General features: G+C 37.8%; 1 protein-coding gene across 2 annotated transcripts; it reads left to right on the forward strand.

Annotated features, from left to right (window-relative positions):
• Positions 1-2,070: 2,070 nt before the first annotated feature.
• LOC149575706 (protein CYTOSOLIC ABA RECEPTOR KINASE 7-like) lies at positions 2,071-91,609 on the forward strand. 2 transcript variants are annotated; one of them, XM_089815472.1, is made up of 8 exons: positions 2,071-2,161; positions 3,376-3,550; positions 29,429-29,682; positions 29,865-29,991; positions 30,118-30,391; positions 90,401-90,533; positions 90,876-90,962; positions 91,104-91,609. In XM_089815472.1, the coding sequence occupies exons 2-8, from the start codon at positions 3,457-3,459 to the stop codon at positions 91,233-91,235; spliced, it is 1,101 nt and encodes a 366-aa protein (XP_089671598.1). In that variant the 5' UTR covers positions 2,071-2,161; positions 3,376-3,456; the 3' UTR covers positions 91,236-91,609. The 2 variants fall into 2 exon arrangements, with proteins under 2 accessions (XP_089671598.1, XP_089671599.1); XM_089815473.1 differs by having other exon boundaries at positions 2,071-2,136.
• The last annotated feature ends 52,570 nt before the right edge of the window (positions 91,610-144,179 follow it).

Genomic DNA, 144,179 nt, shown 5'->3' on the forward strand with positions numbered 1-144,179 from the left:
GGCCAAGAGCCTTCACCAATAATTTCATTCAATTTGATATAAATTACAAAATTAAATATGCTTAAATCTTATAAACAAATAATTAATACTTACATAAATCTTTAATTTTTATTTATAATAATATGATAAAAGACATTCAAATAAAACCTTTACACCTCCACATTGACAAGTGATAGAAATATCTAAACAATTTATAATACAACATAAAATAATAATAACATTTGGAGGAATGATAAATAATTTAAACTTTCAAAAAACTCATAACCTTAATTAATTATTAAATACATTTCTATGTTATAAATATCTAAAAATAATATTCATATTGTTTTTGAATTTTGATTGTGTGTCTATTTTTTGAGTCAACTTTTCAGATCATATTCTAGTGACTGTCACCAAGAACAAGCAAGAGAGAGCTCAAACAAGATCAAAACATGATGATGGTTCATTGAATGTGACACAAACATTGATTCAAAAATGAATACACAATCAAAATCCAAGAAATAACAAGTGCCACATAGTGGCATGTACTTGTTGGAGAATGTATTGTAATATAATAGAAATAGTAATTAAATATTATAATAATTAATCAATAGAGTAAATGTATTATAGAAAGATAGATGTATGATGAAATTATTATTGAAATAAGTATTTCAAATCAACTAATCTAATTTCAATATTAAAAAGTAGTTAAATAAATAACAATTTTATAAATAATCTTATCAATATCCTCACTTTTATTTGTGGAAGTTAAAATCAAACAATTGTCTAGTAATAAGTTCAAAATTATTGTGGAAGTCAATGGAATTAATGAAGTGGTAGTTCATTTCCCAGCAAACTCCTAGCATCATTGAATTATATCTACGTTCTAATCAATGCTAGCAGAAAGCTAATCTCATTTGATAAAAAAAGAGGACTATGAAATTGCTAATAAATTTGCATTGGTAGAAGATTCTATTAATTTTTAAATACAAAATAGGCACTCTAAATTTTCCACAATTTCATTTGAGTTCCACTCTTCTCTAAATTTTTTATTTAGGGAAACAATCTATATTATTCTATTTTATTTTAGAACTTGAAAAGTCTAAAAAACCTATTTCAATATAGAATTGTAAATTTATATGTAAATTAACTTTACATATATTTTCCAATCAAACAACTTAAGAAAGAACTAGAGCCAAAATCTTACTTTTAGATGAAATATATGATTAATTTCACTTTTACTTAAAAAATAGATTTTCTTCTCTCATATAGATATCAATATCTAAAGATTTATTTAAAAAATTACTTCTATAAGATTTCTAAATAATATTTGGATAGCAAAAATATTTTAGGTAAATATATAATTTAATATAAAAATAATATATAAAAATATTCAAGTAGGTTTCAAATTTAGTTTCTGATAAATGTTAAATAAAAAAATCAAATGTGTCTTATATGAAACTTAAATTTGAAAGTTTATGATTGCATTTGTAAAAGCTAAATGAATTTTAAAAAAAAGTTAAATACTTAATATTTTTGTCAACATAATATAGTTTATTACTTTATTCCTAAAATCATGCCGATGAAAATGAGTAATGGAGCTTTCTCCAAAAAAAAGAGGGTCTTATAAGACAAAATGAAAACAACCAATCACAATGGTGAAAATTAATTTTTAGAATATATAAAATTCATCAATAAATTACAAAACTTTAGAAACATGTCAGTTAGATAAGAGCAACTGAATGTAATAGTATATTGCTTACAACATTACAACAAGTATAATAAAAATACTCTTAATAATGAAACTCTGAAAACCTACTAACAATGATATTTAAGACCAAAGTTCCATATTCTCATATTGTTATTTAAAAGCTGTCCACAATCAAATTCATAAATTTGATTTGAAATCTATTAGCATGCATTGTGGAAATCTAATAAATCTCATATAATTGAAAGAATGAGGCAAATAAATTAATAAAATTCTGGCATCATACGGATTCCAAATGGGATTTATCAATTGTCTAAAATAATAGTCCTCAAAATGTCCGGAACGGGAAATAAGCTTTAAACGTTACTTTTTAATTCTTCTTGTACGATTACGCCTTTACAATTGCCGATCTGCATCCAATTGGGTTTGAGTAAGGATCGAGTCCATCGGTGAGTCGCCCGACCGTGCATTGAGGTTTTTCTGAAACTCCTGCTCTTCTTTGTTATTCTGTATAACGAGTTGTGGATATTACAGTCTTAGGAATGAAACTAGACGTTTGGTGCCTCAGAATTTGCAACTAAATCAGCAAGATAGGATTTTGACGATGAATTGATCTAATGTAGATTATTTTCAATTAGAAATGAAATCCCAAAAGTTCTAATTTTGTAATTCGGTGTGAAAAAATGAGTTGGATTTGATATAATCGTAAGCATGCTGCGTTTTTGTCGAACTGACGGTGAGCTGAGTACATCCATCATAGTAGTTTAGCTATAGTGATAAAAAAGAAGATGCCGCTCCGAGTAGGGAAGATGAGGATCCGTTGCTATTTCTCCAAATACGGTTCTCTTATTTCTATCAATTGTGTTGATCTCTAAAATTTCATCTGTAGTTTGGGTGTGATGTGGATTTGGCTCTCAGAGGCTATGGTATAGATCATGTTGCTGATCTCCTATAAACAACAGAATGTTATTTGGAATCATCCCATTTTGTTGTTTTAATCAGGATACTTGTATTGGTATTATGTAGCAGGCTTCAGGTCAATTGATTTCTCGATAGGTTTTCTGTGTAATGCAAATGCCATATTCCGGATGATCAGCTGGTTAACGTGATCTTCGTTTTGAAATTCCATTACGATGACTGCCTAAGAAAGGTTTCTTAATAAGATTAGAAAGAGAATTTTAGCCGTCTTTGGCTCTCGAATCTTTCCCGATTCGTAAAATTCACCCGATTTATGAAGTTCAGAGTCCAGACATTTAGCTTTCCCTAAATGGCTATTTACTATTTCTTCTTAGGTGTAAAAGTTCTATTATCCACCGTTTATGAATCTGTCCTCGTTAATTTGGTTGAATACAGTCAAACCACAATCAAGTTTAAACTAGTTGGCTTTAGCTTTTGAATAGTGGTGAAGACGCCTGCATTTTAGATTTCATAGAACAGGAGGTATATGAAGGCGTTATAGTCATCCAATATATTTCATGGATGATTGAGGGGTTATCATGCTTATAGCAAACTGATCATGTCAATTTGCTGGCTATCAATAGTCATAAGGAGGTTATAGTATACGTGTTTCTTGATTATTCCACTCTTATTTTAAAAATTGCTTGCAGTTTAGTTCTCAGAGTTACTTATTTTCCAAGGTGACAAAGATCAAGTCTCGTTCTTAGTTATGAGCATATTTTTTGCAACAGATATTTTCTGGACTTCTTTTGGTAATGTATTGCGAGAACTTTTCCGTAAGCTGAGCATGTGAATAATCAGCCCAATACACAATGTGTCAGTTGTTGTGCTGTTCTGGTACAGAAGAGGAAAGTTTTGTCCCAGCTGATAATCATTACACAAGTCCAGCAGTCGGCACTGCCCCTGGTAAGATGATACCTTGTTATAAATATGGTTTAACTTTGGTGAAGCATTTTCATTTACAAATCTGATATTTAATATGGTGCTTATCTGAATACTGCAAGTCATGCAAAACCACAGCTCTAGTAAATATTAACACTGTGATCATTGTACACTACCGCACTCACTTTTGCATAAACCTTGATGAAATTTACAGAGAGAATTGAAAAACTGATTCAATTTAGTAAGCTAGAATTATGTACTCTTTTTATGTTTGTGCTTTTCCATATGGCATTTATTTTAGTTTCTAAAATCCTAGAATACAGTTCCATACAATGTAAGGAAGAAATTTGAGGTTTGAATCCATTTGAAGAGCTTGGCGTCCACATTGTCATTATTTCAACTTTTCTGAAATATGAATCAACATAAACGAGAAGCCTCTTTCATGCTTTTAAATGGTGCTTGATGTTATAAATATTTTTCTATTTTTTATCAATGTGGTTCAGTTTTCTAGGTTTCTTGATCAGGATCTTCAACAGTGTTCATCTTTTCCTAGTTTTTTTAACTCTTGCTCCTCATTTTGCCACATGTTAATCAACAATGTGCACTTTTAAATTTTTTTTATTTGCAATGGGCACTTACCATCTCTGCTCTGGCCACTCTGCTATTCCTAGCTCTTCTACAAGCTGCTTTAGTTAATCTTTGAGTCTGTTCATGTGATCAGACCTTGTGCTATGCCTTGCTTGCTCATACATTGTCTCCCCTCTGGATCCATTCTGTTATGCACCTTTTTCTTTCTAAATGCATGGTCATAATTCTTGTTAGTATACACCACTTTACAGGATCCCCAGTTGCGATATGACTTGGCCAACATCCAGACTGACATATGTCAGTACATCCTAGTACTAATGCTGGAAAACGGTTTTAACTCACCTAAATTTTCTGTTTTTAACCTTCTTGCAACCAAATAGTTACCTGCATTATTGGGCATTGCCTGCATTCTTATTTTCTTTGTGTCCTGTATACGAACTTAGAAAGTGGATAATTTTGAGATTGTATGTCTTTTATTATGTATTTTTGTAACAGCATTGATTTACAATTTCAAAATTCTTGATTCCCCTTCTTGCAATTTCCTTTCATGTGTGCACCCTCTCTCTGTGCTTGCTTAAACAAATCCACATTTCTCATAAGTCATTACAACCACAAGACTTCTCTGTGTATGCTTGTCTACTGCATTGACATGGGATTGAATCTGGTATCAGAGTTAAAGTCATGTTATATCTCTGGAGTTCACCTTATGCCTATTTATGCCTGCATTCTTATTTTCTTTGTGTCCTGTATATGAAATTAGAAAGTGGATAATTTTGAGAGTGTATATCTATTATTATGTATTTTTGTAACAGCATTGATTTACAATTTCAAAATTCTTGATTCCCTTTCTTGCAATTTCCTTTCATGTGTGCACCCTCTCTCCGTGCTTGCTTAAACAATCCACATTTCTCATAAGTCATTACAACCATGAGACTTCTCTGTGTATGCTTGTCTACTGCATTGACATGGGATTGAAATCTGGTATCAGAGTTAAAGTCATTTTATATCTCTGAAGTTCACCTTATGCCTATTTACGTCATCTAAACGCTAAATATAGTCTAATGACTTGCTTTTTCCCTGTGAGGGCTTGTGAGTTAAACTTGACTCAGATCAAAGTAAATCGAAATAGCTTGCACTTTCACTGTAAAACTCGCTAAACAAATGATCTATTCTTGCAACTTATGTGCAACATGTAGTTTGATTCATACAGTTGGATGGGGTATGCAATGAGTGGAATTATCTTCCATCCATTGTGGTTAAGGATAAGACCTTTTTTCTGAAGTTTTGGCCTGTTGGGATAACTTCCAATCTTGTGGAAAAAACCCATTGTTTGGTTGGAGGACCATTGCAGATTGCATATTCACCAATTGATTTGCATTGCAACTATTGGAAAAGCTTGTCTGCCAAAAAGAAGATGCTCATAAGATATAATTTTGACAGTTGTCCTCTGTAACTACTGTTGTGCTCTCTGTTCAACCTGCATATCAAGATTCTGTGGACCTACTATCATGCTACAAGGAAAGATGTAAATGAAGCTTGAGGCCCCAAAATATAAATTTGTGAACCTATCCTTCTTCGTTTCTTTTCTGAAATGTCCTGAAAACGTTTTAGCATCAGAGTTGCTGGAAACTCCTTTGTCCCTCCTTGGGAACACGTATCCCCGTATCCAATTTGGAAATGTATCCAATACTCTCTGGATACGCGTTGAATATTGCACCCATGTCAGCCTAAAAAAAGTTGATTTCCAACCGTGCCAAATACTACATAATTTGATGTTTTTTAAGATTAGGCGAAAATCCTCCCAAACTTAATGTAAAAAAAAAAAAATACAATTATTTTAAAAAATGGTATAAACAAAATCCACACCAAATGAGAAAGACAACTAAAATGTTGTTCTATTCAGCAACCCGTTTTGTTGGGTTATCTTATAATGCAACTCTACTATTTGTGCATATTGTAAAGTGTAAAAATAACTTATAAATATTTATGTAGCATTTCTATGTCCATATTGTTTCTAAGCTAATGAAAAACTCATCTAATAACTTAGAAAATTGTGTTAAATATGTGTATGTGATATTTATTGATGTCATATCCAACCGTGTCCATATTAAGGATCTTAAAAAATGGCCGTATCCGTACTGAAGACCGTACCCATATTTCTATCCGTATCCATATCCGTACCGTGCAACTTTGTTTAGCATTTATTTCTATTTATAGCTTTTCTTATTGATTGTTTTCAGATTAGCTATTTTCTTTGACATGCTTGTTTATGAAACTTTACTATTGTTGTGAACATTCTTGCACAACTTGTGACTTTGTTACTTAACTGCTGGACATAATATATACTCAGGCATAGTTCATTTCCATGGGCTTGTGTTCTAAAGTGTATAAATTAAGTGAAAATTTCCAAGGTTGAGTTAGCATGATGTCCTTCCATTCCCATTTGTTGAGAAAGGCTGTAGCTGTGGGCAGGGTTTGTTGAAAATTTGAAATCATTAGATATCATTTTGATATCATGGGGATATGATTGTTGCAGAGGAGATGTGATGCAGTGCCAAGGTATGGGGATCCAGGGAAGTACTACTAGACCAAGTAATATTATTTAATCTCTCAGAAGCTCAAGGGACACACCAGTAAAAGAAGGAAATAACTCAAACTTTGATTACCAATTACCTCGAGAATACAGGGTTTACAGAGTTACAATCTGGAGATTTACTATTTCATTATACTTCAAATTCCAGTCTTCTCTTCTCAGGACTATTAAAAAAATTATAATTTTATTCAAGACAAGCTGATCGGGCAATGATCCAAACTGGAAAGAATCCATTTCACCAACATTTTCAAGGGGTTGTTGGACACGAGAACGAAATAAACTTGATCCTTAAGACTTTGGAGTCCAGATTAAAATAAAGTTGAATAAAAAAGGGAAAACAAGGAATTCAGATTTAAACCCAACTTTCGTCCAACATTGCAGATAGAATAAGGACCTGGCTGACAAACTCAAAAAATCAAAACAGTGAACAGAAACATAATTGCCAAATAGATAAGAATGAACAGAGAAAGGGAAAATCCCTAACCTAGAAGACCCAACATTAAAAGAAAGACAAACAAGGATGAAACTGGAAATATTTTAGGTTGACACAGGGTTGTGATTTAACTACGGATGCTCCTGCATTGGGACAGTTCTGCAGGGCTAGGATCCTTATGACCATGAAATCACTGTTTCCTATATTTAAAGCATTTGGATGGTTTTTAGGTTCTAGTGGGGCAAATCTTATTGGCATTTCCTCTGAATGTGTATTGATTGCATTATTGCCATGTTTCAAAGTGTCAATTTGCATTGATACAGTATACTATTCAGTGTTCTTTTGGTGCAATCTCTTATGATTGTCTCAGGTTTGAGCTGAACTGTAAAAATTATTTTAGAGATTGTTACATGAGAGTTGAGACCAAAGAAAATGCATGCCGAAATTATGGTTTATGATGTTCCTGTTGTTCACCTTATTAGAACAAGAGATGTAATGCGTCATAGTTCCTGCCTAATGCATAATGGTTGTAGAGGTGGAGATGAGTGAGAATCTAAATTAACATTGTGAATGCATTAATTTTTGCCTAGAAATGCACTTGTGATCTGATAGGATTGCTCATATCTTGTTGTTAAATTCTTGTCCTAGAAATGCGCTTGTGATCTGGTAGGATGGCTCATATTTTGTTGTTAAGTTCTCGTGCTATATTATTATATCTTTGGGTATTTAAGCCCAAGAATAAGAGGCCAAAGTCCCCATTATGGCACTAAGTACTTAATATCATACTACGATTAATACATATGCTTTAGACAAATTTGCACCTTCTACATTGACAACTAAAATTATGTGCAATGAGGAAAGATATCTATACCAATATTTGAATTATAGAACTTGAAGAAGTGATGAAGCATTTGGAGCATCACATTATGTGTTTAAGCATACCATGCATGCTACTAGAGAACCATAAGTAGTTGAAAAAACTCCCCCAATTATTTATTATTCTCATCTTGATTATCAAATGAAACTCACACTATTTTTAATCATTAGCACTGGACAAAAACTATGATAGAGATATAGATAGAGATAAATAGCAGTATACAACAATAACAACATAAACATATATGCAGAGGAAAAAAATGATAGATAATATAGAGGAGGAAGAGGAAGAGAGATAAAAATAGTAAGATAGAGTGATACCAACATAAGTTGTGTGTCTGTGAGAGAGAGAAAGAATTAAATATAATTATTTTTCTTAATAAAACAAATAGTCAAAATAAATTCATGGTTATAATAAAAAATTAAAATATATTATATTTTAATTAATGAAACTAAGAATTTAATTTTTATATCAAAACTCACATTTCTATAAGAAAAAATGAAATGTATTGAAATATAAAAATATTTTATAAGTAAAACTAATTGTTTAATTTTACACATTTAGAGAAGGTTTACTATTTAATGTTTTGTATTTCCAAAATTTTCATAAAATTAAATAATTTTTAATTATGAAAGAATTTCTATATAATTTAATATGTACATTTGTAAATAATAAATAAATGTAATACATATAAATTTGATGTTGACGAATAAATATGATGTAATAAATAAGAAATAAAATATAACTATTTAATTTTAATACATAGTTTATAAAAACTTAATAATAATTTATATATCTTTTAGAATAAAATTATTTATTTTTTGTGGTTATTTCTTTAGTATGTTTTTTTGATATAAAATATAATTATTAATTTAATATTAAAATATATATTTAAGTTTTAAATGTATATAAACTAAATGATAAATTGTTTAAATAAAAAATATTAATAATAACAAATGATATAATTTATAAATTGTAACACTTATCAATTATACATATTACAAATACTATTATAAAATATAATTAAAAAATAATATTGTTTAATTTATATTTATAAAAGTAAAATAATAGTAGTAATAGTTTAACTACTTTTATTAAAAAAACAAAGTTTAAAAAAAATTAGAAATTCGAATACAAAGATATAACATATTGAAATTATATTAAAAAGATATATATATATATATATATATATATATATATATATATATATATATATATATATATATATATATATATATATATATATATATATATATATATATATATAATTTGAACTTATGCATTACATGAAGTTTTAGGAACAAGTTATATCAAATAGTCAAAAATAAACATCAATGTAAAACTAATAATAAATATATTTAAAATAAAAAATAAAAAATATTTACTAGAGTGTGATAATTAATATTGATTGGACATTTTGTGTGAGGTGGAAGATAAAATGATTCAAAAAATAAAATCTTATCAACTTGGAAAAGATAAAGTTGTAATTAATACATTCATTAATGTAAGATGTAGTTGTTAGAAAATATTTGTATATTTTGTTGAAGAAAATTAATTTTCTCTCTCACCAAAAATATTATGGACCAATAGAATGGATGAATGTAATGGGCACCTCTGGATGTCCCAAAAAACTAAACCAATTTGCTGAAAGAAATTTTGTCAAACAGTTTGCATTCAACCTCTTATTTCTTCGTTTAATGTTTTAAACCCCTTACAACTCCGAAAATCAAATGTTTATTTGTTTGTTGTGTTTTGTGTATGGAATTGGTATCATACAACATAAACAAGAAAGAAACTACAATAATATGCAAAGTGGAAATGAACTGCTGCTAATAAAATGTTATTTTCAGAATTCATAAAACCAAATACATGGCAGATTTATCAACTCACTAATTACTTTAGCCGTATTGACATAATACTCCAGCCCATGCTTTCGAACTTGCTGCTACAGTGCTTTGTCCTTCAATCAGTTCACTACCTTCGTAATATCATTCCCTCAAAGCGGCATAAGCGTCGGAAAAGTAGTGAAGAAGATATAAGCAAAATACCAAATCTGCCTATAGCTGGAAATGCAACTAAATTGCCTGATAATGAAGCCCATAACAAAGAATTCCAAAGGCCAAACCCCAAGGGAATGACGTCTAGAATGTTACAAGAGAGGATAGACGTCCTCAAATGCCAAGAACGGAGCTGCAACTCACACACCAATTTCTTCTCATATTCAACCTGGCTAATGAAGCCACAAATGCTTCCTTTTATTCTATTTCCAAGGGTTCGCTCAACTCATATGGGCAATGTGGGATAAAAGATGTGTAGTATATAAAACATATATTAAAATACCCCTTATGTCTCCCTTGGGTACACATCCCCATAAAATAAATATTAAAGTAACACTTAATATTTTACAATTAAATTAGATGTTACTTTAATAAAACTTCAGGCATTAAAATGTATTAGCAATCGGACTCCGAATAATGCGAGTGATAGCTCATTGGAAAGCTCTCATCGAGGAGTATCAAATCCAATCACCAAAATTGACCTGCACTGTGTCCTGCTGACTTACTAAAAATAGTAAGTATGCCTGAAACTGAGTAAATCAACTTCGTTTTGGCCCAAATTGGAAATGACTAGGGCCAAAACACTCCAGGATCCCATTAAACCCTTTGTTAGCCCTTGGGGACCATGTAGAACAAGGCTAACGCACACACACTTGGTCAACTGCTAAAATGGGGACATTACAATCCGCCCCCCTTGAAATTGCTTGTCCTCAAGCAATCTTAGTCCAGCCTGCTGAATAACCTGCTCACTCTCCCATGTAGAATCTTCCTCCGGCAGGTCTCTCCATCTGACCAAATACTCCTTCACTATCCTGTTTCTAAGCTTCCTCTCTCTGGTGTCCAGAGTAGCCTCGGGTACTAACACAAGCTTCCCCTCCTCATCCAAAGGGGGTAAATTTGCAGAAGGCACTACATTCTGACCAATGGCTTTCTTAAGCCTAGACACATGAAACACATTGTGCACTCGATTGCCCTCTGGAAGCTCAAGCTCATAGGCGACTTTGCCCACTTTGCGAATCACCCTGTAGGGACTATAAAATCTAGGTTTCAACTTTTCAGCTCCACTCTTCTTGAGCGATGATTGTCTATATGGTTGTAGCCTCAAGTAAACCATATCCCCTACCTCGAAGCTACGCTCTATTCGGTGCTGATCAGCATACAATTTCTGTTGATTTTGGGCCTGTTGTATATTCTCTTTGAGCACTTTCAGAATGTCCTGACTATCCTGCAATAAGTTTTTGGCTTTGGGCACTCTACTGTCCCTCAAAACTAAATCCATGAAGCTAGGTGCTTCATAACCATAGAGTGTCATGAAAGGAGTCATCTTGATGGACATATGATAAGTGGTGTTATAACAATACTCTCCCATATGCAACCATCTGATCCAAGCCTTTTGTTGTGCAGTTACATAGTTCCTCAAATATCCTTCCACCCATTTATTCACAATCTCTGTTTGCCCATCTGTTTGTGGATGATAACTAGTGCTAGGTGTAAGATCTGTACCACACAACCTAAACAACTCTTGCCAAAAAACACTCATAAACTTACTATCCCGGTCGCTGACAATGAATCTGGGCAGCCCATGTAACCTGAATATCTCTCTAAAGAAAATATCTGCCACCTGTGCTGCTGTGTAAGTGGACGAAATAGCAAAGAAGTGAGCAAACTTCGTCAAGCGGTCCACCACCACATAGATGCAATCTCTTCCCTGCACTCGTGGTAAACCAGTGATGAAGTCCATCGAAATACTTTCCCATTTCCTATCAGGAATGGGCAAGGGCTGTAATAAACCTGCAGGAAATGTGTGCTCTCCCTTATTCTGTTGACAAACCACACACTCCCTGACATACCTCTGAACATCATCCTTGAGCCCTTTCCATGAAAACCGCTCTCGGATTTGCCTGTAGGTCTTGAAGACCTCTGGATGTCCAACTGTGGGTGCAGAAATGCCTTCAGTATCGCCTCTCTCAAATGTGATGACGGAATCAAATAAACCCTATCCTGAACTTTGATCAATCCATCTATCACCTCATAGTGATCATCCTGTATGGTACCTGAAATCAATCCAGAAGCCCAAGCATCTCCGACATACTCTGCTATAATCCGATCTCTCCAATCTCCTGAAATCTCTGCTAGAGCACATAAGTGAGGTCTCCGAGATAAGGCATCAGCGACCACATTTTTCTTACCTTTGACAAACTCTATGTCAAAGTCATAAGCCTGCAATTTAGTCATCCATTTTTGTTGCTGGTCATTAAGATCACGCTGGCTCATGAAGTATTTAATACTGTTGTGATCAGTCTTGATCACAAAACGTCCACCTACCAAATATGATCGAAATTTGGCCAATGCATGCATTATGGCCAACATCTTCCGGTCATAGACAAAATAACTCTTCTCAACTCCCTGGAGCTTCCTACTCTCGAATGCAATGGGATGCTTCTCCTGCATCAATACTGCTCCAATCCCATCACCTGATGCATCACAATGAAGCTCAAAAGGCTTCGTGAAATCCGATAGAGCTAGAACTAGACATGAAGACATTACCTGCTTGAAATGCTCAAAACACCTCTGTGCTGCCCCTCTCCACACGAAGGCTCCTTTCCTGGTAAGATTTGTCAAGGGTGTAGCAATCTGTGAGAATCCCTTAACAAACCTCCTATAAAAACCACATAAACCAAAGAATCCCTTAAGCTGTGTAAGGTTTGTGGGAGTAGGCCACTCTACAATAGCTCTAATCTTTTCGGGATCAACCCGAACGCCATCTGCACTAATGATATGCCCAAGGTAAAGGAGCTCAATCATGCCAAACTCACATTTAAATTCCTTGGCATACAATGACTCTCTCTCCAGAATAGATAACACCTCCTCCAGATGATGTAAGTGCTCCTCTTAGGTCTTACTGAAGACCAAGATGTCATCAAAGAAGATCAAGACAAATCTCCTCAGCTGCTTCTTGAATACCTGGTTCATACAACTTTGAAATGTAGCGGGTGCATTGGTTAGACCAAATGGCATAACCATGAACTCAAAGTGGCCATAGTGACATCGGAAGGCTGTTTTCTCAATGTCCTTTGCTCTCATCCTGATCTGATGGTATCCGGATCGCAAATCAATTTTGGTGAAGAAGCATGCCCCATGCAACTCATCAATCAGCTCATCAATCCTAGGAATGGGATACCTGTTTTTAATTGTTTTCTTATTCAGTGCCCTGTAATCGATGCACATGCGCATCGTCCCATCCTTCTTCTTTACCAATACTACTGCTGAAGCAAAGGGGCTCTTACTGGGCCTGATATGCCCCATCTCCAACAAATCCTTAATCGCCTTCTCTATCTCATCCTTGTGTTTCTTAGGATGACGATAGGGAGTAATCATAACTGGTTTGGCTCCCTCCTTGAGCTCAATAACATGTTCCATCCCTCTGTCAGGAGGAACCCAATGAGGAATATCACTAAATACTTTAGCGTGTCTATCAAGTATCTTCTGGATATCTGGTGGATGACTCTTTTCTTGTGGCTCTGGTGAAGTTGGCATAATGTAGCACTCTGCCGCCCACTCTATGTCATCATGACGAAAAAGTCTCTGCATTCTCCTCAAGGACACTACTCTGCAACCTCCATCTGAAAGACCTCTAAGTACCACAGTTCTGCCCTCATGCTGGAATCTCATCTCCAATTTCGCTAGGTTGAGTGTGAACTCCACTAGTGAAGCCATCCATGTCATGCCGAGGATGACATCATAATCTCCCATGTCCACAACATAGAACTCATCCTTCAACTCGTAGCCATCTCCAAACCTGATGTGAAGATTAGATATCTTCCGAGTGCATAATAATATATCATCGTTAGCCACCATGACTCTAAACCCATCATGCTCCTCTGTCTGTAACCCTCTCCTGGCTACCAACTGTGCATCTATGAAGTTATGTGTAGCCCCAGTGTCAATAAGAGATATCACTTTCTGCCCCTGGATAGTACCCCTGACCTTAGATGTGATTGCCTTTTGGGCCCCTGTCAAATGTGCCAACGATCTATCATCCTTAGGAATGCTGCTCTCCTCTATAGTGTTACCCTCATTTGAATTGGAGTGCCGATCCTCCCCCTCTGACTCTGAATCTTCTGCTAAAAAATACTCCATTTGATTTGCCTTAGCATTGAGAGAACATTTATGAGATAAGTCCCAAGGTTCTCTACAATGGAAGCACAACTTCTTCTTTCGAAGTTCATTCAAGGTTTCATTGTCTAGTCCTTTTGATCCTTCTTTGGGTTTGCTATACTCTTTCTGAAACAGTTTTTTGTCTTTGTCCTTGCGGTAGGAAGAATCTGTTGAATGGTTTTTTTCTTTGTATACCGAAGGGGCTAAATCTCGTGCCTTTTTAGTTGCTTCAGATAAGGTGAGTGGATCATGTCCCTTCACCCAACCTTGTAATGGATCAGCAAGACCATCACAAAATAACACCACCAATCTCCTAGGAGAGATATCAGTAACAAGTACAGACAAGCGCTGAAACTCGGCAATGTAAGCATCCACAGAACCTGACTGTTTTAACTATGCTAGTTCCTTGAAATGTAACTCGGGATCCCTAGTGTCAAATCTCTCAATCAATGTTTCGGTGAATTCCTCATAGGATGTAATCTGATTATGCCCCAAAGTCACCATGCCATAATGCCACCATTCATGTGCAACGCCATCCAAGTGCATAGCCGCATACTTGATAGCCTCCTCCTCAGGCATAGGATTTAGCTGCATGTATGTATCTACCTTCTGCACCCAAGCTCGTGCAGTCATCTTCCCTGAAGCATCATAATAAGGTAAGGAAAGTTTTCCAACTTTCTTTCTCAGCTCAAAGTTTTGATTCCTCCCTCCTGCTCTAGGCATGTGTCTCATCCTCAAATCCATATAATCTCTGAGGGAAATATTTGCCTGAAACTCCGGTCCACTAGCCTCCCAGTCCCTCCTGAACTGATCCTGTAACTCGGTAATCTGCGGTTCGTTTACTGGTTGAACCGGATTTCTGGGTGGGAAGGTGGGTAAAAGAGGTCTCGAGCTCGCAGTCGGCACTGGGCGTGCAACGTGTCTAAAGTTATCAGCCTCATTCCCATTGTTGCCGTGTCCATTACTACCATTAATGTTATTCTCAGGACCATTGTTATTGCCTTGGCCTCCATGGTTATTGGTTCCCCCATTGTTATTGTTTCCCTCATTGTTATTGTTTCTGTTGTTGGCATCACCTGGATTAATATTGACACCCATCTATCTAGCCATGAGCTGCAACATCATGTCCGCTCGCCTATTCTGCTCCTGCTGCATATGCTGCCCCTGCTCTAATGTATCCAGTAATTGTCTGAACATTACGTCCCCCTGATCTGGACCAGCATTCCCGCCTCCGCCTAATCCTGTATTCCTGTCATCTCGATCACCCATATTGTTGTCCTGATCAAAGAATATCTCCTCTGTGTCTGTATGGCTGGATTCAATGTCCCCTTGCACGGATGTACTAGATTGTTTGCTCTGCAAGTCTGAAATCCTATTTTGTCTTTCTCTGGTATCGCGGAAATTATAAGGCCCCTGTTGCATGCTCAAACATAAATGCTTAGCCTGTGTTTTTTTTATTTCTGATTTTAGTGTTTTGACATTTTGTCAAACACTTTTCCCTCTATCCAGCTGTTCCGAATTCCCTATAAGACCTCCACAGGATGGCAGGACTTATAGCTCTGATACCACTGTAATGGGCACCCCTGGATGTCCCAAAAAACTAAACCAATTTGCTGAAAGGAATTTTGTCAAACAGTTTGCATTCAACCTCTTATTTCTCCGTTTAATGTTTTAAACCCCTTATAACTCCGGAAATCAAACGTTTATTTGTTTGTTGTGTTTTGTGCATGGAATTGGTATCATACAACATAAACAAGAAAGAAACTACAATAATATGCAAAGTGGAAATGAACTGCTGCTAATAAAATGTTATTTTCAGAATTCATAAAATCAAATACATGGCAGATTTATCAACTCACTAATTACTTCAGCAGTATTGACATAATACTCTAGCCCATGCTTTTGAACTTGCTGCTACAGTGCTTTGTCCTTCAATCAGTCCACTACCTTCGTAATATCATTCCCTCAAAGCAGCATAAGCGTCGAAAAAGTAGTGAAGAAGATATGAGCAAAATACCAAATCTGCCTATAGCTGGAAATGCAACTAAATTGCTTGATAATGAAGCCAATAACAAAGAATTCCAAAGGCCAAACCTCAAGGGAATGATGTCTAGAATGTTACAAGAGAGGATAGACGTCCTCAAATGCCAAGAACAGAGCTGCAACTCACACCAATTTCTTCTCATATTCAACCTGGCTAATGAAGCCACAAATGCTTCCATTTGTTCTATTTCCAAGGGTTCGCTCAACTCATATTGGCAATGTGGGATAAAAGATGTGTAGTATATATAACATATATTAAAATACCCCTTATGTCTCCTTTGGGTACACATCCCCATAAAATAAATATTAAAGTAACACTTTAATATTTTACAATTAAATTAAACGTTACTTTAATAAAACTTCAAGCATTAAAATGTATTAGCAATCGGACTCCAAATAATGCGAGTGATAGCTCATCGGAAAGCTCTCACCGAGGAGTATCAAATCCAATCACCAAAATTGACTTGCACTGTGTCCTGTTGACTTACTAAAAATAGTAAGTATGCCTGAAACTGAGTAAATCAACTTCGTTTTGGCCCAAACTGGAAATGACTAGGCCAAAACACTCCAGGATCCCATTAAACCCTTCGTTAGCCCTCGGGACCATGTAGAACAAGGCTAACGCACACACACTTGGTCAACTGCTAAAATGGGGACATTACAATGAAAAGTATGATTTATAAAATAATGAAAAATTAGAAAAAGATATAAACATTTGAAATTTCACATAATCTTTTAAATTCTTTGATTTGATTGGTTAGTGTTAATGTTATATTTGCATTGACATGAATGCATAAGTATTCCTGCCATGGGCAGGAACTAATAATCTTTATGTTTCTTTTTAATGCTCACTATTGTATCTCTGTAAATATTAGAACGTTTCTAATATTTAGGTGGTCTTTTTTTTTTTTCTATATATAGATCATTATGATCTTTGTTTAATCAATCAAGTATTCTGACATTTATGTTTGTAACATGGTATCAGAGCTTGGTATTAGTATTGAACAAATACTTCAAATTTATGTGATTTTTCATATAAACCCGGCTAGGGTTTCAGTTTTGTTGTGAAGATTTTCGTCTATCCGAATCTTGGGGGTATTCGAATCTTGGAGATCATCACATTTTTTTGACTAAGGTTTTTTTCAAAATTTGAAAAACTCGAACTGGAAAATCGCGCCATTAAAACTGCAATTTACTGATATTTTGTTACTAGTATCCGAATTGGAAAATTGCGGGTTGTCTTTGAACCCACGACTTCCTTCCAATGCCATCTCAGCCTGAAGACGTCTGGTTTTTTGGCATTTGTTTTTTGCAACTGTTTTTTGCAGACGCAATTTGGTTCTTTCGCACGCCTGCAACTGTGAAATCAGGTTTTTTTGGGCTCACACACAGTCGTCTCTGGTTGAGGGTCTCATTTTGGAACAAAAAACAGTTTTTTTATCAGCAATCAGCCATTTTCCTGCAACTATCAACCTCCATAACTGCCGACTAGGGTTTTCTACGAAACCCTAGTTTTTGACCTCGGGAAAATTTTTCGATCACATATTCTTGGTGAGTTTTTCGTGATCTCAAATGGGTCTTCATCAATTTTTTGTGGGTGCCTTGTTTTCCGTGCCTCAATTTTTGAGCCAGCAGATCCGAATTTCGACAACATATTATTTCTGGGTTTTCCGAGCTCCCTTATGGGTACTTCTCTAATTTTTTTGGGTCTTTCATTTTCTCACCTTGAAGTTTGTGCTATTTGAAATATTCACATATTATGAGCATCAGAAGTCGGACTCAATTAAAAAGCAAACTAATGCTACCCAACACTCAGAGCAGAAAGAATCTATCTACCATGCCTTTATGGCTAGCATACCTACAGATCATGTGAAATCTTCTGCCTGGTACATAGATTCCGGTGCCTCATGACATTTCACTCACAGGCGTGATTGCTTTGTTGAATTCACTCACTATTCTGACTCAGTAATCTTTGGAGGCGGCGAAGAATACAATATTGTCGGCAAGGGCAATGTTCAGATTCAGTACGGAGGAAGAAGACTCATGTTCCTCAATGTATGTTATGTTCCTGGCATGAAACATAATCTTTTGTCTGTTAGTCATATTATGAAGCACTCCCCTCAGTTGGACGTCATTTTTAGTGGAAATAAGTGTTTGATTATTGATCGTACTTCTCACACTACACTTGCTGTCAATCTTGAGGATCATGGTAGTTATAGGCTTGTAGATTCAGGTGATTCCCTTGAGCGTGCCTTCATCGCAAAATCATCTGCTCTTAGCAGCCTTTGGCATTAGCAATACGGTCACTTGAACATTCAATATTTAGCACAACTTGCTCGGGATAATTTAATCCATGGTCTACCTGATATCTAGACCCAGAACCATCACGTTTGCGGAGCTTGCCAAGCAGGGAAGCAACATAGGACACTATTTAAGGATGGTGAATCATGGCGGGCATCTAAAGTACTTCAGCTGATCCATGCTGATGTATGTGGTCCTATGAATACTCCTTCTGTTACTGGGAACATGTACTTCTTACTCTTTGTGGATGATTTCAATCACAAAATGTGGGTATATTTTCTTAAACAAAAATTAGATGCTTTTCCTGTATTTCAGCAATTTAAAGCCCTAGTAGAAAAAGAGTTTGGTTCCCCCGTCCATATTCTTAGGATCGATAATGGAGGAGAAATCTGTTCTTCTGCTTTCTCTGCCTTCTGTACTACTCATGGGATTAGACGTCAGTTCACCACACCTCACACCCCTCAGCAAAATAGTGTTGTAGAGCGTCAAAACTGTACCATCACAGAAATGGCTAGAGCTATGTATGCTAGAGTAGAAATGTTCCCAAAAAATATTGGGCAGAAGCAGTATCCATAGCTGTCTACCTTCTTAACTGACCACCCACTCTTGTAGTTAACCATAAGACTCCTGAGGAAGCTTGGTCTGGTCGCAAACCTAGGATCAACCTTTTGAAAGTATTTAGCTCTCTAGCATATGTATGGATTCTTGATGCCAAACGCACTAAGTTGGATTCCAAAAGCCAGAAACTCATGTTTACAGGATACAGTCACACGCATAAGGCCTACAGACTGATTGATGTAAACACTGATCATTTAATCTTTAGTCGTGATGTTGTGTTTGATAAGGAACTTCGACCATTTCAGCTCTTTGCCTCCACACCACATTCTGAGATTCAGTCTTCAGCAATCTCTAACTTGAGTCCTATTTTATATGAGTCATCTGATCCTACTGATACACAACCTCAAACACTTCCAGATAATACAGCTCCTGCTCCTGTTCCTCATCCAGCTATTCCGACAGCATCTGATATTAGCTCCTCTACTCTACGACCAAAATGGTGGGCTCAAACGATTAGTGATCTTCGTCTTGATGAACTTATTGAGGGTAGAACCTCCAGAAATAAGAGCATTTAGCACAACACAGTTAATGTTGCGATTATGGCCAACATGCACATTATCCTTGAGCCCCAGACATATGCAGAGGCTAAAAGAATTCCAGAATGGGAACAGGCAATGGATGCTGAGCTTCAGAGTTTTCAAAAGAATCACACCTGGGTTCTTTCAGGTCTCCCTCCTGGTAAGAAACCCATTAGCTATAAATGGTTCTATAAGGTCAAGTACCATGCAGATGGTACCTTGGACAAATACAAAGCTAGACTTGTTGCTTGAGGATTCACCCAGCGCGAAGGCATTGACTATGAGGAGACCTCTGCCCCAATAGCTAAGATGAGCACTATTCGCATTCTTCTTGCCATTGCAACTCAGTATGGTTGGAAAGTTCATCAGATGGATGTGAAGAGTGCTTTTTTCAATGGTGAATTACAGGAAGAAGTCTACATGACGCAGCCCCTAGGTTTCAAGGTTGCCGGTTCAAAACCAAAAGTATGTAGACTCCAGAAGGCCATCTATGGTCTTAAACAGGCCCTCAGGCTTGGTACATAAAGATTGATTAGTACTTGGTTGCTCAGGGATTTTAGTGCAGCTCATCAGACAATAATCTGTATATTAAACACTTTGGTAATGATATTCTTTTTCTTGTTGTCTATGTGGATGATTTTATCATTATTGGGAGTTTAGAACATTTGATTTCAGAAATCAAATAGGATCTATGCAAAACTTTTGATATGACCGATCTCGGATTGCTTCATTATTCTTTAGGTATTGAGGTTTGGCAGATTGACAACAGTATTTTTTTGTCTTAGTCCAAGTATGCCAGAAATTTGCTTGACAAGTTTAGAATGCAAGATTGCAAACCTGCTTCCACTCCTATGGAGACTGGTCTGAAATTGTCTGCACAATCTGATTCTTCTCTTGTAGATGAAACACTCTTTAGGCAGCTAGTAGGTTGTCTCATCTACCTTACTACTACGAGACCTGATCTCAGTTTTGCAATCAGCTACGTCTCACGATTCATGACGAACCCCAAGACTGATTATTGGATTGCAGTGAAATGTGTGTTACACTATGTACATGGTACTTCAGATTATGGTCTTCTTTACACAAGGAGTACTACACCTCATCTCAGTGGATTCACCGATTTCGATTGGGCCGGCTCAGTTGATGATAGGAAATCTACTTTTGGCTATGTATTTAGTATCGGATTTGCAGCAGTTACTTGGACCAGTAAGAAGCAATAGGCACATGCACTCTCCTCTACAGAAGCAGAATATAGAGGAGTTGTCAAGGCAACTTGTGAAGCAGTTTGGCTACGTCAGATGCTTGCAAATATGCATATTCCTCAAGTAGGTCCAACTTCTTTGTTTTCAGACAATCAGGGAGTACTCAAACTTGCCAAGAACCCAGTGTTTCATGAACAAACCAAGCACATAGAGCTTCATTGCCATTATATCCGACAATTAATAGAAGATGGATATATTTAGTTACTCTATGTTCCTACCTCAGAGCAACCAGCAGATATTTTCACAAAACCCCTTGGTCCTGACAAGTTTGTAAATTTAGGGGATCTATTGGTGTAGTAAATAGATTAAGCATTAAGGGAGGGTATTAGAATAATCTTTATGTTTCTTTTTAATGCTCACTATTGTATCTCTGTAAATAGTAGAATGTTTCTAATATTTAGGTGTAGTCAAGAATAGAATGTTTCTATTCTATTCGACTCTTTTTTTTGTATATATAGATCATTATGATCTTTGTTTAATCAATCAAGTATTCTGCCATTTACATTTGTAACACACCTTTGAGGTTTTGCTGAGAATTGGGTTGTGTTATAGTTGACACTTCTTGGATTGTTTGTTATTTGTTTTGACTGCTTTATGCTACCCTTTTTAATTTTATCATTTTGCTGAAATCTACTTTTCATGAATTCATGCTATCATACCATAAGTTTGCCGAAATCTACTTTTATTCCCATTTCTATCTAGAGAAGTTTTCTTCTGGTTCTATCTAAACCAAATCCACCTTTATTACTGATTCCATTTGAAATAGTTTGTTTGAGTGCTTTTATCATTTTTTTTCTATAATTATTTTTCCTATTTACAATCTTATCTCTTAGATGTTTTTTTTCTGTACTTATATGTCTTCATGAAACATGCCACAAGGTGCTGCAGAATGCAGGATAGAATTCTTTCAGTTGAGATGCCATGTTTTGGGTCTTGCATCCACCAAAGTCACCTGGGATTTATGCCTAGTTAATTACTTTTGATTATATCAACGGAGAAGACGAAAGTTGTTTTTGTATACTTGTTATCTGTACCATAGATGTAAATATCATCTTGGGAATTTCTTGGCATACCTTAAAGATATTTTCAGTTTATCATGGAAAAACTGGTAACATGTTGGGAAACGAAAATGTGGACAAGTTCAAAAAAACAAAAGAAAACAGAAAGAACAGATGCTATTTAAATATTTGAAGCCATTCTAATTGCATAGAGTGCATGAGTGAAAGTAAATAAGGGCGTATACCATTAATTTTGAAATATGGATTTTCTTCATTAGTTTTGACTTTTATGATAACAGATAATTTGAATATAATTATCTTTAACAATTTCAATAAATGACTCTCCTGAGTAACAATGAACCATTTATGCAATGAAACACAACTAAGATATATAATACATCTTATCCCTGTCATTTTATTTAACTATCAAGTCCAAGAGAGTAATCTATACACAAAATGGCAAGTACAATATTAAAAGTGACAAGAGTCTCTCTAACTTCTTCAAATACCTCTTAAGTTTGCAGCAATGGCAACAATCATTCGTTGCATTTCAGGACAGCATCGGACCATTTCATGAACAATGTTTCATATTGATTATTATGATTAGCAATATTTACAATAATTTCATCACAGCAGTAACAACACCCTAATTAAATAAGTTAATAATGATGCTACCAAACAACATATTGATCAAGAAGGATAGATATCCGATAATGATAGATTAAGAAGATTACTAATCACAAAAGGATTATTTTGTCAGAATAACAATAATAATAACAACAATCTCAACTGGTACGACATAAATAGCTTGTTGGGTGGATATTTTGCAACCAACAGTTTGTGCAAATCTAGTCACAAAATAGGTAGATCAGCCACAACATATGAGACTAAGTCTCTCCTACTTTTAAGGGAAGCCTCCCCCTTCTCACCGTTCCTTGGATCAACTCAAGGTAAGCAAGAAGTTGAGAGATTTTGTAAGAGGCGTTACTAGTATTTTTTCCTCTTTATCTTTCAAGAAAGAATTCACTTACCCATGGAGCGAGTAATGGGCAAGATAAAATCTTTAAACTATCTTCTATCTAATAGCTGGAAACAATGATACCGATAAACCAACACCAACTCAAAGGTTGATTGAAAGCATACTAGTTTGGCTCTCCAAGTCCTTTTTCAATTTATTCTATAAGAATAACCTCTACCATTAGGGCACAAATACTTCTAGAAGTAGAGAATTATAACTATTTTTCGTGAATTTGAGATGGCAATACAAGCCACAATCAACGCTTCTTGTCTATGTATCACCACATTTGCTCCCAATCAAAACTTTGGCTCTGATTGTTTTTTTAACTCACTATGCTCTATTATTTAAACATACAATACAACATGAATCAAAGACAATAGACACAAATTATAGTCAAAGCTTCTAATTTGTGCTATTACAATTGCTTCTAGTCAAAGCTTGAAATCCCATTGCTTCTGTTTATTCACTTTTCTTCCAAATTCGTACTATACAATCAAAGTTATGCTTGCACAAGTTTGGCAGAGCTTTCTTGCATACAAAATAAAGATGATTTCTTACAATGTGGGGGCGGGGGGGGGGGGGGAGGGCGGGGGGGGCGGTGGTCCTTATATATGAAAGGGAGTGAGAGAATGGAGGAGGAAAAAGTTGGGATTAATTGGATAACATGTATTGGAGGTTCATGTAATTGAATTCCATGCAATCAGATTACACGTGATCTATCTTTTGCAACTACAAAGTTGAAAAACACTTGAAGAAAATGTTGAAGTTGTTCATTCTAAATGAATCAATCTTGTGGATTATTAGCAAAGGCCTTGTACTTGATGGTGCAATTGTGAACGTGACTTCTTGTATTAAGTGTCATTGCATTCACTTTGATAACCATGGTGCTGCATCTTTTGATAGCCTTTGATTCTCTTTGATGAATTTCCAATTGTTATTTGAGAAAGTTATGTAATCAAGTCGTTGTGCATTCCCCTTTGCCAGTTTTCCACATCCTGAAGTTTCTGACACTTTGACAACCTTCTTAGTACAGTTTCCCAAACAACATTTTTAATCAATATTATTATTTTTTGAAGCAAAGTGCTTGGCACATTCCCATACAAACCTAGGTTCTTGGGCAGCCATTGGGAAAGGTGGAGACCAAATGAATTACTACTTCTTTTGATTCGAAGCACACCTTCTTGACTTGAAGAGTTCGTTGTAGCATGAAAATTCTAATGCGTGAATACATCACTAGACAGGATTGGATCCATGAAAGTGTGGTTCTTGAGTTGCAATGGTGGATCTATGAAAGGTAGGTATTCCAAGTATAGATTAGATACTTGTGGAACATGTGATGGCTGGAGATGAATGCAACACCTTATATTTTAGGCACAAATAGCCAAAACCTGGGTTTCGAATGGTGGTTTATATGTGGTCAAAAGAGGGCTTTTGTTGGGAATGGTCAAGAATGCAACCTGGAAGCATATGGATATGTGAAAAATGAGAGTTTTGGCATTTAAAACTATGAGTTTTACCAAACTCGGGTTATCTAGATGTCATTGCATGTGGTGAAAACTTCTTATTTTTCATTGTATAAAATATGCAATTGGGTGTAGAGAGTGCGATTTACATGCATGGGAAAGTGGAAATGAGTTTGGAAAATGGATGAAGTGTGGGAGATGGAAACAAACTAAAAGCAACAAACAAGAAAGAAAAACTAAAAACAAAACAAAAACTAAAAACAAAACAAAAACTTACCTCTTGCTTTTGACTCAAACTTGACAAACTTCATAACCTCTCTTTACATGCAATTTCGTTTTTGGAGTTGGGAGACTTTTGCATTTGTAACAACAAGAAAATTTCAAACTTATTTAAAAACTAAATGCAAAAAACTAGGGGTGTATTTGAACAAATGAACAAAAATGAGCCAAAGAATGCAATATTTTAGCAAAACAAGTAAGAAATGCAAACAAAGTTGAATCCTTCTACTTACTTGGAGCTCAATGAGCCAAAATGGAGGAAAGAGAACTTTGGATGAATAAATCTTCTCCAAAATTGGGTCCTTCAAGTACAAACGTATGAAACAACGAAGAGCCTTTGAAAAATTCAAAATTTCAATGCAAATCATGGTCACCGAGAGCAAACGCATGTGCATGAAAGACCAAGCTGTTATTGCAATCTTCTTTCTTAAAACATTTTGTGCAAATTGATTTTACAAGGCCCAAGAACATGGGTGTTTTTGCTTCAAGATGTCGAAACGTGGTTGCGAATGTCATATACATGCAATTTTTTTTGGAGAAAGCATGTATTGGGCATTTTTGGTGAATAACGTGCCCTAGAAATGCATTTTTATGAGACCTTTTTGGCATGAAGGAAGAAAAATGTGGACTCTAGATGCATTTACATGCACTCAAAAGCCAAAACACACCCTTTAGATGCAAACACACGAGTTAAAAATGCTTGCATTTGTGAGTTCTAGTGCAAATCACACTCTAAAGATGCAATTACATATAATGTTTTAGAGAAATGCATGCTCTTAATGGAAAATTAGACTCTTGGGATGCAAACACTATTACGATAATAGATAATAGTCTATTATTAGTTCATGGTAATCTATTTGTAAACCATTCTAAATATTAGAATGTTTCTAATATTTAAGTTAGCTATAGATAACTGATAGCTAGAATAGAATGTTTCTATTCTTTACGATTGTTTCCTAAGGAAACGTCGTTCCATTCTTTTGTATATATAGACCTCTCAGTCTTTGTTAATAACATGCAAGTATTTTACCAATTACTTCGTAATAAACACATGGTTTATTTTTCCTTCCAACTCCAACATTTTCTTCTTATGAGCAAAATCAGACTCTCCAAAGTGAAACACATGGGGCAAATGCATATGCAAATGGAGTTTATAGTGCACATTGCACCCTTGGAGAGCCTTTACATGTGATTGTTTGGCTGGAAAATGCATTTTTACATGCAAATTGCACTCTTGGAGTGCCATTACATGTTTTTAAATGTGTTTTTGTCCGCCTAAGTCCAATATTTCTCTTCAAGAGTGAAATCACACTCTCCAAATACAATGACATGTTTTATTTTTGCCTTCAAGTGCAAATCGCACTCTCCGGGTGTCATTGCATGTTTTGAAATATGCTTTGACTTTCATGCATTTGGTTTGGACAAGCCAAAATCACACTCTAGAAATGCATTTGCATATTTTGGTCATTTGCATTTGCATACAAGAAGAAAATCTTCTCTAGATGCATTTGCATAGGACGCATTTCAAAAAAAGACATGCTATTAAGTTGCACAACTTAAATTTTCTATTTAGCACGTCTAATTGATTATTGAGCAAATATCACTTAAAGGGTTTAAATAGAATATTCACACCGTATAGTTTACATATGATATGTAAATATTCAATTAAAAGTAACATTTTACTTGGATGTTTTAAATAAAACATTAAAGTAAATCTCAACATTAAACTATAGATTATATAGTGCACTATAGTCACTTTAGTGAAAAATCAAAAAACAACTCAACATCAAAATATGACATAAAGTGCACTATAATGACTTAAGTGATAAATTTAAGTCATAAAGTAACTTAAAAACATAACACAAAGTGAATTTAAATTATATTTTTCAAAAAGTGCAACTCAACATTAGAATAACATCCATTTTTTAAATATGCAGTTGACCTTGGAGAGTCCACTTTTTGGGTGCTTAAATGGTTATACCTTTTGATTAACAAGTCCAATTAAGCCCTAAGATATACCGAATTGAAGGAAAACCGAAATCAAGAGATTGAAGGAAACAAAACACTAAAACCGACTATACAAGCACTAAAAAATGCAAAAAGGGACGTTGAAGGCCTCAAAAATCAAGCATAGACTGACAAATTGAAAAAAATGAAAAGGACTTGATAAAAGGCCTTAGTAAAAGGATTCACCATGCGAATTGGGAATGATTGGTTGATCAATGTTGGCCAATTAAATAGTCAGTTATCTTAGACAAATGCGAAACTCGATTGAGAAAGCTTCGTACTATTACCTACATTTTGTGATGACAAAATGCAAGACAACATAGCGGATGTGTATGGCAAAAATTCCCAAACAATGACCTCAATAATACAACCATGTTTACAAATAAAGTAACAACAATTATATCTATTGATAAGTAGAAATGACAGCACTAACATCTGCAGTTCAAGAGTAATGACAAACCACATAACAGCATGATCATTTGACAGTTCTATCTAGTAATAAATTCTCACAAATTATAAATAATGATAGTAGTGTTCATTGTTAACAAAGGCAAAATTCGTAAATTCCAATCTCAATAACGAGTAGTTGTCCGTTATTCACAATGTTTTCAATCCTGATTATTCAAAGTGTCTTTACAACTGTAGGTAACTATGTGCATTTTAAAATGATGTCAGAAATATTTGTCCCTTGCTAACATACATAACTGCTACTTAACAATGGCAGCTGTGAACATTAACAGCTACTTGCAATGTTCAAGATGCATGACCTGTTTCAAGCTTTCTAAAATTAGTGCAGTAGAATGATAAAAAAATTCCAGCTCAGAGTTTTGTATAGAAAATGTTGGCAAAGTTGCTGTCAATTATATTTTGTAATACTGCAATATTTTCAAGAAAATGTAGGGAACCCTGCCGAGAAAAGATATATCAGGAAAAATCATGATATTTTAAAGCTCTCTGTTTCTATCATCTTGACAGTAGATTTCTTTATTAGCTTTATGCATTTTCTAATTGTTTAATATGATAGGAGAAAGTTCTTGATGATCTTTTCTCAAGTGTAAGTTACTATTACTTGATGCCCTACTGTGAGAGCTTTCTTTCTCCACAATTTTGGATTAAACCTTCTTGCACTTGTCGATGTCTTATTTTCTTTGACAACTTTTTTCGTTATAATTGCTCCCATAGTCGAGACAAGGGAGAATCTAATACATAGGTATACCATCAAATCTTACTAGATATATTTTTTTTTCATTCACTAACATTCAAAATTTCCCTCTTATTTATCTTCTGGAATTCCTTCCGTATACTTCTGTTTTTGTCTAGATTTGACTTTGTCACTGCTATCCTGCTCTCTTTATAGTCCTGCTTTATGGAAGGTCACTATTTGCTAAGTAGTTTTATTATTTTGATTGTTAATTTAAAGATTCATCCGTTTACTGTATGTGTACCTTTTCAGCTCCTGCAGTCTCCTTCCTTAGTTATTGTTACTTTAACATTGTTGTCCCATTGAACATACTCAGGTTACTTCTGAAAATTAACATAATTTTTTAATGTTCTTCTTTCTACACTTTTTGTATTGTGCAACTACAAGTATTTATATATTATTATATTCATTTGCTTTTCCAACCAGCTCTGATGCACTATCTTAGCTACCTCAAAAATATTATATAGCCTTGTTCATCCACCTGATACCAAGTTTTAAATACGTGGTAAGACGTAAATGTAAGCAGCTAGGTTAAAAATGCAGAATATGCTACCTCACTATGAGTTCTGGTTGGTAAAGGAAAACAGGTTTTAAGATTGATTGCCATCTTCTCTATCATGTGTGGTCTGTTATAACTCATTCTCTTTGCTGATGCGAAAGCAGCTAAAAATTGTACATACATTGTCCATGCCACTATCTTACCTGGCCTGAAAAGATTCAACGGTCTTGACTCTTGACTATAATGCTTGATACCAAGTTTTAGACCACTGAATATTTTCAGGGTAGATAAGCTGCTAAAGTATGCAATTAGGTTAAAAAATGTAAGAGAGCTCTTTTGCTATGACTTTTCATTGCTAAATGGAAGAAAATTTTAAGATTGACTGTCAGCTTCTCTAATACCTATGGATATGTTGCTCTTGTATATAGTGATTCTAGACTCAGTCCACTCCCTACACTGAAAGGGGCTGGCACTACTCATATTTGTTTCTCCAATGTGAAAGCAGCTGAAATTTGTGAAATTGTGTCCTTATATGCCAGCCAAGCAAAATATCTTAGGTATTCTCCGCTACTGTTGGAAGAAAAAGCTTTTCAGAAAGGTTCTTGCAGGTGTAGCAATTGCATTTCTGATTGAGTGGCAAATTCTGATGGTGATATACAATCTTATTTCCAGAGTATGAATTAAAATACATATAGTATAATTTTATTTGTCTTCTCTTGAAATTATGAACAAAATATTTTGTCATAGTTGAGCATGTGCAGGTCTTTCACTGATCATATGTTAGTATTTTGTTGTTTAGATGAAATGACTATATTTGGGGTTAAGTTTTTTTAATTTATTTATTTCCAACTTATTATACTTGATACCGATATTATTTGGGTGTTGGTGTTATTTCTGTTCCTGTGACACCTATATTTCTCCACATTTGGTAAATTTTATCTAGTTTAATCTATTAGTATAAATTAGCTACCGGCTCTCCGTTTTTGCAGGAAACCATGGAGAGGCTAAGACATCTGAATTAGCCAAGAATGGTGCTCCACAAAAAATATTGCCCATTGAGGCACCCAGTCTATCGTTTGAAGAATTGAAGGAAGCAACAGATAACTTTGGGCCAAAGTCTCTGATTGGGGAAGGATCATACGGAAGAGTTTATTTTGCAACTTTAAGCAATGGCCGTGCTGCAGCAATAAAGAAATTAGATGTCAGCAGCCAGCAGGAATCTGATTCTGATTTTCTGGCACAGGTAGTACTGGACAACAAAACATTTCAGACTATATCATGTCAATAAAGTTATAAACATGTCATGTTTAATTATATCACATCTGGCTAGATCAACCTGATCTGTCTTTTTCTAATCTTTTATATTTATATAGATGTTGATCACTTGTTCTTTCTATACTTGTTTTCTCCCTATACTATATGCAGGTATCAATGGTTTCCAGGCTGAAGCATGAGCATGTTGTTGAATTGGTGGGTTATTGTGTGGAAGGGAATCTACGTGTTTTGGCCTATGAGTTTGCAACAATGGGTTCATTGCACGATATATTACATGGTATAATTGGCAATATTTTTTGGTTTGAAATTCATGTCCTACATATGAATCTTGAGAATAGTGTCTTTTGCTTGCATAAAATGTTGGAGTTAAGATGATTGAGATCCCAGTATTCCCTTAATGCAGGAAGGAAAGGAGTTCAAGGTGCTCAACCGGGTCCTGTTCTTGATTGGATGCAACGGGTTAAAATTGCTGTTGGTGCAGCAAAGGGTCTTGAGTACTTACATGAGAAGGCTCAACCTCATATAATTCACCGTGATATTAGATCAAGCAATGTTCTTCTTTTTGATGATTTTATTGCCAAAATTGCTGATTTTAACCTTTCAAATCAAGCCCCTGACATGGCTGCTCGCCTTCATTCCACTCGGGTATTGGGAACTTTTGGCTATCATGCTCCTGAGTAAGGTCCCATCTTGTAACTCATTATTGTTTGGGACTTTTGGTTTTCAAACATGAGCTTTCAAATCAATTGTTGTTTCTTAAAAAGTAAGCTTCCAAATCAATTGTTGTGGTCATTCTTTCTTGTATTTCTTTTGAGTTTTTCTGGCATTTGCTCACTTTCTCTCAATTTCGGAAGTTAAAAAGACAGTCATCCTTTTCTTTTGGTTTATTTCTTTTGTTTGTCAGTGTTAAAATATTTATCTCAATAGCACATGGAACGTTTCATTTTTCTTTGCTTAATGCAATTGACTTGGACTATGAATTTGTTCTTAGAGGATATTGTCTCATCCCATGCATGTGGAATGTTAATTGGTTTCTTTGTATTTTTTCTTAGAGGATATGGTACATAGACTTCTCTCTTTATCAATATCACATCTTCATTTTTTGTTGTTTTTGACGAGGTTAGTATTGCTACACCCACGGTCCCTTTTGATTCAGTGCAATAGGCTATTCATTGTTTCCTAGATCAACCTTGTTGGGATTTCAATCTATGAGACATATCATCTCCATTTGTCGAGTCTGCATTGTTGATGTGGAAGATTCAATGGAAGACATGCACTTCTCTTTGATGATATTAATGTCATCATATCTTCAATATTCCCAAATATTATTTTAAATTCTTCCCTCTCTTGGTTCCACATCTTTGATTGTGCATTCACTTCCTATTTTGGAGAAGATAATGGGAGATTTTTCTGTACCGTATTGAACTTTTCTTCCTAAAGGGAGAAATGTTGTTGGCAAGCACTGGATTGTTTTCTATTTTCAAGCACTCATCATTAGCACATGGATTACTTCTTTATGAGAATGAGTCCTTTTCTCTTCTATTGAGGGGATGTACATTGTACATTTGTGACAAAAGTAGTACCTAGCTGTTCATGTAGAGTTTTTCTTTCATCACATTTGCATGTTAGTTTTCACATTCTCTCTTTTGGAGGTGTTTTTTCTTGTTTATAATTAGGTCTTGTAGCTAGGACTCAACACTACATTCACCATTCATCATTAATGTATCTTTGCATTTCATCATACTCCCTAAGTTGCACTTAAGGGATTCAAAGCTAATCATTTAAGTAATTATTATTAGGTTCCAACGCAATGACATGATTATGTTTACTTAGATCATATTTTTTTTCCAGAAGTCATAAGATTAATACATATGGCGTCATCTGCTTTAATCTATTCTGAGGATTTATTTTAGGGTTTCATCATTGCCCTTAAGCAAACATTTCTGTTAGAAGTTGTAATCTTTCCTTGGTGTGTTTATAAACCAAGGTTAGAACTCCTTTCTTTATTGTTGTAATATATTAGGATATAAGCCAAGGTATCCTAATATATTTCTTTTTTGTCCTTTTTCCACTACATCTTATTTTGTCATCTAGTGGAATATGTGAGGACAAATATTTATTGTAATTTCTAATTTTAGATTATTCCTCCTTAAGAGGAATCTCACACTTGGCCTCACACACTTATGAATGGTGGCATTCATAGACATGGGAGTTACATTCTAACTCCTCTCTATCATCTCTATTTAAGAGATGACCCTTCTCTCTCATTTCTTAAGAACGAGGTTTCTTCCTCTTCTCAATTATTGTATGAGCAATTGCTCTCTTGCTCTCTCTCTCTCTCTCTCTCTCTCTCTCTCTCTCTCTTTCTCTCTTCCTTCTTAGGCTTTTCATGCCTCATTCATAATGTCACAAGGGGTTTTCTTTGCTTTCCCCTTTCCAAATATCTTGTCTCATGGTGTTGGAGCTTGAAGCTTTCTCTCTCCTATTTTATGGTAATATCTTATCATGCATTTACTCACTTAGATTCTTTCCTTGTTTTGCTTATTTACATATTTCTTTTTCCATTTCTAACATGGTATCAGAGCAGGTTAATCTTTGTTTTGAGTGTTTGCATGAAGGTACGATTCGAAGGAGACTCTTGAGAGAGATTTCAGTAATTTCTTCTTTAATCTTCTTAAAGATGGAAGAAATTGAATTTTTTTTTGAGTTTGGCTGGTTTACCGCCAAACTTGATTAACTTTTGTGTGCTCTAATTTGTGCAGGTTACTTCTTATTTTCTATTAGTTTTCATCTAACCCCCTTTGGAAGGCTTGCCGCCAAAGGGTTTTCCTTATTAGCAACTCTGTACTCTTTTGATATCTGTCTTGCCTGTCCTCCCTCCTGCTTTTGCCTTTTATTAGCATTCTGCTTTCCTGCAGATACATTATTTTATGTGCTCCAGAAGTCTCTTTCTTCCATATAAGAAACCCCCATATTGTAAACGGTCATCAGAGAACGTTCCCAAGTTCATCTGGGAGGACCGACCTTAAATTTTGGTTGTGATTTCAGATATAAGAGTGTTTTTGGGTTTAGAGCATAAACATAGTTTTTTTTTTGGCTCAGAGGAAATACAAAGTGGTGGAAATGAAGATCTCTGTTAGGATGAACAAACAATGGCTTCTAGCCCTGACTATCCATCTTTGTGCTCTGAGTATCCATCTTCATAGAGGATGGAATCAAACAAATACAACTTCAAATCTCGTTTCTCTGAGTATTCCCCTACATTAATTATGTAAGGACGTCCCCAGGAGAAACAACATAAATCTCTGTTCAGTTATTTCCCGAGATCATCAGCATAGAAAACACAAAATATGCTTGATCATAAGCACCTGCTGGTAAGATCACAGACAGGTCGCTTCTTTAGGACATTGCCCATAAAGGTCCCAAGCAGACAGGGAAGGAGTGGGATTGAATAGGCTACAGTTCACAATAAGTATCTCAATATCCTTCGGCTTGACACCCGTTTTTGCAAATAGCTCATCAATGGCACCAAACATAACCATCTGTGCTCTGCATGTCTCTATCAGAAGCCATAGGTGTTAACTATGGAACGCTTGGAGATAATTTGCCACCTCCTAGCCAGGTGGCGAAGTTTCTTCAGACCACCACTATTGATAGAGTGAAGCTTTTTGGTGTAGATCCCACTACACCATATATAGATACATTTTTTTTCGAAATTACAGCATATGATTGCTGATTATTTTGCGTTGGACTCGGTGGAGCATGCGCGGGCTGATTGTATATTAAAATTACATGCAAACACTTGTTCTTGTTACCAGCTGTTGCCGGTGCCCGTGGGGTTGTATTGTCGTCCTCGTCTGTAACGCCTGTGGGTGACGTTTTTTTTTCTCGAGTAAATGTTTTTGGAATCCTTTTATTTCGATGGCTTGTTTCCATGTGATCAATGCAATTCAATAAATTTGTTTACTAAGTTTGACATGAAAAGAAACAACGAAGAAGCGATAGGGAAAAATCTTCCGTCATTTTCGAATGCTCAACGAGCTCCAATTTACCACCATCTGAAATGGACAAAACTTTGATTGTTGGAAGCCAGTTCATGAAGATCATCCCTTTTCTTACGCACAATCCCCTTCTTTCGGTAAGCATCCAGGACCTCGGCAGATAGACATTGATCTAATCCTATCTTCTTGCTTGTGCGTCGCTTTAAAGCTGCTTCAAGGAGCCAACGAAGGGCTAAGGTTTGTTGACGATCTTTGTCAACAATATCAGGCACCTGATAAGTGGCACCGGCTACTCGCACTTTTGAAACCTCGCACACGGGCTTGATATTCCCTACAGCATCAACCAGAAGTTTGGTTGCATTGTCTGTCTGAGGCAGATGGTGAAGAGCTTGATAAGCAATAACACGAGCTGTTGTTTTTTCACCATCGTTTGTACAAAAGTTAATGAATTTATCAATCAATTGTTTATGTTCTAGACCTGGATCATAGTATCCTCCAATGTAGCTCAAAATTTCTGAGTATGCAGGGCTGCCCCTGCGTTTGTTGTGCAATAAGCAAAATTGAACCTTGTAAATTTCTTTGCAAGGCGCTGCAGAGATGTGATGGGAAGTTGAATATCGCCACACAGAGGAAAGTCCTGCGCGGAAAACTGAAGATGAAGATGCCATACCCGAAACTGTAAACAAGACTTCAGCGTTTCTGACAGAACAATAAATTTAGGCAGGTGGATCCCGTGCACCACCCTTCGGATGAGGTCCACGTGGGTGCCTAGGTGGAGTTTAGTTTTTGGGCCTGTTGGTTTCTCTGTAATGTTAAGTTTATCTGCCACTTTGCTGTATTTAGCTGTGAGAAATGACAACGATTTTGAATATCTCTGGGCATCATTATGAAGTTTCAATATTCCCACTCTGTAGTTTATAATAGCTGTTCTGACAGTAACTATTTTTGAAAATTTTGTTTGATTCTTCATTTTAAATTTCGGAGCCCTATTTCAAGCATACCCTCAGCAGAAGCCTCGCTGTTAGAGTAGATAACCCAAGCAACATCATTAATGGTGTTTTTGGGGCTAAGTGGTTGAACAGTGTTTTTTAATTGATGATAAATTAAGTGGTTGGGAGAGATGGATTTTAAAAGGTTTTTTTGTTGTTGATGCAGAACACATGCTGTGCCTACCTTAGTTCTGGTGAAGTTTTGTGTTTTGATGAGTTTTTTTTTATTTTAGATTTTGGGGCTTTGTTGTGCTGCCTCTGGAATCGAGATTTCATTTGAGTGTGTTTGTTCGAGAGGAAATTTTTTGGTCAGTGAGTAGGGCCGTGTGAAATTTTGTGCGGCAGTCAAGGTAGAAAGTAATAGGAAATGAAATTCATTTCCCGTTGTTTTAGCTGATACCATTCCTCTTGTTCTTATGGTTTGGATCTCTGTCTTGTACGTATTCAAAGAATTCAATTCCGTGGGTCCATCTGAATCTTCGCATTCGTCGAATGCTAAGTTGCTTTTGGCCCTGAAATCGACCATTAATGATCCATCTGGTTTTCTCTATGGCTGGACTGAGGCAAATTCTAGTAACCATTGTTCCTGGGATGGGGTTAAATGTGATGCTTCTGAGGCGCTGCAGTTTCGAGGAATGAGAAGGATGGGAGGATTATTATTAGAAGATTTGAGATTCTGATTTTGCTTATATTAATATTTCTTTTAAGTAACATCTTCTTTAAATTCTTTTTTATTCTTTTCTTTTGCCATCAAAATTGTGGTGTAAAAATGATATGACTGAATTACTATTTAAGACACTTTGTCTTTATTCATCATATTCATTCTTGATATATTTTTTATAGAAGTATTTTCTCAATGTTTTTGTTAAAGGTAAATATTGTGACTTATCGTATATTTATTTAAGTATATATGGGTGCACACATATATATCCAAATAAATATATAATTTCATTTATGACTATTATGATTGAGAACTTGTTAGATACCTTCACAAAATGAATTGAGTACTCATGTTTACCCTCAATGGAGTTTTATACCTGATATCTATATTTAGTTGATCTTGCTTAAATCTCTTCATTTTACTTAATTCTGATTGGATTATGAGTAATCTTACACATTTGCCTTCATTGTGATATTTTGATGTGCCCATAGTTGCACTTTTATGCTTTTATAGCATCGTTCTATGCCCATGTTGGCACTTTATGGTTTTATACCATTGATCTACATGATTTATATGATATTTTTTTTTGAGTTGCATAGGGAGCTTAATAATTCTTCAAGGTTAACTATGTAGGTCCCCTCAGTATAACTAATACATAGTTTCCTTATCTGGCCCATGGAGTATCCCTCCATCCTATATTGGTGTGCACTCATTTTATATGGAGTTTGATCCTATCTGTTCCATTTTGATAGGACAATATTTTTATGGAGTTTCCCTCCATTTGGTTCTATTGGTTCCATTTTGAAAGATTGATATTTATATGAAGTTTCCCTCCATTTGATTCTATATGCTCTACTTTGAAAGGATTATATTTATGGAGTTTCCCTCCATGTTGTTCCATTTTTGTTCCTCAATAAAGAGGATGTTATTGGAGTTTTCCCCTCCAAATTCAGATAATTTGATCCAATTTGAAGGCAATATGTTGTTCTATCCTCATAATCCATTCTTTTGATTATCCTAACACAAATCATGATAATTCTACTTTGATCAGCATGTCTCTCCTTTATGTTATTTTCATATATTAATGTGATAATGATCTGCATACATTATTGCTTAGATCATGAGTCATGCATGTTATGGAGGGACGCCCCCATTAGCTTGCAGTGGGATGATTCATTAAGTGGACTGTCTATATCCACGTGATTAATGCAATATTGATGCAAGTATCATGTTGGCCTTGTCTATGGTCATTTGTGCATTAGTATAATATATTTTTCATGAGAACACTGATCAAAATTTTTTCATACTGATTATATTTTGATCATATACTTTAACTTGATATCAGGTTATCTCCATTGTTTTGTCGTAACATGTTTTACTCATTGTTTCTCTATGAGAGTTTTATTATCCTTATTCAAAAGGATTTCGAATTTGCATATATGATGGCATTCTACTTGTGGATAGTTGTCTTGTTTTTTGTTCTCTACTTTTTCAGGTGATCCATCAAGGAACCTTCTCAATTTTTCACATATGAAGATGTGTCTATGCTTCCACTTGATCACATTCAAAGGACTCATGTATTTCTCTTGGATCTACAAATGTACCATATGGCTTGAAGACAATCAAATTACTTCATATTGAAGATTAAGTTGCAGATTTTTGTAAATTATGGGTTTAATACCCTTTGATGTAATTACCCCAAGTAAAGATTAAAGGGGGGTGTTAGAAGTTGTAATCTTTCCTTGGTGTGTTTATAAACCAAGGTTAGAACTCCTTTCTTTATTGTTGTAATATATTAGGATATTAGCCAAGGTATCCTAATATATTTCTTTTTTGTCCTTTTTCCACTACATCTTATTTTGTCATCTAGTGGAATATGTGAGGACAAATATTTATTGTAATTTCTAAGTTTAGATTATTCCTCCTTAAGAGGAATCTCACACTTGGCCTCACACACTTATGAATGGTGGCATTCATAGACATGGGAGTTACATTCTAACTCCTCTCTATCATCTCTATTTAAGAGATGACCCTCCTCTCTCATTTCTTAAGAACGAGGTTTCTTCCTCTTCTCAATTATTGTATGAGCAATTGCTCTCTTGCTCTCTCTCTCTTTCTCTCTTCCTTCTTAGGCTTTTCATGCCTCATTCATAATGTCACAAGGGGTTTTCTTTGCTTTCCCCTTTCCAAATATCTTGTCTCATGATGTTGGAGCTTGAAGCTTTCTCTCTCCTATTTTATGGTAATATCTTATCATGCATTTACTCACTTAGATTCTTTCCTGGTTTTGCTTATTTACATATTTCTTTTTCCATTTCTAACAATTTCATTGTATATTGCAATAATTATCTTTTTGCTTCAATTGAAATTGTAGGTTTCCTAGGAAAGTAGTTGCTTTCTCTTATGTGATAGAGTGTCATAGTTGTAGGTCATTTGGTGTATTGTGTAAATTCAGTCACCAACTCCAACATTTCTTAAGCCCTTGTCCCATTTTTTGTGTTTTAGGTTAATAGTACTAGAGAAATTAATTTATAACTAGTGTGAGACCGGTGTGAGGGGACACCAGAACGAGTTTCCGCGATGGGAAGTAAAGGGCCTCAATTTGGGGATGATGAGGAAACAGTGGGGGGGTTGGGGGTTGGGGAGGGGGGTGGGGTGCTGCATACTATACATATAAAACATGAAATGCTAGCTATGAAATGATTTTTCAGTATAACATACTATACCCAATTGTAACATTCATAAACCAAGACACAAATAGAAATCCAAAGTATCAAGAAATATGATTTATATTAGTTCTATCAAATATCAATTATATCTTAATGGTATAGATGATTACAATGAGTAGCATATGCATGAGATGAATCATGATCAATATCAGAATGAGTACAAAATCATCTCAAAATAACAAAATGTAGTGATGGGAAGACTCTCATCATACCCCAAGCCAAAGTCCTCATGCTCAAGTTATGCAACAGGAATACCAACCATCCCTACATCTATTTTTGTTGCAATCTTATCCTCATCAATATGAGGCAGATCCTCTGGCTTTACATCCCATCCTGCTGCCAAGTTCTCTTTGTACACGTGTGTCTTGCGATCTATGATATGCAAGACACTGGGTACAACAATTAGCTTCTCCGCTCACTTAGAGGTAAGTTTGTTCCTCTTAACAGAGTGGATGTAGCAACCAAGCACACAAGCACCCAATTTGAGGTAATTTTGTTCTTAATAGAATGGATGAAGCACCCAAGCACACAAGCACCCAAGCACCCATGTCGTCCCCAAGTACCCAAGGGGTGCGGCAATGGGCGTGTCTGCGGTGCGGTGATGCTTGGGTAGTCATGGGGGTACTTGGGTATGCCAAGTACTTGTCCTAGGGACATCCCCACACTAGGTACTCGGGTTTTTGATGTAAGGACAAATCTTGCTCAAACCCTACCTTCTCTTAGGGTCTTCTCTAGGCCACTTATATAGCCTATTAGGGTTCTTCCACTAACCCTAGTTCCAGAGGATCCTATTGATGCAGTGCACACAACAAAAACTTCTATGGCCTTGGTCAATCTTTCAACATGCACAAATGTACCATTGAGTGGAACAATGATCACTAAATATGCAAATCCAATATTGATTCAAACTTTTTCTTTTCCTTTCCTAGGTTTCCTCTTCATTCCCAAGCCCTGCCTTCCTTGAAAGACAACAACACTCAAAGTGATGACTTAAGTCCTAGGCACCCTAGACTTGTTCAAATGATGGATTTATCACAAATACTAATAATCAAAACACCTTGCAAAGTTTGGACACACAAATTGCAATTTTGTGGCTTTTAGCCTTCTTTCCAACTAGGTCTCTCCTAGCAACTTTCCTATAAAACAAAGGTAAGGTTGGGGACTCATAAATTTTTGTGATGGATTCAACCTACTCAAGTGCAATACTTCCACTCACCCAAATACCAAGAACCAATCTCACTCCTGCAACACAAACACTTATAACACTTTAGCCTAATTGATCAAGTTAAGCTAGAGCTTGATAGAAATGCTTCAAATTGGGTGCATGAATTTGATCCAGTGGCTTGGTGACTTTCTACAGACTTAGTTTGATCCAATTCATCTAAATATTAGAACCCACAACCTTCCTATGATGATATCACGCTCAAAATAGTTCATTTCAGGTCAAATACATGGGCTTATTTAGCCTAGGGCATCAAATTATAAATAGAAAACAAGCTTTTCCTGTCCTGGCCTTTTGGAATCATAAAATACAGTGTCCGAACTTGCATTGGATTCCAATGGTGAACTTGCAAGTTAGAGCCACATCTTTGTTTCAAACCCTGAATTTGAGGGTTTCAGACCTACGATCAGACAAAATGCTATAACTTTTTCCAACCAAAACCAAATTGGACCAAACCAGATGCAAATGAAAGCTAATTCAAGATTCCAACTTAACACAAACTTTATTTGATTCAATCAATCCGTACAAGGCTGTACAGAACTAGTTTTTTTCCAGTAAACAGGTTTTCTTTCATATAAATGCTGCCATAGTTCGTACAATCTGATGATCTCCTATGGCAAGATGTCATATGCCTTAATTGTCTTCAACCAACTGATTCAAACCAACTTTTGGTGGTTATGAACATTGGGAAGTTGAAATGCACTTTCATGACAACTTTCAAAAAGTTGCATTAGCAACACTTTGCAAAACATGACAACTTTTGCATTATGACTCCTAATACATGCCAAATGGTTCCAAACCCTCAGGAATGCTGGAAAATACATATCTAAGTCAAAAATAACTAATTTGCATTTATTAGACTCTAAAACACACAAAAGACCAACAAAACACATCCTATTGAACTAAGGACTCTTTTGGTTTATAATATGACCACAAATATCCTTGTCCACACAAAAGGATAAAACCAACACATCCTTACTACATCAACATCCAATCAAAAGACAACTCTTGAATAAGGAGATAGGTGCCCTCCACCATGCTACTAGGCTTGAAAGAAACTTAAGTCCCTTTGAGTGAAATGGTGGAAAAAGTGAATCCAACTTTCTCAATGGCTTCTTTGGTCATAAATGAAGCTTCTTCCAAAGGTTTGCTTTTCCATTGAACCAAATACTCATAGTAAGTCCTTGTTGTTTCCTTGACCACCCTTTTGTCCAAAATGCATTAAATCTCCAATGTAGGTGGCTTGAGGAGATTTTTCAGCAACTTGTCCTGTTGGGAACTTGTGTCACCTTAAACAAAATAATCATCTACAATACCTTTGTATGCATAAAGGTCAGCAACATTAAAAATGGGCGATAAATGAATATGAGGAGGAAGATCAATATGATAATCATTTGAACCATATTTCTTTAGGATCTTGTAGGGTCCAATCTATTTCATCATCAGTTTGGTATGACTCCCTCTTGGCATTCTTTCCTTCTTCAAATGGACCATCACAAGATCACCAATCTGAAAATGCAACTCCCTCTTTTTTCTGTCAGCATATTCTTTATATTTCTTTGTGGTGTGCTGCAGCTTATCTTTCACTTGTTCACGAATGTCCTTCATGACTGACACAAAGTCATCAGCCAAAGCACTAAGCTTCTGAAATGTTCCGGTTCAGATTTTAACCAAGGGAAACAACTTGATATGGTGGTATAATGCACGAGGGGCCATACACCAAGTTAGGCCATACTCCAAGTTAGGAGAGGTGAGACAGAGCCCGTACAAGGTCTGGAGATAGTCGTACGGTGGAGAGGATTAAGTGCAGAGGCGTATGGTTGAGTCCGTACGATATAGGGGGGAGAAATTGTGTACGGTGGAGGAAAGTCTGATTGGCTGTATGGTGGGATTAAGGAAAGCCGAATAGGGAAAAGGGGGCCGTACTGTGGCCAAAGGAGAGCCGTTCGGTGACTAAGGGTGGTGTACGGTGGTTGTTAGAGAGTGGAGTGTATGCAGGGGTGTCAAAAGGGATCCGTACGGTATGATGAAGAGGTCGTACGGGAGTGGTCCGAATATGCCCAACGTGTTTGGATGCTAAAGCGTACAGTGAGTGATGATACCATTTGAAAGTGCAGAATGTAACGCACACAAAATGCAAACGCAGAGCCAAAGATTCACCAATTCGTACTCATATTTCCACATATAATTAAGTCTTCAATTTGCCAAATACATACGAATTGAACACCGATGGAATAGGGTGAGGGTCGAATCCCACCGAAACTGCACAAACCAAATAGGGAAGATCTTTCACTTCTGGAATGGCGAACAGAGAGAATCCCCAACAGGAATTCACAGTACAGAGACAAATAATCCAAAGCATACCTATAGATTACCTACAACCGTGCTTAAATACCCATCAGGAAACTTTCTAAGGGTGTATAAAGATAACCGACAGCGATACAAACTACGGAAACAAAAAAATAAAAATGGGTCCGAGATACATCAAATTAATCGGCCCTTTACAAAAGTTTGATTTATTATTTATTTTATAACGGGAACAACATTTCCGAGCTCCAAGACATCCCTTGGGTGAACACCATACACAATTTGAAAAGGAGTTCTGCCTGTGCTTCTATTGATAGAATCGTTATTGGCAAACTCAGCTTGGGCAAGAATAGAATCCCAACTTGAACCATGCTCCTGGGCTAGACATCTCAACGAATTACCAAGTGATCTATTGATTACCTTAGTTTGTCCATCAGATTGAGGATGGTATGCTGATGAAAGACAAACATTGGTTCCTAGTTTCTTCCATAATGTCCTCCAAAAGTGTTCTAGAAACTTAGGATCTCTATCAGAAATGATAGACATTGGGAGTCCATGCAACCTGACAATTTCCTTGAAGAACAAGCTGGCAATATGTAAAGCATCATGTGTGGTTCTACAGGGTATAAAGTGTGCCATTTTGGAGAATCTATCAACTACCACAAACACACTATCATGACCTGTTTTTGTCTTGGGCAGTCCTAGAACAAAATCCATACTAATTGAATCCCAAGGTTTTGATGGGATGGGAAGTGGAGTATAAAGTCTTGCATTAGAAGTATGACCTTTGGATTTTTGACAAACTACACAAGTTTCAACAAATTTTCTTACATCAGTCTTAGGCCAAAAATAGAATCTCCTAACAGACTCCAAGGTCCTGTCCACTCCAAAATGTCCTGCTAGGCTACCACAATGTTTCTCCTTTATGATATATTCCCTTATGGAACTTCTTGGAACACAAAGCAATCCACCTTAAAACAAATAACTATCTTGAATAAGAAATTCAGAAAATTCTGTATGGTACCTTTCTGTCATGTCCACACATACCTTGTGGATATCTTTGAAGTCCTCGTCTTCTTCATACATGTCTTTGATAGCTGAAATCCCTGCACTTTCCAAAGCAATATTCTGAACTGTCAAGTTTCTCCCACTGAGAACATCAGCAACCTTATTAGCAATACCTTTTTTATGTTTGATTATGAAGGTATAAGATTGCAAAAACTCCATCGTCTTCACATGCCTATGATGAAGTTTTTCTTGCCTATTCAAGAAACTAAGAGCATGATTATCAGTAAAGACAATGAATTCTTTTGGTAAAAGGTAGTGCCTCCCTTTCCTGAGTGATTGTACCATAGCATAGAGTTCTAGGTCATATGTAGAGTACTTTTGTTTGGCCTCATTTAGTTTTTGACTAAAGAAAGCATCTGGCCTTCCATCCTGACTAAGTACACCCCCTATGGTCTTGTTACTTGCATCAGATTCTACCACAAAGACTTTATGAAAATCAGACAATACTAGGACTGGTTGTTCTGCAATTTTCTTCTTCAAGAACACATTTTCTGCCCTCCTTAATGGTATTGATGATGGGTGTGCACATACCACTAAAGTTTCTTATAAATTTTCTGTAAAAACTACACAACCCATGGAAATTTTTTACCTCGGGTGCTGAAGTAGGAGGTGGCCAATTCAGTATGGCTTCTACCTTGGTGCGGTCCATCTTAAAGCTGTCTTTGGAAATCACAAAACCCAAAAATACCAATTCTTCCTGCAAGAAAGAACATTTTTCCAAATTTATCTTCAAATGCTCCTCATGAAGCATCTGCAAAACCAAGTCAATATGCTGAAGGTGTCCTGCCTTACTACTGCTGAAAATTAGAATATCATCCAAATAGACCACAATGAACTTGTTAAGAAAAGACTTCAAAACTTCATTCATTAACCTCATAAAAGTGCTAGGGGCATTTGACAATCCAAAGGGCATAACTGACCATTCAAACAAGCCTTCATTAGTCTTAAAGGCAGTCTTCCACTCATCCCCCTCTCTGATCCTTATCTAGTGATAACCACTTTTATAGTCAATTTTGGAATAGAATTTAGCACCCCCCAAACAATCCATGAGGTCTTCCATTCTTGGCATTGAGAAATGATATCTTATAGTTATTCTGTTGATTGCTCTTGAGTTATTGCATAACCGCTATGTCCCATCCTTCTTAGGTGCAAGGACTGCAGGGACAACACATGGACTAATACTTTTTCTTATAAACCCCTTGTCTAGAAGTCCTTGGATCTGCCTAGCAACTTCTGCATTTTGCTTTGGTGTAAGTTTGTAGGCTGCTTTATTTGGTAGGGTAGATCCTGGTATTAGGTCAATGCAATGACTAATCTCTCTAGGTGGTGGTAGAGTTTCAGTTTGACTGTCTGCAATAAGGCCTTTATACTTATCTAGCAATTTTGTAACCTCCTTTGGATCAACATTCCTCAAGGCTTCTTCTTGTCTTTTCTCTTTTCTAGGCATGCTCTCCTTAGGTTTGATTACAACAGCAAAACATGGTACTTTATCTTCTTTAAGGCTTTTCAAGAACTCTTTCTCCCCGACCATCATGACAGTACTAGACACATCCTTATCCTTAGGTTCTCCTACCAAAGGTGTCATAGTAAGAGTTTCTCCATCCTTGGCTAGGGTATATACATTGGTTTTCTCATCATGTTGTGCATTTGTGTCATACTGCCAAGGCCTACCTAGAAGGATATGACAAGCATCTATGTCCACAATTTCACACATCACCTTATCCATATATTCACCTATTTGAAACTCAATACAACATTGTTCATTAACCAAAGTTTGCTGCTCCTTACTTAACCATGAAACTCTATAGGGATTTGGGTGTGGTATTCTTTTTAGACCAAGTTTATTTACTATTTCAGCAGAGGCTAAATTCTCAGTGGAGCCTGAATCAACAATTACTTTACATACCTTTCCTTTCACCTTGCATGCTGTCTTGAAAATGGATTTTCTTTGAGGAGGCTCCTTGTTGAGTGGCACCAAGAGTGACCGATTGAACATCAGACTCTCTCCACTTTCAGGGCCTGCATGTTTTGAAGATGAAGCTGCAGTTGGAAGGAAGTTGTGCTTTGACACTCTTCATCTTGGGTTAATTGTATTCTCCTCTCTCCTTGACTGTTTGTACCCATCTTCTCTGGACATCTGAAGGATTGATGCCCAATCCAATTGCAAGAGAAACACCTGCCAGTAAAGACATTTGTTCCCCTTCCTCCAAATCTGCCTCTAGTATTTGGTCTTCTACCTCTAAAGGAACCTCTGCTACTGCTGTAATTTTCTGCACCTTGACTCTACTAGTTTCTCCTTGGTTCCTTCGGAAGTTTCCTTTGCCATTAAATCTGCCTTTTCCCTTAAAAGAGCTTCCTCTTCCTCTATTGCCTTGTATACCTCTCCTTTTCTGGTTTTCCTCAATCCTGACGGCAAGTTGATAGCATTTATGGACTGACTATACTAATACCAAAGTCAGTTCATCTTGTATATTATATCTAAGTCCATTTATATACCTTTCAAGTTTTTGTTTCTCATTTTCATACATCTTAGCCCTAAGAGTTAGGGTATGAAATTCTTGAGTATAGGTACATACATCCATATTCTTTTGCTTAAGGTTTTGCAATTTCTCGTGGAGCATCACTTCATAATCCTCAGGAATAAATTGTTTCATAATCTCTGCCATCATCCTCTTCCATGGAGAGATGGGCTGCTTATCTTCTTCCACTCTCTCATTTTGAGGGAAATTCCACCAACTTAGGGCTGGCCCTTTCTACTTGGCTTTTGCTGTCGTCACCTTTTGATTTGCAGGTATGTCATCAGACTCAAAATGGTTTTCAAGGACCTCTAGCCACTCCATACATGCCTCTGGTTCTAGCTTCCCATCAAACATGGGCACTTCTCCTTTATCTTTCTTTCCTACCATCTGTAGGGCTGCTACAATAATTCTCTGATCTTCAGGTACATCAGGCAAGTCATCATCTTCCCTTTCTTCTCCCTCAGACTCCTCATGGTCTCCTTTATGCACTTGCCCCTTCAACTTTTTAATTTCTCTCCTCATGGTTCTATTCTCCTCCTTGACTGCTCTGCTCTCAACCATCTACTTCTTCACTATCTTTGCCAATTCAATATTGGTTATCCTTAATGGAATATCTTCTCCTTCTGCCATCTTGTTCTTCCAAACAAAGTCTTAGTGGCTCTGATACCACTTGGCGCAAAGTGCACACGGCAAAAACTTCTATGGCCTTGATCAATCTTTCAACGTGCACAAATGTACTATTGAGTGGAACCATGATCACTAAATATGCAAATCCAATATTGATTCAAACTTTCCCTTTTCCTTTCCTAGGTTTCCTCTTCACTCCTAGGGTCTGCCTTCCTTGAAAGACACACCAACACTCAAAGTGATGACTTAAGTCCTAGGCACCCTAGACTTGTTCACATGATGGATTTTTCACAAATACCAGTAATAAAAACACCTTGTAAAGTTTGGACACAAATTGCAATTTTGTGGCTTTTAGCCTTCTTTCCAACTAGGTCTCTCCTAACAACTTTCCTCTAAAACAAGGGTAAGTTTGTGGACTCAGAAACTTTTGTGATGGATTCAACCTACTCAAGTGCAATACTTTCACTCCCCCAAATACCAAGAACCAATCTCACTCTTGCAACACAAACACTTACAAACAATACTTTAGCCTAATTGATGAAGTTAAGCTAGGGCTTGTTAGAAATGCTTCAAATTGGGTGCATGAAATTGATCCGTGGCTTAGTGACCTTCTACAGACTTAGTTTGATCCAATTCATCTGAATATTAGAACCCACAACCTTCCTATGCTGATACCATGCTCAAAACAGTTCATTTCAGGCTAAATACATGGGCTTATTTAGCCTAGGGCATCAAATTATAAATAGCAAACAAGCTTTTCCTGTCCTAACGTTTTGGAATCGTAAAATGTAGTGTCCTAACTTGCATTTCACCAAGTGACATTGGAATCCAATGGTGAACTTGCAAGTTAGGGCCACATCTTTGTTTCAAACCCTGAATTTGAGGGTTTCAGACCTATGCTCAGACAAAATGCTGTAACTTTTTCCAACCAAAACCAAATTGGACCAATCCAGATGCAAATGAAAGCTAATTCAAGACTCCAACTTAGCACAAGCTTTATTTGATTCAATCAATCTGTACAAGACCGTATAGAACAATTTTTTCTCCAGAAAACAGGTTTTCTTTCATAAAAATGCTGCCACAGTCCGTACAGTTTGATGATCTCCTATGGCAAGATGTCATATGCCTTAAATGTCTTCAACCAACCGATTCAAACCAACTTTTGGTGGTTATGAATGTTGGGAAGTTGAAATGCACTTTCATGACAACTTTTCAAAAAGTTGCATTAGCAACATTTTGCAAAACATGACAACTTTTGCATTATGACTTCTAATAGATGCCAAATGGTTCCAAACCCTAAGGAATGGTGGAAAATACATATCTAAGTCAAAAACAATCAATTTGCATTTATTAGGCTCTAAAACACACAAAAGACCAACAAAACACATCCTAGTGAACTAAGGAATCTTTTGGTTTATAAGGTGACCACAAAGATCCTTGTCCACACAAAAGGATAAAACCAACACATCCTTACTACATCAACATCCAATGAAAAGACAACTCCTGAATAAGTAGATAGGTGTCCTGAACCACCTATTCTCAATCCTCCACCTCTTCAATTTGTCCACACCAATAATGAAACCAACTCAGCCATGCGTTCTACACTTAATGTCTTTTTGCATCATCCATGCCAAATGATCAAACATGACCAAAACTAGTCACCAATGGAGAGGAGGATCTATTACTTAGGCATTGAGTCCACTTCAATGCTCAACAACACAAAATGCAATAATATCCTTATCGATCTCAAGAAATTGCTTCAAACTAGGCCTTTTAGGGCTACAAGGAATTAGGCCTCAAAACACACCTTTTGGCTTATAACTCCAAAACTCTATTAACATGATGGCAAATAAATTACATTTCCAAATACCGTTTTGGAAGACCCTTCAGATTGCTCTGGTCTCACTTCCCCAACTTGTCCATACAATGCGTTGCTAGAATTAAGCCTCTAAAAACAAAGGTTTCTTCAACATGTAGACATCATCCACAAGGGTTTGTTCAAACACTTAGTAAAACTTGTCACCAAAACCTCTTCTTGGGTTTGGGGTTTCTTCATATACATGACCACCTCTCCACATGCTTAGATTGAAGCAATGGATGCATTCAATCCATCTAGTTGCTCTTGTAACCTTTGTGATCCCCAACCATGCTGCTCTGGCTTGCCTAGGGCATCACTGCAAAATTAGCAATCTTGCTTTCTAGGGCCCAAGCTTTTGCACACCCAATGTATAGGGAGTCATCTCACAAATCCCAAGGAGTCGTGCAGATGCCACAGTGGGAATGTAAGTTTGACCCCATAGCAAAAAACTGCCTGGTTCAGACCATCGACAATGCTAAAAACAAGAAATTTACACAATGCAATGAAATGAAACTATACAACCTAACTAACCACACATAGAATAAAGAAATAACATCTACTAACTCATGCATAAGCTACAATGCATAAATCAATCCATTAATTCAAAAATGCAAGCTAAAATGTCTTAACTGTGATAAAATTGTGCAATAATTATGCTTGCTCTTCAGTCAAACTCTTTTTAAATGTCAACCAAACCTTGTCTAGGCCGAGGGAGGCCTTAAATAGGTCCAACGCCCATGTCCCAACTGGTTTAGGTAGTTATTTAACCCCTTGTTCGAAGATGCACCCAAAACAACAAAAGTTGTCATGACAAACTTGACAACATTTTTTATAATTAGACCAAACTTGGTCAAAACCTCATGGAACTCTACCAAACGCTTAAATATGAATCTTAGGACATGAAACCACTATTCCACCCTTTCTTTGTCCAATCTAGCCCTCTAAATGCACAAATGTAATGTTTGACAATAATGACAACATTTGCACAGTACCTAGCAACTTTGAACAAACAAGTAACATTGCATATTTCCAATGACCTAATTAGACCTCCTAATGATTAAGTCACACTCTAGGACTAACTAGCCCCCTTATTGCACTAGTGGCTTGGCAAATATCACAAGAAGCCAAAACTTGACTAGGAACCCTAGGTTACAATGTAGCCTTATCTAGGTGCTCGTGCACCATGCTCCCCACAAAAGTAAATCATGTCACTCTTGTAGGCAAGATGTCATCAGCAATTCCTAACTTATTGAAATCTATAGCTGCAACCAATGTTGCCTTTGACTCTGGCATATGTTTCCACTTTATGAGGTGTTCCATGTACACCTTGTGTTTGGTAGTCTTCTTGACCCTTAGTCTAATACCCTTTCTGCCTCGAGCTGCATCTTGTGGGGTAAAACATCTGGTTCTACATCATTATAATCTCTTTAATATTCATGTCCAACTTAGTTAAGGGTCCCTTGAACTTGACCAAGTTTGCCACATTGAAGACAGGTGAGATGCTCAAATCCTTAGGTAGATCCACTTTATAGGCATTAGTCCCATACTTGGCCCAGATTTTGCAGGGTCCCACTCTCTTCATGTGTAGTTTAGAAGGCACTCCTTTCTGCAACCTGGACTTATTCAAATGTACCATGACATTGTGACGTATTTCAAATTGAACATCCCTTCTCTCATCCACTTTAGCCTTCAATTTTTGTGTAGTTTCTTGTATAGTCCTCTTCACCTGATCTTGAATCTCTTTCATGGTTTGAGTGAAGTCTTCAGCATGACCTCTCCTATATTCCATAGCTCCAAGATCTCTGAGTTCACACACTCCCCTTGGATGCATCCCATAAACAACCTCAAATGGGCTTCTATCTGTTGCCCTATTCATACTATCATTATATCCCCTTGGATGCATCCCATAAACAACCTCAAATGGGCTTCTACCTATTGCCCTGTTCAAACTATCATTATATGCATACTTTGCTTGAGGAATAATAACATCCCATATTTGACCATATTCTTTAGTTAGGCACCTTAACAAGTTACCCAACACCCTATTAACCACCTCAGTTTGGCCATCAGTTTGAGGGTGGTAAGCTGAATCAAATGATAGGTTAGTTTCCAACCTACTCCATAGTGTTTTCCAAAAACGACTAATAAATTTGACATCCCTATCTGACACAATGCTTAGGGGTAGTCGATAGATCCTTACAATCTCCTTAAAGAACAAATGTGCAATATGGCTTGCATCATGAGTAGTGACTCAAGGTATAAAATGACTCAAGGTATAAAATGACTCATTTTGCTGAACCTGTCCACCACAACATAGATGCTATCACAACCCTACTTTGTTTTTGGTAACTCTACAATGAAGTCCATGTTAATACACTCCCATGGTCTATTAGGGACTGGTAAAGGTTGGTACAAACCTGCATTGCTAGCTCCTCCTTTTGCTTTCATACACACTACACACTGTTCTGCATATCTTGTCACATCCATTGACAACTCTTGCCAATAGTAAGACCTTTGAACTAGCTCCATGGTCTTGTTAACACCAAAATGACCACGTAGACTTCCATTGTGTTTTTCTTGGATAAGGTTCTCTCATGGAACCCTTAGGAACACATAACTGGTTTCCTTTGAACAATAGCCCTCTTTGCAAGGTATAATCAGCAAATGTACTGTGAAAATGATTTTGAAACTCAAAGCATACCTTATAAGCTTCAACAATGTCTTCATCATCCTTGTAGAGGTCCTTGAAACTCTCTATGCCAATGCTATGTAGTTGAACCTCTTGAATGGTCAACATCCTCCTGCTCAGTGCATCTGCAACCTTGTTCAACTACCCTGTCTTGTGCTTAATGGTGAATGTGAATGCTTGAAGATATTCCATCCACTTCAAATGTCTATTACTTTAACTTTTCTTGTGTGTTTATGTAGCTAAAGGCTTGGTTGTCAGTAAACACTACAAATTCTTTGAGTAGTAGGTAATGTCTCCACTTCTTAAGAGATTGAACCAAAGCATACAACTCCAGGTCATAAGAAGAGTATTTTTTCTTGGCTTCATTTAATTTCTCACTGAAGAAGGCCGCTGGCCTACTTTCTTGGCTTAACACACCCCCTACTCCCATCCCACTTGCATCACACTCTAGGGTAAACAGTTTGTCAAAACTAGGTAGTCTAAGGATAGGTTGTGTTGCCACTTGTTCCTTCAACTTTCCAAATGCTTTCCCTGCTTCAGAGGTCTACCTAAACTTGGTCTTCATCCCACCCTTGATGGTGTCTAGCAATGGTGCACGAATACCACTAAAATTCCTAATGAATTTTCTATAAAATTGAGCTAACCCATGGAAACTTCTTACCTCTATTGTTGTGGTAGGTAGTGGCCAGTTTAGGATAACTGCAACTTTGTCTTGATCCATCTTCAAAGATCCCTTGGATACCACAAATCCCAAATATACAATTTCTTGCTTCAAAAATTCAGATTCCTCCAAATTGATTGCTAATTTCTCTTCATGCAACTTCTTTAGCACAATCTCCACATGTTTGAGCAGATGCTCCCCTCTTGTTTTACTGAAGATGAGTATGTCATCCAGAGACACCACCACAAATCTCCTTGTGTAGTCTTTTAACACTTCATTCATGAGCTTCATGAATGTGCTAGGAGCATTTGTGAGTCCAAAAAGGCATCACAAGCCGCTCATACAACCGATCTGTGGTCTTAAAGGCTGTCTTCCACTCATCACCTTCCTTTATTCTTATCTAATGATAACCATTTTTAAGATCCAATTTAGTAAAATACTGAGCCTCTCCAAGACAATCCATCAAGTCTTCAATTCTAGGTATGGGGAACCTATACCTAATGGTGATCCCTTTTATGGCCCTTGAATCTGTACAAAGCCTCCATTTTCCACCCTTCTTGGATGCCAAAACTATTGGCACTGAACAAGGGCTACTGCTCTTCTTTATCAACCCTTGATCTAGGAGTTCTTGCACTTGTCTAGCTACCTCTTTATTCTGATCTGGGGTAAGCTAATAAGCTGCCTTATTTGGCAATGATGCACTAGGTACAAAGTCATTTTGATGATTTATTACTCTTCTAGGAGGTAAGGTTTCAGGAGTTCCATCATTGACTATATCTTTATATTTCTCAAGCATCTCTTGGATTTTGGATGGCAAAGGTTCTTGTTTAGATTTCTCTTCTTCCTTAGGCTTAAGAAGAATGACATTCCCTTCACTTTCTTCATCTTTAAGGTCCTTTATAACTCCTTCCCACTACTCGATAAGATACCAGGAGTCTTAGACTGGGACTCATCTTCCTTCAATAAGGACTGGATCTTGAAAGTTCTTCCGTCTTTCTTGAAAGAAACAGAATTCTCTTTTCCATCATAGACAACACCCCTATCATATTGTCAGGGCCTGCCCAATAGTAGAGACATCCATCCATAGGCAATACATCACAAAGTAGTCCATCTTTGTAGCCTGCAATTGAAAATTCAACCCAAGTTTGTTAATTCACCAACACACTCTGCCCTTTGTTCAACCATGTCACCTTGTATGGGTTAACATGAGGTATCCTTGCCAACTTGAGCTTGTTTACTGCCTCTTCTGATATAATGTTATCTGTGGAGCCTGAATCCACAATAACTTTACACACTTTGCCCAAAATCTTGCACCTAATTCTAAACAAGACTCTCCTATGCTTGGGTCATCCTTGGCTGGTTGCCTAATCAGCACTCTTTTGAACATTAAGTTCTCTCCCCTGTCCAACTCAATAAGATCCACCTCAAATGTCTTAGTAATCATTGTGTCTTCATGAGCATGTGCAACCCTCTTGTCATTGTTTGAAGAAGTAGGTTTGTCAGGGCATCTATAGGCAGGGTGACCCAACTCTCCACAAGTATAACACTTACATATTTGCAAAGTATGAATTGCTTTTGTCTGAACTTCTCCCTCTACTGGAGCCTCCTTGAGTACCTCTTCCTCTTGTATAACCTCCTCTTGGAATAGTTTCACTACCTTGCTCAACAAGTTTAGACTCACCTTGGTTTCTTTGATCATTACCTTTGCCTTAGTATCCACCTCTATGCCCTCTTTGGTCTCTTCCTCTACCTCTACCTCTGAAATTAGAGTGTCCCTTCTTCCTATTCTTTTCTTCCACCTTAAGAGCCAATTGATGACACTTCTGAACAGTAGTAGGGGTCCATAGGCTTAACTCTTCTTGAATGTTCCACTTCAGTCCACCCAAGTATCTTGCTACCTTAACAGGTTCCTCTTCTTGAATCTTGGACCTTAGGCATAATTTTTGAAATTCCTCTGTATAAGAGGCCACATCCGAGTCTTTTTGCTTCCAACCTTGCCTCTTTCTATGCAATTGTACTTCATAATCTTTTGGCAGATAATTTTCCTTCACTTTAGTCACCATGGCATTCCAGTTAGCTAAGGGCTTTTTACCCACTTTGACCCTTTCGTCTTGCATGTATTTCCACCATGTCACTGCTGAACCTCCTAGTCTTGATTTTGCAACCTTTACTTTTTGTGCTTCTGTGACACCTTTGCACTCAAAATGATTTTCCATCCCCTCAATCCATTCCATCACTGTATCAGTGCCCATCTTTCCACTAAATAGTGGGATTCCTTCTAGGGCTTTTCCTCCTAGTGCCTTTATAGCTTTCAAGAATGGTTCCTTATTCAATGGAGGGTCTGGTTAAGGAATGATGTCCTCCTCATCTATCTTTTCCTTACCTTTGTCACTACTTTCACCTTCTTTGTCTTTATTCTTAGTTGCCTCAACAACTTCTTCTAGCTTTGTTTTCATTTCCTCTAGGGCTTCTTCAAAGATTCTATTTCTCTCCTTTTGCTTACCCACTTCTTTGGCCAACTTTGCATTAGTTACCATTATTGTCTCACCTACTGATTCTTCAGTTTGAAACATCTAACCACAAGCCGAATCTTTTAGGGCTCTGATACCACTTTGATATAAGGACAAATTTTGCTCAAACCCTACCTTCTCTTAGGGTCTTCTCTAGGCCACTTCTCTAGCCTATTAGGGTTCTTCCACTAATCCTAGTTCAAGAGGATCTTATTCTCAATCCTCCACCCTTTCAATTTGTCCACACCAATAATGAAACCAACTCAACCATGCCTTCTACACTTAGTGTCTTTTTGCATCATCCATGCCAAATGATCAAACGTGACCAAAACTAGTCACCAATGGAGAGGAGGGTCTATTACTAAGGCATTGAGTCCACTTAAATGCTCAAAAATGCAATAAGATCCTTATTGATCTCAAGAAATTGTTTCAAACTAGGCCTTTTAGGGCTACATGGAATTAGGCCTCAAAACACACCTTTTGGCTTATAACTCCAAAACTCCATTAACATGATGGCAAACAAATTTCATTTCTAGATACCCTTTTGGAAGACTCTATAAATTTATCTGTCTGATCTCACTTCCCCAACCTGTCCGTATAGTGGGTTGCTAGAATTAAGCCTAAAAACAAGGGTTTCTTCAACATGCTGACAACATCCACAAGGGTTTGTTCAAACACTTAGTAAAATTTGTCACCAAAACCTCTCCTTGGGCTTGGGGTTTCTTCATGCACATGACCACCTCTCCACATGCTCAGATTTTAGCAATGGACGCAATCAATCCATCTAGTCGGTCTTGTAACCTCTGTGATCCCTAACCATGCTGCTCTGGCTTGCCTAGGGCATCGCTGCAAAATTAGCAGGCTTGCTTTCTAGGGCCCAAGCTTTTCCATACCCAATGTACAGGGAATCATCTCTTAAGTCCCAAGGAACCATACAAATGCCTTGGTGGGAATGTGAGTTATGACCCATAACCAAAAACTGCCTGGTTTAGAACAGCGACAGTGCTAAAAACAAGAATTTTACACAATGCAATGAAATGAAACTACACAACCTAACTAACCACACACAGAATGAAGAAATTACATCTACTAACTCATGCATAAGCTACAATGCATAAATCAATCCATTAATTTTCAAATGCAAGCTAAAATGTCTTAACTGTGATAAAATTGTTCAATAATAATGCTTGCTCTTCAATCAAACTCTCTTTAGATGTCAACCAACCCTTTTCACAAGTCGAGGGAGGCCTTAAATAGGTCCAACACCCATGTCCCAACTGTTTTAGGTAGTTATTCAACCCCTTGCTCGAAGATGCACTGAAAACAACAAAAGTTGTTATGACAACTTTTGCAATTTTTGTAAAGTTGTCATGCAACTTTTGTAATTTTTACAAAGTTGTCATGCAACTTGACAAATTTTGTATTACTAGACCAAACTTGGTCAAAACCTCATGAAACTCTACCAAACACTTAAGTATGAATCTTAGGACATGAAACCACTATTCCACCCTTTATTTGTCCAATCTAGCCCTCTAAATGCACAATTGTCATGTTTGACAATAATGACAACATTTGCACAATACCTAGCAACTTTGAATGAACAAGTAACATTGCATATTTCCGATGACCTACTTAGACCTCCTAATGATTAAGTCACACTCTAGGACTAACTAGCCACCTTATTGCACTAGTGGTTGGGCTAAGACCACTACAAGCCAAAACTTGACTAGGAACTGTAGGTTAAAATGTAGCCTTACCTAGGTGCTCTTGCACCAGTTTTGGGTAGGGTGCACGTCCTCGGGTTTCCCTGTTTATAATCTTTAAGGGTGTTATTTGTTTTAAATTTTTTCTTCATAATGAGATTAAACTAAAGTATTTTCATAAAGTGGATTATTATAGTGGGGTTCTCTTGTTGTTAAAACAATCTTTCATTTGATTCCCCTATAAGCTGTGGGATTTGAAAATTTGAAAATAGTTTTTTTTGGAGGAAAAGTTGGGTGTTCAAGGAGACTATATAAGAAAGGCATTTTGGAAAATGTCATATGTTTGTTTATGAAAACCCCTAATTCATTTTTGTGCGATCTCATTTACAGATTCCTCTTGGGGTTCGTTGTGGTGGACAATTGAGGATTCAAGGTTGATTGGTGAAGGATTTGAAGGTTTCTTGAATAGGATCTAGTTGTAAATTTACTGCTGAGTTGGGCTTCCATTTTAATGTAACAGTTGCTGGGTTTTGACGGCTACCTCAATGCCATTTCCATGAATTTGATACGTGGCTTGTTGAGCACCATGTATGATAAATTGATTGCTATTTTTCTGTGATAACTGGTTTGAATTTCTGTTTCAGAAATATATGTAATCCTTGAATTGGAAAAAAATTAAACGTAATAGATTTTGAGTGGGCTGATCTGTTGATAGTACATAAATATTTGTATTTAATCTTAGTTACCGGTTTGAGTTCGGTTCGAAATACAGGTTCGAAGAACCGGTTTGCCGGTACGACAAACTTTTGGAAAGGGTTTTGGGTTCGTTGGGGTTCGTTCGTACAAAAGCATGTAAAAATTATAAAAAATTATATATATACATATTTATGAAGCCTAGAAGCATAGAGTATCATAAAATCATATGATGTATCATGTAAACTAAGTTAATCATTTAAACAACAAAAACACCATAGGCATAAACTTTAAACACGTAAGTTGTAGTGATAGCATCATAAATAAAGATCATACCATCATATATTTCAATTTTCAAGTTCAACATAAGAGATTCAAAACATTAAAACTTAAAAGTAAATCATTATCCATGAATCCTAACAGCAAGTTCAAGTATCATTGTTTCAGCTTCAAGTCAACTAGTCATAGTGTATAAAGTTTTAATATTCATCTTCTTCATCTTCTTCTTCTCCTCCTCCTCTTCATAGTCCTTACGCATTAGTTGACTCAGCAATAGAGCTAAGGCCAATGGGATCAGCACAAACAACAATAGTACGGGCATCAAAATCTTCAAAGTCTTCAATTGTAAGCCGAGAAGCGGAAATATCCAAGTCCGTCAACTCTGCATCTACATCCCACCTCTTTGTCTCCCCTTCTTTGTATTCTTTAGTCTTGTGCAAGAGGAGACGCAAGTTGTAATGCACAAACACCAAATTTTCCGCTCTTTTTGATTGCAAACTATTGTGCTTCACTGAATGGATGAAAGAATATGTGCTCCAATTTCTCTCTGAAGTGAATGAACTAGCAATCCATGAAGACATGACATGTAAACAATTAAAATAAAATTTAGATTATGTAACTTGAATCTTAGAATTTCTAACAATTTATTTAGACAAAGGAAACTAATAACAATTTTCTTTAAATTAAACTTACTTGTGATATCACTTTGGTTGCAAAGGGCTGCAACGTTTGAAATCTTTGGCCATGGTGGTACCACCAACTATGAGCATCCTTCCTAAATCGATGACGAAGAGCATCATTACTTAAATTTTTTGCATCCACAAACTGGATGAACTCATTCGTAGTCAAATCTCGCATTTCATCATCAGGAAAGAGTCTTTCAAATGCTGCCTTGTACACATCAGACACTTCTATGTCTCTATAGGGTGGGAGCCTTCCTAGTAGATCAATATATTGGGTACTAGAGTATTTGGGTGTCAATGCATAGACAAGCAAATGTAAAGGACTGCTCATTTTGTTCCATCTTTCTATAACAATTGCTCACAATTGTTTGAAGGTCTTTGGAGGATCTTGTTTTGTTTCATTTACAATTTGCTTGATCTTCTCAAGCATTGAGTCTATGCCATCATAGATCTCTCCAAGGCAAGGCCTATCCATGTCTGCATACCTAAGCATGATCATAATGGGTGCGGTGAGATTAATGAGATATTCCACACGTTCCCACCAATTTTCATCCAATACCCTCTTCTTTATTTTGGTTGCCTTCTCAGTATTGCTTTGCCTCCATATAGCCCAATTGTTGCTGGTTACCATATGTAAGTGCCTCTTTCACTTGCATAAGTCATCTCAAGACGATTAAATTTGATGCAAAACGTGTCTTAGCAACCTGTAACATAAAATAGAGCAAAAACAATACAATTTGTTAGATACATACTTGATAATAGAATACACATCATTACATGGTCAAAAAATCAGAAATTGTAAGATACTATTTTTTAAAAATTAACTAACTTGAGTGCAAGTTTACTTACCTCCAGCAACTCCAAACATGAGAACATTTTGAATATCCCTTGAGTCATGTGGTTGTTTGTGATGAACATTTGGATGTCCTCAGCTTCTGCATACATCTTCTTGATCCATTGAATACTCGTCCCAATCTTTTGTAGCATAAGATTGAATAAATGAACTGCACAAGGTGTCCAAAAAAAATGTTGGTATCTCTCTTCAACCAACAAAACAGCAACTCTACAATTCTTTGCGTTGTCCTTGATGACTTGGACAATGTTTTTTGCACCCACTTGTTCAATGGCCTCAATTAGGATATAGCAATGAATGACCCATCTTTTACTTGCCCCTCACAATCCATTGCTTTCAAAAACATTGCCCTTTTAGGGGACACCGCCCAAACATTGATCAATGGATGATTTCTAGGATCTTTCCACCCGTTTGAAACAATTGTTACCCTTGTCTCAATCCACGAGTCCTTGATGGGCTTCAATTGCTCATCAATCAACTTGACCTCGTATACAACAAGGTGGTTCGTACTCTCTCAAAACTAGGACCTGAATACCGTGCAGGTGCTTTATTAGCACTTCTCAACATCTGCTTGAAATATGGAGAGTGAATAATATTAAAAGACAACCCATTTGCATACAAGCATCTTGCCACATCAATGTTGGCAATTTCCCTACTCCGATTTTGAAATGCAGTTTCAAGTGGTCCCTTTCTTTTGTGTCGAATGGGTGCTTCATTTTGAGAATCAGGGGTAGCTGAGGTAGTATAGAAGGGGTGATTTTCTATTGCAACATCTGTGGTTGATTTCATTCCTTTTGTTCTTTTCTTATTCTTATTACGATCAATGACATTTTGTCTAAGTTCCTCTCTGCCTCTTCAACTTGCTCATGCTCTTCAATATATTTTAATACTACTGAGTTTGGTACAATTGCATTTTTTTTCCGGGACACTTCTTCACTCCTCTACCAAGGTATCCACACAAATGACCCACCGCATGGTAATATGAACTATTTCTTTCTACATCACAACCCCGACATTTCCAACGGAAGCCACCACCTCCCGAAAGAGGTTCTAGAATATCCACATACTTCCACAAACGAGAATCAGATGGGGGTTCTATTCTTTGTGGGATATTGCCATTGCCTATTGAGGAAGATGTAAATCCCTTTGAAGCTCCTTTTCCTATGATAAGAAATTGTGTACATATTGACATATTGATATTATTATTGAGAATAAAATTTTAGCCTTTATGAAACATTGAAACGAATGCAAAATAGAACAAGAACTTATCTCTTGCTGCCATTGTAAGCTTACAAAAATGTAGCAATGAGACTCAAGCACTTCAATATAGCTAACAATCTAGTCTTCCAACTCTACCTTGCACAAACTTCTTTTGCTCAATCACCTATTTTCTCACAAATCACCTATTTGTACACCACAAATGATGTTAGAAGCCAAAATACCCTACTTACATTCACTTTTCAGGGCAACTGGAACTGAAAAAATATAAAATTAGTTATAAAAAGTGACTTGAAAGTCACCCGTCCGTTGAAATTTGTCCAAATTCGTCCCAAATTTGATCTGGGCAGCCAAAATTCGCTTGGGTTCGAATTCTAGACTGTGGGTTCGAACTAGCCCAGGGAAATTCAAACCCTTGATCGAACTTGGGTCGAACCGGACACGTATTTAGAACCAATTCGAACCCATGTAGGGTTCTTGGACCAAAACGGTGAACTCGGGTAACTAAGTATTTAATTGCTGCACATATATTTGAATTTTCTGTGATCTAATCTTTGATTCAAAGGAATCTAATTACTAAGTATTGAATTCTTTGAAGTGAGCAATTGAATTAAATATTACTCAATATTCCAATGGGGGATGTTGTTACACAGCTCACATCAACTGTGTCCACTGTGGGGTAATTGCATATCTGCATGGAAACACTGCACTGATATATTTTTAACTTATATTCACACAAGTGAATGCTGCGTTGAGCTCTCTCTAAATAGAATATTGTGACCTTTAAATAGTTGCATCATCTACTAAGGTAAATGATTCCCATCTGCAATCAAGCAAATGATGTGAATAGTAATATATGCAACTGTTACTAGATGTTAAATTTGGCTTCATTGTTTTAGGAATCTAGCAACTTTATTGGCATGTCCATCTCAACTCAAATTAGATTATCAAGCTGAAAAAATAGATTTCTATTACAGGATTGAAGAAAAGTTTTGGAGGAGACCTAGAGATAACTATGTGAACTTGTCAACAATGGGAATCCAATAGTTTTACATATCTTTTACTGTTTTACACATATGGGTGGTACATTACACTACGACCAGGCTAGCAAGTTCATGGCCAATATTATTCATGTCCAACAAGAGACCACACAAGGGTCTAGGGGACTGAAAGCATACAACGAAGCCAACCAGCAATAGCAAGAATACCAAATGGTGATCGGAAAAAGAAACAAGAAAGCAAAAGACCCAACGAAGGAAGACTAGAGGTCCTTCCTACGCGGGCAAAAATCTAGCATTGAAGGGCAAGGTTGAGGGCGGGGTGACCTGTAGACTATTTTAGAATACTGCTGGAGGTGGGGTGCCATTGCCAAGTGAACTCGCTGCGAGGCTTCACAAGATTGGTGTGACTGGAAATAGGAGGGTTGATTGTCCACTCCATGCCTTGAGCAAGAGATATGGATGAGAAAAAAGAAGTGATAAGCTGATATGAAGTCTATCTTGAAGGAAAAAGATCTTGTAAAGTATGATCATGAAGTCGCAAGGTCTCCTGGAGGTAAAGAGCAAGACATCGCTAATCGATGTACATAAAGAAAGATGAAAAGGATCTGCACTCTCTGAAAAAGTCGCAAAATCTCCCCGTGACCTCATAGTAGATGGGACACCAGAAGATAAAGTGAGTCTCAGTCTCGGCCTCAACCAAGGTACAAAGATGACAAATCTAGTTGGCTTTGTCAATTTGGTGGTCAATTTGGATGCGGACCCAGTGGGAACCAACTTTGAAGGACCCCAAGGAGATGCAGATAATATGGCTCTTCAATGTCGAAACAAGTAGAAAGGATGCACAATGACCCCATCTTGAATGTCCATAGAGTGCTCAACTTAAAAGACCATCCTTAGTCAGACAACATCCATAGGACTGCACCAAGTCGTGATAATATATTGTTTGTAGATGTCAAGTCTAAAATGCTCATTCAACTCGTGAGAGGGAAGGAGGTGAGTGGAAACATCCAGAGGGAACTGGAAGGGAGGGAGATTGATCTCTATCTCGATTGAGCCAATAGGGGCCTAGGCATATCGACATTGACAAGCTCTACCATCAGGGTTGGAACCAACAACACCCATAGAAGAGAAATTTGCCAAGTAAGAGTATCTGTGGCGCCCATCAACCGAGTCTACAAATCCTCGAAGATGGTAAAGAAACTAGACTAGGTCAAAGATGGCACCAAACTTGAAGTGATGGGCACCAAACTTGGCCAAAATGATGTTGTGAGGAGTAGACCGATGACATTTGATGATGCGTTGAAGAAGGATCTGGACCTTCTGAATAGAGGCCTAGTAAGTATCCAGGAGAGAAGGCCCCCACACAATTGAACCATAGAGTACAATCGGTCTGACCAAGGAGTTCAAAAGGGACAACTTGGACGTAGTGTCCTGGAAGTGGTGTTTGAAGCACCTTCTCTCCACCATAGCTAGAGTGCCTAACCCCTTGTTGACCCTAGGTTGCATGGCAGTTCAACTGTTGAAGTGGATTCCAAAGAACTTGACCGCGAGATAAGTGTAAGAGGAAGCAATCGCGATCTCATGGCCCTGGAAATAGAAGTGGAGATAAGATGCCTTTAGGCAATTAAAGAGCATCACTTGGGTCTTCCCTATATTCACAATTAACTGTCTCAAGTCACAGAAGGAGGCCAAACCATCAAGGAGCCACTAAAGACCCTCCGGAGAGGAGGCCAGAAGAACCATATCATCAACAAATAAGAGAATGGAAATCAACACCTTGTGCAAATAACAACCGTTGCCAGGGAGCGAGGGTTCTTGGTTGGAAAGCCTCGAGCTCATCAATGTAGATGCCAAATAAGGTGGGAAAGAGAGGGCAACCTTGCTTCACTCCAATAGTATTATGAATAGAGTTAGAGAGTCCTTGTGAAGTCCTAAGTCTCCCCACCACAGTCTCATATAATCTCAAAATAGATGACAAGAGAGTTGCAAAAATCCCAATGTCACGAAGTCTCTAAAAGAGAGCCACCTGGGGGACAGATTCAAAGGCTTTGCAAAAGTCTACAAAGCAGTAGTAGACTCTTGTGGAGCGGTGACGAGCTTCCTCAATGATAGTTTGCAGAGTCAAAATATGGTCCTTAGTCTGGTAATTGTTATAGAAGCCGACCTAACCCCTCGCATGACAACCTCATTTGTCCATCTCTCTAGACAAAATAGTGTTCAAAACTATAGCATAAAGTCTGACAAAAGTATTCCCAATCATGATGGTCTTGTAATTGCTGGGGTCCAACACTGACCTGGTCTTATGAATTGGATAGATAATGTGCCTCAACCAAGAATCAGGAAAACTAGTACAAACCACTCCATTAAAGAGCACTGAGAGAAAGGAACCTAAAACAATATAGCCAAGCTTGAAGAGTTCCGCTTGGAACCCTTACCCATCTGCAACCCTGCTACAACTCATTGATTTGATAGCCTTAGAAATGCTAGAGAAGGTGAAGAGGTGACAGTGGGTCGGGGGAGTGAGGATGAGGAAAGGCTGGACGGGTACATCATAAAGAGTGGAGGTGTGGGAAAACTAAAGAGTTGTGGTCTAAGGTGAAAGGAAGGGTGGGGGGTGGGGAGGGCGGGTGGTGAGGGAACTGTTTACCCTCGTGCAACGTGCGCCATAAGAGCACAAGGGAAATAGGAGGGAGGCATAAAGGGACTGGCAATGTGATGAATTAAACAGTTGCTTCTTTTGACGAAGAAGATGACGATAAGAGAGTCGCAACTGAGAGAAGAATGAGGAGTGTGAGGTGAAGGTCGAGTGAACTGAACATTGGAAGGACTTGCAGTCGTTGTCAAACTACTAATTCATAGGACAAGTGTTCCTCCACTTGGGGCTGAGGGGAAAGGGGCTGGTGCAGTGGGGGATGGAGAGGAGAGTGAAGTTCCAAAGAGTGGACATTAGAAGATCAAACATGGAGGATGCATCAACAAAATCGGTGAAGGAAGCCCAGGGAAGGAGCTGCCTAAGATCTCTTAAGAAAGCAAATGGAGGTGTAGGTGAGGGTCGGCACGACAAGGGGAGTGGAGGGAAGGGGTGAGGCGAGTGGGGAGACGTAAAGGGAGAGGTTGAGCAGGGCATGATTGGCTAAAGGGAGGCGAGAGACAATGGAGTGGCTAATTGAGGGGATGAGGGGTGCACAAGAGAGCATAATTTACAATACCTGCACTGCCACCATGGGGCTAGTGTAATGTTCCAGACTTCTGTGTGCGTGTGACAAACAAGAATATGGTTCTTGATTTCTGTTGGGTATGTAACACGAAGTACGAATACTAAAATTGGGGCCGTACAATAATGCTGGAGGGGAGTAGGGACGATGCTGGATGCCGTTCGGTAATGTTGGAGGAGAGTAGGGACAATGTTAGAGGCCATTCGATAATGTTGGAGGGAAGTAGGAACGATGCTGGAGGCCATACGGTAATGCTGGAGGGAAGTAGGGACGATGCCGGAGGCCGTACAGTAATGCTGGAGGGGAGTAGGGACAATGCTGGAGGCCGTTAGAGATGTTGCTGGAGGCCGTACGGTAATGCTGGAGGGGAGTAGGGACAATGGAAGCTGTACGGGTAAGAGAAAGCCGTACGGAAATGTCTGGATGCCATACATTACAACAATGAATGCAAAATTTGTCCATACACAACACAAGTAGATCAGATACAAGATTAGAAACTTGAATACAAATAATTTCTTCAATATACGTCGAAAGCTGGTGCTCCGATTTGCCAAGTCTGAGTGAAGTGCAACATGCGATGGAATAGAGTGAGGGTTGAATCCCACTGAAACCGGAAGAGCCAAATAAGGAAGATGTTGGAGGCCGTTAGGGATGTTGTTGGAAGCAGTACGATAATATTGGAGGGGAGTAGGGACGATGTTGGAGGCCATATGGTAATGCTGGAGGGGAGTAGGGACGATGCTGGAGGCCATTCGGTAATGCTGGAGGGGAGTAGGGACAATGGAAGCCGTACGGGTAAAGAGAAAGCTGTGTAGAAATGTTTGGATGCCATATGTTACAACAATGAATGCGAAATTCGTTCATACACAACACAAGTAGATCAGATACAAGATTAGAAACTTGAATACAAATAATTTCTTCAATATATGCTGAAAGATGGTGCTCTGATTTGCTAGATCCGAGCGAAATGCAACACGCGAGTGAATAGGGTGAGGGTTGAATCCCACCGAAACTGGAAGAGCCAAATAGGAAAGATCTTTCACTACCGAAATGGCGAACAATAGAGAATCCCAACTGGAATTTGCAGTACAAGAGAATAATCCAAATTGCATATCAACCAGAACCTACAAGCCGTACTTAAATACCTGTTGGGAAACTTTTCGAGGGTGTACAAAGATAGCCGACGGCGACACAAACTACGGAAACAAAAATATAAATGGCTCCGAGATACATTAAATCAATCGGCTTGTTACAAAAGTTTGATTTATTATTTATTTTATAATGAAAACATTATAGTCCTCCCGTCCCAAAATTTGCTTGTCCTCAAGCAAATGCACACCTAGTTCTAAGAAACCTTCCGTCATCAGTTTTTTCAGTTCTGAGTCAGGCACTAAGTAGATCTTCCCGTTGAAGTAAATGATGTCATCAATAACTTTGTATTTCTCATTGTGTACATAACCATCCATCAACTCACATGCAAAAGTGTTCTTGGAATACTCGGCCAATAGATGTACTCGCAACTTATCCAAGGAATGTAGTGAGGTGTTGACTATCTTGTTTTTATCAGCAGCGTTTGAGGCTAACCCCTATTTAAAAATTGCCTCTATTTTCTTGATTGTGACTTCTCTCGATTCTTTATTTGTCATTCCTCTTAGCAACACCTTCTTGCCATCCGTCTCGAATGAAAAGTCCATCCTTTTGAAACTTTGAGTGTACTGGTCAAGAGTTTCCAACCGCTGGATGCCCAAAATGATATTAGTATCAACCAAATCTATGACAAAGAAATCATCTGCCAAGGTATAGTTTCCCATGGAAATTTGTAGCCGTGGGATCACATGAGTGCAAGGTAACAAGGTTCCTCCTGCAACCTTAACCTCAAATCCTCCGTGCTCAACTGCGTGCAGGCCTTTACTAGTGACCAAAAAGAATTGATGAAATTGAGTCTGGTGCCACTATCAATCATGATTGAGACTCATTTTCCGTGAAGTGTGCCGCGAACTCTGAAGATACTACCTCTAGTCAGTGTAGTGAGGGTAGCAATGGAACCCCCTTTTTGTATCAGGGCATTTATTCTCTCCTGCTGGATAATTTCTTCGTCAGTCGCTGTAGGTATTTGTTCTTTGTCATCATCAGGGATCACCTCAATGCAATGAATCTTTCCCTTCCCGAGGCAGCGATGACCAGGACCACATGGTTCTTTGCACGTGAAACAAAGCTTTTTCCTCCGGAGTTCTTGTCGAGATTCTTCATCTAATTGAGGTTTTTTCTGAATTGGCTCCTTGTCTTTGTCTTCTTGTGAGGATGGTGTTGGTGTAATTGCGTGAGTTTTGGAGGAAGATGCGGCCATGTCATGCACCTTAGTAGCTTCGTTGAGTTTACCCGGGTTGAACCCTTTGATCCAGCCTCTCAAAGGCTTTCTCAGCCCATCCATGAATAACACAATTCAACGTCTTTCAGAGATGTCTGTGACTAATACGGACAACCTTTGGAACTCAGTGACAGTTGTCTACTGTGCCTGTTTTCTTTAACTGAGCTAGATCTTTGAAGTTTAGCTCAGGATCCTTCCCATCGAAACGATCAATGAGTCTCTTAGTAAACTCAACATAAGAGGTCACTTGGTTGTGATCGAGAGTGACCAGTCCATGATGCCACCACTCATGCGCCACTCCTTTCAGATGAAGTGTTGCGAACTTGATTGCTTCCTCTTCGGGCATTGGATTGAGTTGGAAATAGGTATCTGCCTTTAGGACCCATGACTGTGCGGTAATGACTCCAGATCCATCAAATGGCGATAAGTTCACCTTTCCGATCTTTCTCTTGAGATCATCATTAAAATAACTGCAATTTCCTCGGCCAAAATATCTCATTCTTAGATCAACATAGTCTCCGTAAGATATATGGTCTTTGTAAGATATATCTGCCTTTAGGACCCATGACTATGCGGTAATGACTCCAGATCCATCAAATGGCGATAAGTTCACCTTTCCGATCTTTCTCCTGAGATCATCATTAAAATAACCGCGATTTCCTTCGCCAAAATATCTCATTCTTAGATCAACAGTCTCTGTAAGATATATCTCCTTCCATATTTGCGTTCCCCAATCTTCCCGAAGTTTTTCTTGCATTTCCTCAAAAGTGGCCTCTCTTCCTTTGGGTGGTGCTTCTGTCCTTGGAAGGAAGATGGGTATCGAGGGTCGAGAGTGAGAGGGTTGAAAGTTTGTCCTTCCGGAAACAGAATTGTCGCTATGCCCATTTTGTTCTCCTATAGTTTTTCCCTCAGCCAATTTTTGTAGAGTTTCCTACATAAACTTTTGGGTTTCGTTGATTTGCATTTGATTTCTATTCAGCTCTCTTAAAAGATTCATGAGTTCTGTCGTAGGATCCAGATGATCTGCCATTCTATCAATAGGGTTATTTCGTTTTCTCCTCCGAGTATAAACTTGCATTCACTTCCACAGGTAGGCAAGATCAAAAGCTCTGATACCACTGTAATGTTCCAGACCTCTGTGTGCGTGCGACAAACAAGAATGTGGTTCCTGATTTTTGTTGGGTATGTAACACGAAGTACGGATACTAAAATTGGGGTTGTACAATAATGCTGGAGGGGAGTAGGGACGATGCTGGAGGCCATTCGGTAATGTTGGAGGGAAGTAGGGACGATGTTGGAGGCCGTACGGTAATGCTGGAGCGAAGTAGGGACGATGTTGGAGGCCGTAAGGTAATGCTAGAGGGGAGTAGAGATGTTGCTGGAGGCCGTACGGTAATGCTAGAGGGGAGTAGGGATGATGCTGGAGGGGAGTAGGGACGATAGAAGCTGTACAGGTAAAGAGAAAGTTGTATGGAAATGTTTGGATGCCACACATTACAACAATGAATACAAAATTCATTCATACACAACACAAGTAGATCAGATACAAGATTAGAAACTTGAATACAAATAATTTCTTCAATGTATGCCAAAAGATGGTGTTTCGATTTGCCAGATGTGAGCAAAGTGCAACACGCGACGGAATAGGGTGAGGGTTGAATCCCACCGAAACCGGAAGAGCCAAATAGGGAAGATCTTTCACTTCCGAAATGGCGAACAACAAAGAATCCCAACTGGAATTCGTAGTACAAGAGAAATAATCCAAATCGCATATCAACCACAACCTACAAGCCATGCTTAAATACCCGTCGGAAAACTTTTCGAGGATGTACAAAGATAGCCGACGGTGACACAAACTACGGAAACAAAAATAAAAATGGGTCCAAGATACATTAAATCAATTGGCTCGTTACAAAAGTTTGATTTATTATTTATTTTATAACGGGAACATTACAGCTAGCAGGTGAAGGATCCGGTGTCACAGAGACAGGGGAGCCCATTTAGAATCACCAAGTTAGAAACCTCACTAAATTGGAGGAGATGGTGCCCATAAATTGTGAGAGGCCCTTGGGTGTCCTCAAAGACATGGTGAAGAGCCAAGTGAGTTGTTTCAGTCTCGAAAGTGCAAATTGAGTTTGACTTGTGGTCATGGAGGGTCTTTGAAGATCTTTGGCCTGTGCATTGAAAGCACACTTGGCAGGAAAATAAATTTACATTAAACACTCTTTGCATGAAAGGAAATCAATCTACTTTTGTAAAAGTTAAAATCTATTTTGAGTTGCAAAAATGAAACTCTATCTACCACATTCTTTGCAAGAAAGGAGTTCTAATCCAAATCACACTTTGCATCTAATCAAATTAATATAGTTAATCTTAAGTTTGAACCCATATGAACAGATTTTTGGTTTCAATCAATTTATTGCAGAGCACTAATTGAAAAGAATGCATTTACATTCTATTTCCAAAATTAACAAATCAAAAATTAAACATCTGCTTTGAAATACCAAACGAGGAATTAAACTATGATGATCAGCATTCACTGCTGCAAATCAGAACAAAATTTAAACTAATGAATGAACAAACTAACTCTTAACCAAATTAATCAAAGATTATCTCCTTCCGTAGAGTGGGCCTTACTCTTCCTTGGGAGGGATCTGGAACAATGAATCTCACAAAACCTTTTTTTATGGCATCAAAAGGGGGAAAATAACAGGATTACTGAGCACCTGGTAAGCGGGGAGACACCTGGTCAGCACGCATAGGTTGGTAAATATGGTTCCATTTGATCAAAAATATAGGTGGGGGGGTAGGGGGCCCTACTATTTATGGGAAGTCTGTATCGTTTATACCTATTCATATGCCTCGTTAAAGTGTTATTATTAGCCCAGTTGATTCTAAATATTGGAAATATATGCCAAAGGAAAAATAGAGTGACAGGTGAAACCTCTAACTCTCCTATTACTAACTGGACTGAATATATTTGGCTTTATTGATCAACAAAAGTAAAAGAGAATTAAATGACTAACTCTGTTTACCGTACAGGGTAAAAGCTTAACACGATTCAACACAAAACATATGCTTTATTCATATATGCACTTGCTGATTACAATCTGAATACAATGACTACAATGACCACAATGATTACAACGATGATTCCAGAGTCCATCTCGGACGTGTACATATACCTTTCTGAAGGGGTGACTGAAGCGTCATGCACCCGTTCGGATACTACTCTACCCATCGGCTACACTATACATTTTACCGACAACATCATCCCCCCCAAAAAGAAAAGTCGTCTCCGGACGACAATACAACAAAATTTCAAGATAAAATACATCAATGCATAAGTACTAGACAGAGGGATGCGTCCGCGTCCTCAACTCGTTCAACTCCATCCATAACTTGTAGACCTGTTCTTTCCTGATCTTCAGCTCTGCTTCTGCTTCCATTTGAAGCTCTAGGGCTGACTGCATCATCTCTCCAACTTCTCCCAACTCCTTTTCCTTTTTTGCTGCCATCTTTTCTTTTTCTGTTGCCAACTGTTCTTTTTCTACTGACAAGGCTGTCCTCTCGGATTGCCAGGCCGCCCTCTCAGATTCCCAGGCTGCCCTCTCTGAAGCTAACTTGGTAGCTGAATCCTCCCGAGCTCTCTCAGCTGTTGCCTGATCCGCTTGACTCCTCCGAAGAATGTAGTACGCCTCCCTGTATAACTTTGCTATCTCATGAATCAGAGCCTCTATCTGGTTCTCCATCTCAGGGTCTCGCGTCGTGGACCAGTCCTGCCGCATCTCCGTGGTCTCCACATCGCCATCCCCTCTCCTCAAAACAGACTTTAAACGTAGTTGGACATCCCAACCTCATGAAGGCTATGACTCCCTCCAGCTCTTTCACCACTGACTCCAACGCCTGAGTCTTAGCCAAAGCTAACACTTGGCGAGCCGGAGATGCTAGAGTTGCGACATCATCAAGAAAAACTACTTCTGTCATCACCGTCTCCTGTGCTACCGGGTGTTCCTGCTGTGCTAAAATTAAAACTTGTGCTGTGCGTAGTTCATCCTTATCTTTCACCTTGTTTCTGTCCTTATTAAGCAAATTCGGCATTAATCTTCATATCATTCCTTCGTTCCAGGTCCGTCTGGCAACGACGCCAAATGTTTACCGTATAGGGTAAAAGCTTAACACGTGTAACACGATTCAACGCAGAATAGATGCTTTATTCATATATGCACTCGCTGATTACAATCCGAATACAATGACTACAATGACCACAATGATTACAATGATGATTCCAAAGTCCATCTCGGACGTGTACATATACCTTTCTAAAGGGGTGACTCAAGCGTCATGTGCCCGTTTGGATACTACTCTACCCGTCAACTACACTATACATTTTATCGACAACAAACTCCATTTTTTCAGTAGAACCAAAAATGATGGTTACAAATTACAATCCAGCCAAAGTAATTTTAGATAAATTTAAAAGGATTTAGAGGCAAGAAAATCATGTCTTGAAGGTTGGTAGCTGCAGGAGCTATCTGCCATACCTGTGATGATTATCTCTTTTGAAATGGTCATCTTCCCAAGCATTTGGTTGCTGGCTGAAAGGCATTGATAAATCAGTTTGGCCATGTTATGGAGATTTTGTTCTTGTGTAATGTTGATCATCAAAGAGTCATATGTGTATGTGGCTGTTGATCATCACAGAGTTTATTCTTGTGTGGCGGTTTGGTTATTGGAGAGTCAAGACAATGAAAGGTCGAGACAACAGAGGGGTCTTTACTTTGTAAGGACAAGATAATGAAGGCTCAAAGCAATTTTATATTTTTCTTCATGAGGAATTCATGTGGAATTGATTTATATATTGATATTTTGTGTTTCTGAAAATTACTTCAGTTTTGAGCCTTGTGTTTGGGCATATCGTATTTCAGATTTATGAATAAAGTGATATATTTGCGGCTGGGGTTTTCTCCCTCAAGTTGGAGGGTTTTTCTAGGATAAATTGTTGTGTCCTAGTTTTCATTATTTTGTTTTTGCTGTTTATCTTCAATTCTAGTATGAATCATGTAGTATGTAATAAATTAATGTTCCAATATGTTGTGAATGTAGTCCATAAGCGATTGGTTGTAAAATCCTGCCTTGTCGTCAGGAAACAGTGTATCGGGAGGTTCCCAACAGGGTATCGGGAGGTTTCTGTCAGTGTATCGAGATGTATGCCGTCAGGCCGACATGTATTGGGATGTATCTGGAAGGTTCTATTATTATAGTCGACATGTTGTATGTGGCTGACGGATACCTTCAGGAAGGTTCCTCGGATAGTATTTATATTCCCCTTGGGGATCATTGTAAGCATTAGCATCATAAGCATAATGTAATATCTTGGCGTATGTGAATATAATAAGGAGTTCTGCTATTCTTATTTGCTATTCTGTTCTATTATTTGCATGCATTGTTTTCTTTACCCAATACGGTAAACATTTGGCGCTGTTGCCCAATGGACCTGGAACAGTAGGCGAATGAAGAGTAATGCCGAATCAGCTAAACAAGAATAAGAACAAGCTGAAAGAAAAGGACGAAATACACACAGCACACGGAGATCTAATTTTGGCGCAGCAAGCCGAACGTAGGAGGTTCCAGAAGATTGCTGCTGACAGATGCAGAATCGCAGAAGCATTATTGGAGGAGACTCGACAGTGGGTAGAATTGGTGGAAGAGGCAAGAGAAGAGTTTTTGAATTGGTGTTCGCCGATGGAAGACAATCTAGAGGGAAGAGAATCGACTCGCACGGCTCGGAGTGCCGAAGGAGCAAGAGCCTGGAGTGAACTCTTAGTCCGGGATCCACTTCCAGAAGGAACAGATTCGCTTAACGGAGACCCTTCTTCACCAAACAACGCAGTTGTCGAGATACCAAGTATGAGCGTCAAGATACCAAGTGTGTGCATCGGAATAACAAGTGTGAGTGTTGAAATACATATAGACATAGAAACAATATAGACTAGGGAGGAGGTTGCGTCCCTAAAGTGCTATGTTGTCGGCGCAACTCATAAACTTGATTAGTGCGGATGTGTAAATCCTTCTACGTCCGTGTGTTAACCTCCACTACCTCCTTCAGGAGAAGTGCTGTCCATGGCCTGTGCCTTAGCTGTCTGCAATTCTTGTTCGGCCGCTTGTAATCTTTGTTTGGCCTTCTCCTTATCTCGCAAGAGCGCTGCACGCTTGGTTGCCCATGTTGTTTGCTGGCTAACCAATTCAGCAGCTAACTTCTCTCTAGTTTCCCTCTCAACTGTCATAGACCTCTTAGCTGCAATACTCTTTGATGCCCTATCCGCCTTTGCACTCCTATGAGCATAGTAGATTCCTTTATATGCCCCCACTATCTCGTGTGCCAGCTTCTTTATAAGAGTGTTGCATGGTCCCAACTCAGGCTTTGTAGCCCAATCGGCCAACATCTCCGGCGTTTCTATGGTTGGCCATTCCCTTGCCTCAAAGCAGGAGCAAAAACGCTAAGGACAAACCCCCTGAATATAGGCTCGGATCAAATGTAACTCTTTCCTACGAGTCAAAGCCTGATATGCAACGAAGCGTCCTCTCTCCATCACAACCTCCATAGCTTTGATGTATGCCTTGCATCTATCCTCATTTGACCCATAATCCTCTTTTCCCACATCGTCGATATTCATCTCTTCTCCCGTGGTAGCCACGTCCACATACAGTGCCGCCTCCTCTCCGAGCACATCCTCAGACTATGGTACTCCCACCTCCTGTGGCTCTAATATGGGAGCTGGTCTCGAGGATGAAGAGGGACCAACCTTTGCAGGAATGAGTCGGAATTGCTATCGCAAGAATGCACTAGTTTTGTCCATCACCTCAACCTTCTCTAGTTGTGCTACTTGTGTCGGCTCAATGCTCTCGATTGGCTGTGTTGGCTGGGCTTCGGTCAACAAAGATGAGCTCTCAACTGGCTGTGCTGGTTGGGCGTCAGCCAACAAAGATGAAGATATGGTGACCACAGCGTTAGAGACAATCACATCTAGTTGAACCTGAGGTTCAGGCTTTGTCGTGTGCATCTCTACTATCTATGCTATTGGCACTACTGGTGCAAATGGATCTGGTGAAACATTTTGTGGAGTCATAACATCTGTCGTGGCCGTTGGTGGAGTCATGATAACTGGTGCATGCCTCTGGCCAATTGGAGGAATAAGCGAGGTAGTAGTTGTCAAGTGTGCCAAAGTTGTCAACTGCGGAGGGGTGAAAAATGTGGACCCTCCAACCGTCGCGTCACTCCCAACTTCTGCCGAGGTACTCTCTTCCTCAAAATCGGCTCCACTGCTCTGTGGTTTCCTCCCTTCCGTTTTTCGTGTCCCCATATGCATCCAACCCCTGCAATACCCTCTTCTGACTGGTCGCAGTTCCATCCGTATCTAAATGTCTCCAGTAGAATACTGGAAGTTCTCCTGTCGCCAATTTCCCTCTCGGTGGAACTTCAAAGTTGTCTACTGGAACTTGATGAAGGGCTGCTTCCAGAAACAAGCTGATGACATGATGTGGCATAAAAAATGTGCGATGCTATAATGTCATAAACTCCTCCATCTTGTTAGCGAGGACTGTTGCCCAATCATACACGGTACCATTCATGAATGTAATCTGAGGCAAGGCGATATCTGAGGCCCTACTTGCCCTCGTCAACTTGCTTTTGATTACATCCATAATACATCTCCAATGGCCCTCTCGAATGAAATCTCTCTGTAGTCCTCGGCTCTTGGTACCCTTCACCACAGATTCCATTTCCTCTGGTGTGAGATTGTGACCCACCAATTTTACCCAATATTCCTTACGTTCTGGCGGCAACTTGTGATTCTTGGTCTTTACTTTGCGACCTCCTTGGCCAAGATTGCCAAAAACCCTACTGAAATCTCGTGGTTTGAAAGAGACTGTCATATGATGCTTGTAAAAAAATGTAATTGTTTTGTTGTTCTTGTTGTATATTTCTATCATAGTTCTTAAGATTGACTCAAACAACCGAATGGAAAATACTGGGAGTTGTATTGCCCAATGTACTTGCACCCTTATCAGAATTTGTTTGATTTAATCTGTATGTGCAGTCTCTTGCCACCATCTCTGGCACTCACTGCCATTCAACCCTTCAAATTGAACTGTGAGGTGTGACAGGTCAGCCTTCACCTTTTGTTTCTTGCTGTTGGAAGCTGTCAGCCTTGCAACTCAGACTCCAAAAGCCAACAGTTTGGCATTCTTTTCCATATTTGCCTTCAACTGATTTTTCCATAGTTTTCTTTTCCCCACGGACTCCATATTAACGGTTTCTTGTTTTGTCTTTCAATGTAACCAAAAGAAATAGTTAGGGTTTGCTCTCTCATTTTGTCTTCCGTGACAGTGCTTCCCTGGCGGCAATGTTTCCCACGCTGAATGCCTTTGTTATCTTTTACTTCCCTATGGATATTCTTCTCTTTCCCGCAGACATTATGCTTTGAAACATGGTTCCTTTCCCTTGAAATGTGGCTTCTTTCTTTTCTCCTTCAGCTGATACTCTTCTTATGACTTCCTAGTTCCTACGGATGCTCTTCCTGTATGTTGACACCACTACTACTATTGCGGACTGCCTTTCTTTCTTCAGCATGCCCTTTTCCTTTTCCTGTAGACTCTTTGTCCCACCCATGGCTTTACTTCTTTCCGTGGATTATCATCAGCAATTGTCGTGGATACTTCATGTCACCGAAAACCTTTCGTGACATATATCTAGGTCAACTCCACGACTTATATTTTGCACCTGCGGTGGTGTGGATTTTTGTTGTTGTGCGCCACCATAGTGCGTGTCCACACATCTCCCTCCGCGGAAACATACTTGCGAGATACTTAGTGTTCGCAGAAACATATAATGTTGGGATTCTTTGTGTCTGTGGAGACATATGTCCACAGGACACTTAGTGTCCATGGAGTGATGTCTGTGGGACCTTTGGTTGCCTCGGAAACATATGTCTGCAACTTGTTTTTTTTTTTAAAATTTAAAATTTAAAATTTTTAATAATTAATTTTTTTTTAAAAAGTCGATACATTCAATTCTCATCTGGTATTACCGCCTATTTCGCCTTGTTATCGTTTGTGATAAATTTTTAGCTTAGACTCGTTGATGGCGTCAGATATTTCTCACCCATCGAGAGTCCATAGTTTTATGGATCCGTTGTCGTCGACTTCTCTCACTTTATACTGTCCAAGCCATTTAACTTTGAATTTCCCTGGTTTTATCTCGTTGCGGCTGCTGTATTGAAGCATGAGTTGGCCTGGTTGAAACCTTATTCTTTTCAAATGTTTGTCGTGCCATGCCTTTCGATGGGTCTGTGCCACCTTTATCGCCCATTGTGTTGTTAATCCGTGTTCATCTAGTTTGTTCAATTGATATAGGCATTCTTGTAAACTCTCCATATCTTCGAGTCTATTGTCGATTGCAATTCGTAGACTTGGGACCATAAATTTGACTGGTACCACAGCTTCTTGGCCAAACATCAACTAGAACGATGTCTGTCCCGTTGTGACTTTGAATGTGGTACGGTAGGCCCACATTGCCGAAAGCAACTTTTCCTCCCAGTCTGCTTGTTCGACCCCACATGATTTGTATATGATGGCTACCAGAATTTTATTTGTGGCTTCTGCCTAGCCATTGGCTCGTGGGTAGTAGGGACTTAACAACGAATGAAAGATCTTGAATTCTGTTGTCAATAATCTGATCACGCGATTGACAAAGTGACTCCCTCTATCACTTGTCAACTGAATAGGTATGCCATACCATGTGATGATTTGTTCATACAAGAACTTAGCCTTACTAATTGCAGAATTGTCGAGTAGTGCCCGTACCTCTATCCACTTTGTTAAATACTTTGTATCAACCACTATGTATCGGCAATGCTGGGCCCTACTCGCCTTTAGTGGACCCACGAAGTCTAGTCCCCAACGTTCAAACAACTTCTAGGCATGGGACGGGTTTAATGGTATGAAGTCCCTCTTGAGTGGTTTGCCGACTCTCTGGCATGTATCGTAGCTCAATACCCATTCTTGTGCATCGTTGTAAAGTGTGGGCCACCATAACCCAACAAGTAGAACCTTCCATGTTGTTGTGTTAGCTCCCATGTGACCACCTGCTAGACCTTCATGTGCTTCCCTTAGAACACCTTGCACTTCTTCCATTACACATCGTTGTGGTACTTGATCAGAACCCATCTTGTCGAGAAGACCATTTATTAGTTGAAAAGTCTGGCTCCTTAAAACTAGCTTTTGCTGTTCGCTTGGCGGCATCTCTCTCAAAAATTGAGACGTCGATAGATACTCCCCGATAGATTTGTACCATCCTAGAAGAATGGCGATTCTAAATAAGTGTGCATCTGGGAAATCATCATTGACCCCTTCCGGTGGCTCCTCGGACTTGATTCGGGAGAGCTGGTCCGCAATGACATGAGCCTTCCCGGATTGCATAATGATGGTGAAGGTGAATTCTTGTAGTAGCAACAACCATCAGCGAATTTTGCCTTGAATAATTGGTTTGTTCACTAGGTACATCAATGCTTGGTGATCCACATAAAAGGTAAATGGTGTAGCCAATAGGTAATGTCTGAACTTTTGTATCGAGTACACCATCCCAAGAGCCTCCCTTTCAGTGGTGCTATAATTCTTCTTGGCTTTTGACAGTAGCCGACTTGCTAAATACACTAGGTGATCGAGGGCATGGTCACCAGTCTGCGCCAACGTTGCACCTAAGGCGAAGACGTGGAACTCCCTGCCCTAGTTTGGATATGCCAATATGGGCGCCGCCAACAATCTATTCTTCAGTTCTGTGAAGGCGGTTTCCCTCGGAAGTCCAAATGTATGGTTCTCCTTTCTGTGTCAACTTGTCTAGGGGCAGAGCAATTCGGGCATAGTTCTTTATAAACTGTTTATAGTACTCGATGTGCCCAAGAAAAGACTTGACTCCAGATACCTCTGTTGGGGCTTCCATTTCCACTATCACCCTTACTTTATTAGGGTCGGTCTTTAATCCTGTCTTGCAAAGAATGTGCCCAAGCAGTTTTCCTTGAGAAACCATAAACCGACATTTCTTTGGATTCAATGCCATTCTTGCCCATCAACACCTCTCCATACATTGCTGAAGTGCTTTCAAGTGGTTGTCTTGTCCACTGAAAATGGACCAATCATCAAAAAATGTGCGAAAGTTGCCTATTGACGTTTTGTCAAATATGTGCAAAATGATCCTCTGAAACGTGGCAGGTTCGTTACACAATCGAAGGGCATTTGGTTGTACGCATACCCTCCATCCTCTACCAAAGTAGTTTTTAGTTTGTCTTCTTCAACAATGGAGATTTGGTTATCCATGAAGGAATACATCTCGTGTCCGACAACTTCCAAAATCGTATCGGTGAACGAAATTGGGAAGGAATCTTTTATTGTGACCACGTTGAGGCACCTGAAGTCCACACATCCGGATTTGGATCTTGTCCTTCATGGATATCACAATTGGTCACACCCACTCACTTGTTTGAACTTTAAATATTATGCCAACTTCTAGCATTTGTATTTCCTCATCTACGTGGGCTGCATGGTTCTTGTTCATTTTGTACGGGCGCTTCCGCATAGGTATGGCTCCGGGTACCAACTGAATGCGGTGGACACACATCTCCAGGAGGGCTTCTTTTAAATCCTTGTAAGTCCACGTAAATACATCTTTGTACTCCAAAGAGATTTTGAATGCTGCAGCCTTAAGTACTGGGTTCTAGTCATCTCCTACGAGTATGTTCCTCGGATTTTCTGCGTCTCCAAGATTAGTAGCCTCTACGGACAGCTCTTCGTATCTTATCTATTTTCCTTCAAATAAATGGGCGAGACTCTCATTGATCTCCGTATTTCCTTCTTTGTATTCCACAAACGCTGGTGGGAATACCTCATCTTCTGACTCCTCAATGCCAAGCATGTACGTATGGAAAAGTTCATAGTCTTCCATTTGCCAATGGAAATGTCCATTCAATGAATTGGTCTCGTGTCTTGAACACTCCAGTTATAAAACGCCTTCGTCGTTCAGATCCATTCTTCCCTCATCTGTTCGATGCTCTCTGTTTGACTTGGACTCCGACGACGATGCCATTTCTTCACTTACCATTTGAGTTCAGAGATAAATCGCAAACTTCTGCCCTCTACTTTCCATTGACAAGATATTCTTTTTTCAGTTATGATTTACTTTCGTGGCCACCAACCATCCTCTTCCAAGAATGGCGTCATATCCCTTTTTCTTCAAGGGAATTACTACGAAATCCAACACAAATGGTTGCATCCTGATAGTTACTTGTTGAGCCACCAAGGTCCCTAGGGGCTTTATCCCCTGCTGGTCGGCACCGAGCAAGTTGAATGTGGGCGGCCACAGGGTAGGCTTGCCCAATTTCCTCCACGTCTCCTCAGGAAGAACATTCACTCTGGACCCATCATCCACGATGGTGTCTGTCAGGATGGTTCCGAGGATTCCCATCTCAACCACCGCCGGATGACGACCGTTGCTTACTATTAGCAACATGGGATTTGTCGTCGACCCTTCTGGTACCGTTGGTTGTTCCTTTGTCTCTGACGGGTTTGCATGGGCATTCAATAATGCCATCCTTAGTTGTGGTACCGCTTGTAATAGGTCTTGAACTCTAATGGGCACCTCCATTTGCAGAATATGATTGACCAAGTTGTTCTCTCCCTCCGATCGTCGAGAAATAGTATCTTTCATATCCTTCGTAGCCTTCATTGCCCTTTCTACATCTTCGCGTGCCTCTTGCAACCTTTTCTTTTCGTGCGGGGGTCAGGATAGGTGGCCTACTTAGCCTGGTTGCGGGTGACAACCAGAACTTTTTCCTTGTCATTGTTAATGAGGTTTACTTGTTTCTAGTAGTTAGCATCTTCATGGTCCCCTGGACCACACCATCGACATAATTTTTGCAGTGTCATTTTTTGGACACTGTCTAGCTAAGTGGCCCCATTGGTTACATGCTCGGCATTGAACTATGGGCCTTCCCTTGGAATCATATTGTATCCAATTCCTATTTTCATTCTTGTCCTGTCCTCCTCGGTGGTTGTTCTGGTAGCCGTTGGATGTGGCATTATTGTTGCACTGGGTCTCATTGTTTGTGCCAGAAGTGGATGGTTGTTCCTGTGTGAACAGTATCTGTTGGCTTCTAGTCTTCATGTTGAATGGACATTCCTTTGTAGAATGACCTAGGACCTGACAAATATTACACATTACCTTTTTGGGGCACGCTCCCTTTGAATGACCTTTCTCTTTGCAATTACTACACCAAATTTTTCCTTCCTCCATGCGGCCACTAGTTCCCATCATGGATTTGAATTCCTTTCTCATCTGCTCTAAGTCTTTTTGGAGTGCTTGTACTTTCTTGCTGGGCTCCTCATTGTCTGCATTGCTTCCCTCGTCAAAGAATTCATTGCTCTCGGAGGAGGACGAAGATTTACTTCTCTTCTTCTTCTTTGCTGTTTTGCTCTCACTTTCTAGATTTAAGGCATGGCTGTATGCATCTGTGTATGATGTAGGTGGAACTATCTTCATTTTCCCTCTTAATGCCCTGTGGAGGCCTTCTACAAACCAACATTTCTTTAGTTCATCCGTGGGTTGAGTACCCATCCGGCTAAAAAGATCTTTGAGCCTTCGATTGTAGGCTCGAACAGTGTCCTTCCCTTGTTTACAGTTGTAGATTTCCGCTACAACCTTGTTGTCGTCTCGAAGCAGTCGAAATTTTGCTTGGAATTCTTTCTTCAGATCATCCCATGTGGAGATCTTTGCCTTGTCCATGTCGGAGAACCAATCCACTGCCACTCCTCGTAGGTTGGTTGGAAACTGGTTCAACCATTCATTTGCATCCATGACCGAGTTGGCGGTCTATATCGTTTCACACATACGGCAATGCCGCATGGGATCTTCCTTCTTGTCGCCTGTGAACTTAGGAGTTTTTGCTTTTGAGACATTGTGCTTCTTGCCCTTTGATTACCACTAGATCGTGTCGCTGAACTATTAGAAGTTAGTCTCGGCGGGTTACTCTAACCACCGTGCGGTGCCGCTCCGACACTTCATTTTGCCCCGGTGTCTTTTGTTGGCTTCGCCTCCTTTGCTACTTCACAGGTTCCCTCTCGTAGTGGTGTACGTGATGAATGTAAAAATTGCTCCTTTGTCTCGTCAAGCACTGATAATCTATGCTGTGTTTCCTCAAGCAACTCTTCATTGCTCCGTCCTCGCCGTTCCGACAAACTGTGGCACCCTTTGTTGGTTCCTATGAACCCCGCTACGACCACTACACTAGGTGATTCCTTCGACTGCCCCTTAGTCCGTTCCTTAGCAAGTTGTCTTATTCTCCATCGTCATTCAGCTTCGCCATGCACAATTTGTAATTTGTCGATTTCTTCCCTCAAATTCCTATTCTTATTTAAAAAGATTGGACATTTGACATATACCATTATAAAACAAAACAAAATAGAACACTCTTTTATTTATTTAATCTGTATACATAATGTATTGACTTGTGCGACAATTATAGACTTCTGAGTGCCCTTGACACCACGGCGCAACAACTCATGGTTCAGTTTTCTGACATCGTGCATCTCTCATAGAATTTCTTGAGGATCTCCTGACAGCATTCTTGGCGTTCTATTTCCTCCCTGCATCTCTTCTATGCTACATAGGTTTGTGCGATCAAATGGGAAAGTTGGTCCAAAAATTTGTTCGTGGTTGGGCTTGCGTGCATAGCATCTCACACATTGTTTGGCATAACCCCGTTCTTCGCAGCTTCTCTCTATACGAAAGTTTCAAGACCTACGCGGTACAGAACATGAAAGTTCAGCGCTGCCTCGTGCTCTCCTTGAAAAAATTTTGTTTCGCCGTCGTCATTCATCTTCCAATTGTCTTGTATTGTTATTCCCATTTATCTTCATCCTTCCATACTACTCCAAATTCGAACTAGCAACGGCGCCAAATGTTCAGCCCATAGGTGAACAGGAAAGAAACATATAATCAGTGCAAAATACTATTCATTATCAAATGCTTTCCGTACACAACAATGATATTTCATACCATGATAATAATATCAAAATACATAAGTGTTCACGACATTTATAATGTTCGAAATGGTGCCAATGAAACGACACAACCGTGTCTGCATCGGTAAATGTCTAACTACCCCTTTTGCCGAACAACAAATGTTGCCCTTGTTGACAGAGATTTTTTCACTAAGAGGGAGTTTCAACATGAATCGCTCTTATCTCATGCTAAAGTATATATTTCATTGTGAAAGAGAAAATATGAGGTGAAAGCCCTTGTAATGCATATTTCTCCAAGACGGAGAAATGTGATGTGAAAGCCCTTGTAATGCCTTTTTCTTTAAGACAGAAAAATTTGAGCTGAAAGCCCTTGTAATGCATTTTCTCTGAGGCAGAGAAGTTTGATGTGAAAGCCCTTGTAATGCCTTTTTCTTCGAGACAAAAAAATTAGAGCTGAAAGCCCTTGTAATGCATTTTTCTTTGAGACGGAGAAGTTTGAGGTGAAAGCCTTTGTAATGCCTTTTTCTTTGAGATAGAGAAATTTGAGGTGAAAGCCCTTACTTGCCTCTGAGGTGGAGGTATTGCTCTTTCTACTCATGAGACTAGCCATAGTGGATGTCATGTTGAGAGACTCCTTAACAACATCATGTTGAGTGAATTTGTGATGAGTGCTTATGTTTATTTCACACATGGTAGTAGTGTTGAATGACTCCATGATGTTTTCAAGTTGAGAGACTCTGTGATAAATTTTTGTTTTTCTCACAAATGGGTGAAGCCATTGTGAGTGCCATGTTGAGAAACTCCATGACTTGAGTATTTGGAAAGATATCTCTTTTGTTAAGAGGGAGTGTTGAAGATTGATAGTTGCAGGAGCTATCTGCTATACCTGTGATAATTATCTCTACTGAAATCATCATCTTCCCAAGTATTTGGTTGCTGGTTGAAAGGCATTGATAACTCAGTTTTGCCATGTTATGGAGATTTTGTTCTTGTGTAATGTTGGTCACTAAAGAGCCATGTGTGTATGTGGCTGTTGATCATTGAAGAGTTTATTCTTGCGTGGCTGTTTGGTAATCAAAGAGTCAAGACAATGAAAGGTCAAGACAACAAAGTAGTCTTTACTTTGTAATGGCAGGATAGCAAGGGGTCAAGGCAATTTTATATATTCTTAGGTGGAATTTGTATGGGATTGATTTATATATTGAAATCTCGTGTTTCTGAATATTACTTCAGTTTTGAGCCTTGTGTTTGGGCATTTTGTATTTCAGACTTCTGCTTATTTATCAATAAAGTGATATATTTGTGGCTGGGTTTTTCTCCTTCAAGCTGGCGAAATTGTTGTCTTATTGTTTGTTATTTTGTTTTTGCTTTATATCTTCAATTTTGGTATGAACATCAACATCATGGTGCAGTGCTATTGGAACAAGGAGTTCCTTAATAAATGAGGATGATTTGAGGATCAGTGCGTGGTGCCAAACACAAGCGGACTAGATTTGTCACAAGCTAATTTGCTACAGAACTAGAGGGCCATCTACATGACCGTTATAATGACAGGGAGTTGTTAAATTTACACAAAAGAGGTGTTATATGAACCGTTGGCAGCTTCCTGTTTTTGGGGAAACAAATTCCTGCTGAAGTTAATGGAGAAAATACAAATATGCAAGCATTTATCAAACAATTTATTAATAAGGAACAACATATTAATTAACTATTATATCTTTTATAGATTGAAAAAAGGAACTTTGTCAATAAGTTTCTACTGCCAACTAACTTAAAATAAGTTTGAACAAGTTTAAAAAAAGTGTCAAACTATGTAAGTGAAACAAACTCTTATCATTTGAACTTGATCAATCAAATTTGGTGATCGCATCCACCACCAAATGCTGGTCAAAAGAGTTAGCATTGCTCAACAAGTCTTTCTCCAATTGTTTTAACCGCAATGTAGAAAGCCTGACCCATATTGGAACCATGCTGACGTGCATTCTTCTCAGGATCAAAGTTGGGTGTCCCTTTTTTGAAAACTTAGCATAAAACCTTTACTTTTGGTAATAGAAGATAATTATAGAGTACAAGGGGAGGTAACAAAGAATTTTACAGCATTCACCCAAGTTTTCACTGGCTTTCCACAAGCATCAACCCCTGAAACAAATGCCATTTGAGAGACCAGACCAGCCCCAATACCATCCAAGGCTTCAGTGGCAGAACTTATTGAACCTTTAGAGAGTCTGCCATGGGTCATGAAATCTGATCATACTCAAGCGTCATACAGAGGAGGGACACCAAAAACATTGGTCAAGGGAGAGCTATGAGCTAGGGAAGAAAGGTCATGCAAATCGCACAAGTCAGACAAAATGTTTTCATATGATAGATAATTGTCTGCAACATCCTTGGGATTCTTAAAAGAGTCTGATACCCCAACTGAAAACCAGATAAAGCCTCATTTAACCCCTTATTGAGATAGCTTCCTTTTGAAATGTCAGTCTTGTCAGCAACCATGGTCCACAATATAATTGGACATCGAAGGGATAGCAATGGAAGAACTTCCAAACAAACCTGTTAAGAATTGCTTGGCCATAATTAAGCGTGTGCCAAAGATGACGTGATAGGCCTCGGGCCAGATATCTATGAACTTCTCCTCATCAGAGTTGTAGGAGCTTGTTCTGTTCACATCTTTTATTTTCCCTCTCTGCTAAACAGTGATCATCTTTGTCCTTTGATTTAGGCTCTTCCTGCTCTTCACTGATTCAAAATCAAACATCAGCTTGCTTATGTTAATGTTGTAGCTTCAGTCGGATTGAATTGGCCTAGAGATAATCCTTCTTTGGTTAATCATCGATTAGACAAACTCTCATATATATATATATATATATATATATATGATTGTCAAATGATTATTAACTTAAGAGTTACCATAGAGACGTGTCTCTTCTCCTCTACTCATATTTATGTACATTCAAAATCTGCACTTGGAACACATAGAAAGAATGGAAAGTGTTATTACATGTGCAATGATCCTATATCTTTAACATGATATCAGATCAGGCTGCAAATGAATAGAATGAAATAGAAAAATGAAGGCGGTGAATGTTTATTAGAGCCTAGGAAAGACATTCAATGAAGATTTTTCAATGTAGTCAATAGCCATAAACGAACAAAAGATATACTGGTCTGCGTATTCACACCTTTAGCAATACAACCGATCAGTTTGGAAGGGAGAGGCCATCACCACTTCTACAGAGGGAGAAAAAGAGACTATTGGAACTGACACAGGGCCATCCAAATTGTCCTCCATGTGAAATAAAGAACACGATCTTTGCTCGTATTTATAGGAACCAACAACCAATGTTGCACTGAAATCAAAGAACTGAGAACGAACAGGGTGAAAGATGGAATAAGACATAGTCTTAGTCAGTGATAAAAGGGGAATAAACTAATGATGGAGGTGGAGTGATCCGCAGACGAGATAGAACAAAACATTGAAATCCAGTTTGATAGCCAGTGAACCTTTCTCCATATAGGATCCATGACTCATAAAGAGCCTTCACACTCAAACAATATCCGACAGCGTATATTGGCATCAGATAAGAATCTTCAAAATATAGATGTAGCAGCATGACTCTAAAGAGAATATTATATTCATCATTACATCTGCTTTGACAGTCAAAACATCAATGGAGAAGGAGAATAGATAAATTAAAAAGATGTAAATAGATTTGCAAAGATGATTGACAGATAAAATCAAACAACATGGACTAGGCACTGAAGGGATTACTTCTGAAGATAGAGGACTGGAAACTGTATTTACCGTTGACAAGGAATGTGAAAGAATCAGTCTACAATCGCTGTAGTTCATCCATGGCAACCGCACTGTAAACAAAATACCTCAAGGATAATATGTTATCGGTTTTGACAACAGTAGTGAATTTGTTTTCATATGAATATAATGGAAGTAAAGTGTTATTAAAATGAAGAATGGACAATGATATTTCTATGAACATAGAACGAGTAACCACATAATCATTCATGTATTTCCAGTAATGGACCAGTTTCCAAAGCATCAACAAAATTGTCTAAGGAAGAGCATTTATGAGCTACAATACAATATTTCATGTAATTTTCTACCAGTGGTTTACGATAGTGACATTCATGGTGTTAGATTATCAGGTTCATTTTTACTTGTTGGTTCATTTCCTCTGTCGAGAAGATTGATAATGATACGTGTCTAATTGAATTTATCAATTTTATCCTAAGCATTGAGAATGGAAACATGTGTTTTCAAGGCATCACAAAAACATGTCATTCACTGGGCAAAGGACATGAATACAGGTTTCTGCAGGGAGTTTATGATTGTCGTAAGAATATATCAGACAATCAGAATAATTACATTGAAGCTTGAAATAACACATTACATTCTGCTCAATGGAATAACCAGTATCGTCTTTGTGAAGGAAATCACTTTACAAAAATAGTTGAACTTTATTCTTTCCAAACCACGGTAGAGGATTTGATGATTCACTTGTCGGGCTATCCATTGTCTATAATATCTTAAAAACCATATGAAGTGGGCCTAATATTAGTTACATATAATGGCCACAATGAAGAGACGAAAGGTTTGGGTCATTTTTGTGGAGGTGCATAATCTTTTGCGCATGAGATCATGCCTCGCATTGAAATAAAGTATATTTTATTAATTGATGGTTCTTAGAAAGTGAATGGTTCCTACTTGTATATGTCTACCGGCAATCCAATATACAAACTAGTGCCTATGGTTGCTGGACAACCGCCCTCCCACTTATTTTGTTTATGTATCCTTTGATAATGTACACTCTCTGTCCAACGAGCTAGTTGACGTGGTGATGGGGGACTAGAGAAGAGCCATGTTTCAAATTTGGAAACATCTAAGTCAACAGAGACAAGTCACCAGTGAAAAGATGCCATGTTATAAAAAAAATGATTCATGATAATGATAACATTAAGAAATACAAGCTATATAAATGATGTAACTATTAAGCAAAGAAAATACTCATTATAATAAAAGTGTTATAATCAAAGAGGTGTGATTCATTTAAGGAAGGTAAATTCTTAAGAAAGCATTGTGTCTTTGTAAAGTCATATTCCTTGAGTGAAATATTGAAGGCACCTGCAAGATGGGAGTATTTAACATACATTACTTTTACACTTACTCACTAGTGCCGAAGACTTTGATTATTGTGAAGAAGAAAACTACTAGATAGAGAAGGAAAGATATTGTCTAAATTTGAAGTCAAGGCTAAATTGAGAAACCCACCTAAAACACCAATATTTATAAGAGTTCATTCCTTAGCAGGCCCGACAACAAAAGAGAAATCAATATATATAATATGGTGATCTCTTAGAAGGGTCACATCATTCAATGACCCTGTTTATACAATTGAGACATTTCTCGTTGGCTTAGTGATTGGAAATTTACCCAGTGAACCCAATCACCGTATTTGTGAACATCATTACCATAAAAGACATTTTATCAACAAAAACCTTAATGGGGAGATTCAAAAGTGGAAACTCATGATTATACTGAAGTCGCCGTGGAGTTTTTGTATTTGAAGGAGGAAATATATCAGAGAAAATATTGTCCATTCAACAATTAGATACACAATCAGACTCAAAGAAACATCAAAGGATAGAAGAGGTAAATGTCTATGCATTTTGGGGAGATCAAATGATGCAAATATCAAGAATTCAGTCGATACATCCAAGAAGCATCAAATAGATATTGTTCTTTAAAATCGATATGTTCGTTACATAGTTTTTTTTAAGATGGTAGCGATTTCCCACGAAGATTTGACTTCACAAATTCATAAAATGTTACAAATTGATAATCAAGAAGGCACTTTGAGGAGCTTCATTTTATGTGGAGTTTTTGAACTATAACATATTTGCCGCAACAAATGCATTTGGAGGTGGATAAAGGTTTTAAAGTCTAAAGACTAATTTCGTGAACTCTTGGAGATCTAAACGCAGATGCTGGCATAGGGATTTACACGGAAATGATTTTGGTTGCTCCTATTGTGTCCCTTCCATAGTGCAAATAAACTAAGGTTATGAGATCTATTGATAAAAAAATAATTGTTCAACGATATAAGAGTGGGAATTTTACATTGTGGGGGGGAATAATAACCAATGTTCCATTCCCATTACTTATATGGAGGTATTTTTGAATTTATGCATATGAACCATTGTTGGAGAAACTTGTATCAAGGATATTGATGTGTAGGAAGATAAGAATGATGCATTAGGAATGTTGTTGAGCCATATTTGTGAGTAAGAACATTCGGGACTATGAAATAAAGATAGGACAAGGGTTTCTTCCTTTGAGAGGAAGTAGAGAGAGGATATGTTTTAGTTGACTTTTGAGAATCTTGACCAGAGGGGTTAAACCATGTCAAGTTGGTTTCTCGAGTGACTGGGAAACTGTAGCAGTGGAAGACTATGATTCATGGGATGGAGTTCCATGAATGTAGGTTGGAAGGCTTTTTATGCAGATATCTAGACTATAACATTCCTAGATAGATGAATACTTGCTAAACCAAGGAGCATGACAACTTGTTGTGAGGAGGTCAAAAGGTTGTTATCAGACTCAAAGGGAGCCCACAATTTAACAAAGGAAACCTTGGACGAGGAGGAAGAAGGTTGACATCGGATTCAGAGGGAGTTTGACAATTTATCAAAAGCAAACTTGGATGAAAAAGTCAATCGATTGATATATGCTTAATGAGTTGTTCTCTATGAGGGAGAAGTTCGAGGTGAAATTCCTTGTAATGCATTCTTCTTTATGAGAGAGAAGTTTAAGGTGAAAACCTTGTTCCACCCTCTAGGAGCAGCTATGGTGGATCCACCCTCTGACATGGTTTATTGTGGATATCATGTAAGTTACTACATGATTCTGTTGAATAACATCATGAGAAGTGATGATCTTTTATCGATGTGTGATTGTGGTCGCTATTGTAAGGTGACGATTTTAACAATTGCTTGACCTGTTATCATGATGGACTACATTAAGTTGCTGTCCTAGAGGTTATGATAACCTACTTGTCATGATGGACTACATTAAGTTGTTGTCTCGGAGGTCATAATAACCTATCTACTATTCGTTGTGGACTACATTCAGCTGCTGTCCTGGAGATCATGATAGCCACTTGTTATTTTGATGAACTACATTTAGTTGCTGTCCCGGAGATCAGATAACACATATCCCTTTAGGATATTAAATATTCTCTTGGTAGGCATCATGAACTTAATGCCAGTACACATACCAATAGAATATAAGTATGATGAATATCATATGGCTGACATTGAAAGATAACATCTAATTTGATGGATATATGTTGATATCCATAAATATGCCATTCCAAGAATATCATATTGAGATGATATTTCTCTATATGCTTGAGAGCATAAGGTGTTCTATAAGAATCCTCCCTAGCTAAGAGGGAATGTTAATGTTGTAGCTTTAGTTGGATTGAATTGGCCTAGTCATAATCCTTCTTTGGTTAATCATCAATTAGACAATCTCTCTCTCTCTCTCTCTCTCTCTCTCTCTCTCTCTCTCTCTCTCTATATATATATATATATATATATATATAAAATTATTGTTCTCTAATGATTATTAACTTAAGAATTTTCATAGAGACATGTCTCCTTTACTTATATTTATATACATTCAAAATCTGCACTTGGAACACACAGAAAGAATGGGAAGTGTTATTACATTTGTAGTGATCCTATACCTTTTAACAGTTTATGTTTTTGGAAGGACTGGTTTTTCAATCTCAATATATAAAATTCAAGCTAATCATTTTTTTGACTTAGTGTGAAAGCTGAACAGTTGTTTCTGTTATGCACCTGTTCAAGACAAGGTTGCACGGGGATGGGGTACTGGTACAGGTATGGCTATGTTTTAAAATAGGGGATGGAGGGTACTTGGGTATATCGATTTTTTTAATATAATTTAATATTCGTAGAAAATCGGAAAATATGAGACCCAGCAATGGTTTTTCAAAACAAGAACAGTGATAAAGTTTGCAGACCTAATGTATTATTTTCAGTTTCAGATTGCAATATGTTTGTAATAATAATAATATAATATAAATTAAATGCTTAGATGTATAACAGAGTAGGCAGACTTTAAACATGAACAAGAAGATCATAAGTTATATGACAATGACATATTGCAAATGATAAACTTCTGACTTGAACAGTGATAAAGTTTACTATTAATCAGTATTGTATCAAAGTTTCAAACTGATTATGTATTGAATTAAGCCTGATAAACAACAAGCTGATACACAGACAAAAAACCGAAACATAAATCAAAATTCTTAATCAAGGTCCTGAGCTATGATGGTCTCCACAGAGTACCCGGTACTTGGGTATATGCGTACACATCATAGGGGTGTGGGTATGCGTACCCATGCAACCTTGGTTCAAGATATCTGAGGACTGGCAGGACTATTTTCTGTTGGGTTAATAATATTATGGAGTCTTTATTTTTCTTTTCTTTTCTTTATAAATTTTCTACAGGATCTAAGTAAATATTAATATTTGTGAATACCTCATGTTTCTTAGTGCTGTCTTACGTTTATTTTATTATTACAGTAGTAGCAAGTGTTTTGTTCCTTGACATTTCGTCCTACTTGATGATGTTGGTCCATTCGATGCATATTTTCAAGATAAAAGGAACATCTTAAGGGAGGTGTCTCTTGGATATACCATTGATGAATACTGTGCTGGCTGTGCACCAGTTAAATCAAATCAGCTTTTCTCAATCTTGTATTCGGATCAATCCAAATCTTTTCTTTTTAGTACTATTTTGGTTTGCTTGTCCTTCACTTTCTAATTACTCAACTTGCTACACCTACATCTATGATTGCATTTCTCAAGTTGGGGTGGCTATACTTATTATTTCAAGAACTTGTAAACTAGATTATACTCTATAACAAAATTCCTCAGATGTCTTCTCGTAATTTGGTAAACATTGTAACTGGGGGAAATTAATGTGGTTGCTGGAAATGAACAAAAAATTAATTTTAGGCTATTTGGGGAGTTTCAATAGTAATATTTACCAATTGGCTGTAATGTTCTTTTTATGTACAAATATTTTCCATTTGAAAATAAAGTTGCTCAAATTTTCACAAACAATATTTCTTTCCTTTAGGAATTTGCAATTTTTTGTATTCCATCATATTAAACTTGGAACTGGAAAAATAATTCTACATTATGACCAAATACTGTAATGTAAAACTTTGATATTGAAAAGATTCACCAGGATTTCTGAACTTCCTATGAATTTTTGAAAATTATCCCTAGCACTAGTGATTGAATTTTTTAACAAGCATTAAAACTTGAATTTTTCATAGTTTAACATAATATAATGTATCTGGATATATTTTTGTAATTGTTTAGGCCTCCAATGTTTATATGAATCTGACTGTAGAATACAACTACCATATTAATTTCCATGCTGCTCCAAATTCGATAGATACTGAAGGGTTTCAAAAGTAAGTGTGCCATGCAATGTACTTAACAGGCTCCCACAGTTGCTGATGCTACTTGTCTCTTAGGAAGTTAGGATTACCTTAGATGGAAATAAGCATTGCATCTATTTTTCATTCGGATCAGAATTGAATGCTATGTTGGGCGCTTCCTATTAAAAAAATGACAGGGCAACTTTTGAGTATTCAAGGTTGTGGTTGTGACAATTTTATTTTCATTCTCCTTTCAGGTATGCTATGACTGGTCAGTTAACTCAAAAGAGTGATGTATATAGTTTTGGGGTGGTGCTACTTGAGCTTTTGACAGGAAGAAAACCAGTGGACCATACAATGCCCAGGGGACAGCAAAGCCTTGTTACTTGGGTTAGTGTTATATTTTGGTTCTGAGTCTCCTCTTGGATGGGAAAAATAATAATCAGAACTTTGCTCAAGCAAGAATTCATATTGTGGAGAAGATATATTTCATCTTTTCTTCTTTCAAATTTCAAAAATTACAAAACACTATCAATGGTGATACATTGCAATGATTCTGCAGATAATGTATTCTGAGGTTTCTCTTCCCTGCTGTAGTAAATCATTAACATACTTAATTTGTCACACTGATGGCTTGTTGAGTATAGACAGTGGTTACGTTATGTACAATTTTATTTCACTTTTATGCAGTTGGGGATAATGATATATTCTATGCTTTTGCCATGCATACAGGCAACTCCAAGGTTGAGTGAAGACAAAGTAAAGCAGTGTGTTGACCCAAAGTTGAAGGGGGAATATCCTCCCAAGGCTGTTGCTAAGGTGTGGAGCTTTTAATCTCATTCCTGTTTGATAGATTTTTTATGAGAAGGCATAGTAGTTTTCTTTCAAGGAAGGCATGTTAGGGTTTGATGAGCCAGGTCCATTGCATCCAAATTCTAATGTTATATTTTTCTGCGACAGATGGCTGCTGTTGCAGCATTATGTGTGCAGTATGAAGCAGATTTTCGTCCCAACATGAGTATTGTTGTCAAAGCACTTCAGCCATTGCTCAATCCAAAACCAATTCCATCTGCCACCGATCCTCATGCCTGATGTGCTCCAGTGACAATCTTTTCCACAATTTTCGGATTTTCTTCTCAAATGTTTTCTAATTGGTCTGTGGATCATTACATGATGGTATTTGCTTCTAGAGTTATTGTCTTCAAATAATTTTTATCAGCGATTGAAGTTGCTAAATTGTGCGTCACCTAAGAAATTGGTATCTTACCCACGGATTTCTTTCAACAAACTTAGAGTTTTTTGTAATTTATAGAGTCTCAAGCAATGTTAATTTGATATATGAATTTCTAAGGCTTACTGTATTGGACTCATAAATTGTATTTGTAGCTCTGCTCAATCATTGGATTTTAGTGTACATGTTTTAATATTATGTATAAGTTTCATGTGGGGTGAAGTTTCATTCTAAATGATGCTCATTGTTGTTCTGTCTTGGAGGCACTCTTCTTTTTCTTGTATGTATGTGTCTATTCGTCTATATATAAATTTATAAACATATGCATATTTTGGGTCAAGACTGATATTTTACACACAGATGGCCTGTTGCTAGAATTTCTGATGTCCTCAATCTGCAAAACATTTGGTGTCCGGTCACTGATTAACTCTGTTATCCATGACCAAGAAGGCTCTAGTTTGAAGGTTGATTACATCATAATATCTTTTTTCACATTTTTGAATTGAAGTGAAACTTGGATGGTTCTATTTTATTGGATCTCATGCTTGTGTCACTGTCATCAGTGTTTCCCCCTGTAAATTTCTGAATGTTGGCAAATTGGCAATTTATGAGTTCCTGCACATTCTCACTTTGTGGAAGTATGATAGCAGCTAGATGCTTAGGAGGTTTGAGGTGCAAGAACATCACCTAAAACAATGAATTGTAAGCAAGTACATGATCACATTTCTGGTTACATAATCAGTTGAGATGAGGAGATTGTTGTCTGCAAAGTGACCAAAATTGGCCCAAGCACATATTACAAAAGAGTAAGATAGTGAAAGGAGGAAAAATGAAAAGTACTGTCTGGCGTATAAATTTGACTGTTGAACTTTTTTCTTTAGCAATTTTTTAGTTGTGGTCTGCCCGTGAAGTAAATATTTTATGCAACTTTTTCCCATCATTATTCTTCTCTCTAATAGGGCTCATTTATTCTTGAATATAGTGTTAAAGCAATAGTTCTGTGTATATACAAATTATATTTGATACATCAGGTAAGTAAGTGTTGTCCGACCTTGCAACTCGGACTCCTGAAGCCAACACCCTCGCATTCTTTTCCATACTATTTTCCTTCAACTGGTCTTTCCACTACCTTCTTTTCCCTGCAGAATGCATACTAACTGATTAACCATCCCGTATTTTGTCTTTATTGTGATGACGGTTAGAGCTTTCACTTCTCCACAGAATGCATTTCACTTCGCCATGGACTTCTACACTGCTCTGCTGGATGTGCCCTTGCAACTGTGGGTTTTCACTTTTCCATGGATGTTCTACTTTGTCCTTCTTAGCGGCTGCTGTCCTCATCTTCTTCCCTTGTGGCATCTGTGTTCTCACGAGAGTCTATGCAAAAATGTTTTGTTTTGTTCTTTCCTGACTTGCTCTTTTCCTTCCCCGCAGACTCTCTTCTCTCTGGCGGATAGTGGACTTCTTCCTTTGCTGGTTTTCCTTCTTCCTGTGATGCGGTTGCAGGCTTTTGCACTTCTTGGCGGATGGAGAACTTCTTCCTTATTGGTTACCCTTCTCCCTCTTCTGTGGATTGTAGACTTCTCTCCCTCACCGTAGACCTTTTCCCCTTGCTCCATGCTTTCCCTTGTTGCACATGCTTCTTATTTCTTTAGTTTGCTCCGCAGGTGGTCTTTTATTCTCCACGGTGAGTTTTGTTTTCTTTCCGAGGAAGTTTGTCTTTTGTCTTGTGGCACATAACTCCATGGTTAGTCTTTATTCACCGTGGGTCATATGTTTGTGGGACATGTTCGCGGTGTTTACTGTACAAGGTAAAAGGATACTTATCGCATGTAGTACAATAAAATATAACACAGAACAAATGCTTTATTCATATATGCAACATGCTCATTACAATGATTCCAATGATGTTGATGATCCAAAGTCCTTTTTGGATGGTGTACATATACTTTCCCGAAGGGGTGACTCAACCATCACGTGCCCGTTCGGATACAATTTTACCCGTCGGCTATAATATAGAATTTACCAACGTCACCCCCCCAAAAGAAAAGTCGTCTTTGGACGACAATACAACAAAACTCAAAATAAACAACTAATTACATCAATGTATAGATGCTAAACAGAGAGATGCGTCCCTTGCGTAGTGGTCATCTGTGCCCTTAGTTCATTCCTCTTTGCCCATAGCTTGTAGACTTGTTCCTTCCGAACTTTCAATTTTGCTTCCACCTCCATTTGAAGCTCTAAAGCTGACTGCATCATCCCAACAATCTCTCTCCTCCTCATTTTCTATTCTCTCTTTCTCCGCTTCTATCTGTTCCTTCTCTGTTGCCAATCCTTGTAGTTGACTCTGTTTGTCTAACAAGGCTGCCCTCTCGAATTTCCAGGCTGTCCTCTCTGTAGCTAACCTGATAGCTGACTCCTCCCAAGCCCTCTCAGCTGCTACCTGATTTGCCTGTCTCTTTTGAAGGGTCTAATATGCCTCTCTGTATATCTCCACTATCTCGTGAGTCAGCCTTTACTCAGCTCTCCATACCAGGACCTCTCGTCGTGGCCCAATCCTATCGCATCTCTGTAGTCTCCACAATCGACCATCCCCATTCCTCAAAACAGATTGTAAAGGCAGTCGGGCATCCTAATCTCATGAAGGATACTACTCCCTCTAGCTCCTTTACTACTGAGTCCAAAGCCCGAGTCTCTGTAGAGGCCACCCCCTGATGAGCCCGAGTCGCTAGAGCTGCTATATCGGTGAAGAATGTCTCTCATCACTGCTTCTGCCGCTACTGGATGTTCATGCTGCTCGCCCATAGCCCTCTTTACTGCTTCCACCATCCACTCAACAACGCTATGTAGTAGTCCCTCATCCTATGTCTGCTCCACCTCTTGTGCTTGCAAAGTGTTTTCCTCTAGAATTGCTTCTCATGTAGGTGTTTGCAAGTACGCCACTCGAGGTGTGGGGTACGGTGGAATTGCGTACTCACGTACGTGCTCAACTTCTGGGTTCTTCTCTGTCTCGCTCAGGTGATGCTAACAGTGCCGTATCCACCGTAACCACTGCATCTAAACCTACTACATCCAACTGGACACCTGACATCCTCAAACTCTCGCATGTCGGTATCTCCATTATTCTTACCTCCGTGTCCATCTCTGTATCAAGTACAAGTACCTCATCCCTAGCCTCTGATAAAGCCTCATGAGCAGGCTCCATCGTTACCTCCAAAGCGGTTGTCTCCATTGGTGATGGATGTGCCTCTACTAATACCTTAGGAATAGCTCATGTCTTTACTTGTACTTCTGCGGTAGGTTGAATCACAACATAATTTGGCGTCATCACTACTGGCTGCCTGAGTTGACCAAAACCCAGAATGTCATGTATACCAACAGGCGTTGAATGTGTCGTAGCTGAAAGTGCAGGTCGTGGGAATCTTAATGGTGTAGTTGTAATTACCTCCACCTCCTCGTCCTCTTCCTCCTCCCCATCGGTCCCACTTTCCTTCAAAGAAGTTTCCTCCTGACCACTATCAGTATTTCCTCCATCTGGTCTCGGTCGTTTCTGTTCGATGGTCTTGGTGCCAAGTGTATCAAGATGTCTCCACTGCATAATCAGTGGTTTGCCTGGCGTAAGTGGTCCCGATTTGGCCTTCAGTACATCATTGGGGATCACTCGCATCGTTGCCTCCAAGAGTAGGCTGATGGCATAATGCAGCATGTAGAATGTCTTGTGTTGTAATGTCATGAATTCATACATCCATTCAGCTAACAATGTGGCCTAGTCATACACCCTAACGTGCAGAATCCCGTTCAACATCGCTACATGTGGGAATGAAATATCTGAGGCAAGGCTAGAGCCTGTGAGGCGACTCTTCACAATGTCCATCATACAACGCTAGTGACCTTCCTGCACATTAGATTTCTTCAACCCTCTACCCCTTGATGTGTTTGAGAGAGCTTCCTGTTCCGCCTACGTCAGGTCTCCATACACCTACTGTATCAACTGTATTTTACCTTCCTGGCTAATCTTTTTAGGTTTGCTTTCTATTTTCCTCCCCCCCCTTAGCATGGTCAAGTATCTCGAATACCCGTGTGAAGTTAGCCGGTTTGAATGATACTACCAAGTTGCAACCAAGGTAAGCAAATGTACTGGTTCGAGAGAACCTATCATATGTTTCTATCATGATGCATAGAAACCCTTCATAATCTCTGATACAGAACACTGACATTTGTATCACCCATTCCACCTGTGCTTTCTGAATGTTGGCTTTCACGAGATGGTTATTAGGTCTCCTACCACCACTTCCGACATTTTGCTCCTTTCAATCCTTCAAATGCAAGATTCTACACTGTAGGAATATTTGTCGTAGTTGACTATGTTGGTTGCTTCACTTTCTTTTTGCTTGGTCTTGTACTAGTTCCTCTTGCTACACGGACTTCAGATAGCAAAGTTTTTACATTCCTGTTCATCGCTACAGTTGTCACTGAATCCTCTTCCAATTTATTTTTCTAGGCTCACTTGTTGGTTGAATGCATAACTGTTGCCTTTTGTTGTTTTGCTTGAATACAACAAAATCTGTTAGGTTAGTTACCTCTCCATGCAATTTCCTAGTGCTTCCATATGACTTCTTTCCCAGTTCTATTTGTTGTACGACTACAGTCTTTTCTCCTTCTGAGATTTGTATGGATGGTGATTTCTCCTAGTATTTCAGACAACCCAAGGTTCACACATTGTATGGTGACTCTCCTATAATCGTCTTGGTCATACGACGTATGGAAAAACGAAGATGTGCTTGCTGGTGGTTGTATAGTTTTTCCTTCTCCAAGTTCCTACTGTACGGAATGGCTCTGGGTTCTTAATTTGCTAACATTATGTATCCTTGCTACCGTATGGTCCTACTACCATACGGTCTTCCCACTCTGGCCGCTACTTTCGTACGGATTGTACAACTTGGTTCTTCTGCTACCAATGTTTGTACAAGTTTTCCATATGGTCTATTCTTCTTTGTCGTACAGTCACCCAACCTCCAATCAATCTAGCCGTACGGGGCACTTCCGGGTCTCTTCATGCAACTTCCTAGCCGTATCGTGTATCCTAGTTTATTCCTTTGTACAATTCCCTGTGCAACGTTCTTCCCTCTGTTCTCTGGTGGCTGTGCAATCCTGTTTCCCTTTGCTACGTTCTCTCTATTCTCTAGTGGCCATACAATCCTCTTTTCCTTTGCTAGCAATGATTGCTTTCATTCACATTTAACACTTTATTGATGGCAATTGTACTTCCCTTTTTTTCGTATGGCTGTACGGCTAACCCTCTTTCCTACACTTGGCTATACGGTCATAGTTGTTTGTAACTTGTTTGTAGCTTTATTTATGTCTATATAGTCATTGCTTACTCCTAGTGACTTCCATATGGGCCGTATAACATGACATTTGTTGTTCCTCCGTGCGCTGTACAATCCTTTCTTCCTCGGTATGGCCATATGGTGTCTTTCAATTGTTCACTATTCAAATTACTCTTTGTTCTCCGACGAATGTTATCTTTCTCTGTTCAACAACATTTATAACACTTATTTTACATATATACATTAATAGTCATTGTTTACTCTTAACTATTTGTTCACGGGGGCACATTACTTCTTTCATAATAGATTTTCAACTTTGACCCATTCACTACGTTGGGTACTTCCTTCCTGTCTAGCATTCATAACTTGATTGCCCCATTAGCGCCAACTTATCGTATTTTGTATGGTCTGACCTATTTAACTTTGAATTTTCTTGGCTTGATCTTGTTCCGCCCATTATACTTCAAAACTAATTGACCTGGTTGAAACTTATTTAATTTTAAATGCTTATCATGCCATGCCTTCCACCTATTTTGTGTAACTTTTGTGGCCCATTGTGCCCGTAGTTGTCGCTCATTCAATTTGTTCAAGTTGTACAATCTCTCCCTTAGGCTTTCCATGTCGGCCAATTTGTTCTTGATTGCTATCTTCAAACTTGGTACCATGAACTCTGTCGGTACCACTGCCTGTTGTCTATACGTCAATTAGAATGGAGTGTCTAGTTGTTACCTCATACGAAGTACAATATGCCCATAATGCTGATGGTAGCTTTTCTTCCCAATCTTCTCCCTCCACTACACAAGATTTATAAATAACTTTGACCAAGATCTTATTCGTGGCTTCGGCTTGTCCATTGGCTCTCGGGTAGTACGAGCTTGACAGTGAATGATAAATTTTGAATTCAGTAGTGAGTAGTCAGATAACATGATTAACAAAGTGTCTTCTCTGATCACTTGTCAACTGCAGTGGAATAACATACCTGGTGATGATTTGCTCATAAATAAATCTCACTGTGCTCACCGTCGAGTTTTTCGGTAGTGCGCATGCCTCCACCCATTTGGTCAGGTACTCCATCGCCACCATGATGTATCTGCACCTTCTAGTTTTGCTTACCTTCAAGGGTCTGACAAAGTCTAGTCCCCATCTTTAAAAAATTTCTAGTGCGTGCGAAGGATTTAGAGGCATGAAGTTCCTCTTCAATGGTTTTCTAGCTTGTTGACATGTGTTGCATGCAACAACCCACTTTTTGGTGTTGTTGTGTATGATTGGCCACCATAATCCTGCTAGAAGTATCTTCTGCAAAGTTGTGTTTGGCCCCATGTGTCCTACTGCCAGTTCCTCATGCGCTTCTTTCAATACCTTCAGAATTTCCTCCTCTAGGATGCACCGACTTAGAATCTGATCGGGTCCCATTTTGCATAGGAGCTCATTGATCAACTGAAATGTTCGGCTCCTCAGCATCAATTTCCTTCTCTCATTCGGCTACATCTCGCCAGGAAACTGTCCTGTCGATAGATACTCCCCAATACATGCATACCAAGGTGGTAGTACTGCAAAATCATCGTTGACCTCCTCTGGTAGCTCTCCAGATTTTATCCTCGACAAGTGGTCTGCACTTACATGACTTTTCCCTGGCCGCACCACAATCTTATATGTAAACTGCTGCAATAATAATAACACAGACTTATTCTTCACTGAATAATCAGCTTATTTACCAGATATAGCAGTGCTTGATGATCTACATAGAATACAAATGGCATTGCCAACAAATAATGTCTGAATTTTTGTACTGCATACACCATCCCTAGTGATTCTTGCTCCGTTGTACTATAGTTTTTCTTTTCCTTAGATAATAATCTACTTGCAAAATACACCGGATGGTCCAATCCGTGGTCACCTGTCTGCGTCAGTGTTGCTCCAATGGCATAATTCAATGCATCTACATGAACATGAAATTCTTTATCCTAGTTCATATAGGCTAGAATCGGTGTCATGGCCAACCTCATTTTCAATCCCTAAAAAGCTTCATTCTGTTTCACTTCCCATTTGTAAGGTTCACTCTTGTAGGCGAGTTTGTCCAGCGGGTAGGAAATCTCTGCAAAGTTCTTAAGAAATCTCCAATAATATCCAATGTGTCCAAGGAATGACTTTACTTCAGATACATCCATTGATGGTGGCATATCCAAAATTACACGAACCTTGTACAGATCCGTCTTCAGCTTGCTTTGTAGATTATGTGTTCGAGTAGCTTCCCTTGTGGTACCATGAATTTGCACTTCTTCGGATTCAATGCCAATCTCACTCGTCTGCATCTTTCCATGCATTCTCCGAGTGCCTTTATGTGTTTGTTTTTTGCACTAAAAATTGACCAATCATCCAAAAATTCTTTAAAACTTCCAATAGACATTTTATAAAATTTGTGTAGGATAATCCTCTAGAACGTTGCCGGAGCATTGCACAATCCGAAAGACATCCTGTTGTAGGTGTATACTTCATCTTCCACGATGAATGTTGTTTTTACTTTGTCCTCTTTGATGATGGATATTTGGTTGTATGCTGAGAACCCATCCATGAATGAGTAAATCTCATGCCCCTCAACTTTCTCCAGAATGCTATCCAATGTATCCATGAATGGTATTGGAAACGAATGTTTGATTGTTACCTCGTTCAGGCATCAGAAGTCTACGCATATTCTTATCTGCATGGTGTCCTTTTTCAGAGATATCACAATTGGTGATACCCATTCACTCATTTGTACTCTAAGAATAATTCCTGCTTCCTAATGGAGCTCAAAATTTTAAGTTTTTTTATTGATCTCCATTTGTGAAATCATATAGAAGATAAATGATGAAATGGTATTATCAATGTCAAAAAGCATCAGCATTGTATGGACAAAACTGGTACTAGAGGTGATTGAAATATATAAAACATATAAAGTAGTTATGAATATGAAGGTCATATAAACACAATTGCCAAAGAGCCTTCAAGGAATGATGATTAATAGCTTTAGAACACACAAGAAGTACAATCAACAAAAGAAATTCCAGGCATGCTATGATTTAAATCAAAATGAATGAAAATGTATTATAAACAACAAATCATATACATAAAGGAAATTAAACTTGTTTGACCTGTAATGGCCTTTCGTGATTATTTGCTCTCATCCCCAGTGTTGGATACTTTTGAAGTATAGGAATTGATCTGGATCATGCCCACACATTACTAGTACCATTCTTACTTGAATTTGAGAGTGCTGGAGAAGTATAGATTGTAAAAAATCTTCAGATATAATTTAGAATGAAGGATATTACAATCAGATTACATTCAGAGGAATAAAAAACAATATGAAACACACTAACCATTAATTGTCAAAATACAGTAAAGGTTACTTCCAAGTATGATGCTCCACCCGAATTATTGTAGGAAAAAGAACTTTGGTTGTAACTGAAATGTATGAAATCAATCCCCTATCACAAGCAGTGAAAATCTCCTCATTTTGAAAGAGTCTGAATTCGACTTCAAAAGGAATGTTCTGGGAAGCATCGATAGGCAATATGAAAGCCATGTCGTGCATTCACCAGCCCCGTCAAGTAAAAGATTTAAAAAGCCATCACCGCATAGAGTCAAGAATATGTTATAGTTTAATTAAATCAAGATTATGAATTCATTAATAATGTTTTTGAAGCTCTGTTAAAATGAATAGAGAAGATGCAAGCAGAGACTGCTTCTACGCAATTCTTGGAAGAATATCATGCCTGGATACTCCAAATTGAGGCCAGACCACTGAATAAAATGTGTTTAATAAAGAACAAAAGGAAGATATTAGACGGATAAGAGCATTAGCCTGAGTTGGAGCCACGAGAATGGACAAGGCGAAATTTTTTCAGGTTTCAATGTCATCGGAAGTCTTCATTTATAAAGATGCCATTAGAAAAAAGTTGCAGAATGATAACAAATAGAACTATTCAAACATCATCATGCACAAATGGTTGGTCGAGGTTATACACCTGTTACAGTGTTGCACAACTATGAAAGCCAAGATGAAAAATCACCGTGTATTTCTCTAAAGTTTTTCAAAGAATAAAGGTCATTGATCGGATGTATCATTAGAGGATAATTATTGATGTTATAAGGTTGAAATTTAATTAAAAAAATATGATTAAATAAAACCGCATGTAAATGAAAGGATATAACTTTTCATTTGAAAAGTTATACATACTTAGTATTGAGATATAAAGAGAAGTCCAAAAGCAAGGGGAAGATATCCAGACATTCAGACATTTAGACACTTTGAAAAAGTATTTTATATTTTATTATTGTATGGAGGAATAAGGGGCTTATTATGATTTTGTAATAAAAATTCTATTATTTTATTTGAATAATAAAATAAAATGTTCTTTGTTTATTATTAAAGGCATGGAGATTTAAACTACAAGCGAATCGTCTTTTGTAATTATATTTTTGGAATTCTGTAAACAATTTAAATGTCAGGTAAGTGGACATGGTCATTTAGCATTTAAATTCGATCATTGCAAATATTGTGAAATAAATAATTATTTTTGCATCTGTATCCAGTTTGTCTCCCTACTAGAGGAGTTAAAATTCAATCTGGACTAATTTAAAATTGCACATACATTTGATCTTTCACATGTTGATTATTTAATTGTTCACAGTATAAGTGTGTGGAACATTATGAAGTTGTACGTGAAAATTTACTAAGTTGACTCTATTGCCCGGATGAGCAGAGGCACTGGTCTTTTTATTATTGAAGTTAGAAAATCTATATATTTCTTATACAAGCATCAAATTAACTATTTAAATATACAAAACATTTAATCATTAACCAACATCCAATTTTCATTTTTGAGTTCAAGGACTTGCCAGCCGGAGAACTCCAAAAGTTTAAATTCGCTATAGAAAAGCCTTAAACCAGACAGTTAGCGTTTGAGGTGAAGGTTTACCCGCCTGGGTGTAGCGGAGTTTAAAGTGCAGGGCAATCGAGAAGTATTCCTGTTCGTTGGCCAGAATTAATTGAGAAGTCCTATCAGAGAAGTGACAAGCTCTTGGATTTCCAATTTGCACTTTTGGGAACCAACACTTCCAACATTTGATCGATCTCCTCGGTGACTCATGTGGCATAGTTTTTGTTCATTCGGTACGACCACTTTTATATGGGTACTGCACCTTCAATCAACGGTATTTAGTGGACACAACTCTCGTGGCACTCCTTTTAAGTCTTTATACATCTAGGCGAAGATGTCCTTGTACTCCATAAATATTTTGAACGCTGCTATCTTCAAAATTGGATTTCAATCATCTCCTACAAGAATATTTTTTGGATTAGCCTCATCTCCCAAGTTCATTGGTTTCATAGTAGGCTATTCATACTTAATAGGTTTGTCCTTGTTAAACATGTGGGGCGGCGTCTCATCCACCTGTGGTTTTCCCTCCTTTATTTCACTATAATCCTTTGGAAACTCGTTCCCTTCTTTTCCCTTCTCGACACCCAACATGTTATAGCTTGGGAAGAGTTCGTAATCCTCCATCTACTAGTGGAGTAGTCCGTTCACTGAGTTTAAGTTGTCATCATTCAACCCTCATAATCTCAATACTCCTTTGTCTGGTTTCATTCTTTTCTTTCCTTCATCGTCACTCTCGCCTTCACCTTCTGAGTAACGACACTGTCTCCTTCCCTACCATTTGTGTGTGCAAGTTGATTATGAATGTTTTGCCTCCGCGTTCCATGGATAGGGTATTTTGTTTCAAGTCATGTTTTACTTTTTCTTGTACCAACCAACCTCATCCAAGGATAGTGTCATACCCTCTTCTTTTCAGTGGAATGACTACAAAATCTAATAAAAACTGTTGCATTCCAATAGTTATTGGCTGTGCCACCAAGGTTCCCAACGACTTGATTCCATGCTGATCCGCTATGAGTAACTGAAATGTAGGTGGCCACAACGTAGGTTGTTCTAAATTTTTCCATATATCTTCTAGTAACACGTTCACACCTAAACCTCTGTCCACAATTGTGTCTGTAAGTACAGTTCCTAGAGTGCCCATCTCGACTACTGCTAGATGCCTTCTCGTCATGAGTACCAGTAGCATAGGGTCTGTTGCCGTTGTTCCATTACCATCCTTTCTTGTTTCCTTCGTTACTTTTGGAAGCGGTGTCATATTCAGAATGGTTGTCCGTAACTGGGGCATTGTAAGAAGGAGGTCATGTAATTTAATAAGGACTTCTATTTGCATTACTTGCCTTATCATGTTTTGTTTAGCTAAGTTCCTCTTTGAGGTATCGGTAGTGTCTTTTACTTGCAACTTTCCTATTTTCATCTATCTTTCCAGCTCTATTCATGCTTGTTGCAACCTCTCCTTTTCTTCTTCTGCATCAGGGTATTTTGCCTTCTTAGCTATCTCACATGTAATGGCTAGTACCTTCTCATCACATGCTTCGATGCTTAACAAATTTATCCCCTGCTTCAGGCATTTTGAATCTTCGTGGTCTCTTGGACCACACCATCTGCATAACAACTGCGGTGTCTCCTTCTTGGTACAATCTTCGGTGAAGTGCCCGTAGAGGTTGCACGCACGACACTACAGCATTGGCCATCTATTCGTGTCATATTGTATCCGACTTTGGACTCCATTGTTATTATTGTTATTATTATTACCGCCCCCTTCTACATCGATTATTGTTGCAATAACCCCCTGAGGTTGCATCATTGTTTGTGTTTGTTCCGACGGACACTTCCTACGTCAATATTACTTACTGGTGTCCTTTTGACTTCATATTAAATAGGCACTCCTTTATGGAATCTCCTGCAACCTGATGGATATCATAGAATTGTTTCTTTGGATATGAGCCCTTTGTGTGGCCCTCCTCTTTACAGTCAGTACACCACAATTCTCCCTTCAGCGAGTTAAGATTCTTTTTCAAAATTTTAAATTTTTTCATCATCCGTAGCATATCCTTTTGTAATGCTCGAACTTTCTTGCTTGATTTTTCATCACTGCTGCTACTTTTAGACGATGAATCATTTGAATTTGACGATTTGTGCTTCTTTTTGTTTTCTGTTCGCTTTCCAGATCCATTTCCCTATTATACACATTTGTGTATGATGTTGGAGGTACAATCTTCATTTTCTTCTTCAGAGTTGGCCGTAGCCCCTCAATAAACCATTGTTTCTTTAATCCGTTAGCCGATTGACTCTCCATCTTTCCCACCAGCTCTTTCAGCCATCTTGCATAGGCATAGATCGTTTTGTTCTTTCCTTGCTTTGTGCTATGTATCTCTGCTACAATTTTGTTATCGTCCTATAGCAGTCGAAACTCTGCTATGAACTCCTTTTTGACGTCTGCCCATGTAGTCAATTTTTGAGGGTTGGCATCCGCAAACCAATCAATTGCCACACCCCACAGGGGCACTGGAAACTACCGGACCCAATCATCCTCGTCTATTACACCATTTTCTATCCATATTGTTTCACACATCTTTCAATGTCTAGTCAGATCTGTTGTTCCATCACCATTAAACTTCAAAAATTTCTCCTTTGGTCTTGCCATTGCTACTTTCTTTTGATTTAGTGGTACTTGTTGTGTACCTGCACTATTTTGAGCATCTGCACTGTTTTGAACATCTGCATTATTCTGAGCACCTACGTTGTTCTACACAACCACACTGCTTCAGACAACCATGCTGCTTCCAAAAATCGTGTTACCTAGTGAAAGAAAATCTTCCTCAAGCGAAGCTGTTTGATTCTCCACCTATATCCATTCGTTGGGCATATCGGGAACAAAGAGTTCACTCCATGCTTGTGCTCCTTTGACACTTTGAGCCGTAGGAGTTGCTTCCCTTCCATTCGGACGCTCTACCCTCAACATATACAAGTTAAGGAACTCCTCCCTTGTTTCTTTCACCAAATTCAATCGCTGTCAAATCTCTTTTAGCAATTCCTCGACACTCTTCGGCCTGCTAGGTGAATGCATTCCCTCTGCCTGTGCCCCTTCACCCCCTCGGTGTCTATCAACAATCTACTGAAGCTTTTGTTTGCGTTTTGCTCATTGTGCTAAAATTAAAACTTCTTGTGCTGTACGTATTTCATCCTTATCTTTTATTTTATTCCTGTCCTTCTTAAGCAAATTCGACATTTATCTTCATAACATTTCCTTCGTTTGAGGTTCGATTGGCAACGGCACCAAATGTTTACTGTAGAAGGTAAAAGGATACATATCGCATGTAGTATAGTAAGATATAACACATAATAGATACTTTATTCTTATATGCAATATGCTCATTACAATGATTCCAATGATGTTGATGATCCAAAGTCCCTTTCGGATGATGTACATATACTTTTCCGAAGGGATGACTCAACCATCACGTGCCTGTTTAGATACAATTCTACCCATCGGCTATAATATAAAATTTATTAACAACATGTGGCCACATGTTTGTGGGACAGTTGTCCGCTGCCACATGACTGCTGGACAACACAATCGTGTTTGCACCGGTAATTGCCTAACTACCCATTTTGCCGAACAATAGTAAGTGACAAGATTTGGCAGATTCACATAAATTGAGACAGTATGCTCAATGCACCAATCATCACTATATAGATCTTCAAAACCCTAACTTCTTTATACTGCTGCATGCCTACATAACATGCAAAGTCAAATGGCAATTCAGCAAATAGAGGAACATTTAAATGTAGAAATAACATAATTTTGCAACAGACACCATTGCAACTCAGACATATTGCTAGAAAAAGTTCTTTTTTGGGAATAATCCCAAGAGTGAGTAAAACTTTGCATGTCACTTGTGACAGCCATTATAGTCTTCATGGGCTAATATTACCGGAGAAACCCTTCATTGGGTAGAACTCCAAAAAGATTGAGTAAAATTTTACATGCCACCATATGACAGCCATTACAATTTATTGCAATTACCATGCTAGTTCCATTTGCAAACTACCAACGATACAAATGGATACAAAAAACAATGCCATAGTAATAGAATGGACAAAACAATTACCAAAACCTTATTGGGAAATGGTCTACATCCAACATTATAATCAACTAGATGTTTTCCTAATATTGCTCATATGCATAAAATTGAAAGTAGCACCACCTTCATTACCAATGAGGAACTATTAATCACTTTCAAGTTTCAATGAATCAACAGTCCCAACTACCATCAATTGCATGAGCCTTGCCTTCAAACAACATGAAGAGACAATGTAGACTTCCAACGAACTACTAAACACAAAATGTTGAAGAGCCAAGTGCCTCCATGGAAGTTCAAATGCCACAAGCTTCAAATTTTGCTCATCGTGAGAAAAAAACCTATGCTATTTTTCCTAAAAATAAGCTCTTTGATTTTGCTAACTATGTTCATTATGGTGATTAGTGCATTCACAAGGGTGAACAAGCATTTGCCAAGGTGAACTTGGCATTCAATGCTTTTAAAAGTGGTGAACTTGGTATTCTTGCTTTTTTGGGTACTTTCAGGATCTACAACTCTGAACCTATGTTTTTAAGGGCAATCTCATACACTCTTTGACCTTCACCAACACTTTCCACACCATTGTGTGCTGGTTTGATGACAATATCATATACTTAAATGTCCCAGCTTCCCTTAAATAAGCTAGAATATCATTGCAATTTTTTGGATCAATTTTTTGCATACTATAATAAGAAAGGGATGGCCAATTTACATTCATATCACAACCTCTATTCTTCCTCTGCAAGTTTTCAACCAAGTCTTGAAAATTAATTTAATGTGTTTTCAAACCATGATAGTTAATGATTCTCGAGTTAGAATGTAATGAATGAGACAACAAGGTAACAATAAGATCATGAACTATCAATACTTGGAAACACAAAATTAACTTTCAACTCAGGTGCACCATCATGCAATTGAACATCTCATAGATTGAAATGTCATATATGTTGACTTCTAGCATTGAGAGGATTGTTCAATGGAAAGGAAATTAACATGGTCTCACATCACTTGAGACATGAATGTTTCGTATACCTTTATGCATCGATGGTCAAGCATTTACAATAATAAAGAATGCATTCTCCAGATTCACAACTAATCGATATGAAGTTAATGGTTTTGAGTCACCCTCTAGGAGTAGCTATGGTGACTATCATCATAAGATGACAAAATCATGTGAGTGATTCCATGATGAACACTTGTGTTCGTTTGCATTTCTATTCATGGGAGTAGCCATGATAGACCATCTTGTGCGAGTAGCTATGGTAGTTATGTCTTTGATGTGGAGTAGGATTCCTCCCTAGCTAAAAGCGAGTGTTGATTTTATTGTAGTTATGGTTTGGAATCCACAAGCCACAATAGATATCACAAAGATTGTGTTTATAATTATATTATTATTGTGAGATGAATATAATTGTATTATTATGTAATAATATAATTATATTAATATATTGCATAATTATTAAATTATATGATAATATAATTATTATTTCTTATTGATAATATAATAATATATTGATATTACATTAATATAATTATTTATATATATAATTCTAATAATAATAGGGTGTCCCTTGGCTAAAGGGCATCTCTTGCATGTTTAAAATGAGATGTGTGATCTCATTTAAAGTAACATGGTATTAGAGCAGAAATACTCTTGCATGTGGTGATTTTAGAAGCTAGTAAATGATTGCGAGTGTGGGTTGTTCTAATGGAAAATCTAGATCCACATGATCTTTATTGTGCAAATAGTCATTGGTCAAGTTGAAGGCATTCTAGCTGGTTTCTTTGTTACAAAAGAGAGTATGGTCCAATTTTATGGATACCATATGATATGGAAGACTTTATAGTAACATTCTCATTGCCCCTATACTTATAGGGTTTAATGATTCTACTATGAAAAATTTCGTATAAGGACACATGTTCTTGTAATATTAGAGACTAACGAGGGTTTGAAAATGCCAAATATAATAACTTCACATTATAGTCAACACAAGGATTTGTCATCATCGTGCAAAGAGAGCCTCTCTAGAGATGCATTTGATGGTAAGACTATGTGAGGCAAATTTTTATGCAATTAAACTATGGTGAAGATGAAGCTGAAACCCCTGTTGTGGGCAACTAGGTAATTGTGGGCTGTGCAATCACATTCTTGATAGAGATTGCAATGAGAGGAATGAGCATACAATTGTGATGGCAATAAATGAAGACGGAGCCTAGAATAACATAAGATGGAAATATAGGTCATATTTACTAACCGTGGAGTCTGTTAAATATAAAAAAGGGAAGAATATATGAAAATACAAGGAATCGTCACTATGTAAAAGTGAATAGATAACTATAAATACATATCTTTAATGGAATTTCCACCTACAGCCCGTGATTGTGAAATTATGACCTACAAACTTGCATACAACACTTCAATGAGACATTAATTTCTAGAGGTAGTACTCAAAATCAATCAAATGAAGCAAATAACCTATGAAGAGCATATCATTGACTCCTAATTGTGAAGATTCAATTGATTGGTAAAATTTCTTAGAATGCATATTTAATCTAATTGAATATACAATCACAAAATGTAAGATTCATATTATGAATGCTTCTACACGAACTTGATAAAATTGATCTAGATTGACAAAATGATACTAAGAACTATGTAATTACTATGATAAGAATGTTAAACTAAATTGGACAACATGTACTTGCACAAAATCTAGATATGAAATGATGTAAACTAGATTTCTTTAAGCCCTATCTTCACTAAGGACTCACCTAGGCTTCTCTTCTAGCCTACTAGGGTTTCCCTTTTGTCACCCTAATCTCGAGAGGATTGCTATCTTATCCTCCAATCTTCCCTACCTAGTTTCACCAATGTTTTTACACTTGCTTCCTTCCTAGAGTCATCTTCCCTTTTCCTTCAAACTCTCAATTTCATCAGCTTAGTCATTCTACCTTCAACATGGAGTGAGAGATTCATCTTTAGGGATTTTAAACTTCCCCTAAGCTCTTGGACTCAAAACCCATAGGTTTCCCTATCAATTCCTTCAAACTTAACAAAACTATCCTGATTAGGCCTAGTTGAATTAGGCTTCCAAACCCAATTTTTAAATTATTACTCCAAATTTCCCTTAACAAGGTGGCAAGCTAACTACCAATATGAATGCCCATTTGGGAATGCTTCAAGATTTTGTGGGTTTGATTCCTCATCCTTTATGTACACCCTTTTGCTACTTTTGTGCCTAAAAATGAGGGTTTCAAGCAATTCACATCAACACTTACTAGGGTCTAATGAAGTTCAGAACAAAACTTGTATTGAAAACTTCTCCTTTCACATATAGTTCCCTCATACATCCCTCCTCTTGCAATTCTTAGATTGAATCTAACACATTCAATCCATCAAAATCTTCTTGCAAGCACTATGATCGCCTAACCATGCATTGAAAGCTTGCCTAGGGCATCAATTGAAAAATGACAAACTAGTTTTTTCTAGGCTCTCTTGCTATGTACACTATACAAGGATTCCACTTCCATCCCCCTCAAGGCGATGATGATTCCATGGTGAGCATTCATGGGAGAGCCATTTTTTCCAAAATTGTCAAAAAAGAACAACATATTGTCTTTTTACAAAAGATTTTCTAACTAATTTCGAATGAACTCCTATCAAATTGAAGTCTAAATCAAAGTGGACTGTAAGAGCATGAACTACAAGGACCAAATGAAAACAAAAGTCATTTGATCCATTAAAGCGCTCATGCAATGAGAAACCCCAAAATTATCAATTCTAGAACAACAACTTGTGTCTTTCAATTTTCAAAACTCACATTTTACAACTTCCTAACCCTTGGAATGGGTCTCCTTCGTGGCTATGTTTTCCCAGAGGTTTCAGATAGTTACCATAACTATCACCTCCATTTTCATGATATGTAACTTTTTGCCAAAATCTCAAGCAATTTTTCAAAGTTGCTGACAACTTTTTGCATCTCCTAGCAACTTTGACATTCAACCCTTGGAAACTTCCAAATAGGTTTACTATGACCTTGTGAAGATTATTCTCAGACATAAATAATAGTTACATGTAAATATAACTAATACCAAAAAATAGTAGATCACATATAAGAGAACACAAGATAGCAAGATTTAACGTAGTTCACCCAAACCTTGGGCTACGTCCATGAACAACAAGTCCAATATTATTATTATCTAGTGATTACAATCTGCAATCCCTTACAACTCAGTACTGCCACAAGAAGCTATGATATAACCATTACATTATGAAATCCCTAACCCTAAGTATTTTTTATACAAGCTTTTATCACTTAAAAAATTAGGGCTAGAATAAGTCGTCCAATAGGAAAATAGCAGTTGCCGCCTTTTACAATATAAGGGCATTTTTGGCTTCAACCCCACCCTATACTACAATAACGAGCGCACCTGGGGCACTGCCCTAGGATCTCGTAGGGGTGCTGCCCCTTGACCTTGTCTTGGGGGCACCCCCGTAGAAATAATATGGGGAGAAAACCACGCCGAATAAACCTGCAAGTCTGATTAGGCTCCACATAACAAAAATCTCCCACTTGGGCACTGATCAGACTTCGCAATAATAACCTCCCACTTGGAGACTAATTATAACACTACTAAACCTATAGCTTCCATTGGAATATCAAACCACCCTGGACTTTGTTGTTCTTTTATTTTGTTTAGTCAAGAAGACCAATCGAAGCTGAAGAGGAGTTCAACATCTCCCTTGTCACTACCTTTGTAAACATATCCACTGGATTGTCATCTATATGCATCATCTCCAGCTTTAACTGTCCATCATCCAAAACTGACCAAATGAAATAGTACCACAACTGTATGTGTTTTGTCTTTGAATGCAGAGCTGAATTCTTTGCAAGATGAATGACACTCTAGCTATCTATGAACAAATAATTATCCCTTTGTGGGTGTCCCAATTCTTCCATGAAGAATTGAAGCCACATAATTTCCTTGGCTTCCTTTGTCGCAACAACATACTCTACCTCTGTAATGGATAAAGTATTAACTTTCTGTAATTGAGAAACCCAACTCACGGCTGCCCCATCAACAATAAATACATAACTTGTAGTACTCCGCCTAGTGTCAATATCCCCTGCCAAATCTGAGTCAACATCTCCCTGTAAATCAGTTTTAGAGCCCCCAAAGTGTAAACACTTACTGGATATATCTCTCAAATATCTTAGAATCCATTTAACTGCATTCCAATGCTCAATTCTTGGATGATTCATATACCTGCTAACAACTCCCACAGCATGTGCAATATCTAGCCTAGTACATACCATAGCATACGTCAAGCTTCCTATAGCCCTAACATAAGGTACCTTAAACATCTTATCCTCCTCTTCTTGTGTCTTGGGACACATCTCCTTAGTCAACTTTAAATGATTAGGTAAATATGTGCTGACAGCTTTAACATTCTCTATAGAGAAATGTTACAACACCTTCACAATATAATCAGCCTGAGAAAATGCCAATTTCCCATTCTTCCTATCTCTACAAATCTTCATACCAAGGATTTGTGTTGCTGCCTCCAAATCCTTCATATCAAATGCATGTGCTAACTGACATTTCAGCCCCTTAATGTGATCCATGTTAGAGTTAGCTACATGCATATCATCAACATATAAACACGAAATAATGTAGCTATCATCATCTAACCTCTTAAAATAAACACAATGATTTGAATGACACCTATTGTATCCATGCTCATGCATAACATTGTCAAATTTCAGATACCATTGCTGAGGTGCTTGCTTCAAGCCATATAAACTTTTCTTCAATCTGCACACTAAGTTCTCTTTACCTTTGACCTCAAATCTCCGTGGCTATGCCATATACATCTCTTTATCCAAATCACCATGAAGGAAGACTATTTTAACATCAAGTTGCTCCAAATGCAAATCTTCAGTAGTCACAATACTTAAAACAGTGTGAATAGAAGGCATTTTTACAGAAGGAGAGAATATCTCACCAAAATCAATGCCCTTTTTCTGTACAAATTCTTTTACCACTAACTTGGCTTTAAATATTTTCTGACCTCCATCCTCTTCTTTCAATTGGTAAACCCACTTATTTTGTAAAACCTTTTTACCTGCAAGCAACTTGCATAAATCCCAAGTCTTATTTTTCAGCAAAGAGTCCATTTTGTTTTTCATTGCAGACTTCCACTGAATCATAGTATCCACCTGCACAACTTCATCATAACATTCAAGTTCACCACCATCACTAAGTAAAATAGAATATAAAGAATGCAAAAATCTTTCTAGAGGTCTACTTAGCCTTGTTGATCATCTAACATTCACTAGGGTGTGTAGTATTTGTTGTTACGGTTGTTGTAGATCATGAGGAACTGCTGGAATATCATCTTTTGGAGTATCATCCAACACTATAATATCATTTTATTTCTTCTCATGTTGCTGCAACAAATTTTTGTACAACACTTTCTCATTGAATATGACTGTTGAATAATGTTGTCCTTGATGTCACACAAATGTCATATCAGTCATTAGTCTCAAGTTCACCGAGCTCAGACAGTCTGCAATGCAATTTACAGTGTCAACCGAGCTCACTCGGTCATCAAAGGAAATGTGGAAGACAGTGTTAACCGAGCTCACTCGGTCATCGAAGGAAATGTGGAAAACAGTGTTAACCGAGCTCACTCGGTCATCGAAGGAAATGTGGAAAACAGTGTTAACCGAGCTAACTCGGTCAACGAAGGAAATGTGAAAAGTCAGTGTTAACTGAGCTTCACTCGGTCTCCAAAGGTTAGTTTCCATCGAGCTCACTCGGTCATCAAATGAATCATGGAAAAGTTAGTGTTAACCGAGCTTCACTCGGTCTCCAAAGGTTAGTTTCCACCGAGCTCACTCGGTTATCTCAAGAAACTCAGTACTTACCGAGTTCTCCCGGCGATTGAAGGATTGTCACGAAGTTCACTGTATCAATTGAGCTCAGTTGGTTAACACAGGAATTATTTTCTGAACAAAGTTCACCGTGCAGGGTCGGCCAGTATAGGGATTTGCTAATTAATTAGTTTTAGCCGACTGTTGTAATTGTTTTTTTTAGTCAGTGATTTGAGCCAACTAAGATAATCTGAAAGGTATATATGGTCATTCAAGTTATGAATTAAAGTGTGTGATTATGAAAAATAAGTTATGAATGCGAATTATAGTATGAAGAGGCAAATATTGAGAAAAGTCTGATGAAGGATCAAATGTGTTGAAAGAGCTGCAAAGTTGTATTTGATCAGTAAGGATTCAGTCAAGCATAATAGAGATCTGCAATCAGCAAAGATAAGTTGTACCTTATGTCAGGTCACTTCATTGTTTCTTTCTAACCATTGTAACAGTGTATTCAAAATCTCTTAACAGAGTTGGTTTAACAACAATTCAATAAATCCTCTAACAAAGTGACAGTTCAGTTGAATTGTTCTAAAGACCTCTATCAAGGCCACTCCTAACAAGGTGATTAAATCCTTTAACAGGGTCACACCTAACAGTGTGTTTTTGTAACCTTTAACAGGGTTGGCTCCTAATAGGGCTCACTTCAAAAGAGTGAAAAACTGTATCTAGTTACATTGGTGGTTTTTCCCATATTGGGTTTCCACGTTAAATCTGGTGTCTCCTATGTTCTTAATTGCTAAATTGCTTTGTGCATGATAACATATCAGTTCTTAATATTTGTCATTTGTTGCATTATCAAGTTTTAGCATTTTATTAATCAGATCAAGGGTATATTCAGACATCTTAAGGACTGTGGAAAGTTTTTGTAATAACTGATTCACCCCCTCCCCCTCTCAGTTACTCTATTCTCATTTCCAACAATGACATCCATGCTTCTTACAATTTTATGATTTACAAAATCTCAAAACCTATAACCAAATTCATTAATGCTATATCCAAAAAATACACATTTCTCTGACTTAGCGTCCATCTTGATTCTATTGTTAGAACCTATATGAGCAAATGCTTCACAACAAAGGGTTTTGAGAAAATAATAACTCACCTTTTTACTAGTCTATGCTTCCTCTGGAATACCACAACCCAAAGGAGTAGAGGGACCTCTATTAATCAAATATACTATAGTATTGACAACCTCCATCCACATGTTTAAGGGCAACCTTGCATGCAACCTCATGCTTCTTGGACGCTCCATTATAGTTCTGTTCATGCATTTAGCTACTCTATTTTCTTGTGGAGTTGTTGGAACAATTTTCTGTCTACAAATACCATTAGTGGAGCAATAATTTTCAAATTCATGACTGCAATACTCACCACCATTATAAAATCTGAGACATTTTAATTTCTTACCAGTCTCATTTTCAACCAAGCAATTCCATTTCTTAAAAATTTGAAATACATCAGATTTCTATCTAAGGATATAAACCCATACTTTTCTAGTTGCATCATCAGTAAATGTAACATAATAATGAGAGCCACCAAGGGAACATACCTGAGCTAGTCTCCATACATTTGTATGCACGAGTTCTAATCTCTCACTTTTCTTTTCCTTCCTAGTCTTCACATATCTCACTCTCTTTTGTTTTCCATACACACAACTTTCAAAAAAATCCATACTAACACATTTTAGACCTGGTAAAACTTTCTTTGAATGAAGTACTTTCAAACCTTTTTCACTCATGTGCCCAAGTCTGTTGTGCCATAGTGCTATATCATAATCTACAACATTTGTTTGTTCTCCCTGCTCAACTACAGCAACTGTTTTTGAACATTCATTTTTCTCTGAAACAATCAAAGTAGAAGGAATAATATGACTTGTAGAAAGATATAAGGTTCCTACTTTCACACCTTTTTCTACTACAAGGGAACCTTCTAATTTTTATCGTTAAAAGTAACTATACAGCCCTCATCACCGAGTTGCCTTCCTGAAATTAAATTCCTACTCTACCTTGGAACATGTCTTACCTCATGTAGTAGCCAACGATTTCTATTCTACAACTTAATCTTAACTTTTCCCTTTCCAACAATCTGACAGGGTTCATTATCCCCCAAATAAACAAGCCCAAAATTCCCTTGGACATAATCAATAAAATAACCTCTATGAGCTGTAGCATGAAATGAAGCACCAGAATCTAAAACCCATGAATCATCAATACTTTCTAAATAAAGAAGCAAAACATCCTCTTCAGATTTGTTACTTACCACATTTGCCTCCTTCTTCCCTTTTAGTTTATCTCCTTCATTATTCTGTCGAGTCCAACAATCTTTCTTCTAATGCTTTGGTTTCCCATACTACCAACAATCTCTCGGTCCTCTAGATTGAGACCTCTTCCCCTTTGACTTTCCCCTTGATTTTCCACGATGTTTGGAATTATTTCCTCTCTCAGTTGTTCTGCCTCTGCTTTGTTCTTTTTGATGTAGATCCACCTGAGGTTTACTTACATATTTTCTCACTCAGAATAACATCAATCACATCATCAAATTTTAGGGTATTAGAACAAAAATTTTTTTTACTCATAGCGATTACCAAGCCATTCCAACTTTCAAGAAAAGAACACAAAATTAAGAGTGCCCTAATTTCTTCATCAAAATTAATACCTATAGAAGATAACTAACTAGTAATAGTATTAAACTCATTTAAATGATCTGTGACAAATCCACCTTCTGTCATCTTCATATTAAATAAACACTTCATGAGAAATACCTTGTTTGAAGCAGAGGACTTTTCATACAGTTTCGCTAGGGTTTGCATTAAATTTTCCATCATCTTTGCTTTTGTAATGTTAAGTGTCACTGATGGTGCCAAGCATAACCGAATCCTTCCAAGTGTCTTTCTATCTAAAATCTCCCAGTCCTCATTTATCATACTTCCTTGGTTCTTAGTTTTTCCTTCCAATGACTTCCATAAATCATTGTGGTAAAGATAGTCCTCCATTTGCATCTTCCATAACTAAAACTTTTGCCTATTAAACTTGTCAACCCTCAGCTTACCCTCATTTGCCATCGCTCCCACTCAACCATGAGACCTTCTTGTAGAGGATCACTAAAAACAAAATGATGACAGTATTGCTAAGAAAAATGATGACTGTTTGGCTCTGATTCTACTTGTTAGGATTAACCTCAGACAGAAATAAAAGTTACATGCGAATATAACCAATACTAGAAAATAGTAGATTGCATAAAAGAGTTCACAAGACACCAAGATTTAGCATGATTCACCCAAACCTTGGGCTACGTCCACCAACAAGTCTAATATTATTATTATCCAAGGATTACAATCCACAATCTCTTATAGCTCAATACCGTTGCAAGAAGCTACAATATCACCATTATATTATGAAATCCCTAACCCTAAGCCTTTTTGATACAAGCTTTTGCTGCTTACAAAATTAGGGCTAGAATAAGTCGCCTAATAGAAAAACAACAGCTGATGCCTTTTACAATATAAGGGTCCCAGGACCCCACAAGGGTGCTGCTCCTTGACCCCATTTTGGAGGCGCTGGTCCCAAACCCTCGTAGAAATAATATGGGGAGAAAACCATGCCGAATAAACCTTTGAGTTTGATTAGGCTTTACATCACAACACTCTTTATGATGTATACACATGATTTAGCCCTTAGAGCATCAACTCATATGATTTGGGCCAATTTGACATGATTGACAACTTTTTTAACAATTTACATCTTTTGACATCTTTTCCCAAATTTGCATCAAATGACAATATATGACTTCCAACCTATGCAAGTAGATGTAGAAACAACATGGAGGAAAAATTAAAATTAAAAACAACCTTTCCCCAAACTTCTAAGGTATAAGACCCATACCCCTAAACTTGCTTCCTAACAACCTAAACATAAGGTAAGCAAAAAGAACTCAAAAACAACTAGAATGGATTGAGCCTAGTCAATCCATGTAGGAGGAAACACACATGACCTTCTAAGGTCCAAACACACACAACTGACTAGGATAAGGTCAGGACAAGCCAAAACAAAAATGTGGAACTAGGACTAGGAGTTAGCCTAGGCGCTCCTGCACCATGCAATATCGTGATTAGGTGTTGATTTATAGATTTCAAAATTTGGGAATTGGAGGGAAATTATTTGAATTCAATCATTGAGATTTGTCTATTAAAAAAATTGATTAAGATTCAAAGCTATAATGAGCAATCTTGGACTTTGAAGCTCATTGGATGAAATTAAGTTGTTTGTCCTTTTGTGTGTGACACGGAGGATAATTAATTAATTAATTAATTTCCTTGGATAAGTGATTTATGTCTATTAACTAAATAGATAGGATTAATTAATGAATTAATGTCTTCAAAAATTGATCATTGATTCTTTGATTACTTGAAGAATTTTAAAATTGAATGATTTTGGTCAGTTGCACAATAAAGATTGAGATTCCATTGATTTAATGCCTTTGATGTGATTTTGATCATAAGATTAGGATTTAGGGCTAATTCATTTGGTTAAACCAATTTTGGGTGATTATATTTTCCCCTCTTTGAATCTATGTGTGATCAGTGCATTGATACATTCATTGTATAGTGGATACATTCATTGTTACTATAGTCCTTAGGTAGTTTGAGAGGATACATATATATCCCTGTGGATATGAAAGCTTATGCTTAGAATGGAGATAAGCCTCAGTGGGATGATATGTCACATAATGACCACCGCTCATGAGCATCAAACTCTAGTACCACTATCCTAGGATTATCACATTGATGTTGTTGATGCTAGTGTTATCGATGAGTATCAAGATTATCTGTTACAACATCCATTTATGAGATTTGCGACTCTTGGTGAGGTAGTTGCATAGATTGATGAGCCTCTTGATGCTGAGGTGGATGAGGATGACAAGGTCGAGTTAGTGGGAGAGATTAGAGAACAAGCATGGATTAAGGAGTAGTTGACCTCAGAGGCAAGGGTGGATGAATAAGATCTATTGGAGTTGTTGGGGGAGATGATGGTGGTGGTGGAGATGGTGATGATGGTGTGGTGATAATGCTAGGAGAGTTAGGTCATGAGTGAGTTTGCCTAGACCCATTGGTCTATTGATACCAAGAGATAGAGTAGGACATCCTCTCTGTGGTGCTATACAAGATCCTCCTAGTACTTCATAGAGAGATACATGAGCACATTGAGGTGGAGAGGAGTAGAGATAGAGCTACTAGTGATACCACAACATTATTTTGGGTGCAATGAGAGCATACCGAACTATACATAGAGATTGCTAGTTTATGGGTTGAGGTGGCAGAATGTAATCAAATGCTTCAAGATGTGATGAATGAGCAAGATCATTTTTTAAGAGATGGTACACACCAGACACAGGGAGCTACGTACTATCAAGCTACTTGTCTTGTTGCTTTTTTAGAGAATCAAAGAGTTCATATTCCTAGTTGGAAATCCAGTCTCAAGGAGCTTCGCCAATTACACTAGGTAGATTAGAGACTCCACCACTAACTCCATCTAGTGGTGCAAATGTTGGTAGTCGGGCTTGATGGCATTGTGGCATGCTTGTTATGGGACTCATATTTTTGATGACATTGTAGCACGATGACTTTGTATTAACAATTTGATGATGTCCATTAGCAATCCTATTATAGACATTTTCATTATGTTGATAAGTAACATCCTTCTTGCATCTTAATATAATTGTATTTCACTCTCTTGTGGAAGTTATCTTGGTCTTTTGTTTAATCTTGGGGGTGTTGTGTAGTCACCTAAAATTCTAACATGGGATCGAAGCTCTCAATGTGTGATGACTCATTCTCAAGAATAACATTTTTTTCTTGATTCAATTGTGGGTGCAAAATAAGGCTATTTGAGCATCACCATTATGTACTCTATGTGGAAAGAATTTGTTGTTTTGTTCTTTGTGTCTTTCTATTGGAAGTCAATATTAGAGCTTGTTGGTGTAAATTAGAGGTTCACACCATATTAAGGATGTTCAATCACCCCTAAATAATACTTTTTCATCCACATTAGACATCTATCCCCAAATCTAGATACATTTGAATTTTGGTGGTGCAGTGATGACGATTCAAAAAAATAATTACATAGGTGATTTTAAAACCCTAATATCTTAGTCATTTTCAATCTTTGCTTCAATAATTTTTTGTTAGTGCCAGTAGATTTTTTTGCTCTAAGATGTGGTGTAGGTGGTTTCTAATCTTTGTTCTTGATTTAAAAAAAAAATCACAAATTCCATTTTTTTCAACTTCTAAGGCCTCATATGGACTCCTTTTTAGGTACAATATTTTTTTCTTCGAATCTACATTTTTTTTCCCATATTTTATAGTGGTGCTATCATATTATAATGACTATGATCACAAATTGTACCTCAAAACTTAGCGATGTGATAAGTTTATAATTGATGTAATCACGTGACATGGAAAATATTTTGTTGTAATAAACATGACTAGGGATAATTATGAGTCATTCCCAAGCCTAGCTTAATTCATTGCCTTATGTTTATAGACTCATTCCCAAGCCAAAGAAAAAGTGGAAGAAAATAGTTTGGAAAGATAAAAATGGTCACATTAGAGGATTTCTTGGCATCAATGTTGGTTCATATTTATATCATACTTTATACTCTGAAATCAAGGCTATTTATTTTCCACACATAGCTTGGACCATTATTTGAAAGAATTTTGGAGATTTATATTGTTTCATTTCCACATGATGTTATTGTAGATTGTCTCCTTCCACTTGATGATGTAGATAATATTCTCTATGATGATGCTATATTAGATGAGACTGAATATAGTGCACATATTGAAGGTAAGAATGATCCAATAACTCTATCTACAATTCCTACTTCTTAAGTCAAAATTGCATATTCATCTCGTTAGGATTTATAGGTACTGTGGAGGGGTGGGCATGAATCAAGTACAATCAGATGTCTACAAAATTTAACCACTGATCTATAAAACATACTTACTAACTTCCAAGCTATAAAACATACAATCAACATAAAAAATAAAGCATAATCAAATCAAATCACTACACACATAACACATGACACAATGATTTGGTTATGTGAAAATCCTTGTTAGAAGGTAAAAACTGTAGTAGGGATGGTATTGACAAAGCTCATCATTGCAGTAAATGAGTTGCCTTGTTATAAGCATAAAATTACCCTTTCTAGGGGTTCATCATATTAGGAGTGACTCTGTACCTTGTTAGAAGTACAAATAGATTTGCTACAATCTGCCTTGTTAACGGATTTTCAAAACTCTTTTGAGAGTCTATCTTGTTAGGGTATTTACAACTAGAAGCTATTAGGGTACACTCAATTTAGGGGTTTATTGATTGTGACTATTAGGAAAAAAAAAATCTATGATATGGTCATGGCACTCCTTGCTTGTCACATCCAATTTTTTCGCTGATATGATTCCACTGCATTTTGAACTTCTATGCTCTATACCTTGATTGCTATTTCTCGATCACTCTGTTTATCTTCTATCTTTCCTTTTCTCTATAATTCTCCTTCTTGCATCATTTTTTTCTCTTTCTTCGATTTCTTTCTCATCATCACCATCATCATGATACACTCATTCTATTACAAAACCTATATGTTTGCCTATACTCTTTTGCCTCTAAATCTTGACTCTTCATTTGAATCTTAAGATTCTTGCTCCAACTTCTCATGTACTTCACATATCTCAATGAGTTAACCTAATTGGGTCAACCTTCATCTTGATTTACCTATCCTCTATTCAGAATTGCCCAAATCTGTTACCTCTCTCAATGTAACCTTACATCTTTTTCAATGGATTCACACTATCCAATGTAATTGCCTTTGAGATTTGACTTCTTCCTTGACCAGTTGAAAATCTTCTAAACTCTATCTTATGGTCATTGAGTATCACTTAATGACCCTCGATCATCACTGGTGTCCTTCCTATATCGATCATCTTGTGCCTTGACCAATAAAACTTTTGGGATGTGCAAACTTAGTTCTCACCAATCAATGCTATGGATCCTATATATTTCCATCAATGCCAACCATATAATTCTTCAATCCTTTAGTACTATCTTCAATAGGTAATGTCAATTATCTCCTAATAGTCTCCTAATGAAAATAATTTCCCCCTTTTCCATTGATGGAATTACCTTTGAGACCACTAAACTCCCCCTAAATTACCTTTGAACTCCCCTTGAGTTCATATTCACCATACTGATTTTTAATTATACAAATATTTTAAGGTTCTACCTTGACTTTCATTCTTTCCTCTGAAATTCTACCCTTGATGTTGATCTCAAAACTTCTCCCCCTTTGACAGTAATGCCAAAGGTGTAATCTTTAACAATATGTAACCATTAATTTGCAATATGTCAAAGATAACCTTGTAATTGTCCTTGGTTGATAATAGTGATGTCTCCCATGTCTTCTTAAAGGCAATAACCTCTTCATTGCTGCTCTCTTTATCATATAAAGCTTTCATTAGGGTATCTAATTGATCAATTACTAGATCATCCCTATTATATTCTACTTTAGGTATTGACTCAACTAAGATGTTTCTAACTTGTCTCAATACTTGTTTCTTCTTCTTGTCTTTGATTGCCTTTCTCTTCACCTTTTTTGAATACTCCATTAATTCTTTAGGCTCTAACTTTTTAATTTTTATAGGTGTAGTAATGATTTCCTCTTCACCTAAATCTTCAACTTCTTCCTCTATTAGAAGTTATACCAATTTTTTGTTTCTTCAACATACTTGATTCAAGCCTTAGCTTTCTTCTCACTTGATATTCCTATTCAATCTTTTCTTGTTCTAATTCTTCCTAACTTTCTTCAATCATTTGGTCTTTCTATTTAGGTGCAAATACTGTTGTTTGGCGATTAGATATTTCTGGTTGACTATTTAACTCAACATCTCTGGCCCCATTAGTTGGTGATTTCATCTATTGTGCTTCTAGCTCTTGTAACCGTTCTTGTACTACATTGCCAATTATCTCTTGAACTATAAAAGCATCATCAACTTCAATGGGTGATGAGTTTCCTTGTGATTTCTCGTCAATATTTAAAATCTTTCTCCGCATATCAACTATTTCATCATGTAACCTCTGAGTATCTTTGACAAGAATTTTGATTGCCCTTTCCTTTACTCCAAACTATTTCTTGTGATCTTCATACAACATTTTTGCATCCTCAAAACTTAGCTCTGATTGAGCTTCTCGTAGAGATCTGTCAATGATATCTTTGTCCATTTTCAAGGCATATGATCACCTTACATCGATAGTGTTGGGTGGATATTTTGTAACCAACAGCTTTGGGTAAAATCTAGTCACAAAATAGGATGACCAACCGCAATGTATGAGACAAAGTCTCTTCTACCTTAAAGAGAAGGTTCTCCTTTTTCACCACTCCTTGGATCAACTCAAGGTAAGCAAGAAGTTGAGAGATTTTTTAAGGGGTGTTATTAATATTCTTTCCTCTTAGCTTTTATGAAAAAATCCACTTACCCGTAGAGCAAGTAATTAGCGAGATGAAACCTCAAACTACACTTCTATCTAAAGTTGTAATGGTGATAGCAATAAACCAACACTATCTCAGAGGCTAGCTAAAAGTGTACTAGTTTGGCTCTAAGTCCTATTTTAACCTATTCTATAAGAATAACCTCTACCGTTGGAGCACAAAAACTTCAAGAAGTAGGGAATTCTAACTATTTTTCATAAATTTGAGATGGTAATACAAGCTATATTCAAAGCTCCTAGTCTATGTATTTCTACAACCACTCCCAATCAAAGCTTTAGCTCCGATTGCTTCTTAAATCACTATGCTCTATTATTGAATACACAATAATAACATGAATAATAACATGAATAAAAGACAATAGGCACAAATTATAGTTAAAGCTTCTAATTTTCTCTATCATAATTTCTTCTAGTCAAAGTTTTGAATCCAATTGCTTCTTTTATTTACTTTTCTTCCAAATTTGTACTACATAATCAAAGTTATGCTTGCATGAGTATGGCAAAGTTTTCTTGTATACAAAAAAAGATTATTTTTACAATGAGAGGGAATTCCTTTATATAGGCAAAGGAGTTGACAATAAGATGGAGGAAAAAGTGGGAGCAACTCCATCAATTTTGCCCTAGTCTAACTAACAAGAGAAATTATTGGATTACATGCCATTACACATGTAAGTCATATTACATGTAATTAAACATTTTCATGTAATACATCCTCTTCAATTGCATACATGAAATAAGAAGAAGAAAGATGAGAGAAATAAAACAATCCTAGGGATTATTTTGAAGGGCCTTGTACTTGGCGATGCTATCTTGGATGATCACAGGTTTCAGAGGTTCTTATTCTTTTACCACTGCATTCACCTTGATACTCATGGTGTTAAGTCTTTTAATAACCTTTGACTCTCTTTGATGAATTGTCCATTGCCTTTTGAAAACTTGATGTGATTAAGTTTTTCTTGTTCAAGTTGCCAAGAATTCTCCTTTGTAGATTGACAAATTTTGGAGTCTCTAACACTTTGAAAACCTTCTCGATGGTGTTCAGATGCAAACTCAGAACAACTTTCTGATAAGCATCCGCAACTTTTTGTTTTGTTTTGAAATGAAGTGCTTGGCACATTCCCACACAAACTCAGGTTCTCGGACAACCATTGGAAAAATCAAGATCAAATGAATTACTACTTCTTTGATTTGAAGCACACCTTCTTTACTAGATGTCTTCATTCTTTATAGAATTAATGACATATCTTGACTTGCTGCAACATGAAAGTTTCAATGGGATTGAATTCATGAAAGCTTTGAGATTTGAGTTACAATGACAAATCCACGAGGAGTGGGTATTCAAAGTATGGATTAGATACTTATAAAACACGTGATGATTGTAAATGAACTAGAAAGCATATGTAGAGGAGGGAAAATGATAGGCGGAGAGAGAGAAAACATAAAGTGGATGATAAATATGCTTTGGGACATGAAAGTGAGATGCATGGGAATGCATGTAAATTAAAACTCTCGACTTTTAATAAAAATGACTCAGGGTTTTAAGATGTCATTGCACAGAAAGAGGATTACATGTATATGCAACATGTAGTGAGAAATAGAAAGTGAGATGACATGTGAATGTGGATGGGGGATGAGCTTACATGTAAGTGCATGTGAAGGATGAGATGAAATACTTCATGACATGAAATGATGGAATTACATGTATTTTTTTCATGGAGTGTAAGTGCATATGGAAGGAATGAATGCAATGTGCCTTGAGGCAAAGTGATCTTTCATAAACATCTTTGAGAAAAGGTGTAGTCCAAGTACATAGGAAAACATGCATATGCCATTTTTTAACCTTTTAAAAAGTAACTTTTAGTCTAAAATGGGTTTTCAAGATGCAATTACATGTAAAAGACTTTTCATGTAATCATGACATGCGATTGGGTGTGAAAAGTGAGATAAGTGAAAATTGAAATGGAGAATGAGATTACATGTACGTGCATTGATAGAAATACATGTAATCACATGTGAAGAAGGAGATGTGAAGTGTTGTGACTTGGAAAGATGGAAATGGAATGAAATGACACTGTTGCATGAAATGGAAGGTGAAGTGAAATGAAACATGCTCAAGTTCTTGGGAAAGAACTTGCAATTTTTTCAAAATGAAGAAAAACTGAAATGCAAACAAGAAAAACATAAAAACAAATACAAAAGAAAAATGTACCTTTGGAAAAATACTCAAAAATGTCAACAAGCAAGCTACCTCAAAATGAAAATTTGAATTTGGAGTTTGGAAAAAAAACAAAACATGAAAATGAACCATTTCATCATTTTAAAAGGAAAAATGCACTTTCCATGGCATCAAAATCAACAAGTGTAAAGCATCAAGTTAAAACATGCATAAAATCAAGTTAAAACATTCACAAAAAAATTGGACTTCTTCAACCTTGCAATGATAAATTCGAAATGAGTATCCAATGAGGTATTTTCCATGCATAATTCTAAAAATGTGCTTAATACATACTAAAACACAAAACATTTTTGGTAAAATGCAAGAAAGGAAACCCGTTTTTGTCAAAAATGTGGTTCTAAAAGGGCATTACATGGATCAATTTTTACCTTAGGATGCAAAAACGTTCCCTCCAATGTCATCTCTAATGAAAAAACTCCAAAATGACCCCTCCTTTGGAAAAAAATGTAAATTTTGAAGGTCCAAATCTGAACGTTTTTCTTCAAAACTTGGCTCCAAATGGGGCTGAAATAATTTTTTTTGAGCATTAATGAGGTTGCCAAATGCATGAAAATGTACGAGGATGCAAAAACGCCTCTTGAGGGAAAGATTTAAAGTCATTCCATGGAATAATCTAAGATAAATCACCAAAAATGGGCTCTTGATGGCCAATGACAGAAAATTTTGCCTCCAATCTTCAAAAATGGGTTTTAGAAATGCAAATGTGTGTGTTTGAATGCAAAATGAACCTTTTAGAGGTGATTGCATGCTTAAAATATGCATCCAAAACTCAAACACACCTTTTGGAGGTGATTACATGTTTTAAAAACTTGCAATGATCTTCTCCAAGACCAAAACACACCTTTTAGGTGCAAGCACATGTTTTAAAAATATATTTTTGCCTAAAAACGGGTTCAAGAGATGCATGTACATGTCACATTGGCCAAAACACACCTTTTAGATGCAAATACATGTTTTAGAAACTTGTAATTGCTACCCAAAGGCAAAAATGCACTTTTTGGATGCACATGCATATGACATTTACATCTCAACTTTTTAATGCCTTTGCATATTTTTTATGCATTCTCTTTCAAAATCGCACCTTTTAGGTGTAACTGCTTATTTTTTTATGAGATATGCTTTTAGATATGTTGAAAACAACTTAAGTGATGAATTAAGCACATGTCAATTTAATTTTTGATGAAATGTCACTTAAATGAGACATAAATGATATTCACATTATCACAATAGTAATACAATGTGCAAATATCATTTAATAAGTAATATTTGCTAGAGCATTTGATTTAAAAATAAAAAATTAAATTGAACTATATAGTTAATATAGTCACTTAAGTGGAAAAAAAAAACTCAACTTAAAAATATAACATAAAGTGCAGTTACTTTAAGTGAAAATTTAAATGATAAAGTAACTTAAAAATATAACATAAAGTAAAATTAAGTTATATTTTACAAAAAGTGAAAGTCAAATTGAAGGGAAAATTAAAAGCAATGACTTGAGCAAAATCAAAGGACTAAAAACCAACAAACACACACTAAAAAAGAAAGAAAAGGACATTGAAGGCCTAAATAATCAAGCATAGGCTCGACAAACTAAAAAAATGAAAAAGACTTGACGAAAGCTTTTAGTAAATTAATTTATTACATGAATTGGAGTTAATTGATCAATCGACATTAACCAATTGAATAAAAAATTTAACTCAGAGAAATGCGAAACTCGTTTGAAAAAGTTTCGTACTATTACCTACATTTTGTGGTGACAAAATGTACGACAACATATAATTTGTTGTATGTCATCATGGATAGCTGAAAGTAGCTGTAGCAACGTTCTCTTAAATCTATGAAGATGTTGAATAATTGTTTCCTCAATAGTTTTATTCTTATTTTCTTCATTTGGAATATTGTATCTTCTCTTCATTTATGCTAATCCACCTGACTCTACTATACCTTTGACAAATTCTTCAATTGTAGGTGCTTTGCTTTGCACTCCTGCCTTCTTCAATTTTGAAATTTGTTTATTAGACTCTATGACTTTTTCTTCTTCTTCTTCTTCCTCTTGCTTCTTGTCACATTTATGCTACCTAGAAACTTCCTTGGTTGGATGTCTCTTCTTCTTTACCAACTCAACCTTTTTTTCCTTTGTAACTAATCGAGTATCCTTCCTCTTTAGTCTCTTGTAGATGGAGGGGATGTTTGCAAATGGATTTTCTATCACCATTTTTGTTGTACTAGATGTTCCAACTCCTTCATTAGGTGTCTTCTAGGCTTGACCTATTGATCTCCTCCTAGCTGTTATTGATGTCTTTATCTCCTTGAGAATACTTCCAAGAATTTCAGAAGTATACAAAATTTTCACCTTTGTCCACTAGTTTGGACAACAACTTGTAAGCATGAATACTGATTTCATCTCCATTAATATCATATCCCACTGGTGGAAACCAATGGGTTTTGGGTTTTACTTCCAGCAATATGCATGAATCTATACCCACTAGGAAACACATATCATATCTATACTGCTCTATTGCACTAGCAGGAATTATTACATGTTTATGCATGTTAGAATAAAAATTTATAAAGGACACCCAGATAACCTTATTAAAAATTTTACCTCGTTCTTTTATAATCTCACCTATCTGTGTAACTACCAATTTGTCTTTAAACAATTCGACCTTTCCTTTTCCTAGAAAATAGTTTTGATCATAAAAAATAAACATACCAATAGAGATCCATAATTCACTGATTGCTTGTTATCTTTATTCTTCTCATATTCTTTAGAAGTTGAGTCCTCACCATCTCACATAAGTCATAGACCACATCATTCTTCACCATTTCATGAGTGACGTGTACAAGTACACTTGTTGGTACATTGTTGGTTCTTCTTGATTAATAAACTTTGTATCCAATCACCCTTGAAGAAAAAATAACTTCAATATCTTCAATGTGTTTAATAGTCATAACTCTTCCATCATACTTGGATTTGGCTAGGTTAGTAACCAAGTGTGGTGAAATATTCCTTACCGTGCACTCCTTTTTTTGAGATCAAAATCTTGTTACTTTGTGAATGATGGTCTTTTAGAACCTATGTGGTTTTTCCAACCATGTGTACTAGTCATGTACTCGACTAAATACAAATCTTATCCAATCTAGGCGAGACCTACTGAGGATACCAACAACGTAGAGTAAAACTTTTTTTTTTGTAGATGATTTTGCTCATCCTTCAAATCTCCATTTGAGAACATCTTCTCGTAATCCTTTCTAATCTATTGTGCTCCCTATTCTCAATATTGCATTGAATGTACAAATGAACATCCTCTAATTGAAAAACTCTTGTTGGTATTGTGGACTACACTCCAAACATGTCCAGTTCAAATTTTCTGTCCACTTGGGGTGCATAAATTGGTCTAGATTTCTCCTCTTTGTTGATCAAAGAAAATATCTCAGCATTCTGTTCCATTATTTCTTCAATCGAAATTGTATTCTCAATAAACAATCCAAACTATATTCTCAAGTCTACAATCCAAACTAGTAGCTCATGAAAGAATACGGGCTCACTCCACTCTTAATTATAATTTCTCTATTCAAATCTTAATACCCATCTTAATCAATCATTTTGATAGTCCTCAATGTTTCTTTCAAATAAAAAAATGAAAGTAAAGGTGTGGAGTGAATCACTTTACCAATGGTTATCATTGTAAGATAGACATTGTGGTCTCTAATTGTTTAAACAATATCGTTAGCAACATTAAGAATAGTGTCTTGTCACCTATTAACGGATACTTACCAATTAGTTCCTCTTCCAATGGATATGATAGGTTGCCATCGAGTGAGACTTAACAATCTTTATGAGTGGTTGACATATGACTAGTTAGACTTTCCAAATTCAAGACAACATACCTTTGCACTATATCTTGCAATTTCATCCTTCCTTTCTTAATTATGGGGATCTTGAGATATGTTTATTTTATAATGTGTATACACCCCCCCGCCATGAAAATGCTTAGTTAGAAGATGGGTTCACTGGACTAGGAAAAAAATTAAGTTTCTATAGACGACTTTCGTTCTTCCATTTTATTTTCCTTCTTAATCCAAGTTTTCTTCATTTCATTCTGATGTCATAGAGACTCATAGGCTTTTTCATTTTTCCTTTCTGTGTCTGGTTCTTGAACCTCCAATACTTTGCTATATCCCTAACCCTTTTGCATTGAAAACATAGTACTAACAAATAACCTTCAAAATTGTCTCCTCATGCTCTAAACTTGCAATTCTCTAAATTAAATATCTAGGTTTTCCACATACAAGGCTCATGGGATTGAACTATCATCCCCTTGTATATAAGTTCACTGGTTGAACTGAGGATCTAGAAGTCTTAGATTTGCATTCCTTAGCTTTGTGTCTATACTTTTTGCATGTGTAATAATAACCATTAAAATTACTATTATTGTCTTTAGGTTTATATCTACACTCATAAGAAGCATGTCCATACTTATGAAAATTGTAGCAACAACCTTCAAATGAATTTAGCTTATTGGAAGGTTTTTTTCTACACACATTAGCACTATGACCAATCTTTCCATAATTAAGACAAATGGGTTTGTTAAACTTCTTACCTAAATTTCTTGTGGTTTCCTTTATGTTGTGTAGTTTCTCCTTGGATTCACCTTTAGATGTTTCACCGATCATGTCTTCTTTCTAACCTTTGGATCCAAGACCATTTGTGTCATTATGAGTTCTTTGGTTCTTTAGTTTCTCATCAATATTTTGCAAGCTTTCACTTGTTTCAACTTTTCATTTGCATCTTTCTTTGTTTGTAGCTATCTCTTTAATCTCTCATTTTCTTCTTTTACCGTTAGACCTTTCTGGCCACAATTTCTCAATCCTCCATAGTCCTTACATGAAGGTGTTCATGCATGATAACATTTCCTAGGATATACTAAAGAGTTCTTCACCTTTTTCATGTATTTCATTCCCAACATTTCTCTTCTCATCTTCTACAACTTTCCTAGCATCTTCAACTTCTCTTTTTCCTTCTAGGTCTTCACACATTCTAATTGACTGGGTTTCCAATTCCCTTTTCAAGTTTTTGACTTTTCTTTTAGCTTTTCATTTTTTTTTTCACAATCTCTTTAAAGGATTTCTCATATTCTTTTGACATAATACCTTCTGATAGTTGTTCAATATTCTCAATGTAGTCATGACTTTCATTTAGTTTCATAGTAAGGTCTCTTCTTATTCAAAAATGTTTTCTCATCTTTCTTGCAACTCCAAAATCATGTTATCTCTCTCCTCAAGAACTTTCTCATACCTATACCTTTCCATGATTGTGGATCTTTCCCTCAAGCTATTAGGCTTGATATCAAGAGGACCAATGCTCTGATACCGTTTGTTAGGATTAATAGGTACAAAGATAGGGTGGGGGGGAATTAGTACAATAAGATGTCTACAAACTTTAACCACTTATCTAGAAAACTTGCTAACTTCCAAACTATAAAACATATAAACACTGTCAACAAATAAAGCATAATAAAACCAAATCACTAGAAATGTAACACGTGGAACAAAGATTTTAGTTACACAAAAACCCTTGTTAGAAGGTAAAAATATTGGTGGGGATGGTACCCACTGTAGACACCTAAAAACCTTTAGAAAAAGTCTTGATGACATCATCATTAATTAATTAATTAATTAATTTTATGCCATTAAATCCTTTTATCTTAATTAAAAATATTTAATTAAGGAATCCCTCCCAAAAATGTTTAAATCTTATTTAAACATTATTTCCTTATTTATTAATTATTTAATTAATAAATTGACCAAAAAACTCAAAATAAATAAAAAATTTATTTTTTGCCCAAAACTTGGCCAATTTTCTTAAGACCACTAACCTCTTCCAAAATCTTCTAATCCTTCTTTAATTTTAATTAAAGGCTAATCCCATCATTTCCTACCCCTAATCCCAACTCAAAATATTTAATTAAGATTAAATATTAATCCTCATATTTATTAAAAAAGTTTTAATAAATATCTCCTCAACCCAAACCCTTGAAATAAATAAAACTTTATTTATTTCCTAAAAATCTAATTTATCCTCATCCTAAGAAGTTCTAGACTCTTCTAGAAAGTCTTCATCCTCATCTTAGGAAATTCTAGACTATTCTAGAAAGTCTTTATCCTCATCCAAAGTCTAGACTCTTCTAGAAGATGTCTTTAAACCTAATCCTAATCCCCTCCTAACCTTGTCACATTCCCTAAACATGGGTTAAGAATTACTAACCCAAGCCAAAGTTAACAAATATCTCCTCCTTCACCCACCCTCATTAAATGCCATCCACTTGCCTATCCCTAAGCTAATCCTAAACCATCCTAATCCATCCTCTAATCATTTGCACAAGCCTAAGCAAGCTTAAAACCCTCCTAATCAAGTCCAAGTTGAAATTGCTCTCATCACCCTCAAAATATCTCAACCATAAAACTTTATGAAGCCCACTAGGCCATAAATGACTCTTCCAAGCCCTTTTATTGCTCTTACAAGTCATTATGAGGGTCTTTATGAAGATTTTATCCCTTGAGCCTCCTTTGTTGACTGATCCTTCCCCTTTCCTCCATCCTCTGACCATGTGACATGTGTCACTGATTGATTGGTTGTAAGGAAGCACAATCCATGTGCTCTCCTCTCATGCAATCTGAGCCTTCTATAAGCTTTTTCACATCTTTGCATCCTAGCACTTGATCCCTCAAGCCCTTTGCCTATTTAAGGAATCCTCTCCCAAGTCATTTTAACACAATCCATGAAGTAAAGTCATAATGCCATTTTAAGAAGCCATTTTACATCAAAACCATACACTCACACCCAAATTTCAACTCCATTTGAAGCCCTTTTTGAAGCATAAAGCTTGAGCATACATCCTATCTATTTAGACAAAGCTACTCAACAAGAGAGCTTCTCATTGAGAGAGCCCATTAATGGCTCATATTCTCAATTGAGAGTTCGTCTTAGTCTATCTTGAAGTTTATGAATTTTGTTTAGTTTGTAGAAGCTTTATTTAAATTTGGTTTCTATTAGCATACTAACATTGCCCATATACATTTTGACACGCCCGGTGGGACCCCGCATGGGTCATCTTCATTAGCTTTTTTAGTCAAGTTTTGTATGTCATTTTATGATTTTGGCTAATTTTACTTGTTTTTGTGATTGGTAGGTTTGTATAAATTGGTTTTGTAGGTCCACATGAGCATGAAGAAGACAAAGGAACTCATAATCTATCTCATAGTGTTTGCAGATTTTTCAAGCTTATAGGTGGACAAAGAACTTGAAATTCTTCTTTCTCTTCTTGTCTATATTCTTCTTATTCCATCTACTTCTTCTTCTTCTTCTTGTGGGAGATCTTGGCCATTTTTTTTTTTAAGGAAGCAAAATCATACACACTTCTTTTTAGTGCTTAAAATGAACCCCCAAATCATACTTAAATCCATTGAAAAATTAAAAATTTGCAAAAAAGAAAAAATCTTTTAACAAGTGAGACTAAACCAATCTAATCATTTGCATCCTTGCAACATCAAGGTTTTAGATGCATTCATGCAAAATTAGGAACACTTCATTTTTTGGAATTTAAAAAGAACTTCAAGTTTCCATTTCAAAAGGTTCAAATACAACACTAACTGCACACTAAAATCTAAATCAAACTCAAAGCATCAATCAAGGATAAAATGAAGCTCATTTGCAAATATTTTAAAGTTCTTTTAAAAAATCTCATGAAAACTAAGAGTCCTAAATGGTTGCCAAAAATTGTCCTAAAAACTTTGTTATTTGTTCCAAACAAATATCTTGTTGCAAAATCTTGAATGTTTCTTAGGTTTTTCATGCATCAAAACAATCTAGGAATATCATTTTTGGGCTTAAAATATGCAAACTAGAACACAAAATCTTGAATGAAAACCAAAGTCCAAAGAGTCATTTTCACTTTTGAGTCCAAAACAATCTTGAATGATCTAAGGTTCAAACAAAGCACTTCAAAGTTCTTAAAACAACACACAAAATCTCAATCTTGAATGCTCAAAGGAAAAAACTTGAATGTTTAATCACTTGTCTTTGAATGCATGTTGCTAAACACACTCTTGAATGCCATGGATTAAAATCAAATTTTTCTTGAATGCATGATTAAAACAAAAAATCCAATCTTGAATGCCAAGGATCAATTAACCATTGCAATATCAAACACTTCATTTGGAGCTTCTAAAAATTGAACAAAACAAATCTCTTTTCCACATGCAATCTAGGTAAAGTTTGATTTTTGGACATTTAAGAAACTTTGTTAAGTTAAAATACAAATTTTTAAAAATTAATTTGAGTAGTTCCTTGGACTCACCTCTTTTCTAATCACCCATCAAATATTAACCATTGGTTGCAATCTCAACGCCATTCATGGGGATGGGTCTACTTGAAAAAGGTGTTAAATGTTCTACAATCTAACTCACTCACTTGGTCTTTGAACGTTTGCTTTAACTTTATCAAAATTTTTAAATGACCAAAACTCTAGACTAAATCGATCACACTTCAAGTTTGGGCACTAAAATTGAACAACTATTGACGTGGAGGGCCTCCGAGCACGCGCTTGAAATCGAATCTCACACATCTTTGTTTTGGGCTTGAAAACAAAATCACACCAACTCTTGAATGCCTTAAAGAAAATTAATCGATACTTGACGTGGAGGGCCTCCGGGCGCGCGAGTTTGCTTTTGTTGACCCTAACTCTTCTTATTGTTTGCATTCTTCGATCGATTTACTTTTGTTGGCGCTTCAAGTTGGAATTGAACATTGTCTCTTAAACATGAGTGCTTGCAAAGTCTAGATTAGCACACATAAGAGTCAATTGGTAAAAGAACAAGCATTTTTTTTAGCCCAAGGTCATCCAAGTCTTCTCTCCCCTTGTCGTCTTTTGAGGCCATCTTGGGTGCATAAGATTAGGATCCAAAACCTTGTTTCTTTTTAGGAGGCCTGCTTGGGGATTTCATCACCCCTTGGACGACCTCAACTCCAGCGTTCTGGCAGAGTATAAGAATCGGGAGGTGAATCGAAAGACACCTCTCTTGGGATCAAGATTTTATCATTCGGGCTAAGCCTCAAGGAACTTTATACCCTTGAGAAGTGAAAGAGGAGAAGTGGGTTACCGCTCCTCTCGGTTGTGTGACATCTTTTTGGTCTCATCTACGGATTTGGGCCTCACGTACCTTGGGTATATCGAGGACTCCTTAGCTAAACCAACTGTCAGCCTTGTAGACAACCATCTAGGATGTTAATGTGTTTGAGGTGACTGATCGAAACATTTGTAGAACATACACACTCCTTGGCGCAAGTATCACTTTCTGAGAATCAAAAACTTCTATCTGGTTATTTCTATCTATTGCTTGATCTTTTATTTGTTGAATGAATGTTTGCCAAACTTGGTCAATCCTAGCTTAGGGCATACTTAGCGTAGTCACTGCCTATTCCAGAAGTTGAACAAGTTCAAGCAAAACAACCAAAATCTCTCAAAGCCAAGCAGATTCAAGAATTGATGTCAGAGCAACCCAAACCCAAACAGAAGTTCCACAAAGTTAAACTCAAACCATCTCTAGCATACCAAGAATTTTCAGCCAAGAGAAAAGAAATAACACCAAGCCCACGAATTGCCAAACTCCACAAAGCAGAGGACAAAGCTATCGATGAAGCACTTCAAGAGGCCTGGTTAGAGCACAACGTCAAATTTAGCCAACATCCAAGAGTTAATCCTGCTTATACCTTACCAACTAGGCATGATTTCTATGATTAGACACCCTTGTTTCTCCACATCTTCTTGGATAAGCTTCACTTTAGAGTCATCTTTGTAGAAAATCCGGCCATCTTAGGTTATCCCCTTAAGCATTATTAGCTCATCCATCTCATTTAGAATCAAACCATCTAGCCAGCAATCAAAACCTCACATCCAAGCCTTCAAAATTGTTGTCACTTTTGCCAAAAGTTTGCCACTCCTAAAATCTTCCAAATCCATCAATCTCACCAAGCTTATCCCTTTGACAGAGCTTTGTCTAGGGTAATCTAGCTTTGTCACTTGTTATCCCTCATCACCTTGAGCTAAAGGTTGGGATCCACAAGTGGTCAATCTCGTGTTCTTCCTAAAGAATCATCAGTCTATCCTTAAGTTGACACAATCACCACGAAACTTGCACATAGGAAAGCAGACCTTTCATGCTTTGGCAACATATCTTTGAAGTTAGAATCTCCAACCCAATCCTCCTTAGGTTTTTTCATATAGCTTTGCCTTAACCTAGGAAATCATTTGCATAGAGAAGCCTTCCCCCTTTTGCATCCATTAGCATTATTGCATCTCATCCTTAGGAGCATTTTTCATGCCACCCTTCACTCGCTTAGCCAAGAAGAAAGAAACAATGGAGCCCTATCATTTGGATCGAACAGCCTCACCCCCCTTGAGCACTCAGCCATCCTTCAGCCCAGAGAAAGCTATGCCATCATCTACTGACATTGAAGCTTTCATGAACCAACCAGGAAATGCAGTATTGGTAAATGCCATTATAGACAAGAACAAAGAGACAATCATGGCTAATTTTCAAAGGGACAATGTAGGAACCTTTGACTTTGGAAGACCCCCTCCATTATCAGATCCATCTCACCCGTTGTTTGGGTAGCTACCACCACCCATAGGCTCTTATGATCCAAATTATCCTCAATATATGCCAAAAGAAGAGCCTCCAGCCAATCCATATGATCCAACAGACCCAAACATACCATCATCCACCCAAGTTGAAATCTCTATGCCGCAAGCCAACCCAGCCACCACCACTCCATCCTTGGTTCATACCTCTCCGCTCCAAACCCCCTTTACCCAAAACACCTCACCATTCACCCCCTTCACTATTGCTACTGCTGCTCCCCAACCCAGCCTTCCAAATCCACCCATCTCCCAAATCAGTGCTAGCATCTTTGGCCAACCTCAGCAATATACAACAGGGATGCCACCCATGGGGCCAAGTAATCAACCTTTCATTACCCCCAGCTTGTTCACCGCAGCCCAAAGCACAATCCCATCATTTCCATTAGGTCTTGGGAGCTCAATACCATTAGCCACAAATCTACAAGCTACTACCCTCACTCCACAAAGCTATCAAATCCCACAAGCTACTACCAATTTTCTACCAAGCTCCCAAGTGACCCCAGCCCTTGCCACCACTCTACCAAGCTTCCAAATCCAACCACAAAGTTATCAAACCCCATCAGTTCCATTCCCAAGCTTTCAATTCCCACCACCTCCACCACCAACTAATCCATTACCTCCAATTACCAACTATTTTTCAATGCCACTTCTAGGAGGTAATCCACCACCCCAGCCAACCACCAATTATTTGTAGATACCATCCCAAATGGGGGCGAAACCCACATATATTGGTCAAACCCCACAAGCCCCCCGATCCTTTCCCCAAGCCTCACAACCATCTTATACCTTACCTCCACAAAGAAATCCATTTATCCCACAGCCAGCTTATGTTCCTCAATCCCAACCTCAAATCCCATATCAACAGCAAGCCTCACAGCACATGCAACAATATGCGCCACCTCCCCCTCAGCAACCTATCATCCACAATGCAGTTGCCCAAACAATGTACAATCCCTATCAGAAAATCCCTCACAACCATCTATATTCAGTGGCCCCATCCAACACATACCTACCTCAAGGCACTCCTACATTGGGGGCACCCCAGCCATCACCTATCAATTCAGAATGGGAGCAAATGAAGATAGCTCTGAAAGCCATCCAAGAAGGGAATGATCTGAAGACATTCAAGTTTGAGAATGTGTGTCCTTACCCATTTGACAGAGCCATTACCATGACACCATTTCCCAAACACTTTGAGGTACCCAAATTTGACAAATTCAGAGGAAAAGGAGACCCTGTCACACATATCAAAGAATTTTACATGCACTGTCAGGACGTAGCATACAATGATGTCTTCCTCTTGTGACTTTTTCCCAAAAGCTTGGCTGGACCTGCTCTTGAATGGTTTTATAGAATCCCCTATGGCACAATTAAAAACTTTTCTGAATTATCTGAGGCATTCGTAGCCCATTATGCCCATCTTGTTGAAACAGAGCTATCAATAGTTGACCTTGTCCACACTAAGCAAAAAGGTGGAGAAAGCCTTGCCGAATACCTGCAAAGATGGCAAACCCTTACCACCCGCGTATCCTGCACCTTGCCAGAGCGCCATGTGGTGAAAATGTTTATTGATAATGCCCATCCTAGCTTGGCTCACCACATGACGATGAACTGTTTGCATACCTACAAAGATATCAAAGAGAAAGGAATGATCCTTGAGCAAGGAATCATTAAAGATGGTGTGGTCAAGATTTACAAGGAAGCCAACCAAAATCAATCACATTCCAATGACAAGTCTAGGTATTGGAACAAAAACAAGCACGTTGCAACAGATGGCGTCACTGACACCAGACATGTGAATATTGTTGGTCCTTCTCAAAACCTGTCCAACCCACCATATCAACCAAACAATCAACAAGCTATCAATTACCAACAGCATAATCACCAAAGCTATCAAAACCACAATCCAAGACCCAACTTTCAAGGGTCTAGCAATCAAGCTAATGCCATCAATGTAGCTGCAGGACAAAAGCCTAGATTCCAACCTACACCTAGAAACTATACACCCCTTGGTGAGCCATTGGATGTCATTTTTGAGAAATTAGTCAAGGAAAACCTCATCAAATTTCCTCCTACCCAGCAAATTGACCCAAGCCAATCCAAAGCTACATGGTACAAAGATAATGAGTACTGCAAATTTCATAGGGTAAAAGGTCACACTACCCTCAGATGCATGAAACTGAAAGACTATGTGCAGGACCTCATTGATCGAAAGGAAATCACTGTTGGTGCCCAAACCTCTCCCAATGCAGGCTTACAGATCTATCAAAATGCTTTTCCTCCACACCACAACCAAAATCTTGGAAAAGCACCTATCCAAACCAACAACAACAACACCAACAACCGTCAGCCAAACCAACAGCATGGGAAGAACAATGACCACACTTCATCCTATATAGACTATGGTAGCCTTATAGGTTGTATATCCAAGAAAGAGCCTTCTGTCAATGTTATCAATATCTAAGGACCAAACAATGAGTGTGCATTCACCACTCAAAGAGCGCAATTTAACATCGCAGGCCCACCCGTTCCACCAGCACCATCAGCTCCATCAAAAAGCCAGTACAATATATTGGAACACCTTGGGAACATGCCAGCCCAAATCTCAATTTTAGACCTTCTTCGCACTAGTCCTATGTACAAGAACATCCTTGACAGTGCTCTCATAGAATCCCGTGTCCCTTCAGATATCAATGCTACTAATTTTTGTAATCTTGTTGGACACCTATCCTCCTCATGTGCCCTATCTTTCAAGCCCACCGACATACTCGTGGTCGAGCCACATCACACCCTTTCGTTTCGCATAGCCATCATGGTATCCAACTTTGCTGTGAAAAAAGTAATGATAGATAATGGATCAGCCTTGAATATTTGTACCCTAAAATTCATAAAACAAGCTAGGTATACTGAGGCAGATATCATCAGTGAGGTTATCACCATCAAAGCTTATGACAACTTGGAAAGAACCATAGAAGGAACTATTTTGCTACCAATCAAGGTTGGGCCAGTCATCCAAGAGACACTCTGCCATGTTATTGATCTAAACCTACCATTTAACATCCTCCTCGATCGCCCATGGATTCATGCCATGAAAGCCGTTCCATCCACTTACCATCAGTGCGTCAAATTTCCGCATCAAAGCATTGAGGTAACCATCGATGCTGATCCAAAACCCTTTGCTTACTGCAATGTGGTTGAAGCTTCATATACAAACCATTGCCTTGGAATTGATATCGACACATCCATCGCCAACTCATCCCACACTTATAATGACCCAGAAACCATCCTCGCCTCTACCCTGTCTACCATGAAGATCAATAACAAAGGTTGTGGAGAGTATAGTCTGTCAGATGAATTTGCTGTTGGGGCACTCCCACTTGATCCACATGCCCATGGATGATCGGCATATCATAAAGCTAAGGAGATTCCACCTCCTCGATACAAACAGTTTGGCCCAACAACCTTTGTATCCTCGAAAATCCCTCTTCATGAGGAGCTCACTCCAGATATCAACAAATGGTTACATAAGGATGCACCTCAAAGAAATCAAGCACGCCTTGATCACTTCAGCCAAAAGTATCCCCAAGAACATAAGCTCATCACTGACAAATGGAACTATCAAGGTGGTGGTCTAGGACCAGAAGAAAGAGGCATGCAGTGGCCCATCGACGCACATAAGTGGGAATCGAAGTCAGGTCTTGGCTTTGGCATACCCACAACTGGGGGCACCAATGAGAACAGTCACGCTTTTTCGAACATTCACCGCAACCTTGTCGAAATTGAAGACATTCCTGAGGAAGTTGAAAAGAGAGCCTACAACGATATCCTAGACCAAATCTCTCTTGGAGACTCTGTTCTCCAAGAACTATCCATCCACCTCATTGACCTACCACTCGCCCATCCAGAACTCATAGATTGGGACCAACCAAGTGTCATACACATCGATGAGTTCACATCAGAGGAGGCACTTCTAAGATTCATGGGAGCTGAAACTCCTCACAAGAAAACAAAGCCAGGTTCTGCCTATATCTACAAGCTAGATCCCAAGGGGTATTTTGGAGAAAATCCCTAACCTAGTTCCGATACACCCAAAACTAGAACTAAGGTGAATCTGAGACTAGCTAAGGCAACGAAGAGAACCCCTTAGCAAGAAAATCCAGAGCCACAAGAAGAACATGAGGATTTAGCATTGCCTCCTCAAGATAATCGACCAGAGGTGTCTTCTATTCTAATTGAGGATACTCGAGAAGTCAACATTGGTCAATTTGCATGGTCATATTAGGACATGCCAGGGCTTGATCCAAAGCTTGTAGTTCATCATCTTGCAGTCGATCCAAAGATCAAGCCTGTCAGACAAAAGCTTAGAAAAATGCACCCCAAGGTGGCATTATTGGTCAAAGCTGAATTAGAAAGAATGTTAGCTGCTAAGGTTATCCAACCTATCGACTATTCAGAGTGGATCTCCAACATGGTCCCCGTCACTAAGCCTTCTGGTGACATCAAAATCTGCACTAATTTCAGAGATCTTAACAAAGCTTGTCCAAAAGATGATTTTCCCTTGCCCAACATAGATATGATTATAGATCTTACAGTTGGACATGAAATTTTGTCCCTCATGGATGGATTTTCTGGGTATAATCAAATCAAGATTGCAGAAGAGGATCAACATAAGACAACATTCACTACCCCTTGGGGAACCTTTTGCTACAACATGATGCCTTTTGGCCTAAAGAATGCTGGGGCTACCTATCAAAGAGCTATGACAGCCATTTTTCGTGATCTCATCCATAGCATTTTGGAGGATTATGTGGATGATATCTTGGTCAAGTCTCATACCTTCATGGATCATCTTGCTGACCTGGAGAAAGTCTTTGATAGGTTAGCCAAATATCATCTCATGTTGAATCCCAAGAAATGTGTCTTTGGGGTCACATTTGGCAAGCTTCTAGGCTTCATAGTTTCTAAATGAGGTATAGAGATCGACCCCAAGAAGGTCAAGGCTATCTTAGACATGCCTCCTCCCCAGACACTGTGACAACTTCGCTCTCTTCAAGGAAAGCTCCAATCTGTTCGGTGCTTCATCTCTCAGCTTGTAGATAAGTGTACACCATTTTCAAATTTACTGAAGAAGGATGAGAACTTCAAGTGGGATCCTTTATGTCAGCACAGCTTCGACCATCTCAAGCAGTATCTCATCAATCCCCCTATCTTGGTTCCACTAGTTCCTGGTCGTCCCCTGATTTTGTACATATCAGCAACACCTACTGCTCTAGGGGCACTTCTAGCACAACTTGATGACTACAATAGAGAAAGAGCCATCTACTACATCAGTAGAACCCTAGTTGGTTATGAACTCAATTACACTCCTATGGAAAAAGCTTGTTTGGCAGTTGTTTTCTCAACTCAAAAGCTTCGCCATTACATGCTAAGTCATACCATCCAACTAGTCTCCAAGATTGACCCTCTCAAGTATATGCTCTCTAGAACAACACTTACAGGCCATTTGGCCAAATGGGTTATGCTCCTTAGTGAATTTGACATCCAGTATGTGGATAGAAAGGAAATCAAAGGGCAAGCTATAGCAGATCACCTAGCTGATGCACCTCTAATAGATGCTTATCCGTTGATCACAGAATTTCCAGATGAGCATATCTGTCTAATTGAAGAACAACCCCCATGGAAACTTTATTTTGATGGCTCATACACATCTCATGGATCAGGGGCAGGAATATTGTTGGTCACACCTCACAGAGATTACATTCCAAAAGCCTTCAAGCTACAATTCCCTAGCACCAACAATATAGCTGAATATGAGGCCCTCATAGCGGGATTAAAGATAGCTGCAGAATGGAACATTGCTGATCTACAAATCTTTGGTGATTCTCAGCTCATCATCAAGCAAGCCCTAAATGAGTATCAAACCAAAGATGAAAAGCTATTACCCTACAAAGAGCTAGTTGATCAGCTAACCCAACATTTTACAAAGCTTCAGTTTACACAAGTGCCTCGAATACAGAACAAAGCATCAGATGCTATGGCTACTATAGGCTCGCTCTTGGAAATTCCCCAAGCAGCTACATAGTATGAGTTTTTAGTGGAGCAGCTCTTCACATCCGCCTATGCGAATGAGGATTCAAACCGTGTTTGTATCTTGGTTGGTCCCCAATCCCCTTGGTACCATGAGATTCACGCTTACCTTAACGATGGTATCATATCCCCTCACCTCACACGTACCCAACGCCAGAACCTCATCTGAAAATCATCCCGCTATGTTGTCATAGCCAATACCCTATATCGTCGAAGTTATCACGATACTCTCTCTCGATGTTTAGACCAAAATGAGGCCGCGATGGTGTTAAAGGAAGTACACTCTGGACTTTGCGGTGCCCACACGAGTGGTATTGTCCTACCGTGACAAATCCTTAGAGCAGGCTACTATTGGCCTACCATTGAAGAAGATTCCTGTGACTTTGTCAAAAAGTGTCTCCCATGTCAGCAGCATGCAAATCTTGTGCACGCTCTAGCACAGGATCTACAGCCTATTGCACCACCTTGGCCTTTCGCTTGTTGGGGCCTTGATCTAGTTGGAACTATCACACCCCTCTCATCTGATGGACATAAATGGATAATAATAGCTACAAACTATTTCACTAAATGGGTGGAAGCAGTCCCCCTAGTCTCAGCTACAGGAGTTCAGGTCTCCAAGTTCATCTTGTACCACATTGTTTGCCGCTTCGGCATCCCATCCACCATCTTCACCGACCACAGAGGTAACTTTGAAAATCTCAACATGGAAGAATTATGCACTTCCCTCCGCATCCATCACCGCTTTTCTAGCCCATATTTCCCACAAGGTAACGGCCAGGCAGAGGCAACTAACAAAACCCTCCTCAAAATCCTAAAGAAAGTTGTCAATGATTCCGGTCGTGATTGGCACCTACAAATAAATCCAGCCCTATGGGCCTATTGAACTTCCTTTCGTACATCCACAGACACAACTCCATACTCCCTAGTCTATGGTGCCAAAGCGGTACTACCTATAGAGGTTGAACTTCCCTCCTTGCGCATATCTTTGCAAGGGCAAATATCAGATGAAGAATATAGAGTAGCTCAGCTCACCCAACTAGATCTCTTAGACGAGAAGCGACAACAAGCCTATAATCATCTCACAGTCTATCAAACTCGTCTCAAAAGGAATTTCAACAAGAAGGTGCTTCCACGACACTTTCAGCCAGGTTACATGGTCCTTAAAGAAAACATGAAAGTCCAAGCAGATTGAGAAAAGAAAGGAAAGTTTGAACCTACATGGCTTGGTCCTTATGTTGTCACTGCTTCCTTTGGCTCCGGAGCCTATCAACTATCTAAACCGGAAGGAGAACTCTTGAATGATCCTACTAACATCATTCATCTCAAGAAGTTCTATGCTTGAAGATACTTGGTATACCTAGCTTTTGAAAAATACAAATAAAAATAAATAGTAAAGAGAAATAAGCATCCAATGGTGAAAACTTGGCAATTTAAGCGCCTTGGATAGGTACCTTGGTGAAAACCTGGTAATTCAGGCGCCTTGTGTACTAAGACTAATCCATTATCTATCACTATCCTACCCCTCATCCATTCACCCACCATCCCATAAAATACCTGCTTGTTCCCTTGGTGTTCCAACCAAATATCCAAAATCTAATGGAGCTTGTAAATACCTCCTGTACAGCTTGTAAAATCTTGTACCAAAGCTTGTATTATACTTTGTAAATCTTGTACCATACCTTGTCTATTCAAATCTTGTCCAAGGTTTGTACCATATTCCAGCCTGTAAATAATCTTGTATCCTAACTTGTATACTATCACATGCACACACAAAACCCCATTTTCACTTAAGCTTTTTGCAAACCATCTACCTATCCACCTATCACCTATTATAGACATCCCATCCTTCACAAACATTTCCATCTCACAAAAAACAAAACATGAACAAAATTGTACATTTGTAACATATCTTGGTCCATCAACTTGTACATCCTCTTTAGCTTAGTACCATTGTATCTATCCAGCGTTCGTGTCAGTTCGTCCTTGATCAACATCTTGCACCCATCACACTTCTTGGTTAGCTATTCCAACGCATCCTTTAGCTAGATTTCCTGTCACCAAAGTGTTATCTTTCTTAGTTCAGCTTGCCAGATGCATCACTCATCCAAATCCACCAGCTTCGGTGCTCTCCGATAGGTCCTTGCAGGATATAGCTTTCCTCATGTCTGATCTTGGTCCGTTAGTACCTTGTCCTACCCATCTCGTTGGAAAATGACTCTTTTTTGGATTTTCACTTTCTTTTGATTCGGGATCTTCCCTTTTGGGTCTTGAAGTATCTTTTCCAAGCAATCTCCTTGTTCCCTCCTCAAGGTTGCCACGATCTTCCATATCATGGTATGCTGCGAATGGGGCAATTAGAGCGTAAGGTCTTGATCAGGTCTTTCGTTTGTTTTTTTTTTCTGCTTGTGGGTTCTCCAATGTTGTTTCCACACTGCTTCCTCTAGGATTCATGTGTGATGCTGGGGCAATCCTTGTGTGTTTGTTTTGAGTTAGTTTGTCAGTCCTTTGGACAGTTGGTGAAAAGGCCTTGATGTTCTTGGTAACCTTGGCAACTAACCAATAGTCTTATAGCAAATCTAGTGCTCAACTACATGGTGGTACTTCTCTTTGAAGTATCCCCCCGCGCAAAAAGCTATAATGGTTTTCCTTCATCTCCATTATCCCCCATCCATATCCAGCATCTGTCTCTCCTACCCTAGCTTATGCATCAGTATCTCTTTGAATCACTCATCACTCTTAGCTTTAGGGATCCACAATCCTAGTCTTAGGGATCCACCAATCCAAATCAATCCACCAAGCCTTATCTTTCGAGATCCACAATCCTAGTCCTAGGGATCTCCGAAACCCATCTTCCACCAATCTGACTCTTTGAAATCCTGTTGCATCAGCTTTATAATCCCCTCATCCATCTCCCTATCCTGGATTCCTTTTTATAGTGCTCTGCTCCTTCATCCTCCACCTTCCCTAA

This window comes from Cupressus sempervirens, chromosome 2 (genome assembly GCF_028749045.1).
Source record: "Cupressus sempervirens isolate cs-2001-9-10 chromosome 2, ASM2874904v1, whole genome shotgun sequence".
Classification (NCBI taxonomy): domain Eukaryota; kingdom Viridiplantae; phylum Streptophyta; class Pinopsida; order Cupressales; family Cupressaceae; genus Cupressus; species Cupressus sempervirens.

Coding starts and splice junctions, on each gene's coding strand:
- LOC149575706 (XM_089815472.1), top strand. CDS start 3,457: ATGTGTCAGTTGTTGTGCTGTTCTGGTACAGAAGAGGAAAGTTTTGTC. Junction 3,551..29,428: donor AGCAGTCGGCACTGCCCCTG/GTAAGATGATAC, acceptor CCGTTTTTGCAG/GAAACCATGGAGAGGCTAAG. Junction 29,683..29,864: donor ATTCTGATTTTCTGGCACAG/GTAGTACTGGAC, acceptor TACTATATGCAG/GTATCAATGGTTTCCAGGCT.